The 144179-nt window shown below is 38.2% G+C and overlaps 1 protein-coding gene across 7 annotated transcripts; it reads left to right on the top strand.

The window, feature by feature from the left end:
* The first annotated feature begins 86385 nt into the window (after positions 1-86385).
* LOC109793056 (transcription factor IIIB 60 kDa subunit) lies at positions 86386-120765 on the top strand. 7 transcript variants are annotated; one of them, XM_083061224.1, is made up of 19 exons: positions 86388-86699; positions 86832-86913; positions 88563-88638; positions 89109-89191; positions 89290-89366; positions 95804-95860; positions 95997-96109; positions 97225-97304; positions 97428-97514; positions 99507-99587; positions 101120-101281; positions 101382-101498; positions 101963-102035; positions 102127-102245; positions 104289-104369; positions 104572-104709; positions 118033-118122; positions 118901-118954; positions 119940-120765. In XM_083061224.1, the coding sequence occupies exons 1-19, from the start codon at positions 86638-86640 to the stop codon at positions 120171-120173; spliced, it is 1866 nt and encodes a 621-aa protein (XP_082917350.1). In that variant the 5' UTR covers positions 86388-86637; the 3' UTR covers positions 120174-120765. The 7 variants fall into 7 exon arrangements, with proteins under 7 accessions (XP_082917322.1, XP_082917317.1, XP_082917350.1 ...); XM_083061196.1 differs by lacking the exons at positions 95804-95860; positions 95997-96109; positions 97225-97304; ... (9 more) ...; positions 118901-118954; positions 119940-120765 and adding exons at positions 91105-92102; positions 92190-93002; positions 93093-93211; positions 93298-93892 and having other exon boundaries at positions 86386-86699; XM_083061191.1 differs by lacking the exons at positions 95804-95860; positions 95997-96109; positions 97225-97304; ... (9 more) ...; positions 118901-118954; positions 119940-120765 and adding exons at positions 91081-92102; positions 92190-93002; positions 93093-93211; positions 93298-93892 and having other exon boundaries at positions 86386-86699.
* Positions 120766-144179: the final 23414 nt, after the last annotated feature.

Here is a 144179-nt window from a genome sequence, read left to right as displayed (position 1 = left end):
TTCCGACATCGGTCTCATAGGCTCCTATAAACCCATCAACCGGCCGTACTAACATCCACTCCCTATGGATTACCACTCATGCCCCCGGGTATAGAGGGAACTGTTGTGTGCAAAGGTTTGTGTGCAATTTTATTTCAAACAATTGCGGAAAATTAAACATACAACAATTATTAAAGCCAAATAGATAAACATGTTATCATACAAGTGAGGGGTAATAAAGTAATTTTAACTATTATTTGTTAAAAATAATCTGTCACTAAATGGGACTGACTCTCGAGGCTTCCCCAGTGAAGTCGCCATCTGTCGCCACCGGCCCGAAACGGGCTTTCGGCATTCGCGAGGGATGGTTGGACTCGTTTATTTGTTTTAAAAATGTGGATTGCTAGAATGACTTATTCTCAAACTGAGACCTCGTCAAACTAGCAATTTTATTAAAATGGTTCACCAATCCATATTAATCCCAAGCGGGACCCTCCATGGGTTAGTGGTTTTCGCAAAAGGAGGGTTCGTGGAGTCGCCACCAATGTTTTACTCAAAACATTGGAAAAAGGGATAAGGCAATTGATTTTATAAATCAACTTTGGCCATTACAACCAGAGTCGGGTAAGGGAGTCGGTTACGCGTGGGGAAGGTGTTAGCACCCCACAGCGCCCCTTTCGGGTTCCCTATGACAGATTATATTCTAAAATAACAGTATAAAATTACTAAATTACCCCTATTTATTATAAGCGATTATAAATTAACTATCTACATGATGACAGTTTAAATATGCACACAGAAAGCAGTAAAAGGAAGGATTTAAGAAGAAACCTCTTGAAGCGTGCTTTTATATATTGAGTAAAACTGGGAAGCTTTTTGGCGTTCCCTCGCTCTACAAGCTCGCTCGCTCTCTCCTATAAAATTTTTGACTATGGAAATCCGGAGGATTTCCCTTCGACTAGGTTCGAATCTCCAAGCTAAGTGCTCGGAATTCCAGAACTTCGTCGGATCGACTCCCAGAGAGATTTCTAGGGCAGAACACTGCTCAAAAACCCCAAAATACTCAAGGAGGGAGTCAAAACTGAGTATGAAAGTGTGGAATGACGTCCAATTGACGTCATATTTATAGGGAATAGGCGCAATACGGCCTACAGGAGCAATACGGCCGTATTGAAATTTTTGAACTTCAATACGGCCGTATTGAGTTCAATACGGCCGTATTGAAGTTCAGAAATTTCAATACGGCCGTATTGAGTTCAATACGGCTGTATTGAAGCTTCAATACGGCCGTATTGATTTCAGTACGGCCGTATTGAAGTTTCAGAAACTTCAATACGCCGTATTGAGTTCACTACGGCCATATTGAAGCTTCAATATGCCCGTATTGAGTTTAGTACGGCCGTATTGGGCTTCATTCCCTCCACTTCCTTATTTTAAGCTATTCTAAGACCTCTAGACCTACAGAGAACCTTCCTAGGGCCTTCCAGGAGTCCTTCTGGCTGATCTTCCTTCAGTCTTCGAGAGTCTTCAAGCTTTATTTCCGACCCGGACAATTTTAGGGGTCTACAGGACCTTCCTCGCCAACCCTAACCAAGGCTGATGTCGAAGCCGCTTGCAACAATATCATACATCTCAACATTTTTTCTAAGTTACACAAGGTATGTACAATAAGCAAAGAAGCAAACATAGATCTAATACCTGTCGTTCCAACGTAGTCTCCATCACGGGCTCAGTCAAAGGCACCTCGGCCCCAAGGCTTGTCGTTAGATCCATAGGGGAAACAGGGTCAGCCACCCTCGAAGACACCTCCTCCAAATTAGGGGCACCGGAACCGTCACCAACCACCTTGAAATCCCTCTTTCTCTTCCATTTGGTCTTCAACGGGGCGACTAATAGACCATGGGCCAAGGGCCCAATCACTAGAGCTATGGCTAGGAAAATTCAAGAAGAGTTGGACCTCTTGAAGACTAGTTGATGGAAGAGCATGGGCTAAAGGCCCAACCACTAGAGCTATGGCCAGGAGATTACTTGAAGACTTGTCTGCTTCAGAGCTTAGTGGGCCCAATGGGCTTGGTGGGCCTAGGGTGCTTCTCACATGGACTTTACTTGATTAAACACCATGCTTTATTGTATATTTCTTAGTATAGGAAATTGCTTTGATTTCAGTCTTGTATTTTGACCATAGTTTAGGGTTTAGGCTTTTGGGCTTATATTTGGGCTTCATGGGCTTTGGGCTTTTGATACCCAATATTAGGCTCATTCTTCTTCTTGTATTTTTTCCTATTCATTGTATTCATTAGACCAATGTATTTCGGTCAATAGATTAGGTTTATATGAAGTATACATTAATAGGGGAATTAGGTTTCATTCATGTGTCATTTAGAAGTAATTTGAATTGAATTTGAGTCACATGGATGGCATGGAGTGGTTCCAGCCATGTGAGCTCCAAATTCACTTCAAATAACTCCTAAATGACACCTAAATGATGGTAGCATCCAGATTAAGCATGTGAGTGGCCAAAGTTTGAATTTCAAATTCAAATTTGAAATTCAAACTTGGCGCCAACTAGGCTTATTTGAGTTGCCGCCAAGTTTAACCTAATTTCCCTCCTATAAATGTATCTTTTCCTACCATGTTAAGACACTTTTGAATATATGAGATTTCTGAATTGAATTCAGCCATCTTCAAGAGTCACCGAAATTCCAAGAGAGAGCCATAGAGAGTGCCTTCAAATTTCCTTAGGAAAACCTAGTTTCCTTCTCTTTGAAGTGTGCAATCCCTTGAGTGCTTGAGCTTGGATACTTCCCTCTAAGGCTTTGGCCTTCAATCCGAAAGTTCTCCTTCTCCTAAAGTGTTGATACATTCGGTGTTATCTCCATTGAAGTTGATCCGTGCCTAGAAGGAGTTTAGGAGGAGTTCAATTTCCACTTCTTCTACTTTCTTCTATCAATTTTGGTATCAAGAGCAAGGTTCTTCAAGGAAATAAGTGCTTCATCTTTTGTGTCCGAAATTTGTGTTCAATGTGTTCTTCTTGTCTTGTTTGAGTTTTTCAATTCGGATCTATATGCTTTGAATCACATATTGTTCCATAGATCCATTGTTTGATTGTTTTGAATTTCTTCCACAATTAACATGTTTAGGAACTATTTGCTTGTGCTATTTTGATTTTATTTTGAGTCTCTCCATTCCTTGTATGTGTCCGTGATTGGACCTCATGCATATGCATTAGATTTTGTTTTTGAATCTTTGTTTTTTCTTAGAAGTTCATGTTTAGTCCTTATATGTTGCAAATTCCTTGAATAGCATGTTTAACCTAGTTTTATTTTGAATTGTGTGTCTACATTTTGCTCTCGGTTTGCTCTCATTATTGCCTACCTATATGTGCTTTTTCTTTTACCTTATTGTGTTTATAATTTGCTATTAGTTCTAGCAAATTTCTTTAGAGTTAGGTTTCCATTGTGTACTTAAGTTTTCAAATCACTTTCCATTGAAAAATCTTAAGAAAAATTTTGTTACCTAAGATTTCAAGTGTTTAACCTACTTCTAGTGCACTTTTCTTGTGGATTCAAATTTTTTAAATAAAAAAAGTGTATTAAGGCTGGAAAACAGAGGAAATACAGAGCCTAAAGTGTTTCAAAAGATTTAAAAAAAAAAAGAGTGTACAAAAGAATCCAAAACAAAACCTAAAAACTAGTGCACTAGTTTCCTTGTTTTCACTTGAATTTTGACCTAACTTGTAGTCTCGGTTTCTATAGCTTGGAATCATAGAAAAATTTGAAACAAAAGGCAATTACCTTCTCTGGAATCTTAATTTGAATCTAGAAAAAGAAAGAATAAAAAAAATTATATAAAATAAATTAAAAGGAAAAAGCCGAGAGGTGTACAATCTGAAAAATCTACTTGATTCCTTGTTATTGTTTTGACTACTATTTGTTCTATACTTATCCAATTGCTTTCAATTTTTTTTTTGTTCATCTACCCTAGTACCTATCTAGGAACCTTCCTAATTGTGTGCTAGCTTTATTTGGAGTCTTAATTTTCATCTTTACTTGTTGAACCTCTTTGAGTCTTGTCATATACACCTATTACTCTTCATTTTTGGTATAAGCTTTTCAAATTGTGCTTTGTTGCTTGTCTTGTTTTCTTTCCTTAAATTTTCTGTGCTGGAAGTGGCCTCAAATCCTTGCTCAAGGATCAAGCATTGCTCAACAAAGAGTAGGAAAAGTTTGGACACTAAGACTACAACATTTTGACCTAATTTAGTGACCTAGCTTTTCCTAAACTTCCTTCACTTAAGTGACCATTCCTTTCACATTGTGAGGCAGCCACCATTAATCTCTTTGTTGTGTTTCTTTTGCAGGTCCAGGAGCATCATATTTGAAGGATTAGTGGCAGATTAAACACTTGAATAAGTGTTAGAAAAGTTCAACAACAAATCCGTCACTAATTGGTCTTCAAAACCGCCATTTATTGCTTTCTAGGCTAGTTTAAATTTTGCAATCTCTCTTGTATTTTTAAACCAATTTGTAAAGCTTGGAGGGAGTATTAAGAAGCTGGTCAGGTATATCTAACTCCTTTGGTAGCTACTAACGTGTAGTACTAGTGGAAGTGGCTTGGAAATTTCATATGTTTCAAGCTTCCACTTAGGATATCTGACTAGTTGCTTATCTTGTTTCCTTTAAGTTTCTTGTCCTTAATTGTTTTATTTTGCTGCCTTTAAACGTCTAGAATTGTGTAGTTTTATTTGCTCAGGCTTAGTTTAGTGTCAAAACAAACAAATTGTGAAAAGCATACAAAACTTTTTGTGAACAGTTTTGGGGAATTGAAAGTACCACAAAGGAGTTTAGTGATTTCCACTTGAAAAGGCTTGGTTATTAAGTGGATCTTTGTAGCTCACCTCCCTTGATAGTGCAACTTGTATACTTAGACTTCCAAGTGCTATTTTCATTCCTAGAAAATCCCAAAAATATTTTATAACTTTTTGCATAGCATATAAATACTTATTGCCTAATCATGAGTCATCATTCTCAAAGTAGTAGTTGTAGACCCCTAAAATTGTCCGGGTCGGAAATAAGACTCGAAGACTCTCAAAGATCAAAGGAAAGTCAGCCAGAAGGACTCCCAGAAGACCATAGGATGACTATCTGTAGGTTTAGAGGTCTTAGAGTAGCCAAAAATAAGAAAGTGGGAGGTTTGGAGCTCAATACGGCCTCCTTGGAGTTCAGTACGGCCGTACTGCACATTTTGTACTACAATACGGCCGTACTGAAACCAATACGGCCATATTGAAGTTTCTGTATTTCAATACGGCCGTACTGAATTCAATACGGCCGTATTGAAGTACAAAAACTCAATACGGGCCGTATTGATCCCAGGGGCCGTACTGCGCCTCATCCCTATAAATAGGACGTCATTTGGACGTCATTTGACACTTTTTCACACTTCTTGGACTCTCTTCTTGAGTATTCTGGGGTTTTTGAGCAGTGTTCTGCCCTAGAATTCTCTCCGAGAGCCGATCCGACGAAGTTCTTGAGTTCTATGCATTTAGCTTGAGAATTCGAACTAGTCGAAGGGAAATCTTTTTGATTTCCATAGTAAAGATTAATTTTTAGGGAAGGAGCGAGCGAGCGTGTAGTGGGAGGGAGCGCCAAAAAGCCTCCTAACATCTGTTTAGATATATAAAAGCACGCTTCAAGAGGTTTTCCTTAAAATCCCTTCTTTTATTGCTTTCTGATTGTCGCATATTTAATTTTGTCATCATGTAGATATTTAATTTATAATCGTTTATAATAAATAGGGGTAATTTAGTAATTTTGCACTGTTGTTTATGAAATAATCCGTCATAGGGAACCCGAAAGGGGCGTTGTGGGGTGCTAACACCTTCCCCGCACGTAACCGACTCCCTTACCCGACTCTGGTTGTAATGACCAAGGTTGATTTATGAAATCAATTGCCTTATCCCTTTTTCTAATGTTTTGAGTAAAACATTGGTGGCGACTCCAAGAACCCTACCTTTTGCGAAAACCACTAATCCATGGAGGGTCCCGCTTGGGGTTAACATGGATTGGTGAACCATTTTAATAAAATTGTTAGTTCGACAAGGTCTCAGTTTGAGAATAAGTCGTTCTAACAATCCACCACTTTTCAAAACATTAAAAGGAGTCCGACCATCGTCGCGAATGCCAAGGTCCGTTTCGGCGGGTGGCGACAGATGGCGACTCCACTAGGGAAGCCTTGAGAGTCAGTCCCATTTAGTGATGGATTGTTTCTAAAAATAATAGTTTAAAATTACTTCATTACCCCTTACTTGTATGATAACATGCTTTATCTATTTGGCTTTAATAACTGTTGTATTTTTAAATTCTCGCAATTGTTTGAAATACAAACTGCACACGAACCTTTGCACACAACAGTTCCCTCTATACCCGGGGGCATGAGTGGTAAGCCATAGGGAGTGGATGTTAGTACGGCCGGTTGTCGAATGGGCCTAGGTGCCCGTAGACCGTTGTCGAAAAGCATCACTCAAGGTGATAACCATGAACTCGAGTCCGACAGTGCGTTGGAACTTTCCATCGACTTACGACGAGAGGGATTGGGTCCCTATAATGGGGGCACCTTGGGGGCCTCAGACCAGTGAGAACAGTTAGAACCTCCTTGAATATGCACTTTTCTGCAGGATACCCCTACCTCGTGATTCGCTCGTGACTGTTCGTGGATGAGTGAATTGTTTGTGCATTGTTTATGTGACATTGTTTGAGCATACATTGCATTCTTTAAACATACAACATTCCTTTTTAAAATAAGAATAAATAGGAATAAGAATCTTCCATTGCATGGTGTTAACATCTACCTTCATCACATTCATATAGGTAGTTTCCCTTTTCACAAAAAAAAAAAACAAAATACTCAAAGAAAAAAAGAAAAAATATATTTATCCAAACCAAGCAATATCATGCATCATCTTAGGAGCATCCCGAAAACATGATAATGCTTAGTTGAATAAACACAATGCATGCATATTCAACGTCATCATCTCATGTCATGCATTCTTATCAAAGATCATGGAGGGATTTAGGTTTGCATTTCATACATCCCTCCCAATAAATCATTAATAAACATTAATAAAAAGAAAGAATTAATCGATGCGTATGTTCAAGATGGATCGCACGCCATTTGTTATTAAGTGTAAGCCAACAACCGCGCCAAGTGAGCGCACATCAACTCCGTTGTTGGTAATCAAGACGAATAAAGGGGAAGGTCCGACACAGTTAAGGATCACTGCTCCAAGACCATTTCCCTACAAATCAAATAAGGCTGTGCCATGGATATACGACATCCATTCTTCTGCCGACAGCGATATCTCTAACATCGCTGGACTTGGGGGCATAACTAGGAGTGGCAGGATCTACACTCCCGAAGATCTTCACGATAAAGCTCCCAAGAATAAAGGAAAAGAAAAGGAGAAAACCGAGGAAAATAAAGAATCCGAGGAGGAGACTGACGAGCTGTTAAAGTATATCCGACAGAGCGAGTACTCCATCGTGGATCAACTTCATAGGACGCCCGCAAAGATTACCCTATTGTCGTTGATCCTAAGCTCCGAATCGCATCGACAAGCTCTGTTGAAAGTCTTGAACGAGGCATATGTGTCGCACACTATCTCCCAAGACAAGTTTGAGGGGATTGTTAGTCACATCACGGCTAATGATCACCTCACTTTCACCGATGAAGAAATCCCCGTTGAGGGACCGAACCACAACAAGCCCTTGCACATCTCTGTAAAGTGCAAGGAATATCACATCGCTAAAGTCTTGGTGGATAATGGATCTTCCTTGAACGTAATGCCAAAAAGAACATTCGATCAAATGGCAATCAAGGGAGTCCAAATGCGCCCGAGCAACATGATCGTCCGAGCTTTCGACGGTTCTAAAAGAGAAGTGGTGGGAGAAGTCAATCTCCCAATCCAAATTGGACCCACCATCTTCAAACGTCGAATTTCAAGTGATGGACATTACTCCCGCGTACAGCTGTCTCCTCGGCCGACCTTGGATTCATGATGCGAAAGCTGTTCCTTCTACGCTCCACCAGAAAGTCAAATTCATAGTGGGTGACAAGCTGGTGACTGTACAAGCTGAAGATGATATACTCATCAGTAAGCCATCCACCATACCTTACGTGGATGCAGCAGAGGAAGCTTTAGAAACCGCCTTCCAAGCATTGGAGATTGCCAATGTTGAAACATTTCCCCGAGAAATGAAGAAGGTAGCCTCCATGCTCACCAAGAACGGATACTTGCCAGGACAAGGACTTGGCAAGGATTCCCAAGGAATTCCCGAGCTACCTATTATCAAGGATAATCCGGGGAAACAAGGGTTAGGATACAACCCTAATAAAGATCAAAGGACGAAGAGGAACCAAGATCCTTCTCGACGTTCTTTAAGCCAGATCTTTAGGAAGGCCGGTTCACAAGCGTCAAGGCCGGTCGTCGTCATCAAGTGCTCTTCTCCTTTCGATAGGGACATATAGACCTGATGACTATTAGAGATTACTCCTCGGGGACAGCCCGACCCCCGAGCCTCGATAGGGCACATGTTTCCATTATGATTATAATAAAATCATTCTTTATTATTTCTTACTGCTTCTCTTCTTGCTTATAATAAAATTCTAGACCACATTATTTTAACCCTGTTTGAATAAGCATGAATGAGGTTAAGATTGTCTTAATAACAATAAACCCGCATCATTTTTATGTGGAAGTGTGCGTGACAACTTAGAGCACCTTTCCTTGGCCTCGACAAGTGCCATCATGGATAAAAAGAAAATCCTTTAAAAACAAGAATCATAAAAACAAAAAAGCTCGGCAGGAAACCCAAAAAGGGTGCTGCGCAAAAATAAGAGCAAAAGACCCGCTAGGAATCCCACGAAAGGGTGACCTAGGCAAAAGTTAGGGTTGCAAAAATAAATAAAAAACAAAGGTCCGCTAAAACGCCACAAAAGGGTGTTTTAGGCAAAAATAAGGACAATCAAAAAGCGAAAAGAAATCCATGATGATACCATGAGCCAAATTCAAAAAAGAAAGGCTCAAGGGAAGCTATCCAAGTTGTCAAATCACAACATCAATAAACAAGACTCTTTTAACTTCATAAGTGTTTAATCAAACAAGCCTAAACACATAAGCCTACCTTGGCCAGCCATTCTTACAAAAACCATTTTTCAAAATAAAAATAAAACCCCTCTAAAACACAAACTTTCGAAAAAAATATATCTTTCCTTTCTTTTCTCTCTTGTCCCAAACGATTTTAGGATAATCTAGTGGAAACATGGAGATATAGTGGTCAATAGGAGGGTTGACATGTCTTCTAAAGGAAGGGAAGGATCACTTGGTTGATGACACCAATCTCGATATAACACGCATCATTCCTCGGTTACAGTAAATCGGCAGCGCACAGCCCGTCTAGAGGAATGGCAAAATTCAAACAGAGAAACGCATCGGTTAATTCTTTTGAAAAATGAATCAAATAGAATTAGGTGCATCATACCGCATACATGCATACAGATGATAGGTGTACTGGAAGATCACTTATTCTCTGTTTATTGAAAAAACAAACAAAAAAATAAAAAAACAAAAAAAACAAAAAAATATAAACTTCAGAAAAAACAATGCGCCCGTGCCATGTTCAGTACACCCGTACTAAAATCAGGGTTATGAACAAATTTTCAACTCAATACGGGCGTACCGAAATGAATACGGCAGCATTGGCCATAACGTCCACACCAATACGGGCGTATTGAATTCAATACGGCCCGTATTGGCCCATTCTCATTCATCACAACATCTTCATTCCTCTGCATACTTCATCTGTGAGTGTGTTTGAGATCCCTCCAACAGAAAAAACCGAAAAATCGACAAAAAAGGCAAAAATACAGAAAAAGCCAAAAATCAACAAAAAAAGGCAAAATACAGAAAACCCAACAAATTGTACAAAATAACTGAGCCTGGAGAGGCTTGCCGAAATAATACTCGTACAGAATAACTGAGCCTGGAGAGGCTTGCCGAAATAATACTCGTACAGAATAACTGAGCCTGGAGAGGCTTGCCGAAATAATACTCGTATAGAATAACTGAGCCTGGAGAGGCTTGCCGAAATAATACTCCCTCATCATACAGAATAACTGAGCCTGGAGAGGCTTGCCGAAATAATACTCCCCAATAACTGAGCCTGGAGAGGCTTGCCGAAATAATACTCCCTCATCAGAATAACTGAGCCTGGAGAGGCTTGCCGAAACAATACTCCCTCACCAGAATAATTGAGCCTGGAGAGGCTTGCCGAAATAATACTCCCCAGAGATATCTCAGCTTCCACTTGTAGACCCCTAAAATTGTCTGGGTCGGAAATAAAGCTTGAAGACTCTTGAGGACTGAAGGAAAGTCAGCCAGAAGGACTCATGGAAGGCCCTAGGAGGATTCTCTGTAGGTCTAGAGGTCTTGTAATAGCTCAAAATAAGGAAGTGGAGGGAATGAAGCCCAATACGGCCTCCCAAAAGTTCAGTACGGCCGTATTGAACATTTTGAACTACAATACGGCCGCACTGAACTCAATACGGCCGTATTGAAGTTTCTGAACTTCACTACGGCCGCACTGAACTCAATACGGCCGGATTGAAGTTCACTACGGCCGCACTGAACTCAATACGGCCGTATTGAGGTTTTTTGAACTTCAATACGGCCGTACTGAATTCAATACGGCCGTATTGTAGTTCAAAACTTCAATACGGGCCGTATTGACTCCAGGGCCCGTATTGCGCCTGTTCCCTATAAACAAGACGTCATTTGGACGTCATTCTACACTTGGACACTGAGTTTTAACCCTCTTCTTGAGTATTCTGGGTTTTTTTGAGCAGTGCTCTGCCTAGAAATCACTCGGAGAGTTGATCCGACAAAGTTCTCGAGTTCTGAGCTTTTTGCTTGAGTCTCGAACTGAGTCGAAGGGAAATCCTCCGGATTTCCATAGTTAAAATTTTCTAGGAGGGAGCGAGCGGGCTTGTAGAGCAAGGGAACGCCAAAAAGCTTCCCAGTTTTACTTGAATATAAAAGCACGCTTCAAAGGTTTCTTCTTAAGACCTTCCTTTTACTGTTTTCTGTGTGTATATTTAACTGTCATCATGTAGATAGTTAAGTTATAATTGTTTAGAATAAATAGGGGTAATTTAGTAATTTTGCACTATTATTTTTAGAAATAATCTGTCATAGGGAACCCGAAAGGGGCGCTGTGGGGTGCTAACACCTTCCCCACGCGTAACCGACTCCCTTACCCGACTCTGGTTGTCATGGCCGAAGTCGATTTTTGAATCGATTGCCTTAAACTTCTTTTTCCAATGTTTTGAGTAAAACATTGGTGGCGACTCCATGAACCCTTCCTTTTTATGAAAACCGCTAATCCATGGAGGGTCCCGCTTGGGATTAACATGGATTGGTGAGCCTTTTAATAAAATTGCTCGTTTGACAAGGTCTCAGTTTGAGAATAAGTCATTCTAGCAATCCATATTTTTAAACAAATAAAAGAGTCCAACCATCCTTCGCGAATGCCGAAAGCCCGTTTCGGGCCGGTGGCGACAGATGGCGACTCTGCTGGGGAAGCCTCGAGAGTCAGTCCCATTTAGTGATGGATTATTTTTAAAATAATAGTTTAAAATTACTTCATTACCCCTTGCTTGTATGATAACATGTTTATCTATTTGGCTTTAATAATTGTTGTATGTTTAAATTCTCGCAATTGTTTGAAATAAAAACTACACACAAACCTTTGCACACAACAGTTCCCTCTATACCCGGGGGCATGAGTGGTAAGCCATAGGGAGTGGATGTTAGTACGGCCGGTTGTCGAATGGGTCTATAGGTGCCCGTAGACCGTTGTCGGAAAACATCACTCAAGGTGATAACCATGAACTCAAGTCCGACTGTGCGTTGGAACTTTCCATCGACTTACGACGAGAGGAATTGGGTCCCTATAATGGGGGCACCTTGGGGGCCTCAGACCGGTGAGAACAGTTAGAACCACCTTGAATATGCACTTTTCTGCAGGATACCCCTACCTCGTGATTCGCTCGTGACTGTTCGTGGATGAGTGAATTGTTTGTGTATAGGTTTATGTGATATTGTTTGTGCATTAATAAAACCTCGTGATAAGGTCTAAAGAATAATCCCCATGCATGAAAAAACCATGACATGAGAGGAAAGACCATGTGCGAAAATATAATAAAAGTGAGGAGCATGTGCATCATTACCAATAAGACATCATGCATCCTCATAAACCATGCATTTTAGGTTCACCAATACCTCTTGACATGAGTAAAAGAGACCCATAATTATCGAGATTCTCCGTTGAGGAGAGATCATAAGTCAAGGAGGGTAGTAACACTCTGTTTTAAAAAGGCAGCGCCTTAAAAATGGAGGGTTATCAAGCTCATGTCAAGAGCGTATTCATTCCATAAACTAATTAGATTAAAACATTTTAGAAAGTGGCTGGTCATCTCTCTGTCCTCACGCGCGCGCAGAAAATCAAGAAGATGGACGCGTTGGAGGAACAATATAAGAAGCTTACAGCCGAGCTCTCACAGCTCAAGGAGCAAATGGCGCAAATGATGGAACTCATGCGTCACCACAACATACAAGGGGCTGAGCACAGTGACCATGAGTCCCATCATGTTGGAGGAAGAGTGGAACAAGAGCTGAAAAGTGGGAAGCTAGCTAAACCTTCCCAATCATTTAAAGCTAAGAAGACCTTTGGGAAGAAGAAGGAGAGAGGAGTCAGTGCCATAACCATTTCCTCATCTTCCTCTACTTCGAAGTCAGGAAAGTCGCAATACAACTCTGTGAAGAAGTTTGATAAACTTCCGACCACATATAGCGACCTCCTGCCGAAGCTAGTGGAAGCACGTCTTCTAGCTTACGTTCCACCAAGGAAGATGGATCCACCTTATCCCGAGTGGTACAAACCACAAGATAAATGCCTATACCACTCGCGGGCACCAGGGCATTCAACAGAGAACTGCCTAGCTCTCAAACACAAGGTCCAAAGCCTTATTGATGCCGGGTGGATCACTTTTGATTCAACAGCGCCCGACGTGAGCAAGAATCCTCGGCCAAAGCAGGAATAGAGAGAAGAACAAGCCACGATAGGGCCCCTTCATATTTCTCTTTTAGGGACTCATGATCAGTACCCGAGATCATGAGAACCTTTTCATGTAAATAAGGGTTTTTGTACAGTTTTAATACATATCAATAAAGAGGCATTTTTCACACATTACTCTCTCTTTTGTTCTTTTCTCTCTTTCCTCAATAATTCTAAACCTAAACAAAACCAATAAAATAATTATGTCTGTAATTGTTCGCTCTGACCGGGATCCGAAAGTTGAGGATAAATGGGTTGAGTTGGACAGTGATGAGGAGACCATTTCTCCGGATCTGCAAAGATTGCTAGATCAAGAAGCTCGTCAAGAGAAATTGGAGACTGTGAATTTGGGGCATGGCCGAGAGATATAAGAGGTCAACATTGGGACCCATATCAGTGATGAAATAAGGACACATGTTTCCGCTATGATTATAATAAAATCATTCTTCATTGCTTCTTTTCTTGTTTATAATAAAATTCTAAACCACATTATTTTTAACCCTGTTTGAATAAACATGAATGAGGTTAAAATCATCTTAATAATAATAAACCCGCATCATTTTTTATGTGGAAGTGTGTGTGACAACTTGGAGCACCTTCCCTTGGCCTCGACAAGTGCCATCATGGATAAAAATAAATCCTTTAAAATAAAAGAAGCTCGGCAGAAAACCCAAAAAGGGGGATGCGCAAAAATAAGAGCAAAGAACCCGCTAGGAATCCCACGAAAGGGTGACCTAGGCAAAAATTAGGGTTGCAAAATAAACAAAAAACAAAAGTCCGCTAAAACACCACAAAAGGGTGTTTCAGGCAAAAATAAGGACAATAAAAAAAAACAAAAATAAATCCATGATGGTACCATGAACCGAATTCAAAAAGAAAGGTTCAAGGGAAGCTATCCAAGTTGCCGAATCACAACACGACTTTTTAACTTCATAAGTGTTTAATCAAACAAGCCTAAACACATAAGCCTACCTTGGCCATCCATTCTTACAAAAACCATTTTTGAAAAATAAATCCCCTCTAAAACACAAACTTCAGAACAAAAAATATCTTTCCTTTCTTTTCTCTCTTGTCCCAAATAATTTTAGAATAATCTAGTGGAAGCATGGAGAAATAAATCATCACTGATAATGGATCTAATCTGAACAACAAAATGGTGGAAGAGCTGTGCCAAGAATTCGAGATCCAACACCATAATTCTTCCCCATATCGGCCAAAGATGAATGGGGCAGTCGAGGCAACCAATAAGAACATCAAGAAAATAGTGCAAAAGATGGTTGTCTCATTTAAAGACTGGCACGAGATGTTACCCTTCGCTCTCCGTGGTTATAGGACTTCTGTACGCACATCTACAGGAGCTACTCCATTCTCCCTCGTCTATGGGATGGAGACAGTTCTACCCGTCGAAGTCGAAATACCTTCCCTAAAGGTAATCATGGAAGCAAAACTTTCCGAAGCAGAATGGGTTCAAAGCCGGTATGACCAGTTGAACCTCATTGAAGAAAAACGGCTGAACGCCATATGCCATGGTCAAGCCTATCAGAGGAAGACCAAAAAGGCTTTTGACAAGAAAGTCCACCCTCGAGTCTACCATGAGGGAGAGTTGGTAATGAAGAAATTGCTACCAACTCGAAAGGACAAAACCGGAAAGTGGGCCCCAAATCACGGAGGACCATACGTGGTAAAACGAGCCTTCTCAGGAGGAGCATTGATCCTCACAGACATGGATGGAAAAGAACTTCGATACCCAGTCAACGCTGACGTGGTAAAGAAGTACTATGCTTGAAGACGTTGCTTGCATAGGCCCGCTAGGATGAAAACCCAAAAAGGGCGTCCTAGGCAAAAGTTAGGGCAAAATAAAAAGCCCGCCAGTACAAGGGTACTAGGCAAAACAAAGGCGAATTTATCCCCGCTAGAATATGTCCTAGGCAAAAATTAGGGGCAAAAGAATAAGATACAAAAACAAAGCAAGCAACGATCACTTGAATCAAAAACCGAAAGGCGGCTCAAGTGATTATCTTCTAGAAGCAAGCGTCTTGCAGCATCTACACTCCTGGCTCAGGCATCTCACCCGAAGCAACTAGGGGAATGTAAAGAGCAACAATTACAGATATAATTGTTAAGCCCAATGTATATAGCCTACCCTGGCCAGCCATTCTTCAGAAATTCCTTCTGTATATCTTTCTGTAAAAAACACTTGTGAATATCAATAAAATATCTATTCATTTCTCTTCTCTCTTGACCATGTGATTATGCCTCTAAAATTGGTATTTCATAAAAATTGTACGAAATTCCTTTAATAATCGGTCAATAAAGAAAATTGGAGGGGTTCCTATAAAATCCGTAATCTCTTGCATAAAAGGCTCACAAAAATATTCCCTCTCGTCGATGACAGAAATTCCTCCAAGAAAAGGAGGATAGGGAGAGCCATTCATTTTTCTAAAAAAAAAAAAAAATTAAATAATAAAACTTGCATTTGTGCATCACACACACATTAGTTACACATTCAAAGACCTTATCATGAGGCAATCGCATAAAATAAAAAAATAGAAAAATTGCTTGTGTATGACAGCAGTCAACAAAAGCCGAAAAACGACAAAAAAGGCAAAAATACAGAAAAAGTCAAAATTCGACAAAAAAGACAAAGATTCCGCATCATACAGAATAATTGAGCCTGGAGAGGCTCGCCGAAATAATACTCCCACAGAATAATTGAGCCTGGAGAGGCTTGCCGAAATAATACTCTCTCAGAATAATTGAGCCTGGAGAGGCTTGCCGAAACAATACTCCCTCACAGAATAACTGAGCCTGGAGAGGCTCGCCGAAATAATACTCAACAAATTGTACAGAATAACTGAGCCTGGAGAGGCTCGCAGAAATAATACTCCCCAGAGAAACCTCGGCTTAAGCTCATGGAACAAATCCCCAGCGAGAGCTATCAAAGCAAAATCGTCAAAATCCCCAATGGAAGCGCGATCATCCAAGCAAAATATTCAGTCAAAGGACTTGAAACTTCCTCAGTGGAAGATAGCTCTCTGACTCAAGCGCTGAGTGAGGCTAAGCCTGCAGAGGCTTCCTAAATAATACTCTGGGATACATAAGATCCCCAAATCCCCAGTCGCCTACTCAAGAGGCACCCCTACAAAAGGAGAAAAATAAAAAAATCAATAACCATTCCCCAAGCGGAATCCGGCACTCAGCCGAACACCAAACATCAAGATAATTCGCCTACTCAGAGGCACTCCTTCAAAAAGAGGAAAAATCGAAAGATCAATAATCATTCCCCAAGCGGAATTCGGCATTCAGCCAATCATTGAACGTCAAGATGATCCGCCTAACAGAAGAGGCTAATCACAACAAAACGACAAAATCCCCCAGCGGATGATAGCCTACATAGAGGCAACAAAACCAGAAAAACAAGAAGAGTCACCCGAATAAGGATAACCGGGATACTCCACCATCGTCGAAAGGACGTCAGCCAATCATAAGGCATCGCTCACATCAGAAAGAGCATCTTCGTGTCTACACCCCAAGGAAACAGAAATTCCTCAATGGGTACCAACTACGCAATGGAAAGTTGGGACACAAGAACCTATGAGTAACTGCACATCCCCTAGACGGATCCCTGCGTTATCCAGCCCTCAGCGGCACCAAAATCAAAAACAAATCGTCGAAGCAGCATCGTGGACTGTGGAGACAAACTTATCTCAAAACCCTGGAGAGGGAAAACTCACCCTGGAGAGGGCAAACTCACCCTGGAGAGGGCAAACTCAGCCACCCTGGAGAGGGCAAACTCACCCTGGAGAGGGCAAACTCACCCTGGAGAGGGCAAACTCAACACCCTGGAGAGGGCAAACTCAGCCACCCTGGAGAGGGCAAACTCACCCTGGAGAGGGCAAACTCAGCCACCCTGGAGAGGGCAAACTCACCCTGGAGAGGGCAAACTCACCCTGGAGAGGGCAAACTCAGCCACCCTGGAGAGGGCAAACTCACCCTGGAGAGGGCAAACTCACCCTGGAGAGGGCAAACTCAACACCCTGGAGAGGGCAAACTCAGCCACCCTGGAGAGGGCAAACTCACCCTGGAGAGGGCAAACTCACCCTGGAGAGGGCAAACTCAGCCACCCTGGAGAGGGCAAACTCACCCTGGAGAGGGCAAACTCACCCTGGAGAGGGCAAACTCAACACCCTGGAGAGGGCAAACTCAGCCACCCTGGAGAGGGCAAACTCAGCCACCCTAGAGAGGGCAAACTCACCCTGGAGAGGGCAAACTCACCCTGGAGAGGGCAAACTCAGCCACCCTGGAGAGGGCAAACTCACCCTGGAGAGGGCAAACTCACCCTGGAGAGGGCAAACTCAGCCACCCTGGAGAGGGCAAACTCAACCTGGAGAGGGCAAACTCACCCTGGAGAGGGCAAACTCAGCCACCCTGGAGAGGGCAAACTCACCCTGGAGAGGGCAAACTCACCCTGGAGAGGGCAAACTCAGCCACCCTGGAGAGGGCAAACTCATCCTGGAGAGGGCAAACTCACCCTGGAGAGGGCAAACTCACCCTGGAGAGGGCAAAACTCATGCTACGAAAGTGACTAGAAGCGCGGAGGTATGCACCAACCTGGAGAGGCTACTCAACAATTTTCCCACCTGAAGACACTACAAGTCAGAAGGATGGCACATTCCCCGGACAATTGGGTCAACTCCTTTACTTATCAAACGGTACACCAAAAGGCCGTTTGACTAAGTAAAGGGGGGGCAGCTGTAGACCCCTAAAATTGTCCGGGTCGGAAATAAAGCTTGAAGACTCTTGAGGACTGAAGGAAAGTCAGCCAGAAGGACTCATGGAAGGCCCTAGGAGGATTCTCTGTAGGTCTAGAGGTCTTGTAATAGCTCAAAATAAGGAAGTGGAGGGAATGAAGCCCAATATGGCCTCCCAAAAGTTCAGTACGGCCGTATTGAACATTTTGAACTACAATACGGCCGCACTGAACTCAATACGGCCGTATTGAAGTTTCTGAACTTCACTACGGCTGCACTAAACTCAATACGGCCGGATTGAAGTTCACTACGGCCGCACTGAACTCAATACGGCCGTATTGAGGTTTTTTGAACTTCAATACGGCCGTACTGAATTCAATACGACCGTATTGTAGTTCAAAACTTCAATACGGGCCGTATTGACTCCAGGGCCCGTATTGCGCCTGTTCCCTATAAATAAGATGTCATTTGGACGTCATTCTACACTTGGACACTGAGTTTTAACCCTCTTCTTGAGTATTCTGGGTTTTTTTTGAGCAGTGCTCTGCCTAGAAATCACTCGGAGAGTTGATCCGACAAAGTTCTCGAGTTCTGAGCTTTTTGCTTGAGTCTCGAACTGAGTCGAAGGGAAATCCTCCGGATTTCCATAGTTAAAATTTTCTAGGAGGGAGCGAGCGGGCTTGTAGAGCAAGGGAACGCCAAAAAGCTTCCTAGTTTTACTTGAATATAAAAGCACGCTTCAAAGGTTTCTTCTTAAGACCTTCCTTTTACTGTTTTCTGTGTGTATATTTAACTGTCATCATGTAGATAGTTAAGTTATAATTGTTTAGAATAAATAGGGGTAATTTAGTAATTTTGCACTATTATTTTTAGAAATAATCTGTCATAGGGAACCCGAAAGGGGCGCTGTGGGGTGCTAACACCTTCCCCACGCGTAACCGACTCCCTTACCCGACTCTGGTTGTCATGGCCGAAGTCGATTTTTGAATCGATTGCCTTAAACTTCTTTTTCCAATGTTTTGAGTAAAACATTGGTGGCGACTCCATGAACCCTTCCTTTTTATGAAAACCGCTAATCCATGGAGGGTCCCGCTTGGGATTAACATGGATTGGTGAGCCTTTTAATAAAATTGCTCGTTTGACAAGGTCTCAGTTTGAGAATAAGTCATTCTAGCAATCCATATTTTTAAACAAATAAAAGAGTCCAACCATCCTTCGCGAATGCCGAAAGCCCGTTTCGGGCCGGTGGCGACACCACTCACGGGCCAAATTCCCCAGTGAGAGCTATCAAACCAAGATCAGCAAGATTCCCCAAGGAAGGCTTGATCATCCAAACAGAATATCCAAGTCGAAAGGACTCATACTTCCTCAGTGGAGAATAGCTTTCCAACTCAAGCAATGAGTGAAGCTAAGCCTGAAGAGGCTTTCTAAATAATACTCTGGGATACATAAGATCTTCAATCCCCATTCGCCTACTCAGAGGCACCCCTTCAAAAAGCAAAAAATCAAAAACATCAATAACCATTCCCCAAGCGGAATTCGGCATCAAGCCAATCATTGAACGTCAAGATGATCTGTCTAACAGAAGAGGCTAATCACAATTAATGACAAAATCCCCCAGCGGATAATAGCCTACACAGAGGCAACAAAAACTGGAAAATCAAAAGAGTCACCCGAATAAGGATAACCGGGATACTCCACCAACGTCGAAAGGACGTCAGCCAATCATAAGGCATCGCTCACATCAGAAAAGAGCATCTTTGTGTCTACACCCCAAGGAATCAGAAATTCCCCAATGGGTACCAACTACGCAATGGAAAGTTGGGACACAAGAACCTATGAGTAACTGCACATCCCCTAGACGGATCCCTGCGTTATCCAGCCCTCAGCGGCACCAAAATCAAAAACAAATCGTCGAAGCAGCATCGTGGACTGTGGAGACAAAATCATCACAAATCCCTGGAGAGGGCAAACTCACGCTACCCCGAGGTTGTCAAGAACACGGAGGTATGCAACTGCCAGTGTTGTCAAGAACACGCTGGTATAGCCTGGAGAGGCGGTACTCGGCTACCCCGAAGTTGTCAAGAACACGGAGGTATGCAACTACCACGAGGTTGTCAAGAACACGTTGGTATAGCCTGGAGAGGCGGGTACTCGGCTACCCCGAGGTTGTCAAGAACACGGAGGTATGCAACTACCACGAGGTTGTCAAGAACACGTTGGTATAGCCTGGAGAGGCGGTACTCGGCTACCCCGAGGTTGTCAAGAACACGGAGGTATGCAACTACCACGAGGTTGTCAAGAAAACGTTGGTATAGCCTGGAGAGGCGGTACTCAGCTACCCCGAGGTTGTCAAGAACACGGAGGTATGCATGAGCCTGGAGAGGCGACGACTAATACTCACCCTGGAGAGGGCAAACTCAACCTGGAGAGGCTACTCAACAATTTTCCCACCTGAAGACACTACAAGTCGGAAGGATGGCTTATTCCCCGGACAATTGGGTCAACTCCTTTACTTATCAAACAGTACACCAAAAGGCCGTTTGACTAAGTAAAGGGGGGGCAGCTGTAGACCCCTAAAATTGTCCGGGTCGGAAATAAGACTCGAAGACTCTCAAAGATCAAAGGAAAGTCAGCCAGAAGGACTCCCAGAAGACCATAGGATGACTATCTGTAGGTTTAGAGGTCTTAGAGTAGCCAAAAATAAGAAAGTGGGAGGTTTGGAGCTCAATACGGCCTCCTTGGAGTTCAGTACGGCCGTACTGCACATTTTGTACTACAATACGGCCGTACTGAAACCAATACGGCCGTATTGAAGTTTCTGTATTTCAATACGGCCCTACTGAATTCAATACGGCCGTATTGAAGTACAAAAACTCAATACGGGCCGTATTGATCCCAGGGGCCGTACTGCGCCTCATCCCTATAAATAGGATGTCATTTGGACGTCATTTGACACTTTTTCACACTTCTTGGACTCTCTTCTTGAGTATTCTGGGGTTTTTGAGCAGTGTTCTGCCCTAGAATTCTCTCCGAGAGCCGATCCGACGAAGTTCTTGAGTTCTAAGCATTTAGCTTGAGAATTCGAACTAGTCGAAGGGAAATCTTTTTGATTTCCATAGTAAAGATTAATTTTTAGGGAAGGAGCGAGCGAGCGTGTAGTGGGAGGGAGCGCCAAAAAGCCTCCTAACATCTGTTTAGATATATAAAAGCACGCTTCAAGAGGTTTTCCTTAAAATCCCTTCTTTTATTGCTTTCTGATTGTCGCATATTTAATTTTGTCATCATGTAGATATTTAATTTATAATCGTTTATAATAAATAGGGGTAATTTAGTAATTTTTCACTGTTATTTATGAAATAATCCGTCATAGGGAACCCGAAAGGGGCGTTGTGGGGTGCTAACACCTTCCCCGCACGTAACCGACCCCCTTACCCGACTCTGGTTGTAATGACCAAGGTTGATTTATGAAATCAATTGCCTTATCCCTTTTTCCAATGTTTTGAGTAAAACATTAGTGGCGACTCCAAGAACCCTACCTTTTGCGAAAACCACTAATCCATGGAGGGTCCCGCTTGGGGTTAACATGGATTGGTGAACCATTTTAATAAAATTGTTAGTTCGACAAGGTCTCAGTTTGAGAATAAGTCGTTCTAACAATCCACCACTTTTCAAAACATTAAAAGGATTCCGACCATCGTCGCGAATGCCAAGGTCCGTTTCGGCGGGGTGGCGACAGTAGTGACTTTGAATCTCCTAAAAGTTTTAAAAGAATTGTTAAGGAGCTTGAAGCATTAAAACTTTGGAAGCATGAAGAGGTACTTCAAAAACAAAAGGAAAAGATTGAAAGAGAAGTACAACTTCTTGCTTTAGAAGAAGATATACAAAAGATTAAGCAACAAGAAGCAAAACTCTTAAAAAAAATACATAAAAGCAAAAGTCAAAAAAGTTCTTCAAAAAGTTCCACTAAGAGTTCCAATGACTCTCAAAGCCAAGAATATGATGGTAGCTTGAATATGGATGCTTTCTACCAACCTAGACCTAGGAGAGTCATTAAGGAACCAAAAGTGAGGGAATCAAGGGTTGATCTCCCTTACTTTCATGGAAAAGAAAATGTGGACGCCTACTTGGATTGGGAGATGAAAGTGGAGCAAATCTTCACTTGTCATCAAGTAGGCGAGGAAAGAAGAGTTCCTTTAGCCACCCTAGCTTTCCAAGGACAAGCCATGTATTGGTGGACATCCTTGGAAAGAGAGAGAAGACTTCACAATGATCATCCCATCACTTATTGGAATGAATTGAGGAGTGCTATGAGAAGAAGGCACATTCCTTCTTATTATAGTAGGGAGCTTATGGATAAGCTCCAAAGACTCCAACAAAAGAACATGAGTGTAGAGGAATATAGACAAAAAATGGAGTTGTATCTCATGAGGGCTGGGATAAGGGAAGAAGAAAGATTGACCATTGCTAGATTTCTAAGTGGTCTCAATTTTGACATAAGAGATAGGGTTGAGTTACTCCCTTATAGGGAGCTTGATGATTTGGTCCAACTTTGTATAAGGGTGGAACAACAAAACTTGAGAAAAAGCTCTTTTAAAGGCAAAACTCAATCTAGCTCTTATGTTAAGAAAGACTACAAGAGGGAAGGACAATATGATTCCTCTAAGAAATTTGGTAAAGGTCTAGAAAAAGAAAAAGAAATTGAAAAAGAGAAAAATAAAAATGTTGTCACTTCTAGTAGTAAGACTAGTGACATCAAATGCTTTAAATGTCTTGGGAGAGGCCACATAGCTTCTCAATGCCCAACTAAAAAGGTAATGATTTTGAGAGGGCAAGATGTTTATAGTAGTGTTGATGAATCTAGTTCCACTACTTCAAGTGATAGTGAATCAAGTGAGGAAGACCATCCAATTGAAAGTGCATATCCTTGTGATGGTCAACTTTTAATGATTAGAAGGCTTCTAGGAAGCCAACCTCATGAGTCTCACCTTTCACAAAGAGAGAATATTTTCCTCACAAGGTGTAAAATTTTTGATAATGCTTGTTCTCTCATTGTGGATAGTGGGTCTTGTTGCAATTGTTGTAGCACAAGGTTGGTGGAGAAGCTTGGTCTTACTCCTATTCCCCATCCGAAACCATATCAACTTCATTGGATTAATGAAGATGGGGATATCAATGTGGATAAACAAGTGAAAGTCAAGTTCTCTATTGGTAACTATTGTCGCCACCGGCCCGAAACGGGCTTTCGGCATTCGCCACCAATGTTTTACTCAAAACATTGGAAAAAGGGATAAGGCAATTGATTTTATAAATCAACTTTGGTCATTACAACCAGAGTCGGGTAAGGGAGTCGGTTACGCGTGGGGAAGGTGTTAGCACCCCACAGCGCCCCTTTCGGGTTCCCTATGACAGATTATTTGTAAAATAATAGCGTAAAATTACTAAATTACCCCTATTTATTATAAGCGATTATAAATTAACTATCTACATGATGACAGTTTAAATATGCACACAGAAAGCAGTAAAAGGAAGGATTTAAGAAGAAACCTCTTGAAGCGTGCTTTTATATATTGAGTAAAACTGGGAAGCTTTTTGGCGTTCCCTCGCTCTACAAGCTCGCTCGCTCCTTCCTAAAAACTTTTGACTATGGAAATCCGGAGGATTTCCCTTCGACTAGGTTCGAATCTCCAAGCTAAGTGCTCGGAATTCCAGAACTTCGTCGGATCGACTCCCAGAGAGATTTCTATGGCAGAACACTGCTCAAAAACCCCAGAATACTCAAGGAGGGAGTCAAAACTGAGTGAAAAAGTGTGGAATGACGTCCAATTGACGTCATATTTATAGGGAATAGGCGCAGTACGGCCTACAGGGCCAATACGGCCGTATTGAAATTTTTGAACTTCAATACGGTCGTATTGGGGTTCAATACGGTCGTATTGAAAGTCAGAAATTTCAATACGCCCGTATTGAGTTCGCAGCGGTCGTATTGAAGTGTCAATACGGTCGTACTGACTTCAGTATGGCCGTATTGAAGCTTCAATACGGCCGTATTGAGTTCAGTACGGCCGTATTGGGCTTTTTCCCTCCACTTCTTTATTTTGAGCTATTCTAAGACCTCTGGACCTACAGAGAACCCTCCTAGGGCCTTCGAGGAGTCCTTCTGGCTGATTATCCTTCAGTCTTCGAGAGTCTTCAAGCTTTATTTCCGACCCGGACAATTTTAGGGGTCTACAGCTGCCCCCCCCTTTACTTAGTCGGACGGCCTCTTGGTGTATCGGCTGACAAGTAAAGGAGTTGACCCAATTGTCCGGGTATTGTGCCGACCTTCTGACTTGTAGCGTCTTCCGGTGGGAAAATGTTGAGTAGCCTCTCCAGGTGGGTGCATACCTCGGCGCTTCTGACATCCTCGGTAGCTGAGTTTACCTTCTCCAAGGCCAACTTCACTCGACGCCCGAGCCGGAAGTTGGACATCAACGCGCCTCTGATGACGCTGATGGTTGAGTACCGCCTCTCCAGGCTTAGCTTCACTCTTTGTTCGAGCCGGAAACCAAGCACCTTTGCGACGACGGTGAGCAGTGTGAGTTTTGCCTCTCCAGGCCTTGCTTTGCTTGTTGCCCAAGCTGGAAGCTGTGAGTACCGTCTCTCCAGGCTTAACTTCACTCTTTGTTCGAGCCGGAAGCTAAGCACCTTTGTGACGACGGTGAGCAGTATGAGTTTTGCCTCTCCAGGCCTTGCTTTGCTTGTTGCCCAAGCTGGAAGCTGTAAGTACCGTCTCTCCAGGCCTAGCTTCACTCTTTGTTTGAGCCGGAAGCTAAGTACCTTTGTGACAACGGTAAGCGGTGAGTACCCCTTTTCCAGAGATAGCTTCGCTCATTGCCCGAGCCGGAAGCTGCATACCTCCGTGTCTGTGACGACGGGGGTAGCGTGAATATCTCCTTTCCAGGGATTCGTGATGATTTTGTCTCCACAGTCCACGATGCTGCTTCGACGGTTGTTTTTTGATTTTGTGCCACTAAGGGCTGGATAACGCAGGGATCCGTCTAGGGGATGTGCAGTTACTCATAGGTTCTTGTGTCCCAACTTTCCATTGCGTAGTTGGTTCCCACTGGGGAATTTCTGATTCCTTTGGGTGCAGACACAAAGATGCTCTTTCTGATGTGAGCGGTGCCTTATGATTGGCTGACGTCCTTTCGACGTTGGTGGAGTATCCCGGTTATCCTTGTTCGGGTATCTCTTTTGGTTTTCTGATTTTGCTGCCTCCGTGTAGGCTGTTATCCACTGGGGATTCTGGATGTTGATTTTTTGACTGGCCTCTTCTGTTAGGCAGATAGTCTTGATGTTCGATGTTTTGGCGGGATGCCAAATTCCGTTTGGGGAATCTTATTAATCTTTTTTATTTTCTTCCCCTTTTGTGGGGATGCCTCTTGGATAGGCGATCATCCACTGAGGATTGATGTTGATTGGCCTCTTTTGTTAGGCAGATCATCTTGACGTTCATTTGTTAGGCTGAGAGCCAAATTCCACTTGGGGAATAGTTTATTGGTCTTCCTTTTGTAGAAATGCCTCTTTAGTAGGCGATTGGGGATTTGAAGTTTTTATTCATCCCAGAGTATTATTTAGAAAGCCTCTTCAGGCTTAGCTTCACCCATCGCTTTTGAGTTGGAAAGCTATCCTCCATTGGGGAAGTTTAAAGTCCTTAGACATTTTTCTTGGATGATCAGGCCTCCTTTGGGGATTTCGCTGATCGCATTCTGATAGCTTTCACTGGGGAATTTGGCCCGTGAGTGTAAGCTTGAGATATCTCTGGGGAATCGAGCCTTTCTAGGCCCAACTATTCTGAAGGAAGAGTATTGTTTCTGTGAGCCTCTTCAGGCTCAATTATTCTGAGGGAGTATTCTTTCTGCGAGCCTCTCCAGGCTCAATTATTCTGAAGGAGTATTATTTCTGCGAGCCTCTCCAGGCTCAATTATTCTGAAGGGAGTATTCTTTCCGCGAGCCTCTCCAGGCTCGATTATTCTGAAGGAGTATTATTTCTGCGAGCCTCTCCAGGCTTAGCCTCACTCAATGCCTGAGTCGGAGAGCTACTTTCCACTGAGGAAGTCCGAAGTCCTTTGACTTGGATATATTACTTGGATGATCGTACTTCCTTTGGGAGATTTTGACGATCTTGCTTTGAAAGCTCTTGTTGGATATTGGCTTCATGAGCTGAGGTTCCCTTTGGGGAGTATTATTTCTGCGAGCCTCTCCAGGCTCAATTATTCTGTACGAGTATTTTTTCGGCAAGCCTCTCCAGGCTCAGTTATTCTGTATGATTTGTTGGATTTTCTGTATTTTGCCCTTTTTTTCGATTTTGGCTTTTTCTGTGTTTTTGCCTTTTTTGTTGATTTTGGCTTTTTCTGTGTTTTTGCCTTTTTTGTTGAGTTCGGCTTTTTCTGTATTTTTGTTGATTTCTGTATTTTTGCCTTTTTTGTTGGTTTTGGCTTTTTCTGTATAGAAATGTCTCAGTTATTCTGAGAGAGTATTATTTCGGCGAGCCTCTCCAGGCTCAATTATTCTGAGAGTATTATTTTGGCGAGCCTCTCCAGGCTCAGTTATTCTTAAAGAGTATTATTTCAGCAAGCCTCTCCAGGCTCAGTTATTCTGTATGAGTATTGTTTCGGCAAGCCTCTCCAGGCTCAGTTATTCTGTATGACGCTGTTGATTTTCTGAATCTTTGCATTTTGTTTGCTGCTGTCATACACAAGCAATTTTTCTATTTTTTCTATTTTATGCAATTGCCTCATGATGAGGTCTTTGAATGTGCAATTAATTGTGCGCGATGCACAAAATGCAAGTTTAATTTATTTTATTTTTGGAAAAATGAATGGCTTCCCCTATCCTCTTCTTCTTGGAGGAATTTTGTCATTGATGTGAGGGAGGATCTCTGTTATTGCCAATACGGCCGTTATTCATTTTAGTATGCCCGTATTGAATTGAAAATTTGTTCATAACCCTAATTTTGGTACGGGCATACTGAACATGATACGGGCGTATTGTTTTTCTGAAGTTTATATATATATATATTTTTTGTTTTTTTCAATAAACAGAGAATAAGTGATCTTCCAGTACACCTATCATCTGTATGCATGTATGCAGTATGATGCACCTAATTCTATTTGATTCTTTTTTCAAAAGAATTAACCGATGCGTTTTTGTGTTTGGATTTTGCCATTCCTCCAGACGGACTGTTCGCTGCCGACTTCTGTAACCGAGGAATGATGCGTATTATATTTGAGATTTGGTGTCATCAACCAAATGATCCTTCCCTTTCTTTAGAAGATGTGTCAACCCTCCTATTGACCACTATATCTCCATGTTTCCACTAGATTATTCAAAAATCGTTGGGACAAGAGAGAAAAGAAGGAAATGGTATATTTTTCAAAAGTTTGTGTTTTAGAGGGGATTGTTTTATTTTTGAAAAATGGATTTTGTAAGAATGGCTGGCCATGGTAGGCTTATGTGTTTAGGCTTGTTCGATTAAACACTTATGAGGTTAAGCACATCTTTGTTATTAATGATTGTGTTTTGACAACTTGGATAGCTTTTCTTGAGCCCCTTGTTGAATTCAATTGATGGTACCATCATGGATTTATTTTGTTTTTCTTTTTTGACGGCCCTAACTTTTGCCTAAAACACCCATTTGTGATGTCTTAGCGGGCTTTTGTTTTTGTTCATTATTTTGTAACCCTAATTTTTGCCTAGGTCACCCTTTTCGTGGGATTCCTAGCGGGTTTTTGTCTTAACCCTAACTTTTGCCTAGGTCACCCTTTTGTGGGATTCCTAGCGGGTCTTTTGCTCTTATTTTTGCGCAGTCCCCTTTTTGGGTTTCCTGCCGAGCTTATTATCTTTAGGATTTCTTTTATCCATGATGGCACTTATTGATGCCAAGAAAAGGTGCTCCAAGCTGTCATGCACACTTCCACATAAAAATGATGCGGGTTTATTGATTATTAAGACGATTTTAACCTCACTTATGTTCATTCAAACAGGGTTAAATAATGTGGTTTAGAATTTTATTGCAAGCAAGAAAAGAAGCAATAAGAAATTAATGAAGAATGATTTTATTATAATCGCAGCGGAAACATGTGCCCTATCGAGGCTCGGGGGTCGGGCTGTCCCCGAGGAGTGATCTCTAATAGTCACTGAGTCTATACATCCCTATTAGAAGGAAAAGGACACTTGATGACGACAGCTGGCCTTGACGTTTGTGAACCAGCCTTCCTAAAGATCTGGCTTAAAGAACGTCGAGAAGGATCTTGATTCCTCTTCGTTCTTTGATCTTTGTTAGGGTTGTATCCTAACCCTTGTTTCCCCGGATTATCCTTGATAATGGGTAGCTCCGGGATTCCTTGGGAGTCCTTGCCTAATCCTTGTCTTGGCAAGTATCCGTTCTTTGTGAGCATATGAGCTACCTTCTTCATTTCTCGGGGAAACGTTTCGACATTGGCGATTTCCAATGCTTGGAAGGCGGTTTCTAAAGCTTCCTCTGCTGCATCCACATAAAGTATGTTGGATGGCTTGCTGATGAGTATGTCATCTTTAGCTTGTTCGGTCACCAGTTTGTCACCCACTATGAACTTGACTTTCTGGTGGAGCGTAGAAGGAATAGCTTTCGCATCATGAATCCAAGGTCGGCCGAGGAGACAGCTGTATGCGGGAGTGATATCCATCACTTGAAATTCGACGTTGAAGATAGTGGGTCCAATTTGGATTGGAAGATTGATTTCTCCCACTACTTCTCTTTTAGAACCGTCGAAAGCTCGAACGATCATGTTGCTCGGGCGCGTTTGGACTCCCTTGATTGCCAATTGCTTGAGTGTTCTTTTTGGCATCACTTTCAAGGAAGATCCATTATCTACCAAGACTTTTAGCGATGTGATACTCCTTGCACTTTATAGAGATGTGCAAGGGCTTGTTGTGGTTTGATCCCTCGGTGGGGATTTCTTCATCGATGAAGGTGAGGTGATCATTAGCCGTGATGTGACTAACAATCCCCTCAAACTCGTCTTGGGAGATAGTGTGCGACACGTATGCCTCGTTCAAGACTTTCGACAGAGCTTGCCGATGCGGTTCGGAGCATAGGATCAACGACAACAGAGTAATCTTTGCTGGCGTCTTATGAAGTTGATCCATGATGGAGTACTCGCTCTGTCGGATATATTTTAACAGTTTGTCTGTCTCCTCCTCGGATTCCTTATTTTCCTCAGTTTTTTCTTCTTTTTCTTTCCCTTTATTCTTGGGAGCTTTGTCATGAAGATCTTCGGGAGTGTAGATCCTGCCACTCCTAGTCATGCCCCCAAGTCCAGCGATGTTGGAGATATCGCTGTCGGCAGAAGAGTGGATGTCGTATATCCACGGCACAGCCTTATTTGATTCGTAGGGGAAAGGTCTTGGAGCAGTGATCCTTAATGGTGTTGGACCTTCCCCTTTATTTATCTTGATTACCAACAACGGAGTTGATGTGCGCTCGCTTGGCGCGGTTGTTGGCTTACACTTGATGACGAACGGCGTGCGATCCATTTTTGAACATACGCATCGATTTAATCCTTTCTTTTTATTTATGTTTATTAATGAATTACTAGGAGGGATGTATGAAATGAATGATTCCTAGATCCCTCCATGATCTATATGCATGAGATGATGATGTTGAATATGCATGCATTGTGTTTATTGAACTAAGCATTATCATGTTTTTAGGATTTTCCTAAGATGATGCATGATATTGCTTGGTTTGGGTAAATACATATTTTTCTTTTGAATATTTTGTATCTTTTTTTGTATTTTTTGGGTGAAAAGGGAAACTACCTATATGAATGCAATGAAGGTAGATGTTAACACCATGTACTAGAAGATCTTTATTTCTATTTATTCTTTTCATTTAAAAAAGAATGTTGTATGTTTAAAAGGTGCAAATGTATGCTCATACAATGTCACATAAAAATGCACAAACAATTCACTCATCCACGAACAGTCACGAGCGAATTACGAGGTAGGGGTCTCCTGCAGAAAAGTGCATATTCAAGGAGGATCTAACTGTTCTCACTTGGTCAAAGGCCCCCAAGGTGCCCCCATTATAGGGACCCAATTCCTCTCGTCGTAGGTCGATGGAAAGCTCCAACGCACCGTCGGACTCAAGTTCATGGTTATCACCTTGAGTGATGCTTTTCGACAACGGTCTCATAGGCTCCTATAAACCCATCAACCGGCCGTACTAACATCCACTCCCTATGGATTACCACTCATGCCCCCGGGTATAGAGGGAACTGTTGTGTGCAAAGGTTTGTGTGCAATTTATTCCAAACAATTTGCGGAATTTTAAACAAACAACAGTTATTTAAAGCCAAATAGATAAACATGTTATCATACAAGCAAGGGGTAATGAAGTAATTTTAACTATTATTTGTTAAAAATAATCTGTCACTAAATGGGACTGACTCTCAAGGCTTCCCCAGTGAAGTCGCCATCTGTCGCCACCGGCCCGAAACGGGCTTTCGGCATTCGCCACCAATGTTTTACTCAAAACATTGGAAAAAGGGATAAGGCAATTGATTTTATAAATCAACTTTGGTCATTACAACCAGAGTCGGGTAAGGGAGTCGGTTACGCGTGGGGAAGGTGTTAGCACCCCACAGCGCCCCTTTCGGGTTCCCTATGACAGATTATTTGTAAAATAATAGCGTAAAATTACTAAATTACCCCTATTTATTATAAGCGATTATAAATTAACTATCTACATGATGACAGTTTAAATATGCACACAGAAAGCAGTAAAAGGAAGGATTTAAGAAGAAACCTCTTGAAGCGTGCTTTTATATATTGAGTAAAACTGGGAAGCTTTTTGGCGTTCCCTCGCTCTACAAGCTCGCTCGCTCCTTCCTAAAAACTTTTGACTATGGAAATCCGGAGGATTTCCCTTCGACTAGGTTCGAATCTCCAAGCTAAGTGCTCGGAATTCCAGAACTTCGTCGGATCGACTCCCAGAGAGATTTCTAGGGCAGAACACTGCTCAAAAACCCCAGAATACTCAAGGAGGGAGTCAAAACTGAGTGAAAAAGTGTGGAATGACGTCCAATTGACGTCATATTTATAGGGAATAGGCGCAGTACGGCCTACAGGGCCAATACGGCCGTATTGAAATTTTTGAACTTCAATACGGTCGTATTGGGGTTCAATACGGTCGTATTGAAAGTCAGAAATTTCAATACGCCCGTATTGAGTTCGCAGCGGTCGTATTGAAGTGTCAATACGGTCGTACTGACTTCAGTATGGCCGTATTGAAGCTTCAATACGGCCGTATTGAGTTCAGTACGGCCGTATTGGGCTTTTTCCCTCCACTTCTTTATTTTGAGCTATTCTAAGACCTCTGGACCTACAGAGAACCCTCCTAGGGCCTTCGAGGAGTCCTTCTGGCTGATTATCCTTCAGTCTTCGAGAGTCTTCAAGCTTTATTTCCGACCCGGACAATTTTAGGGGTCTACAACTATGAAGATCAAGTGGTGTGTGACATAGTTCCAATGGAAGCTTGCCATATTTTGTTGGGAAGGCCATGGCAATTTGACAAGAAAACCATGCATAATGGCCTTACTAATGAAATTACTTTCACTCATAAAGAAAAGAAATTTGTACTTCATCCTTTGTCTCCTTCACAAGTGATAGAGGATCAAGTACAAATGAAAAAGAAAAGAGAAGAAGAAAAAAAAACTTGATTAAAAAAAAAAGAAGAGAAAAAACATAAAGCTTCAAAGAAGAAGGAAGAGAAATCTCTTTCAATAGAAGGAATTCAACAAGAAACTTTAAAACAAACCTTAATTGTTGAAAAGCCTTCTTACCTTCTTCTTTGTAGAGGTGTGCTTAAGTGTTATAATTTAAGTCTTGAACTTAGTGCTTTACCTCCTAAAATTTCTCAATTATTAAAAGAATTTGATGATATATTCCCTAGTGAAGGTCCAAAGGGCCTTCCTCCTTTTAGGGGTATAGAACATCAAATTGATTTTGTGCTTGGGGCTAGTCTACCCAATAGACCAGCCTATAGGAAAAATCCTCAAGAAACTAAGGAGATCGAGAACCAAGTCCAAGAGCTTTTGGATATGGGGTGGGTGCAAAAGAGTTTGAGTCCCTGTGTTGTGCCTGTATTGTTAGTGCCCAAGAAAGATGGAAAATGGAGAATGTGTAGTGATTGTAGGGCCATTAACAATATCACAATCAAGTACAGGCACCCAATCCCTAGACTTGATGATATGCTTGATGAATTACATGGTGCTTCTATATTTTCTAAAATTGATCTTAAGAGTGGTTATCACCAAATAAGAATCAAAAAGGGTGATGAGTGGAAAACTACTTTTAAGACCAAATTTGGATTGTATGAGTGGCTAGTTATGCCTTTTGGTTTAACTAATGAACCAAGTACATTCATGAGGCTTATGAATCATGTCTTGAGAGAGTGTATAGGAAAATTTGTTTTTGTTTATTTTGATGACATCTTAATTTATAGTAGGTCTCAAGATGATCACCTAGGACATCTTAGAGAAGTTATCATGATCCTTAGGGAAAACCAATTATTTGCAAATCTTGAAAAATGTACTTTTTGTGTCGATCATGTGGTTTTCCTAGGGTTCATTGTAAGCAAAAATGGGGTTCATGTGGACTCCGAGAAAATCAAAGCCATTCAAGAGTGGCCCAAGCCTAAAAATGTTAGTGAAGTTAGGAGTTTTCATGGACTAGCAAGTTTTTATAGAAGATTTGTGCCTAACTTCTCTAGCATTGCTTCACCCTTGAATGAGCTTGTCAAAAAAGATATTTTATTTGAATGGACTTCAAAGCATGACCAAGCATTTCAAATTCTTAAAGATCAACTTACTAATGCACCCATACTAGCTCTACCAAATTTTGAACAGACTTTTGAGCTAGAATGTGATGCATCAGGAGTTGGCATAGGGGCTGTGTTATTGCAAGGAGGACACCCCATTGCATATTTTAGTGAAAAACTAAAAGGTGTCTCCCTCAATTACCCTACCTATGATAAGGAGTTGTATGCATTGGTTAGAGCCTTACAAACTTGGGAACACTACCTTGTGTCCAAAGAGTTTGTCATCCATAGTGACCATGAGTCACTTAAATATTTAAGAGGTCAAGGTAAGTTAAATAAGAGGCATGCCAAATGGTTAGAGTTTCTTGAACAATTTCCATATATTATTAAATTCAAGAAAGGAAAATCAAATGTTGTAGCTGATGCTTTATCTAGAAGACATACTTTGCTTGTGTCTCTAGGTACTCAAATTCTTGGATTTGATAATATTAGGGAATTGTATGAGGAAGATCTTGAGTTTGGTGATAATTATAAAAAATGCCAACAAAAAGCTTTTGATGGTTTCTATATGGTTGAGGGGTATTTGTACAAAGAAGGAAGGTTATGTATACCCCAAGGATCCATTAGGAAACTATTAATTAAAGAGAGTCATGAAGGTGGGCTTATGGGGCACTTTGGTATTGATAAAACCCTTAGTTTGCTAAAAGAAAAATTTTATTGGCCCCATATGCGAAAGGATGTCCAAAGGCATTGTTTTAGATGTTTGGCTTGTTTACAAGCTAAGTCTAAAGTAATGCCTCATGGTACATATACACCTTTACCTGTTGCTTCTTCCCCTTGGGTAGATATTAGCATGGATTTTGTACTAGGTTTACCTAGAACCCAAAGGGGAATGGATTCTATCTTTGTGGTAGTGGACCGTTTCAGTAAAATGGCTCATTTCATTCCATGCCACAAAGTAGATGATGCAAGCAACATTGCAAAACTCTTCTTTAGAGATGTGGTTAAACTCCATGGACTTCCTAGGACTATAGTTTCAGATAGAGATACTAAGTTCCTCAGACACTTTTGGCGTGTCTTATGGTCAAGACTAGGAACCAAACTCCTCTTTTCAACTACTTGTCATCCTCAAACAGATGACCAAACTGAAGTAGTGAATAGATCTCTGTCTACTATGCTTAGGGCAGTCCTAAAGGGCAATCACAAATCTTGGGATGAGTTTTTGCCTCACATTGAATTTGCCTACAATAGGGTAGTCCACAAAACTACCAATATTTCTCCTTTTGAAGCTATGTATGGGTTCAATCCTTTGACTCCTTTAGACTTGATACCTCTTCCTAATGTTGAACATTTCATTCATAAGGAAGGGGCTTCAAGAGCTGAGTTTGTTAAAAAACTTCATGAAAGGATTAAAACTCATATTCAAATTCAAAATGAGAAATATGCCAAACAAGGAAGTAAAGGCAAGAAACCTATGATCTTCGAGGAAGGTGATTGGGTTTGGCTTCATTTAAGAAAAGAACGTTTTCCAAATCAAAGGAAGTCCAAACTTAGTCCTAGAGGAGATGGTCCCTTTCAGGTCTTACAGCGTATCAATGATAACACTTATAGACTTGATTTACCCTCTGCTTATGGAGTCAACACTACTTTTAATGTTAGTGATCTCAAACCTTTTGTAGGTGCTAGTGATGATGAGGAAGAGTCTTCAGATTCGAGGACGGATCCTTCTCAAGAGGGAGGGAATGATGGAAGAGCATGGGCTAAAGGCCCAATCACTAGAGCTATGGCCAGGAGATTACTTGAAGACTTGTCTGCTTCAGAGCTTAGTGGGCCCAATGGGCTTGGTGGGCCTAGGGTGCTTCTCACATGGACTTTACTTGATTAAACACCATGCTTTATTGTATATTTCTTAGTATAGGAAATTGCTTTGATTTCGGTCTTGTATTTTGACCATAGTTTAGGGTTTACGCTTTTGGGTTTATATTTGGGCTTCATGGGCTTTGGGCTTTTGATACCCAATATTAGGCTCATTCTTCTTCTTGTATTTTTTCCTATTCATTGTATTTATTAGACCAATGTATTTCGGTCAATAGATTAGGTTTATATGAAGTATACATTAATAGGAGAATTAGGTTTCATTCATGTGTCATTTAGAAGTAATTTGAATTGAATTTGAGTCACATGGATGGCATGGAGTGGTTTCGGTCATGTGAGCTCCAAATTCACTTCAAATAACTCCTAAATGACACCTAAATGATGGTAGCATCCAGATTAAGCATGTGAGTGGCCAAAGTTTGAATTTCAAATTCAAATTTGAAATTCAAACTTGGCGCCAACTAGGCTTATTTGAGTTGCCGCCAAGTTTAACCTAATTTCCCTCCTATAAATGTATCTTTTCCTACCATGTTAAGACACTTTTGAATATATGAGATTTTTGAATTGAATTCAGCCATCTTCAAGAGTCACCGAAATTCCAAGAGAGAGCCATAGAGAGTGCCTTCAAATTTCCTTAGGAAAACCTAGTTTCCTTCTCTTTGAAGTGTGCAATCCCTTGAGTGCTTGAGCTTGGATACTTCCCTCTAAGGCTTTGGCCTTCAATCCGAAAGTTCTCCTTCTCCTAAAGTGTTCATACATTCGGTGTTATCTCCATTGAAGTTGATCCGTGCCTAGAAGGAGCTTAGGAGGAGTTCAATTTCCACTTCTTCTACTTTCTTCTATCACTAGTGGACTTCTCAAGCCCAAGGCATTCTTCACTTGGGCTACTCTATCATGAAGAGAAGGCCTAGTTCTACTTGTGTATATTTCGTACATAGTTATCTTGTATAGGTCTATTTTTGCCTTTGTATTTGTGAGGCACTTTACTTGCTTTTATTAGTAATTGTATATTGATTCTCGGGTGGGTTACTTGGAGAGTTTGACTCCATTTAACCTCCTTTGTTGATACACTCATTTTCTTTTTTTTTTTTAGTAGGGAAAAGGGGTGGCATTTAGCAATGCCTGAGAGTGTGATTAGAAATTGGGCCAGAGTTGAGTTGGATTCACAAATAAAGGCAACGCATGGAGAAGAAACAAAGGCAACATTTCAAAAATATTTGCATCAATATTCATTACAAAGTCAGAAAGGAGCCAAACAACAAAAACAAACTACAACTATTACCAAACATAAAGCAAAAAATGGGAAAGCCTATGCAGCGGTGTTCTCACTAAAGCTCTCAGATAGGTCATCCTCATTCACCAACTGCCCATCTCGCATATATTTATCAATGTGCATCAGCGAGAAGTCCACCCGGGAGCAATTACTCAGGCCTGGCGAGCCGCCTTGGCAAAACCCCTTTTATGCTCAACTATCACGGCGCGCTCAATCTCATGAAGCGTCTTCTCCACTTCTTTCTTTGAGAAAGCCAGCGCCTCAAGGTCCAACATCAAGGCACTAACCTCCTCGCCCTTGCCAACAAGAAGGACCTCAGCGTAGAGATGTTTTTCCTCGGCTACCCATAATTTGGCCTTCAAGGCGGCATTCTCCTCCACTCGACCTAGGGCAACCTCAGCCTCGCCCATAGCCGACTTGGCGGCACCCACCAACTCGCCAACCTGGGCGGCATAGGCCTTATTGGCCTTCACAACTACCTCCAACGACTTCTGAGTCTTGGAGAGATCCCTCCTCAAAGCCGAAAGCTCAGCCACGCCTTTCTACACTTTCTCCAACTCGGCCTCATGCTTTTACTAACGCCGCCTCTAGTGATCCACTATGGCGATTGAGCTCTGCATGAAGACCTCAGCCGAGTCTAGGCCCTTGACCGACCCCACCTTCTCTATCATGGCCTTGTCAGCCACAAACGTTGGATCCTTCTTATAGAACCCCTTAGTTGAGAGATTAACATTCCACAGCGATGTCACATCGGGTGACATGCTAACATGGTCCAACCTCACCAAGGGTCAGCTAACGTCAAAACACTAGACCATGCACCTCGACCTTGAAGACGAGGACGCGTCAGGATTAGTCGTGGCCGCGGTCAAGGGGGCCAATGTTGGAATGGCAGAAGAGCTTGGACCTTCCTGCCAACCACAACCAAGGCTGATGTTGGAGCCGCCTACAACAATATCATACATCTCAACATTTTTTCTAAGTTACACAAGGTATGTACAATAAGCAAAGAAGCAAACATAAATCTAATACCTGTCGGTCCAACGTAGTCTCCATCACGGGCTCAGTCAAAGGTACCTCAACCTTAAGACTTGTTGTTAGATCAATATGGGAAACAGGGTCAGCCACCCTCGAAGACACCTCCTCCAAATTAGGGGCACCGGAACCCTCTCTAACCACCTTGAAATCCCTCTTTCTCTTCTGTTTGGTCTTCAAGGGGGCAACCTGATAGACCATGGGCCAAGGGCCCAATCACTAGAGCTATGGCTAGGAAAATACAAAAAGAGTTGGACCTCTTGAAGACTAGTGGACTTCTCAAGCCCAAGGTATTCTTCACTTGGGCTACTCTATCATGAAGAGAAGGCCTAGTTCTACTTGTGTATATTTCGTACATAGTTATCTTGTATAGATATATTTTTGCCTTTGTATTTGTGAGGCACTTTACTTGCTTTTATTAGTAATTGTATATTGATTCTAGGGTGGGTTACTTGGAGAGTTTGACTCCATTTAACCTCCTTAGTTGATACACTCATTTTCTTCTTTTTTTTTAGTAGGGAAAAAGGGGTGACTTTTAGCAATGCCTGGGAGTGTGATTAGAAATTGGGCCAGAGTTAGGCCTAGTCAAAATTTTACATATTAGACTCATTTTGCTCCTAATTTTTCATAGATTTGATTTAGCTAGGTCTCATCATCATAGGATGAACCTAACTAAACCAAATCAACATTTTTGAAATAAATCAAGTGAGCAAAATGGAGTCATGGCCGCCTAGCTCATTCCTTCACTCTTGGCCAAAATTTTGAGTTATTCTCTTCAAGCTTAGAAGCTTTCTCTCCAAGTTTCTAAACCTTGGGTGGTTAGGCCGACCTTACCATGGTTCCTAGTGAACCATGGTTAAGGTTAGCTTGCTCTCCAAGTTTTAGAAACCATGGACGGTTAGGCTAAACCTTACCATGATTCCTAGTGAACCATGGTTAAGGTTAACTTGCTCTCTAAGCTACCTCTCCCTATATATTTGTAAACCTCACCTATGCTCTCACTTTTGATGGATGAATTCAGAAAATTATCTTAGAATTCTCTCTTCTCTTAAGTCACAAAACTGTGAGACATTTTCTCTCTAGGTTTCTTTCAAAGGCACTTCAACCTTTGAGCAAGGTTCTTCAAGCTTCTACAACTTCAAGAGTGGCCGAACCATCTATGTTGCTTCTCCACCATTGAAGGTTCCTTCAAGGTGTTTCAAGCTTCCATTAGATTCAACCTTAAGGTGAAAAGGTGGAATGAAGGTTGAGCTATGAAGATTCATCAACCGGTCTTCATCTAGTTCTATCATTTTTGGTATCTAGAGCTTTGGTTCTCTTGAGGTTTTGTGTCTCTAACTTGTTCCTGTGAATCCGTGTTGTTCTTCTCTCCTTTTTCTATATCTACATTTTGTTTTTTGTATGGATCTAATTTTTGTTCATATCTTGATGGATCCTATATGTCACATAAGAATTAATTGATTCATATTTTTGCTTGTTCTTAATTCTTGTGAATCAATTCAGTTTGGTGCTTTTAGGACTCTCCTTGCTTGTGTGTTTTGTGTTTACTTAAGTCTTTTCATTCCTTAACATGTGTCCATGATTGGAAAACATTCATATTGCATTAGATTTGTTTTTGAATCACTTGTTATGTCTTAAAAAGTCATGTGTAGTTCTTTGTATGTTGAAAATTCATAAACTAGCTTGTTTGACCTAATTTTTTGTGTTATTTGTGAAACATTGCTTGGTGCGTCTTTTTCTTTATAAATCTGAGCCTACTTATATGTGCTTTTGTTTTACATGTTTGAGTTCATAATTTTCTATTAGTCCTAGCAAATTTCTTAGAGTTAGGTTTCCTTTATGTTACATTAAAAAGTTTGTCAATAAAATTTTGTAAACACTATTCCTATTAGGTTTCCTTGAATTTTGTTGTGTGGCTGAAACTTTTAAGACTTCTTAAGGCATTAAAACAGAGAACAATAGAGGTGTATGTGTTTCAAAAGCATTAGAAAAACAAAAGAAAGAGTGCTTAAAAATTTGACCTAAAAATACTACAAAATTGTGAAGCACCAGTTGAACATTACACTTGAACACCTCTTGTTTTGTGTGAAAATTTTTGCAGAAGATTTTTATGCTTAAATCCAGGATTCATACTTGATTAAAAGGCATTAAACTCCTGTGTTAACAAAGAAAATAAAGAACAAAATAAATCACAAAAGAAAACAAAAGAAAAGAACACAAGAAAAAGCCAAGGAGTGAAAATTTTAGTGAAATATTGCTCTTGGTTTGGTAAATTTTTGTGTGCCTTGTCTTCAATTTTCTATCCAGCCACATATACATTACTTTGAGTTTTATTTTACTTTGTAATCTTAGCTCTTATTTTGTAATCTACTCTAGTGTCATTGATAGGTTATCCTTTGTGTGCTAGCCTTTCAAATTGTGCCTTAATTGTTGCTTGTCTTTCTTTGGATTTCTTTCTAGTCTTGTCTCATCTTTTTCCACCAATTGGTGTAGCTGTTCCTAATTTTTCCTTTTCAGTTTTTGTATTAATATTCCAGCAACTTAGGGTGTGTTGAGTGCTCTTTGAAGGTATGGAAGGCCAAGTTCAAGGGAAGTCAACTTTGAAGGCTTTTGGTGGTAACCTAGGGAACTTGTCTCTCCATTGGAGGAAGGACTTTGGGAAATTATACACCTAGGAGTAACCAACATCAAGGTTACTTCTAAAAGAGGAGTGACACACTTGTGAGGGCTGACTTGGAGGTAAAAGGAGCGATAAAAGTTTTGTAAAACATTTTGTGAAAACCAAGAAACTAGTAACAAATTTAGTGACGAAATTTTTGTCTTCAAAAATTTCCATTTCTAAATCCGTCACTAAAATTGTCATTAGTTTTGGTGGCTGAATTTTTTTAAAAAAATCTTAGGTGCAACCACTCATTTCATTTGGTGTGAATTTGCATTTCATTAGAATGTGAATTTGCATTTCATTTTATGCAAATTTGCATTTCATTTCTTGTAATTTTTCAATTTTTTTCATTTTTGTACAAGGCCTTTATTAGGAGTGTCTTGCAGTGCCTTTGGTGTATCTCCATCTCTCCTTAGTGTTTTCAATTAGGTAAATTCGTTTAGTGCTTGTGAGAGTGGTCCTTGGAAGTCTTTGGTACTTTCCAAGCTCCCACCTAGGATTACTTGCTTTAAACGCCTAGTTTATGTTTTCTTATCTTTAAGTTTTCTTGCAATTTAGGTTTCATGCAATTTATGTTTTAAGCAATTTATGTTTTCAACAATTTAAGTTTTCAAGCAATTTATGTTTTCAAGCACTTTATGTTTTCAAGCATTGAATAATTGTACACTTTAGGCACTTGTGTATTAATTTCTCTTTGAAAATATCTATGTGAAAATTGCTTTGTGCAAGGAAAACGTACAAAGGGGTCTAGAGATTTTTACTTGAAGAGGCTTGGTTATTAAGTGGCTCTTTAGTAGCTCACCTCCCTCCAAAGTTCAATTTGTATTCTTAGACCTCCAAGTGCCAACTCTAGCACTTCCAAAAATATTATTTTCTATAAAAACTATTTTTGTGTGAAAAATCCTTTTTGTCTAAAAATGTCTCAAGATTCCTCTCCTAGTGAAAGTGCATGCTCTCCAAAAAGTCTTTCTTATATAACCAAAGAGCTTAAATCACTCAAACTATGGAGAAAGCAAGAGGTCATTCAAAAAGAAAAAGACAAAAATTGAAAGAGAAGGCCAACTTTCTTATTTAAAGGAAGAATTGAGAATTGTTAGGCAAGAAGAGGAAAAACTTAGAGAAGAAATGAGAAAACATAAAAGAAGGAGTAGGAGCTTACATTCCTAATATACATCCCCTAATGAAAGCATGAATCAAAGGGATCACTACCAACCTCCACCTAGAAGGACAATAAGACCTAGGGAAGTCAAAGTTTACCTCCCACAATTCTTTGAAAAGGATGATGTGGAGTTATATCTAGATTGGGAAATGAAGGTTGAGCAACTCTTTGCTTGCCACAAGGTAAGTGAAGAGAGAAAAGTCCCTCTGGCTACCCTTAGCTTCCAATGGCATGCCATGTATTGGTGGACAGCCTTAGAAAGAGAAAGGCGCCTCCATAATGATCCTCCAATTCAATATTGGAATGATCTTAAGAGTGCTATGAGAAGGAGGCACATTCCCACCTACTATGGAAGGGAGCTTATTGGCTCCAACAAAGAGATATGTCTGTAGAACAGTATAGGCAACAAATGGAGCTTTACATGATGAGGGCTTGCATTAGGGAAGAGGAAGCTACAACTGTAGCTAGATTCTTAAGTGGTCTTAATTTAGAGATAAGAGACCAAGTGGAGTTACTACCCTACAGGGACCTAAATGACTTGGTCCAACTTTGTGTAAGGGTGGAACAACAAAAAATGAGAAAATCTTCTTATAAAAGAGATAGCTCCCACTCTTCATCTCTAAAGAAAGATCACAAGAGGGAGGGAAAACCTTTTGATAAAAAGAAAAATTTTGAACCCTCCAAGAGTCTAGCTATAGAAAAAGATAAAGGAAAGGGGAAGGTCACTCCACACACTAGTTCTAGGACTAGTGATATTAAATGCTTTAAGTGTCTAAGGAGAGGCCGCATTACCTCCCAATGTCCCACAAAAAAAGTAATGATCATGAGGGGACATGACATTTATAGTAGCCAAGATGAGGCTACTACTTCCTCTAGTAATAGTGAGGAAGAAGCAAGTGAACAAGAGGAAGGTGTGGAGTCTACTTTTCCCTATGAAGGGGAGCTCTTAATGATTAGGAGACTCCTCAACAAAAGGTATGCTAAGTGGGTGGAGTTCTTGGAACACTTCCCATATGTGATCAAATACAAGAAAGGGAAACATAATATTGTAGCTGATGCCCTTTCTAGGAGACACACTCTGTTAGTCTCCCTTAGATCTCAAATTTTGGGATTTGATCACATTAAGGAATTGTATTCCAATGATCTTGAGTTTAATGAATATTATACCCAATGCTTGGCAAAGCCTCAAGGAGGTTTCTATATTTCTGAGAGGTACTTGTATAAAGAAGGTAGAATATGTATACCCCAAGGATTTATTAGAAAACTTCTTGTTAAGGAAAGTCATAAGGGTGGACTCATGGGGCACTTTGGAGTTGAAAAGACTCTAAGCTTTTTAAAGGAAAAATTCTTTTGGCCCCATATGAGAAAGGATGTTGAGAGGTTTTGCTCTAGATGTATATCTTATTTGCAAGCAAAGTTTAAAGTAATGCCTCATGGCTCTTATTCACCGTTACTTGTTGCTAACTCTCCATGGGTTGATATAAGTATGGACTTTATTTTGGGCTTGCCCAAGACCCAGAAAGGCATGGATTCTATTTTTGTGATAGTAGACAGATTTAGTAAAATGACCCATTTTATACCCTGACACAAAATAGATGATGCAAGCAACATAGCAAGACTCTTCTTCAAGGAAGTGGTTAGACTTCATGGTCTACCCAAAATAATTGTGTCAGATAGGGACATTAAGTTCCTTAGCCATTTCTAGAAAACTCTTTGGAGTAGGCTAGGAACTAACCTACTTTTCTCAACTACTTATCATCCCCAAACTGATGGGCAAACAGAAGTAGTTAATAGATCCTTATCTATTATGTTAAGGGCAGTCCTTAAGGGTAACCACAAGTCTTGGGATGAGTACTTGCCCCATATTGAATTTTCTTATAATAGGGTAGTCCATAAGACTACCAAAATCTCACCTTTTGATGTTGTATATGATTTTAACCCTCTTACTCCTTTGGACCTAATACCCCTACCAGATTCTTCTCATTATTTTCATAAAGGGGTATCTAGGGCTGAATTTGTGAAGAAATTACATGAAAAGGTTAAAACACATATACAACAACAAAATGAGAGAACTGTTTTAGAAAGAAGCAAAGGAAAGAAATACCTCATTTTTGAGGAAGGAGATTGAGTTTGGCTTCATTTGAGAAAGGAAAGGTTTCCTTCTCAAAGGAAGTCTAAACTTAATCCAAGAGGAGATGGTCCCTTTCAGGTCCTCCAAAGAATCAATAATAATGCTTACAGGTTAGATCTTCCTAGTGATTATGGAGTAAGTAACACTTTTAATGTTAGTGATTGTAGACCCCTAAAATTGTCCGGGTCGGAAATAAAGCTTGAAGACTCTCGAAGACCAAAGGAAAGTCAGCCGGAAGGACTCCTGGAAGACCCTGGAAGACCCTAGGATGACAATCTGTAGGTTTAGAGGTCTTAGAGTAGCAAAAAATAAGAAAGTGGAGGGAATGAAGCCCAATACGGCCTCCCAAAAGTTCAGTACGGCCGTATTGAACATTTTAAACTACAATACGGCCGCACTGAACTCAATACGGCCGTATTGAAGTTTCTGAACTTCAATACGGCTGCACTGAACTTCAATACGGCTGCACTAAACTCAATACGGCCGTATTGAGGTTTTTTGAACTTCAATACGGCCGTACTGAATTCAATACGGCCGTATTGTAGTTCAAAACTTCAATACGGACCGTATTGACCCCCAGAGGCCGTATTGCGCCTCATCCCTATAAATATGACGTCAATTGGACGTCATTCTACACTTTTTTATTGAGTTTTAACCCTCTTCTTGAGTATTCTGGGTTTTTTTGAGCAGTGCTCTGCCTAGAAATCACTCGGAGAGTTGATCCGACGAAGTTCTTGAGTCACGAGCCATTTGCTTGAGTCTCGAACCTAGTCGAAGGGAAATCCTCCGGATTTCCATAGTTAAAATTTTATAGGAGGGAGCGAGCGGTCTTATAGAGGGAGGGAACGCCAAAACGCTTCCCAATTTCTGTCAAGATATATAAGAAAGCACGCTTCAAAGGTTTATCTCTTTAAAGTCCCTTCTTTTACCGCTTTCTGTGTGTACATATTTAAACTGTCATCATGTAGATAGTTAATTTATAATTGCTTAGAATAAATAGGGGTAATTTAGTAATTTCGCACTATTATTTTTAAATAATCTGTCATAGGGAACCCGAAAGGGGCGCTGTGGGGTGCTAACACCTTCCCCACGTGTAACCGACTCCCTTACCCGACTCTGGTTGTAATGGCCGAAGTCGATTTTTGAATCGATTGCCTTAAACTTCTTTTTCCAATGTTTTGAGTAAAACATTGGTGGCGACTCCATGAACCCTTCCTTTTTATGAAAACCGCTAATCCATGGAGGGTCCCGCTTGGGATTAACATGGATTGGTGAGCCTTTTAATAAAATTGCTCGTTTGACAAAGTCTCAGTTTGAGAATAAGTCATTCTAGCAATCCATATTTTTAAACAAATAAAAGAGTCCAACCATCCTTCGCGAATGCCGAAAGTCCGTTTCGGGCCGGTGGCGACAGATGGCGACTCCACTGGGGAAGCCTCGAGAGTCAGTCCCATTTAGTGACAGATTATTTTTAACAAATAATAGTTAAAATTACTTTTTTACCCCTTGTTTGTATGATAACATGCTTTATTTATATGGCTTTAATAACTGTTGTATGTTTAAATTTTCGCAAATGTTTGAAATAAAAACTGCACACAAACCTTTGCACACAACAGTTCCCTCTATACCCGGGGGCATGAGTGGTAAGCCATAGGGAGTGGATGTTAGTACGGCCGGTTGTCGAATGAGTCTATAGGTGCCCGTAGACCGTTGTCGGAAAGCATCACTCAAGGTGATAACCATGAACTCGAGTCCGACAGTGCGTTGGAGCTTTCCATCGACTTACGACGAGAGGAATTGGGTCCCTATAATGGGGGCACCTTGGGGGCCTCAGACCGGTGAGAACAGTTAGAACCACCTTGAATATGCACCTTTCTGCAGGAAACCCCTACCTCGTGATTCGCTCGTGACTGTTCGTGGATGAGTGAATTGTTTGTGTAAATGCTTATGTGCAATTGTTTGTGCATTAATAAATAACCTCGTGATAAGGTCTAAGAATAAATCCCCATGCATGAAAAAAACCATGACATGAGAGGAAAGACCATGTGCGAAAATATAATAAAAGTGAGGAGCATGTGCATCATTACCAATAAGACATCATGCATCCTCATAAACCATGCATTTTAGGTTCACCAATACCTCTTGACATGAGTAAAAGAGACCCATAATTATCGAGATTCTCCGTTGAGGAGAGATCATAAGTCAAGGAGGGTAGTAATACTCTGTTTTAAAAAGGCAGCGCCTTAAAAATGGAGGGTTATCAAGCTCATGTCAAGAGCGTATTCATTCCATAAATTAATTAGATTAAATATTCATTTTTAGAAAGTGGCTGGTCATCTCTCTGTCCTCACACGCGCGCAGAAAATCAAGAAGATGGAAGCGCTGGAGGACCAAAATAAGAAGCTTACAGCCGAGCTCTCACAGCTCAAAGAACAAATGGCGCAAATGATGGAACTCATGCGTCATCAAAACATGAATGGGGCTCACCACAGTGACCATGAGTCCCATCATGAGGAGGATCATGAGGAAGAACAAGACCCTCCGCGAGTTGTACCCCTTGGGGCGGGGATTACGATTAGAGAGCCTGAAATTTCAAAAGACCAATTCCGCGCTCTAGAAGACCGGCTGAGGGCTATGGAGGGGCATGATTTTGATATTAAAGATGCCGCCGACATGTGCTTAGTGAGGGACATCCAATTCCCTCCCAAATTCAAAGTGCCCGATTTCCCAAAATATGTGGGATCGACTTGCCCCAAAAGTCATCTCACCATGTATTGCCGAAAAATGGCTGCATATGCTACCAATGAAAAGCTATTGATCCATTGCTTCCAAGAGAGCTTGGCTGACACTGCACTCAATTGGTATATGCAGCTGGATGGAAGTCAAGTGTGCACATGGAGGCAGTTGGCCGACGCCTTTCTCAAGCGCTATAAATATAACATCGACCTAACACCCGATAGGTCCGATCTTCAAGCCTTGAGTAAGACAAATGATGAATCCTTCAAGGCGTACGCCCAACGATGGAGGGAGTTGGCGGCACAAATAGAGCCCCCGCTGTCGGATAAGGAGACGGTGTCCCTATTCATAAACTCGTTGACCGGTCCCTATTATGACAAGATGATAGGGAACACGACAACACTCTTCTCGGACATCATCACCATTGGCGAAAGAGTGGAACAAGGGCTGAAAAGTGGGAAGCTAGCTGGGCTTTCCCAATCATTTGAAGCCAAGAAGACCTACGGGAAGAAGAAGGAGGAAGGAGTCAATGCCGTAAATATTTCTTCATCTTCTTCCACTTCGAAGTCAGGAAAGTCGCAATACAACCCTGTGAAGAAGTTTGATAAACTTCCGACCACATATAGTGACCTCCTGCCAAAGCTAGTGGAAGCACGTCTTCTAGCTTACGTTCCACTAAAGAAGATTGATCCACCTCATCCCGATTGGTACAAACCGCAAGACAAATGTCTATACCATTCGGGGGCATCGGGGCATTCAACTGAGAAATGTAGAGCTCTCAAAAATAAGGTCCAAGACCTTATCGATGCTGGGTGGATCACTTTTGATTCAACAGCGCCCGACGTGAGCAAGAATCCTCTGCCGCAGCAGGAGTAGAGAGAAGAACAAGCCACGATAGGGCCCCTTCATATTTCTCTTTTAGGGACTCATGATCAGTACCCGAGATCATGAGAACCTTTCCATGTAAATAAGGGTTTTTGTACAGTTTTAATACATATCAATAAAGAGGCATTTTTCACATATCATTCTCTCTTTTGTTCTTTTCTCTCTTTCCTCATTAACATTAATAATTCTAAACCTAAATAGAACCAATAAAATAATTATGTCTGTAATTGTTCGCTCTGACCGGGATCCGAAAGTTGAGGATAAATGGGTTGAGTTGGACAGTGATGAGGAGACCATTTCTCCGGATCTGCAAAGATTGCTAGATCAAGAAGCTCATCAAGAGAAAATTGGAGACTGTGAATTTGGGGCATGGCCGAGAGATATAAGAGGTCAACATTGGGACCCATATCAGTGATGAAATAAGGACACATGTTTCCGCTATGATTATAATAAAATCATTCTTCATTGCTTCTTTTCTTGCTTATAATAAAATTCTAAACCACATTATTTTTAACCCTGTTTGAATAAACATGAATGAGGTTAAAATCATCTTAATAATAATAAACCCGCATCATTTTTATGTGGAAGTGTGTGTGACAACTTGGAGCACCTTCCCTTGGCCTCGACAAGTGCCATCATGGATAAAAAGAAATCCTTTAAAATAAAAGAAGCTCGGCAGGAAACCCAAAAAAGGGGCTGCGCAAAAATAAGAGCAAAGAACCCGCTAGGAATCCCACGAAAGGGTGACCTAGGCAAAAGTTAGGGTTGCAAAAATAAACAAAAACAAAAGTCCGCTAAAACACCACAAAAGGGTGTTTCAGGCAAAAATAAGGACAATCAAAAAACAAAAGAAATCCATGATGGTACCATGAACCGAATTCAAAAAGAAAGGTTCAAGAGAAGCTATCCAAGTTGTCAAAATCACAACGTCAATAAACAAAGATTTTCTTAACTTCATAAGTGTTTAATCAAACAAGCCTAAACACATAAGCCTACCTTGGCCAAACATTCTTACAAAAACCATTTTTGAAAAATAAATCCCCTCTAAAACACAAACTTCAGAACAAAAAATATCTTTCCTTTCTTTTCTCTCTTGTCCCAAATGATTTTAGAATAGTCTAGTGGAAGCATGGAGAAATAAATCATCACTGTCGCCACCGGCCCGAAACGGGCTTTCGGCGGTCGCGAAGACGGTCGAGCTCGCTTTTATTTTAGTTTTGAAAATGTATTGGATTATTAGAACGACTTGTTCTCAAACTGAGACCTTGTCGATCTTATCCAATTTATTTATTAAATGTCTCACCAATCCATGTTAATCCCAAGCGGGACCCTCCATGGATTAGTGGTTTTCGTAGTAAAAGGGTTCATGGAGTCGCCACCAATGTTTTACTCAAAACATTGGAAAAAGAGGTTTAAGGCAATCGATTCAAAAATCGACTTCGGCCATTACAACCAGAGTCGGGTAAGGGAGTCGGTTACGCGTGGGGAAGGTGTTAGTACCCCACAGCACCCCTTTCGGGTTCCCTATGACAGATTATTTCTAAAAATAATAGTGCGAAATTACTAAATTACCCCTATTTATTCTAAACAATTATAACTTAACTATCTACATGATGACAGTTAAATATACACACAGAAAGCAGTAAAAGGAAGGTCTTAAGAAGAAACCTTTGAAGCGTGCTTTTATATTCAAGTAAAACTGGGAAGCTTTTTGGCGTTCCCTCGCTCTACAAGCCCGCTCGCTCCCTCCTAGAAAATTTTAACTATGGAAATCCGGAGGATTTCCCTTCGACTCAGTTCGAGACTCAAGCAAAAAGCTCAGAACTCGAGAACTTTGTCGGATCAACTCTCCGAGTGATTTCTAGGCAGAGCACTGCTCAAAAAAACCCAGAATACTCAAGAAGAGGGTTAAAACTCAGTGTCCAGTGTCAAATGACGTCAAATTGACGTCATATTTATAGGAATGAGGCGCAGTACGGCCCCTGGGGTCAATACGGGCGTATTGAAGTTTTTGAACTTCAATACGGCCGTATTGAATTTAGTACGGCCGTATTGAAGTTCAAAGACTTCAATACGGGCGTACTGAGTTCGCCGCGGCCGTATTGCAGTTCAAAATACTCAATACGGCCGTAGTGAACCTCTGGGAGGCCGTATTGAGCTTCATTCCTCCCACTTTTCTTATTTTTGCTATCCTAAGACCTCTAGACCTACAGAGAACCCTCCTAGGGCCTTCCAGGAGTCCTTCTGGCTGATCTTCCTTCAGTCTTTGAGAGCCTTCTAGCTTTATTTCCGACCCGGACAATTTTAGGGGTCTACAGCTGCCCCCCCTTTACTTAGTCGAACGGCCTTTTGGTGTACCGGCTGACAAGTAAAGGAGTTGACCCAATTGTCCGGGTGATGTGCCGACCTTCTGACTTGTAATGTCTTCCGGTGGAAAATTGTTGAGTAGCCTCTCCAGGTGAGTGCATACCTCGGCGCTTCTGTCATCCTCGGTAGCTGAGTTTACCCTCTCCAGGGTCAACTTCACTCGACGCCCGAGCCGGAAGTTGAACACCGACGTGCCTCTGGCGACGCTGGTGATTGAGTACCGTCTCTCCAGACCTAGCCTCACTCGACGCCCGAGCCGGAAGCTAGACACCAATGTGTTAACATCACACTGATGATTAAGTATTGCCTGATAGAAGTGAGTGGGAGAAGTGATGATTGAACTCCTCCAAGCTCCTTCTAGGCACGGATCCACTTCAAAGGAGATACTACCGAATGAATGAACACCTTAGGAAGGTGAGAAGCTTGCGGAATGAAGGCCTAAGCCTTGAAGGAAGCATCCAAGCTCAAGAACATCAAAGGATTGCACACTTCAAAGAAAAGGAAACTAGGTTTTCCTAAGGTTTTTGAAGGCATTCTCTTGGTTTTCTCTCTTGGATGAATTCGGTGACTCTTGAGGGAATTTGGCTGAAGAAATATTCAGAAAATTCTCATATATCAAAAGTGTGTTACAAGGTGAGAAAGGTTACATTTATAGGAGGGAAAATTAGGTTAACTTGGACGGCACCTTGGTGAAACAAGTTGGCGCCAAGTTTGAATTTCAAATTTGAATTTGAAATTCAAACTTTGGCCAACTCACACACTCACACGGATGCTACCCTCATCTAAGTGTCATTTAGGAGTGATTTGGAGTGAATTTGAGGCTCACATGGCCGGATCCTTCCCATGCTATCCATGTGACTCAAATTCAATTCAAATTACTTCTAAATGATGCTTAAATGAAACCTATTTCTCCTATTAATGTAATCCTCCTAAAAACCTAATCTAATGACCAAAATACAATGGTCTAGTGAATACAATCAATAGGAAAAATTACAAGAATGAAAATGAGCCCAATATTGGGTATCAAAAGCCCAAAGGCCCATGAAACCCAAAACTAGGCCCAACTAGCCTAAACCCTAATCTATGGTCAAATACAAGACCAACATGAAAATAGATTCCTAAACTAAGAAAGTACAATTAAACATGGTGTATATTCAATTAAGCCCAAGTAAGAAGCACCCTAGGCCCACCAAGCCCATCGGGCCCACTAAGCTCTGAAGCAGTCAAATCTTCAAGTAACCTCCTGGCCATAGCTCTAGTGGTTGGGCCTTTAGCCCATGCTCTTCCATCATTCCCTCCCTCTTGAGAAGGATTCGTCCTCGAATCTGAAGACTCTTCCTCATCATCGCTAGCACCTACAAAAGGTTTAAGATCACTGACATTAAAAGTGGTGCTGACTCCATATTCAGAGGGTAAATCAAGTCTATAGGCGTTATCATTGATACGCTGTAAGACCTGAAAGGGACCATCTCCTCTAGGACTGAGTTTAGACTTCCTTTGATTTGGAAAACGTTCTTTTCTTAAATGAAGCCAAACCCAATCACCTTCCTCGAAGATCATAGACTTCTTGCCTTTACTTCCTTGTTTTGCATATTTCTCATTTTGATTTTGAATATGAATTTTAATCCTTTCATGAAGTTTCTTAACAAAATCAGCCCTTGAAGCCCCTTCCTTATGAATGAAATGTTCAACATTAGGAAGAGGTATCAAGTCCAAAGGAGTTAAAGGATTAAACCCATAAACAGCCTCAAAAGGAGAAATATTGGTAGTTTTATGAACTACCCTATTGTAGGCAAATTCAATATGAGGTAAAAACTCATCCCAAGATTTGTGATTACCCTTTAGGACTGCCCTAAGCATAGTAGACAGAGATCTATTCACTACCTCAGTTTGGCCATCTGTTTGAGGATGACAAGTAGTTGAAAAGAGGAGTTTAGTTCCTAGTCTTGACCATAAGACACGCCAAAAATGGCTTAGAAACTTTGTATCTCTATCTGAAACTATAGTTTTAGGAAGCCCATGAAGTTTAACCACATCTCTAAAGAAGAGTTTTGCAATGTTGCTTGCATCATCTACTTTGTGGCATGGAATAAAATGAGCCATTTTACTAAAACGGTCCACTACCACAAAAATAGAATCCATTCCCCTTTGGGTTCTAGGTAAACCTAGCACAAAATCCATGCTAATATCTACCCAAGGAGAAGAAGCAACAGGCAAAGGTGTGTATGTTCCATGAGGCATTACTTTAGACTTAGCTTGTAAACAAGCTAAACATCTAAAACAATGCCTTTGGACATCTTTTCGCATATGGGGCCAATAAAATTTTTCTTTTAGCAAACTAAGGGTTTTATCAACACCAAAGTGCCCCATAAGCCCACCTTCATGACTCTCTTTAATTAATAGTTTCCTAATGGATCCTTGGGGTATACACAATCTTCCTTCTTTGTATAAATACCCCTCAGCCATATAGAAACCATCAAAAGCTTTTTGTTGACATTTTTTATAATTAACACCAAATTCAAGATCTTCTTCATACAATTCCCTAATATTATCAAATCCAAGAATTTGAGTTCCTAGAGACACAGGCAAGGTATGTCTCCTAGATAAAGCATCAGCTACAACATTGGATTTTCCTTTCTTGAATTTAATAATATATGGAAATTGTTCAAGAAACTCTAACCATTTGGCATGTCTCTTATTTAATTTACCTTGACCTCTTAAATATTTAAGTGACTCATGGTCACTATGGATGACAAACTCTTTGGACACAAGATAGTGCTCCCAAGTTTGTAAAGCTCTAACCAAGGCATACAACTCTTTATCATAGGTAGGGTAATTGAGAGAGGCACCTTTTAGTTTTTCACTAAAATATGCAATGGGGTGTCCTCCTTGCAATAACACAGCTCCTATGCCAACTCCTGATGCATCACATTCTAGCTCAAAAGTCTTTTCAAAATTAGGTAGAGCTAAAATGGGTGCATTAGTAAGTTGATCTTTAAGTAATTGAAATGCTTGGTCATGCTTTGCAGTCCATTCAAATAAAATATCTTTTTTGACAAGCTCATTCAAGGGTGAAGCAATGCTAGAGAAGTTAGGTACAAATCTTCTATAAAAACTTGCTAAACCATGAAAACTCCTAACTTCACTAACATTCTTAGGCTTTGGCCACTCTTGAATGGCTTTAATTTTCTCGGGATCCACTTGAACCCCATTTTTGCTTACAATGAACCCTAGGAAAACCACATGATCCACACAAAAAGTACATTTTTCAAGATTTGCAAATAATTGGTTTTCCCTAAGGATCATCATAACTTCTCTAAGATGTCCTAAATGATCATCTTGAGACCTACTATAGATTAATATATCATCAAAATAAACAACCACAAATTTTCCTATACATTCTCTCAAGACATGATTCATAAGCCTCATAAATGTACTTGGTGCATTAGTTAGACCAAAAGGCATAACTAACCACTCATATAGTCCAAATTTGGTTTTAAAAGCAGTTTTCCACTCATCACCCTTTTTAATTCTTATTTGGTGATAACCACTTTTAAGATCAATTTTAGAAAATATGGAAGCACCATGTAATTCATCAAGCATATCATCAAGTCTAGGGATTGGGTGCCTGTACTTGATTGTGATATTGTTAATGGCCCTACAATCACAACACATTCTCCATTTTCCATCTTTCTTGGGCACTAACAATACAGGCACAGCACAGGGACTCAAACTCTTTTGTATCCAACCCTTATTCAATAATTCATGGACTTGATTCTCGATCTCCTTAGTTTCTTGAGGATTTGTCCTATAGGCTGGTCTATTGGGTAGACTAACCCCAGGCACAAAATCAATTTGATGTTCTATACCCCTAAAAGGGGGAAGGCCTTGTGGACCTTCACTAGGGAATATATCATCAAATTCTTTTAATAAATGAGAAACTTGAGGAGATAAAGAACTAAGTTCAATACTTAAATTATGACACTGAAGCATTCCTTTACAAAGAAGAATGTAAGAAAGTTTTTCAACAATCAAAGTTTTTTTTTTAAAAGGTTCTTGTTGAATTCCTTCTTTTAGAAAAGATTTTTCTTCATCCTTCTTTGAAAACTTATGCTTCTTTTCCTTCTTTTCTTTTTTTTTATTCAAGTTTTTTTTTTCTTCTTCTCTTTTCTTTTTCATTTGTACTTGATCCTCTATCACTTGTGAAGGGGACAAAGGATGAAGTACAAATTTCTTTTCTTTATGAGTGAAAGTAATTTCATTGGTAAGGCCATTGTGCATGGTTTTCTTGTCAAATTGCCATGGCCTTCCCAACAAAATATGACAAGCTTCCATTGGAACTATGTCACAAACCACTTGGTCTTCATAGTTACCAATAGAGAACTTGACTTTCACTTGTTGATTAACATTAATATCCCCATCTTCATTAATCCAATGAAGTTGATATGGTTTCGGATGAGGAATAATAGTAAGACCAAGCTTCTCCACCAACCTTGTGCTACAACAGTTGCAACAAGACCCACTATCTACAATGAGAGAACAAGCATTGTCTAAAACTTTACACCTTGTGTGAAAAATGTTCTCCCTTTGTGAAAGATGGAACTCATTAGGTTGGCTTCCTAGAAGCCTTCTAATCATGAGAAGTTGACCATCACAAGGATATGCACTTTCCATGGAATGGTCTTCCTCACTTGATTCACTATCACTTGAAGTAGTGGAACTAGACTCATCAACACTACTATAAATGTCTTGCCCCTTCAAAATCATCACCTTTTTAGTTGGGCATTGAGAGGCTATGTGTCCTCTCCCAAGACACTTAAAGCATTTGATATCACTAGTTTTGCTACTAGAAGTGACAATATTTTTATTTTTATCATTTTCTTTTTCTTTTTCTTTTTCTTTGCCAAATTTCTTAGAGGAATCAAAGTGACCCTCCCTCTTGTAGTCTTTCTTAACATAAGAGCTAGATTGAGTTTTTCCTTTAAAAGAGGATTTTCTCAAATTTTGTTGTTCCACCCTTATACAAAGTTGGACCAAATCATCAAGGTCCCTATAAGGGAGTAACTCAACTCTATCTCTTATGTCAAAATTAAGACCACTTAGAAATCTAGCTATGGTCAATCTTTCTTCTTCCCTTATCCCAGCCCTCATGAGATATAACTCCATCTTTTGCCTATACTCCTCAACACTCATACCCTTTTGTTGGAGTCTTTGGAGCTTATCCATAAGCTCCCTACTATAATAAGAAGGAATGTGCCTTCTTCTCATAGCACTCCTCAATTCATTCCAATAAGTGATGGGAGGATCATTGTGAAGTCTTCTCTCTCTTTCCAAGGATGTCCACCAATACATGGCTTGTCCTTGAAAAGCTAGGGTGGCCAAAGGAACTTTTCTTTCCTCACCTACTTGATGACAAGTGAAGATTTGCTCCACTTTCATTTCCCAATCCAAGTAGGTGTCCACATTATCTTTTCCATGAAAGTAAGGGAGATCAACCCTTGATTCCCTCACTTTGTGTTCTTTAATGACACTCCTAGGTGTTGGTTGATAGTAAGCATCCATATGCATACTACCATCATTATTTTGACTTTGAGAGTCATTGGAGCTCTTGGTTGAGCTCCTAGAAGAACCTTTTGGACTTTTATTTTTATTTAAACTTTTTAAAAGTTTTTCTTCTCTTTGCTTAATCTTTTGGATTTCTTGTTCCAAAGCCATGATTTGTACTTCTTTTTCAAGTTTCTCTTTTTGTTTTTGAAGCATCTCATCATTTTTCCAAAGTTTTAGTGCTTCAACCTCCTTGACAATTCTTTCAAAACTTTTAGGAGTATCAAAGTCACTACTACCTTGAGAATGATGACTCATGGTTAAGCAAAAAGATTTTGTATGCTATGCAAAAAGTTATAAAATGTTTTTGGTCTTTTCTAGGAATGAGAATAGCACTTGGAAGTCTAAGTGTACAAGTTGCACTACCAAGGGAGGTGAGCTACAAAGAGCCACTTAATAACCAAGCCTTTTCAAGTGGAAATCACTAAACTCCTTTGTGGTATTTCCAATTCCTTAAAACTTTTCACAAAAAATTTTTTGTATGCTTTTTTTCACAATTTGTTTGTTTTTGACACTTAACTAAACGTGAGCAAATAAAACTACACAAGTCTAGACGTTTATAGGCAACAAAGTAAAACAATTAAGTACAAGAAAACTTAAAAGAAGCAAGTTAAGCAACTAGTCGGATATCCTAAGTGGAAGCTTGAAACATATGAAATTTCCAAGCCACTTCCACTAGTACTACACGTGAGAGTCTATCAAGGATGTAGATATACCGGACCAGCTTCTTAATACTCCCTCCAAGCTTTACAAATTGGTTTAAAAATACAAGAGAATTGACAAAAATTAAACTAGCCTAAAAAGCAATAAAGTGGCGGCTTTGAAGACCAATTGGTGGCGGTTTTGTGTTCAACTTTTCTAACACTTAACCAAGTGTTTAATCCACCACTAATCCTTCAATATGCTGCTCCTGGACCTGCAAAAGAAACACAACAAAGAGGTTAAGGTGGCTGCCTCACAAGGTGAAGGAAATTGGTCACTCAAGTGAAGGAGATTTAGGATGATTTTGGTCACTAAATTAGGTCAAATTTGGTGATTATAGTGTCCAAAATTTTTCCTACTCTTTGTTGAGCAATGCTTGATCCTTGAGCAAGGATTTAAGGCCACTTCCAGCACAGGAAATTATTGAAAGAAAACTAGACAAGCAACAAAGCATAATTTGAAAAGCTTATACCAAAATTAAGAGTAATAGATGTATATGACAAGACTCAAAGAGGTTCAACAAGTAAAACTGAAAATTAAGACTCCAAATAAAAGCTAGCACTCAGAGAGAAGATTTCCTAGATAGGTACTAGAATAGATGAACAAAACAAAAAAAATTTGAAGACAATTGGACAAGTATAGCAAAAATAGTAGCCAAAACAATAACAAGGAATCAAGTAGGTTTTTCAATTTGTATACCTCTCGGCTTTTTCCTTTTAATTTTCTTTCTCTATTTTTTTTTTAATTCTTTCTTTTTCCAGTATCAAATTAAGAGTCCAGAGATTATAATTGCCTTTTGTTTCAAATTTTTCTATGATTCCAAGCTATAGAAACCGAACCAACAAAACAGCCAAAAAATTAGGTCAAATTTCAAGTGAAAATGTGAAACTAGTGCACTAGTTTTAGGTTTTGGTTTGGATTCTTTTTGAACTATTTTCTTTTCAAATTTTTAGGTCTTTTAGGCTCTGTTTTAAACTCTGTTTTCCAGCCTCTTAATCATCATTTTTTTTTTTAAAATTGAATCCACAAGAAGAGTGCACTAGAAGTAGGATTACACTTGAAATTTTGAGTCACAAAATGTTTAGAAGATTTTCAAGGGAATGTGATTTGAAAACTTAAAGAACACAATGGAAACCTAACTCTAAGGAAACTTGCTAGGACTAATAGCAAATCATGAACACAATAAGGTAAAAGAAAAAGCACATATAGGAGGCAAAAGAGAAGCAAACCGAGAGCCAAAATAATGAACAATGCACTTAACACAAAAATTAGGTCAACATGCTATTCAAGGAGTTTTTGAACATATAAGAACTAAACACAAACTCTAAGACAAAACATGGATTAAAAACCAAAATCTAATGCAAATGCATGAAGTCCAATCACGGACACATACAAGAATGGAGAGACTCAAAATAAAATCAAAATAGCACAAGCAAATAGTTCCTAAACAAGTTGATTGAGAAAGAAATTCAAAAACAATCAACCAATGGATCTATGGAACAAAAATGTGAGACAAAGCATATAGATCCGAATTGAAACTCTAACAAGACAATTAGAACTCAAAGAACACACAAAAACACAAGACTATTCGGACCAAAACTCAAGAACACTTATCTCCTTGAAGACCTTGCTCTTGATACCAAAAATGATAGAAGTGAGTGGGAGAAGTGATGATTGAACTCCTCCAAGCTCCTTCTAGGCACGGATCCACTTCAAAGGAGATACTACCGAATGAATGAACACCTTAGGAAGGTGAGAAGCTTGCGGAATGAAGGCCTAAGCCTTGAAGGAAGCATCCAAGCTCAAGAACATCAAAGGATTGCACACTTCAAAGAAAAGGAAACTAGGTTTTCCTAAGGTTTTTGAAGGCATTCTCTTGGTTTTCTCTCTTGGATGAATTCGGTGACTCTTGAGGGAATTTGGCTGAAGAAATATTCAGAAAATTCTCATATATCAAAAGTGTGTTACAAGGTGAGAAAGGTTACATTTATAGGAGGGAAAATTAGGTTAACTTGGACGGCACCTTGGTGAAACAAGTTGGCGCCAAGTTTGAATTTCAAATTTGAATTTGAAATTCAAACTTTGGCCAACTCACACACTCACACGGATGCTACCCTCATCTAAGTGTCATTTAGGAGTGATTTGGAGTGAATTTGAGGCTCACATGGCCGGATCCTTCCCATGCTATCCATGTGACTCAAATTCAATTCAAATTACTTCTAAATGATGCTTAAATGAAACCTATTTCTCCTATTAATGTAATCCTCCTAAAAACCTAATCTAATGACCAAAATACAATGGTCTAGTGAATACAATCAATAGGAAAAATTACAAGAATGAAAATGAGCCCAATATTGGGTATCAAAAGCCCAAAGGCCCATGAAACCCAAAACTAGGCCCAACTAGCCTAAACCCTAATCTATGGTCAAATACAAGACCAACATGAAAATAGATTCCTAAACTAAGAAAGTACAATTAAACATGGTGTATATTCAATTAAGCCCAAGTAAGAAGCACCCTAGGCCCACCAAGCCCATCGGGCCCACTAAGCTCTGAAGCAGTCAAATCTTCAAGTAACCTCCTGGCCATAGCTCTAGTGGTTGGGCCTTTAGCCCATGCTCTTCCATCATTGCCTCTCCAGGCCCAACCTCACTCGCCGCCCGAGCCGGAAGTTGGACACCAACGCACCTCTGATGACGCTGATGGTTGAGTACCGTCTCTCCAGACCTAGCCTCACTCGACGCCCGAGCCGGAAGCTAGACACCAGTGTGTTAACATCACCCTGATGATTGAGTACCGCCTCTCCAGGCTCTGCCGCTTAACATTTGGCAGTTGAGTTTGCCCTCTCCAGGGTCTGCGTCTTAACATTGGCAGGTGAGTTTACCCTCTCCAGGGACTGCGTCTTAACATCGGCAGCTGAGTTTGCCCTCTCCAGGGACTGCGTCCATGTCTTCTGATCACTTCGGCAATGCGAGTTTACCCTCTCCAGGGATTTGAGATGATTTTTGTCTCCACAGTCCACTATGCTGCTTCGACAGTTTTTTCTGATTTTGTGTCGCTGAGGGCTGGATAACGCAGGGATCCGTCTAGGGGATGTGCAGTCATTCATAGGTTCCTGTGCCCCAACTTGCATTGCATTGTTGGTACCCATGGGGAATTTCTGAATCCTTGGCGTGTGGACACAGATGCTCTCTCTTTGAGTTGAGCGATGCCTTATGTTTGGCTGACGTCCTTTGACGTTGGTGGAGTATCCCGGTTGTCCTTATTCGGGTGACTCTTTTCAATTTTCTGATTTTGTAGCCTCTGTGTAGGCTGTTATCCACTAGGGAATTCTGTCATTCATTTCTTGACTGGCCTCTTCTGTTAGGCAGATAATCTTGATGTTCGGTGCTTGGCTGGATGCCGCATTCCGCTTGGGGAATATTTATTGAGATTTTTTTTTTATTTTTTCCTTTTGTAGGGATGCCTCTTGAGTAGGCGATTGGGGATTTGGGGACCTTGTGTATCCCAGAGTATTATTTAGGAAGCCTCTGCAGGCTTAGTCTCACTCAACGCTTGAGTCGGAGAGTTATCTTCCACTGAAGAAGTTTTAAAGTCCTTTGACTTGAATATACTGCTTGGATGATCATACTTCCATTGGAGATTTTGACGATCTTGCTTGATAGCTCTTGCTGGGGATTTTGAATCCAAGAGCATGAGTTGAGGTTCCCTCTGGGGAGTATTATTTCTGCGAGCCTCTCCAGGCTCAATTATTCTGTTTACTGAGGAGTATTGTTTCGGCAAGCCTCTCCAGGCTCAGTTATTCTGTACAAACTGATGAGTATTGTTTCGGCAAGCCTCTCCAGGCTCGGTTATTCTGCGGGAGTATTATTTCGGCAAGCCTCTCCAGGCTCAGTTATTCTGTGCAATCTGTTTGTTGGATTTTCTATATCCTTGCCTTTTTTCATTTTCGGCTTTTTCTGTATTTTGCCTTTTCTTCTGATTTGGCTTTTTCTGTATTTTGCCTTTTTTATGTTTTTGGCTTTTGCTGTACAGAATTTAAATTGCTAGAGAATTTAAAATCAAACAGTGGAAATTTTCATTAAATAGAAAATAAGTTTGTACGAGAGAAATCAAAAGAAATCAAAAGATGGGACACAGCCCAAACAAACTAAATACATAAAAATTAAAGGAAGCAATCCGGTCTTCACTCATCGGCCGGCGGATCCTGAGGAGGAGTGGGGTAGTGGCTATGGAGCCAGACTGAGAGGTTGTCGAACCCCTGCACCAAGCTGTCTAGTCGAGTATCGGTACTCTGCTGCCATGTACCGACACTATGCTGAAAAGCATCGAATCGCGTGTCGATGCTCTGCTGAAAAGCATCGAATCGCGTGTCAATGCTTTGCTGCAGTGTGTCGAAGCGGGCGTCAAAGTATCCCCTGTCCGACCGTGATGTGCTAGCCTCTGGCTGCGGGGCGTCGCCTCCCTCAAAGTCGAGGTTGTTGAGGAGGTCGTCGAAGGTCTCGTGGCCATCTACTCGCACAAACCCCCCTCCTGGCGATCTAGCGATGATCTTCATGTTAATCAGGGTGGAGGCACCAATCAGCTTCGGCGCCAATGCCCCTGGCTCTGCACCATCGGGACATCCCCATGTCTCCGCCAGCTGTGAGAGGAGTGGGGCAACCAAGATGTACCCCTGTCTGGACTCTCCTCCCTCTCGTACCCCAAGCTTCTTCACGTGCTCGAGGAAGAAATATCCAGGATTGGCCTTCCGGCCGGTGGCCATGCAATATAAGGCCAGCAGATCCGGCCGTGTAATCGACTCCGGACTCTTGGACCTGCCAAAATAGTACTGGTGAGGATCTTGTGACAGATCCTAAGAGCAGTCGGGAGCCGGGAGCCCTTCACCCCTGAATGATAATCCCGTCGGCCAGTGAGCAAACTCCACATCTCAACCGGAGTCCACTGATCAGGCCACTCGCATATGGCATCTCGGAATGCCAGCTGATCAGTGCGGCTGAAAAACCCTGCCTGGACGTTGAACTCGTCCAACGTCAGCGAGCGGTATCCTTCATTCATCCAGAAATCCACCGCGCAAACATCCTCCCCATAGCTGTTAGTCGACTCCGTGACGCCGACTGTAGCCAAGAACTCCTTCGTGGCCGTCAAATATAGCTGGGATGGTGGATTAAGGAGAAATCCCCATCCTATGGCGTCGAAGTAGCTCCTGACATCATTCTCCAAGCCCACTGCTCGGAGAAGCTCAAAGTCGAGCACCCTTGACGGCTCGATGGTGAACGTCTCTATAAGCTGTAGCCGGTCCCGGTGTCGATCTGTCATTACACGTCTGGCCGGGGCTCTCTGCCTTTTGCGAGAAGATTCTGCCATTTCTGATAATCTTTGTAGGAATGCACTCACAAGCAAGGAATGTGGAGAATGAAGAAAGGTATGCAAAATGAGGGAGGGGAGGTCTTATTTATAGGCAAAATTCTGCCAATACGGCCCGTATTGGATTCAATACGGCCGTATTGGCCTTTCCATTGATGTACAAAGTTTACAATCAATATGGACCGTATTGGATTCAATACGACCGTATTGGGGTTTAGTACGGGCGTACTGGATTTTAATATGCCCGTATTGGAGTTGAAACGTTGTACTTAACGTTAACTCCAATACGACCGTATTAATACCAATACGGGCGTATTGGATTTTTCTGATTTTTGATTTTTGATTTTTGATTTTTTTTTTATTTTTTATTTTAAATATAAACAGAGAATAAGTGATCTTCTAGTACACCTATCATCTGTATGCATGTATGCAAATGAGATGCACCTAATTCTATTTGATTCAGTTTTTCAAAAGAATTAATCGATGCGTTCTTTGTTTGGATCTTGCCATTCCTCCAGACAGACTGTGCTTTGCCGATTTCTGTAACCGAGGAACGATGCGTATTTGATTTTTGGTGTTATCAACCAAATGATTCTCCCTTCCTTTAGAAGATGTATCAACCCTCCTATTGACCACTATATCTCCATGTTTCCACTTAGATTATTCAAAAATCTTTGGGACAAGGGAGAAGAGAAGGAAAGGATATATGTTTTCAAAAGTTTGTGTTTTAGAGGGGATTATTTTATTTTCGAAAAATGGATTTTGAAAGAATGGCTGGCCAATGGTAGGCTCAAGTGTTTAGGTTAGTTTGATTAAACACTTATGAAGTTAAGCACATCTTTGTTATTAATGATTGTGCTTTGACAACTTGGATAGCTTTTCTTGAGCCCCCCTTGTTGAATTCGATTGATGGTACCATCATGGATTTATTATTATTCTTTTTCTTTTTGATGGCCCTTACTTTTGCCTAAAACACCCATTTGTGGTGTCTTAGCGGGCTTTTTCTTTTTGTTTATTATTTTGTAACCCTAATTTTTGCCTAGGTCACCCTTTTGTGGGATTCCTAGCGGGTCTTTTGCTCTTATTTTGCGCAGCCCCCTTTTTGGGTTTCCTGCCGAGTTTTTTTTTTTTTTTTTTTATATTTTTTTAGGATTTCTTTTTATCCATGATGGCACTTATTGAAGCCAAGAAAAGGTGCTCCAAGTTGTCGTGCACACTTCCACGCAAAATGATGTGGGTTTATTTTTTTAAGACGATTTTAACCTCATTCATGTTTATTCAAACAGGGTTAAATAACGCGGTCTAGAATTTTATTGCAAGCGAGAAAAGAAGCAATAAGAAATAATAATGAATGATTTTATTATAATCATAGTGGAAACATGTGCCCTATCGAGGCTCGGGGGTCGGGCTGTCCCCGAGGAGTGATCTCTAATAGTCATCAGGTTTATACATCCCTATTAGAAGGAAAAGAACACTTGATGACGACAGCTGGCCTTGACGTTTGTGAACCAGCCTTCTTAAAGATCTGGCTTAAAGAACGTCGAGAAGGATCTTGATTCCTCTTCGTCCTTTGATCTTTGCTAGGGTTGTATCCTAACCCTTGTTTCCCCGGATTGTCCTTGATAATAGGTAGCTCCGGGATCCCTTGGGAGTCCTTGCCTAATCCTTGTCCTGGCAAGTATCCGTTCTTTGTGAGCATATGAGCTACCTTCTTCATTTCTCGGGGAAATATCTCAACATTGGCGATTTCCAATGCTTGGAAGGCGGTTTCCAAAGCTTCCTCTGCTGCATCCACATAAGGTATGTTGGATGGCTTACTGATGAGTATGTCATCTTCAGCTTGCACGGTCACCAGTTTGTCACCCACGATGAACTTGACTTTCTGGTGGAGCGTAGAGGGTACAGCTTTCGCATCATGAATCCAAGGTCGGCCGAGGAGACAGCTGTATGCAGGAGTAATGTCCATTATTTGAAATTCGACGTTAAAGATAGTGGGTCCGATTTGGATTGGAAGACTGACTTCTCCCACCACTTCTCTTTTAGAGCCGTCGAAAGCTCGAACGATCATGTTGCTTGGGCGCATTTGGACTCCCTTGATTGCCATCTGATCGAACGTTCTTTTTGGCATCACGTTCAAGGAAGATCCATTATCCACCAAGACCTTCGCGATGTGATACTCCTTGCACTTTACAGAGATATGCAAGGGCTTGTTATGGTGCGGTCCCTCGGTGGGGATCTCTTCATCTGTGAAGGTGAGGTGATCATTAGCCGTGATGTGACTAACAATCCCCTCAAATTTGTCTTGGGATATGGTGTGTGATACATACGCCTCATTCAAGACTTTCAACAGAGCTTGCCGATGCGGTTCGGAGCTTAGGATCAACGACAACAAAGTGATCTTCGCTGGTGTCTTGTGAAGTTGATCCACAATGGAGTACTCGCTCTGTCTGATGAATTTTAACAGCTCATCAGTCTCCTCCTCGGATTCTTTTTCCTCGGTTTTATCTTTTCCTTTTTCTTTATTCTTGGGAGCTTTATCATGAAGATCTTCGGGAGTGTAGATCCTGCCACTCCTAGTCATGCCCCCAAGTCCAGCGATATTGGAGATATCACTGTCGGCAGAAGTATGGATGTCGTATATCCATGGCACAGCCTTATTCGATTCGTAAGGGAAAGGTCTTGGAGCGACAATCCTTAACGGCGTGGGACCTTCCCCTTTTTCTGTCTTGATTACCAACAACGGCGTCGTCGTGCGTTCGCTTTGCGCAGTTGTTGGTTTGCATTTTATCACAAATGGCGTGCGATCCATTCTGAACATACGCATCGATTAATTCTTTCTTTTTATTAATCTTTATTATTAATTACCAGGAGAGATAAATGCAAAATGAATGACTAATGAGATGCAAAGGCAATAAATCTCAAAAATACGATTTTATTCATTAAAGAAAGTGTACAACTTTTATACAATGCTTTGAAGCAATTTTTTACAATAAGAGAAAAGCCGGTAAAAACCCACAGGCGGGTTCATATTTCTTTGCCATTCATCTTCGGCTTCCTCGACATGACGACCCATTGCTTCAATCTGCGTATGGACCGCTTGGCTCATATCGTCACTGATTTTCTGAGCCTCCTTCGCTTTCTGAGTATAGTAGTTGATCATGGCCTGTAGCTCATTAAGCTCGTCTTCGGCTCGATCCTTCTCCTCTTGGAGTTTGGCCATTTGTGCCAATCCTTCCCTTTCCTTTCTGCGGAAATCGGAAAGGTTTGCGGCTTGTCGTTGAGCGACTTCCCGCCATTGCTGTGCATCGGATCGAGTCAGAAACAAATCATCTTGCATGTCCTTGATCAACTGTGCCTGCTTTGCATGCTCGGCTTCAAGGCGTGCTATCTTCACATTGACTTCTTGGAGTTGACTACTCGGTTCAACCTTTGGCATTTTGGATGCCCGAGTAGTCTCCTCGTTGAGGTTAGCACACTCATCCTTGAGCCGCTCTATCTCATGGTCCTTCTTCTTGCATTGCCTTTGAAGACCATCAATGGTGAAACTGGATTCTTCGTTTTTCTCTTCAAGAACTCTCATATGAGCTCCCATGATTTCCAGTTTCTTGGTCAAGGCGTCGACCTGTTCTTGCAACACCCTCCTTGTAGTCGTGGTTGCACAAGAGGTGGATGGTTGTGACACCCCCCTCTCATTCCTCCATTTCTCGTAATCAATGGAAACGGACACCCGAGGCTTTTCAAGCTCGAGATCTCCCTCATAGGTTGGTCTCTCCCACGCTCTTATAACAGCGTGCATATCTCTCTGATGCTCGGGATCGAAAGAGAAACACAACCCTCCTAGCTCCTCTATGGTAGGAATGATTTGGGTCCTCATTAGTTGCCTCATAACCAATTTAGGTGAGTAGGTTATGCAACCTCTGAGGCCCATCAACGGTATGCTCGAATAACTGCCGCATCTTGTCAATACATGGCTCGGACGGAACCAAGGGCAAACCCACGTGAAGTGCTCGATACTCCACTGTTCCATCTCATCCTTCCACTCGGAAGCATATCGGCGGCAGACGGGGATCTTTGAGAAGCTTCTCAACGGATCGGGCAAAGTCCCCATGTGACTAGAGGCGTAGAAATGTGTGATGCCCCACACATATAACAAGGAGGTGCAGCATCGGATGATCTTCCCTTGCTTCTGTTGAGATAGATGAACAGATAGCAAGGTGTCAGCAAGAATAGCGGGCACGGGACTCTTCATATGCACGTCCCAAGCAAAGAAAGCGTCCATCGCAGCATGGTCCACTGTGTTAGCGTGAAAGGGGAATAGGATCGTCCCAAACACGGCTAACGCAAGAGTCTTGTTGAAAGCTAACCAATCTCCTTCACCAGCCAAGGAAGAAAGGTGGTCTTCGATCATAGCAAGCTTCCAACCCTTGATACTGCCGTTCCCTACTAAGGCAGCTGATCGTAGTGGTAGTTTGACCTGAGTGGCTACTCTCTCTACGGCCACATGGTTCCCCTGAAAAAGGTAGACCCCAGCTGATTTAGGCCACCGTAACATGAGCTCGTACTCCTCTAGAGTAGGAACCAGGTCAAACTGGGGGAACTCAAAACAGTGCAGATCGGGACTCCAGAAGTGAACCAATGCCCTCAGAAAAGCTGGATCCACACAAATCCTCATCAAATCGAGAACTCGCCCATAAGATTTCTCAAACTCGACGCGAGCCTCTCTTGACATCAAGGTACAGAGGTGATCCAACCTCTCAGCACGGTATAATAGGAAGTCCACTTTCTTTAATGGCCTTTGCACCTCCCTAGACCTCTCCATAATCTACAATACAATGCATGATATGAGATGATGGCGATGAATATGCATGCATAGTGTTTATTCAACTAAGCATTATCATGTTTTCGGGATATTCCTAAGATGATGCATGATATTGCTTGGTTTGGATAAATACGTATTTTTTCTTTTTGAGTATTTTGTATTTTTGTATATTTTGGGTGAAAAGGGAAACTACCTATATGAATGCAATGGAGGCAGATGTTAACACCATGTACTAGAAAATCTTTATTTCTATTTATTCTTATTTTTTATTGTAAACAAGAATGTTGTATGTTTAAAAGGTGCAAATATATGCTCATACAATGTCACATAAAAAATGCACACACAATTCACTCATCCACGAACAGTCACGAGCGAATCACGAGGTAGGGGTATCCTGCAGAAATGGTGCATATTCAAGGAGGTTCTAACTGTTCTCACCAGTCCAAGGCCCCCAAGGTGCCCCCATTATAGGGACCCAATTCCTCTCATCGTAGGTCGATGGAAAGCTCCAACGCACCGTCGGACTCAAGTTCATGGTTATCACCCTGAGTGATGTTTTCCGACAACGGTCTACGGGCACCTATAGACCCATTCGACAACCGGCCGTACTAACATCCACTCCCTATGGTTAATCACTCATGCCCCCGGGTATAGAGGGAACTGTTGTGTGCAAAGGTTTGTGTGCAGTTTGTATTTCAAACAATTGCGGAATTTAAACATACAACAGTTATTTAAAGCCATATAATAAATCATGTTATCATACAAGCAAGGGGTAACGAAGTAATTTTTAACTATTATTTGTTAAAAACAATCTGTCACTAAATGGGACTGACTCTCGAAGCTTCCCCAGTGGAGTCGCCATCTGTCGCCACCGGCCCGAAACGGGCTTTCGGCGGTCGCGAAGACGGTCGAGCTCGCTTTTATTTTAGTTTTGAAAATGTATTGGATTATTAGAACGACTTGTTCTCAAACTGAGACCTTGTCGATCTTATCCAATTTATTTATTAAATGTCTCACCAATCCATGTTAATCCCAAGCGGGACCCTCCATGGATTAGTGGTTTTCGTAGTAAAAGGGTTCATGGAGTCGCCACCAATGTTTTACTCAAAACATTGGAAAAAGAGGTTTAAGGCAATCGATTCAAAAATCGACTTCGGCCATTACAACCAGAGTCGGGTAAGGGAGTCGGTTACGCGTGGGGAAGGTGTTAGTACCCCACAGCACCCCTTTCGGGTTCCCTATGACAGATTATTTCTAAAAATAATAGTGCGAAATTACTAAATTACCCCTATTTATTCTAAACAATTATAACTTAACTATCTACATGATGACAGTTAAATATACACACAGAAAGCAGTAAAAGGAAGGTCTTAAGAAGAAACCTTTGAAGCGTGCTTTTATATTCAAGTAAAACTGGGAAGCTTTTTGGCGTTCCCTCGCTCTACAAGCCCGCTCGCTCCCTCCTAGAAAATTTTAACTATGGAAATCCGGAGGATTTCCCTTCGACTCAGTTCGAGACTCAAGCAAAAAGCTCAGAACTCGAGAACTTTGTCGGATCAACTCTCCGAGTGATTTCTAGGCAGAGCACTGCTCAAAAAAACCCAGAATACTCAAGAAGAGGGTTAAAACTCAGTGTCCAGTGTCAAATGACGTCAAATTGACGTCATATTTATAGGAATGAGGCGCAGTACGGCCCCTGGGGTCAATACGGGCGTATTGAAGTTTTTGAACTTCAATACGGCCGTATTGAATTTAGTACGGCCGTATTGAAGTTCAAAGACTTCAATACGGGCGTACTGAGTTCGCCGCGGCCGTATTGCAGTTCAAAATACTCAATACGGCCGTAGTGAACCTCTGGGAGGCCGTATTGAGCTTCATTCCTCCCACTTTTCTTATTTTTGCTATCCTAAGACCTCTAGACCTACAGAGAACCCTCCTAGGGCCTTCCAGGAGTCCTTCTGGCTGATCTTCCTTCAGTCTTTGAGAGCCTTCTAGCTTTATTTCCGACCCGGACAATTTTAGGGGTCTACAATCACTGATAATGGATCTAATCTGAACAACAAAATGGTGGAAGAACTGTGCCAAGAATTCAAGATCCAACACCATAACTCTTCCCCATATCGGCCAAAGATGAATGGGGCAGTCGAGGCAACCAATAAGAACATCAAGAAAATAGTGCAAAAGATGGTTGTCTCATTTAAAGACTGGCACGAGATGTTACCCTTCGCTCCTCATGGCTATAGGACTTCAGTACGTACATCTACAGGAGCTACTCCATTCTCCCTCGTTTATGGGATGGAGGCAGTTCTACCCGTCGAAGTCGAGATACCTTCTCTAAGGGTAATCATGGAAACAAAACTTTCCGAGGTAGAATGGGTTCAAAGCCGATACGACCAGTTGAACCTTATCAAAAAGAAACGGCTGAACGCCATATGCCATGGTCAAGCCTATCAGAGGAAGATCAAAAAGGCTTTTGACAAGAAAGTCCACCCTCGGGTCTACCATGAGGGAGAGTGGGTAATGAAGAAATTGCTACCAACTCGAAAGGACAAAATCGGAAAGTGGGCCCCAAATCACGGAGGACCATACGTGGTAAAACGAGCCTTCTCAGGAGGAGCATTGATCCTCACAAACATGGATGGAAAAGAACTTCGATACCCAGTCAACACTGACGTGGTAAAGAAGTACTATGCTTGAAGACGTTGCTTGCATAGGCCCGCTAGGATGAAAACCCAAAAAGGGCGTCTTAGGCAAAAGTTAGGGCAAAATAAAAAGCCCGCCAGTACAAGGGTACTAGGCAAAACAAAGGCGAATTTATCCCCGCTAGGATACGTCCTAGACAAAAATTAGGGGCAAAAGAATAAGATGCAAAAACAAAGCAAGCAACGATCACTTGAATCGAAAACCGAAAGGCGGATCAAGTGATTATCTTCTAGAAGCAAGCGTCTTGCAGCATCTACACTCCTGGCACAGGCATCTCACCCGAAGCAATTAGGGGAGCGTAAAGAGCAACAATTACAGATATAATTGTTAAGCCCAATGTATATAGCCTACCCTGGCCAGCCATTCTTCAGAAATTCCTTCTGTATATCTTTCTGTAAAAAACACTTGTGAAAATCAATAAAATATCTATTCATTTTCTCTTCTCTCTTGACCATGTGATTATGCCTCTAAAATTGGTATTTCATAAAATTGTACGAAATTCCTTTAATAATCGGTCAATAAAGAAAATTGGAGGGGTTCCTATAAAATCCGTAATCTCCTGCATAAAAGGCTCACAAAAATCCTCCCTCGCGTCTATGACAGAAACTCCTCCAAAGAAGAAGAGGATAGGGAGAGCCATTCATTTTTCTAAAAACATTAAATAATAAAACTTGCATTTGTGCATCACACACATTAGTTGCACATTCAAAGACCTTATCATAAGGCAATTGCATAAAATAGAAAATAGGAAAAATTGCTTGTGTATGGCAGCGGTCAACAGAAAGGGCCGCAAATCAACAGAAAAGGCAAAAATACAGAAAAAGCCAAAAAATGACAAAAAAAGGCAAAAAATACAGAAAAAGCCAAAAACGACAAAAAAAAAAAAGGCAAAAGATTTAGAAAATCAATCACCTCGTGCGGAATAACTAAGCCTGGAGAGGCTTGCCGAAACAATACTCCCACAGAATAATTGAGCCTGGAGAGGCTTGCCGAAATAATACTCATACAAAATAACTGAGCCTGGAGAGGCTTGCCGAAATAATACTTCCCAAGGGACATCTCAGCTTGCGCTCTTGGGCTGAACAGAAAATAATACTCATACAGAATAACTGAGCCTGGAGAGGCTTGCCGAAATAATACTCTCTCAGAATAACTGAGCCTGGAGAGGCTTGCCGAAATAATACTCTCTCTCAGAATAACTGAGCCTGGAGAGGCTCGCAGAAATAATACTCCCCAGAGAAACCTCAGCTTAAGCTCATGGAACAAATCCCCAGCGAGAGCTACCAAAGCAAGATCGTCGAAATCCCCAATGGAAGCGCGATCATCCAAAGCAAAATATTCAGTCAAAGGACTTGAAACTTCCTCAGTGGAAGATAGCTCTCCAACTCAAGCGATGAGTGAAGCTAAGCCTGAAGAGGCTTTCTAAATAATACTCTGGGATATATAAACTTTAAATCCCCACTCGCCTACTCAGAGGCACCCCTACAAAAGGAGAAAAATAAAAAAAATATATATCAATAATCATTCCCCAAGTGGAATCCGGCTCTTAGCCAAACATCAAACGTCAAGATGATCTGCCTAAACAGAAGAGGCTAATCACAATCGATGACAAGAATCCCCCAGCGGATAACAGCCTACACAGAGGCTACAAAAATCAAAAAAAAAAAAAATCAAAAGAGACACCCGAATAAGGACAACCGGGATACTCCACCATCGTCGAAAGGACGTCAGCCAATCATAAGGCACCGCTCATCTCAGAAAGAGCATCTTCGTGTCTACACCCCAGGGAAACAGAAATTCCTCAATGGGCACCAACTATGCAAAGGAAAGTTGGGACACAAGAACCTATGAGTAACTGCACATCCCCTAGACGGATCCCTGCGTTATCCAGCCCTCAGCGGCACAAAAATCAAAAACAATTGTCAAAGCAGCATCGTGGACTGTGGAGACAAAATCAAAATCAACATCCAGAACCCCCAGTGGATAATAGCCTACATAGAGGCTACAAAATCAGAAAATCAAAGAGAGACACCCGAATAAGGATAATCGGGATACTCCACCAACGTCAAAGGACGTCAGCCAAACATAAGGCATCGCTCAATTCAAGAAGAGCATCTGTGTCTACACCCCAAGGAGTCAGAAATTCCCCATGGGTACCAACTATGCAAATACAAGTTGGGGCACAAGAACCTATGAATGACTGCACATCCCCTAGACGGATTCCTGCGTTATCCAGCCCTCAGTGGCACAAAATCAGAAAAAACGTCGAAGCAGCATAGTGGACTGTGGAGACAAAAACCATCTCAGATCCCTGGAGAGGGCAAACTCACATTGCCAATGTCGTCAAGAACACGGAGGCAGACCCTGGGGAGGGCAAACCGCAGACCCTGGAGAGGGCAAACTCACGCTACCAAAGTGATCAGAAGCACGGAGGTACGCAGACCCTGGAGAGGGCAAGACTCACGCTACCAAAGTGACTAGAAGCACGGAGGTACGCAGACCCTGGGGAGGGCAAACCGCAGACCCTGGAGAGGGCAAGACTCACGCTACCAAAGTGACTAGAAGCACGGAGGTACGCAGACCCTGGAGAGGGCAAGACTCACGCTACCAAAGTGACTAGAAGCACGGAGGTACGCAGACCCTGGAGAGGGCAAGACTCACGCTACCAAAGTGACTAGAAGCACGGAGGTACGCAGACCCTGGAGAAAGCAAGACTCACGCTACCAAAGTGACTAGAAGCACGGAGGTACGCAGACCCTGGAGAGGGTAAGACTCACGCTACCAAAGTGACTAGAAGCACGGAGGTACGCAGACCCTGGAGAGGGCAAACTCACGCTACCCCGTTGTCAGAAGCACCGAGGTATGCACGAGCCTGGAGAGGCGACGACTAATACTCAACCTGGAGAGGCTACTCAACAATTTTCCACCGGAAGACACTACAAGTCGGAAGGATGGCTTATTCCCCGGACAATTGGGTCAACTCCTTTACTTGTCAAACGGTACACTAAAAGCCATTTGACTAAGTAAAGGGGGGGCAGCTGTAGACCCCTAAAATTGTCCGGGTCGGAAATAAAGCTTGAAGACTCTCGAAGACCAAAGGAAAGTCAGCCGGAAGGACTCCTGGAAGACCCTGGAAGACCCTAGGATGACAATCTGTAGGTTTAGAGGTCTTAGAGTAGCAAAAAATAAGAAAGTGGAGGGAATGAAGCCCAATACGGCCTCCCAAAAGTTCAGTACGGCCGTATTGAACATTTTAAACTACAATACGGCCGCACTGAACTCAATACGGCCGTATTGAAGTTTCTGAACTTCAATACGGCTGCACTGAACTCAATACGGCTGCACTGAACTTCAATACGGCTGCACTGAACTCAATACGGCCGTATTGAGGTTTTTTGAACTTCAATACGGCCGTACTGAATTCAATACGGCCGTATTGTAGTTCAAAACTTCAATACGGACCGTATTGACCCCCAGAGGCCGTATTGCGCCTCATCCCTATAAATATGACGTCAATTGGACGTCATTCTACACTTTTTTATTGAGTTTTAACCCTCTTCTTGAGTATTCTGGGTTTTTTTGAGCAGTGCTCTGCCTAGAAATCACTCAGAGAGTTGATCCGACGAAGTTCTTGAGTCACGAGCCATTTGCTTGAGTCTCGAACCTAGTCGAAGGGAAATCCTCCGGATTTCCATAGTTAAAATTTTATAGGAGGGAGCGAGCGGTCTTGTAGAGGGAGGGAACGCCAAAACGCTTCCCAATTTCTGTCAAGATATATAAGAAAGCACGCTTCAAAGGTTTATCTCTTTAAAGTCCCTTCTTTTACCGCTTTCTGTGTGTACATATTTAAACTGTCATCATGTAGATAGTTAATTTATAATTGCTTAGAATAAATAGGGGTAATTTAGTAATTTCGCACTATTATTTTTAAATAATCTGTCATAGGGAACCCGAAAGGGGCGCTGTGGGGTGCTAACACCTTCCCCACGCGTAACCGACTCCCTTACCCGACTCTGGTTGTAATGGCCGAAGTCGATTTTTGAATCGATTGCCTTAAACTTCTTTTTCCAATGTTTTGAGTAAAACATTGGTGGCGACTCCATGAACCCTTCCTTTTTATGAAAACCGCTAATCCATGGAGGGTCCCGCTTGGGATTAACATGGATTGGTGAGCCTTTTAATAAAATTGCTCGTTTGACAAGGTCTCAGTTTGAGAATAAGTCATTCTAGCAATCCATATTTTTAAACAAATAAAAGAGTCCAACCATCCTTCGCGAATGCCGAAAGTCCGTTTCGGGCCGGTGGCGACAGAGATCTTATTCCCTTTGCAGGTTATGATGAGGAAGATGACCCTACAGATTTGAGGACAAATCCTTCTCAAGAGGGAGGGGATGATAGACCATGGGCCAATGGCCCAATCATTAGAGTTATGGCTAGGAAAATACAAGAAGAGTTGGACCTCTTAAAGACTAGTGGGCTTCTCAAGCCCAAGGTATTCTTCACTTAGACTACTCTATCATGAAGAGAAGGCCTACTTCTACTTGTGTATATTTTGTACATAGTTATCTTGTATAGGTCTATTTTTGCCTTTGTATTTGTGAGGCACTTTACTTGCTTTTATTAGTAATTGTATATTGATTCTAGGGTGGGTTACTTGGAGAGTTTGACTCCATTTAACCTCCTTTGTTGATACACTCATTTTCTTTTTCTTTTTTTTTCAGTAGGGAAAAAGGGGTGGCATTTAGCAATGCCTAGGAGTGTGATTAGAAATTGGGCTAGAGTTGGGCCTAGGAAAAATTTTACATATTAAACTCATTTTGCTCCTAATTTTTCATAGATATTTAGCTAGGTCTCATCATCATAGGATGAACCTAACTAAACCAAATCAACATTTTTGAAATAAATCAAGTGAGCAAAATGGAGTCATGGCTGCCTAGCTCATTCCTTCACTCTTGGCCGAAATTTTGAGTCATTCTCTTCAAGCTTAGAAGCTTGCTCTCCAAGTTTCTAAACCTTGGGCGGTTAGGCCGACCTTACCATGGTTCCTAGTAAACCATGGTTAAGGTTAGCTTGCTCTCCAAGTTTTAGAAATCATAGACGGTTGGGCTAATCTTTACCATGGTTCCCAGTGAACTATTGTTAAAGTTAGCTTGCTCTCTAAGCTACCTCTCCCTATATATTTGTAAACCTCACCTATGCTCTCACTTTTGATGAATGAATTCAGAAAATTCTCTTAGAATTCTCTCTTCTCTTAAGTCACAAAACCGTGAGACATTTTCTCTCTAGGTTTCTTTCAAAGGCACTTCAACCTTTGAGCAGGGTTCTTCAAGCTTCTCCAACTTCAAGGAGTGGCCGAACCATCTATGTTGCTTCTCGACCATTGAAGGTTCCTTCAAGGTGTTTCAAGCTTCCATTAGAGTCAACCTCAAGGTGCAAAGGTCAAATTAAGGTGGAGCTATGAAGATTCATCAACCGGTCTTCATCTAGTTCTATCACGACCTCCTCCTCGCCAGGCTCAGGCACATCCGGCTCCTCGGTATTAAGCCTCGCCTTCAATTTGCACCACTTACTTTTGCCCATCACCTCTGCAAACAAGCACAACAAGAAAGGGATTAGGACAACAACACAAATCAAAAAAATAACCAGCAATTAAAACGTCTAAATACTCACGATCCAACCCCCTTTCTTTATTCTTCAAACGGGCCAAGGACAACACGAGCTTGCTATCCAAGGGGCGCGGCAACTCCACTAGATTAGCAATGTCGTCCTTATCCGAGTCCAACAAGTGAACACAACTCGACCCGTTAAACTTAACCGAGCTCTGTTGCTAGAAGAAGGGGAACCTCGGCTCCCCCCACATGGAAAACCTCCTCAGTCATTGGATTATTGTCTATAGGTCAGATCCGAAAGAACTCCTCCTTAAAGTTCTTATAAGATTGGGAGTGATGGCATCCTCACTTGCATGGACATGAGATGATGGACAAGGAAGAGGACGCCTCACTCCAAGGATCAAGTTCTTCAAAGGTGGTACAAGGTTTTAGGGTGGATGATGATGGAATGGACGAAAATGGAGGTTGGGTAGAAGGTGTTTGAGGAAATGCTTGAGAAGGGTACTCCTCAAAGGGAATAAGAAAACTTGGGATAATTGTCTCCCCCATCTAGAATTTGCATACAATAGAGTAGTCCATAAAACTACTAATCTTTCACCCTTTGAAGTTGTCTATGGCTTTAACCCAATAACTCCTCTTGATTTATTACCCCTTCCTAATACCCCTTCCTTTTTTCACAAAGAAGGAGTATCTAGGGCGGATTTTATTAAGAAATATCATGAAAAGATCAAGAGCCAAATTGAAAAGCAAACACAAAAATATGCCAAATACAACAACAAAGGAAGAAAGAAAATCACTTTTGAAGTTGGGGATTGGGTTTGGCTTCATTTGAGGAAGGATAGGTTTCCCACTCAAAGGATGTCAAAACTAAACCCTAGGGGAGATGGACCATTCCAAGTTCTTCATAAAATAAATGACAACGCATATAAATTAGACCTTCCTTTTGAGTATGGCATTAGATCATCTTTTAATGTATGTGATCTCACACCATTTTTAGGAGCTGAGGATTTGGATGAAGATTCTAATCTAAGAACAGATGCTTCTCAAGAAGGAGGGGATGATGGAGGACCATCCTTGAGGACACATGTGGGCCCCATCACTAGGTCCATGGCTAGGAGAGTTGAAGAGGAGGAGGGAGCTCACACACCAAGGAACACTCTCCTCATGATCATAGAGTATTAGTTCTTTCCTAAGCCTCATTAGTATAAGGTTTATTTTATTTGCCAATTTTACCCTTGTATTTTGGGGTGTTTAGGACTTAGAATTTATTTTCTTTTGTATTTCCCATTTTATCCTTGTATTATGGGGTGCTTTAGATGATTAGGGTTTTAATGTTGGGCTAGGGTTTTAAATTAGGAGGTGACTCATTTTTTGGTGTTTTTGAACCTATTTTTGGTGTTAGAAAGGCTTAAGCCCAAGTGGAGGGCAAAGGTTGCATGGTCTTATCATGCACCTAGATATAGCCAATCTAAACCCAAAGATTCCATCCTTGGCCACCAAGTTACATCTAGGGTTAATTTGCATTTCATTTGGAGTGCATTTTCCTTGTGAATTTCGGCCATGCATTCTCCAAATGCAACCCTAAATGCCTCCCACTCCTATAAATACCCAATGCACCACACCTTGTAAATACTTTGGAAATTGAATATAAAGAGAGCATTTTGCCTTTGTATCATCCTTAGTCACCTTGGCTATTTTCGGCCACCTCCCATCCTATCTCCACCTTGAGAGCAAAACCCTAGAAGTGGCCTTCATCTACCTTGAAGTGAGCCAAATCCTAGAGTGCCCTCTCAAACCTTTCATCAAACACTTCACTCACACTCTCCATTTTTATCCATTCCACCATATTCCTTCTCTAAACAAGATGCCACCTTTGAAGAACTTGATCCAAGGAGTCAAGGTGTCCTCACATTGATCAATCAATCCATCAATGCTAACAAGGATGCCATCAGGGAGTAAAGTTGGAACAACACCCAACTTTACTCCCACTCAAAGACACCTAGCCAAGAGGAGGCTCGCCCAACTTAAGTTGGTAGAAGTGAAGGAAGACAGGTAAAGAGGCATTTATTCCCAAGGCCGAGCATAAAACTTGAAAGGCCTACAAAAATCCCCAACTGTTGGGATGCAACTGATAGGGGGCCACATTTACGAACATGAGAAACCCACACTCAAACTCGGTGAAAGGAAAGCAAACACCGAGGTCCCTAAATAAACAGCGGTATATGTAAAAGAATGGGGTATTTACAGTGCCCACCATATACACACGCTCTCCAGGTTGGCAAGGCTCAACACGGATGAGGTCGGAAATGGGCGACCTAATAATCATGAGTGAAATGTACACAGAGTTCACATCATGGTAAGACCTAAACCTACTCTCGAAGCCACCCATATTTCCCCTAACCCACTCATACCCAGCGACAGAGATGGCGGGATGTGAGTCCTTGGGGTTGTTACCCCCCTCTTTTTCTGAGGGTCGTTGTTAGCGGTAACCATTTTTGCCTTACCCTTCCCCTTGGCCTGTCCAGGAGCGGCCCTAAGGGGAATGACCACCCTCACTGGCCATCACTCACAGCAACACTAACAGAAAGGGAAGATGGAAACAAAGGAGAAGAAGTACCTGGTAGTCCTTGAACAAATGACAAGACAACCGACGGCGAAGGCTTTGCTGGAAACGACGACGGAGAAGAGGAACGGAGAAGAAAATACATGAAAAAAAAAAGCAAGCGCGAATGGGAAACTAAGTGTGCAAATGAGAAAGAGGCTAAGTCTTTTTTCTGAAAATATGTGGAAAACGACAAAAGGGGCAACGCATTTAATAGGCTCATAATGACAAGGTGCATCCCATCATTACAAGCCTCAATTCTTCATTACAAGCCGCCCATGCGTTTCGGGAAACGAAACGACACTTTATGACACGTGGCATTTCGTCCAAGAGGTAGAGACGAACAGTCGCGACCTTCCACCATACTCGATATCAGCTCCTCAACCCGAGGTCTTCAAAGCTCGGGGGGCTAGTGTACTATCTGCGTTGAGGCACCGAGCTTGAGCTCGACACTAAAGCACTAAACGACATCGGATAGACGCTATGTGACATCGGCCAGAGCAAAGGCCCATTGTCTATCGGGCTGCAGCCAATCTCAGGCTAGATCAACCTTACCCTCACCTAAGAGGAAAACCCTAATTCACATTAAGGTACGTGCACTGATGGAGGAGAGTAGAAGAAGTGATGAATGTTCTTCTCCTTAGCTCCTCCTAGGCTCGGATCCTCTTCAATGGAGATGGAACTAAGTTGTTGAACTCCTTGAACGAAGTTCTCTAGCTGAAGACAAGGTCAAGACCTTGAAGGAAACATCCAAGCTCAAGAACTCAAGGGATTGCACACTTTAAAGGGAAGGAAACTAGGTTTTCCTAAGAGAATTTTGAAGGCACTCTCTAAGGTTCTCTCTTGGGTGATTCGGTGACTCTTGAAAATGGCTGAAGCAATTCAGATTCTCATATATTCAAAAGTGTGTTACAAGGTGAGAAAAGTTACATTTATAGGATAGAATTAGGTTAACTTGGACGGCAACTTAGTAAACCTAGTTGGCGCCAAGTTTGAATTTCAAATTCAAATTTGAAATTCAAACTTAGGCCAACTCATATGCTTACACGGATGCTACCCTCATCTAAGTGTCATTTAGGAGTGATTTGGATTGAATTTGAAGCTCACATGGCCGGATCCACCCCATGCCATCCATGTGACTCAAATTCAATTCAAATTACTTCTAAATGATGCATAAATGAAACCTATTTCTCCTATTAATGTATTCTACATATAAACCTAATCTATTGACCGAAATACATTGGTCTAATGAATACAATGAATAGGAAAAATTACAAGAAGAAGAATGAGCCTAATATTGGGTATCAAAAGCCCAAAGCCCAAGAAACCCAAAATTAAGCCCAAGACGCCTAAACCCTATTTTATGGTCAAAATACAAGACCAACATCAAAGTAAATTCCTATACTAAGAAGATACAATAAAACATGGTGTTTAATCAATGAAGGTCCAAGTGAGAAGCACCCTAGGCCCACCAAGCCCATTAGGCCCACTAAGCTCTGAAGCAGTCAAATCTTCAAGTAATCTCCTGACCATAGCTCTAGTGGTTGGGCCTTTAGCCCATGCTCTTCCATCATTCCCTCCCTCTTGAGAAGGATTCGTCCTCGAATCTGAAGACTCTTCCTCATCATCACTAGCACCTACAAAAGATTTAAGATCACTAACATTAAAAGTAGTGTTGACTCCATAATCAGAGGGTAAATCAAGTCTATAAGCGTTATTATTGATACGCTGTAAGACCTGAAAAGGACCATCTCCTCTAGGACTGAGTTTGGACTTCCTTTGATTTGGAAAACGTTCTTTTCTTAAATGAAGCCAAACCCAATCTCCTTCCTCGAAGATCATAGGTTTCTTGCCTTTATTTCCTTGCTTGGCATACTTCTCGTTTTGATTTTGAATATGAGTTTTAATCTTTTCATGAAGTTTTTTAACAAAATCAGCCCTTGAAGCCCCTTCCTTATGAATGAATTGTTCAACATTAGGAAGAGGTATCAAGTCCAAAGGAGTTAAAGGATTAAACCCATATACAGCCTCAAAAGGAGAAATATTGGTAGTTTTGTGAACTACCCTATTGTAGGCAAATTCAATATGAGGTAAAAACTCATCCCAAGATTTGTGATTACCCTTTAGGACTGCCCTAAGCATAGTTGACAGAGATCTATTCACTACCTCAGTTTGGCCATCTGTTTGAGGATGACAAGTAGTTGAAAAGAGGAGTTTGGTTCCTAGTCTTGACCACAAGACACGCCAAAAGTGGCTTAGGAACTTTGTATCTTTATCTGAAACTATAGTCCTAGGAAGCCCATGGAGTTTAACCACATCTCTAAAGAAGAGTTTTGCAATGTTGCTTGCATCATCTACTTTGTGGCATGGAATAAAATGAGCCATTTTACTAAAACGGTCCACTACCACAAAGATAGAATCCATTCCCCTTGGAGTTCTAGGCAAACCTAGCACAAAATCCATGCTAATATCTACCCAAGGAGAAGAAGCAACAGACAAAGGTGTGTATGTACCATGAGGCATTACTTTAGACTTAGCTTGTAAACAAGCCAAACATCTAAAACAATGCCTTTGGACATCTTTTCGCATATGGGGCCAATAAAATTTTTCTTTTAGCAAACTGAGGGTTTTCTCAACACCAAAGTGCCCCATAAGCCCACCTTCATGACTCTCTTTAATTAATAATTTCCTAATGGATCCTTGGGGTATGCATAACCTTCCTTCTTTATACAAGTACCCCTCAACCATATAGAAACCATCAAAAGCTTTTTGTTGACATTTTTTTATAATTATCACCAAACTCAAGATCTTCCTCATACAACTCCCTAATATTATCAAATCCAAGAATTTGAGTACCTAGAGACACAAGTAAAGTATGTCTTCTAGATAAAGCATCAGCTACAACATTTGATTTTCCTTTCTTGAATTTAATGATATATGGAAATTGTTCAAGGAACTCTAACCATTTGGCATGCCTCTTATTTAACTTACCTTGACCTCTTAAATACTTAAGTGACTCATGGTCACTATGAATGACAAACTCATTGGACACAAGGTAGTGTTCCCAAGTTTGTAAGGCTCTAACCAATGCATACAACTCCTTGTCATAGGTAGGGTAATTGAGGGAGGCACCTTTTAGTTTTTCACTAAAATATGCAATGGGGTGTCCTCCTTGCAATAACACAGCTCCTATGCCAACTCCTGATGCATCACATTCTAGCTCAAAAGTCTTTTCAAAATTTGGTAGAGCTAAAATGGGTGCATTAGTAAGTTGATCCTTAAGAAGTTGAAATGCTTGGTCATGCTTTAAAGTCCAATCAAATAAAATATCTTTTTTGACTAGCTCATTCAAGGGTGAAGCAATGCTAGAGAAGTTAGGCACAAATCGTCTATAAAAACTTGCTAGTCCATGAAAACTCCTAACATCACTAACATTTTTAGGCTTGGGCCACTCTTGAATGGCTTTGATTTTCTCGGGGTCCACTTGAACCCCATTTTTGCTTACAATGAACCCTAGGAAAACCACATGATCCATACAAAAAGTACATTTTTCAAGATTTGCAAATAATTGGTTTTCCCTAAGGATCATCATAACTTCTCTAAGATGTCCTAAGTGATCATCTTGAGACCTACTATAGATTAAGATGTCATCAAAATAAACAACAACAAATTTTCCTATACACTCTCTTAAGACATGATTCATAAGCCTCATGAATGTACTTGGTGCATTAGTTAAACCAAAAGGCATAACTAGCCACTCATACAATCCAAATTTGGTCTTAAAAGCAGTTTTCCACTCATCACCCTTTTTAATTCTTATTTGGTGATAACCACTTTTAAGATCAATTTTAGAAAATATAGAAGCACCATGTAATTCATCAAGCATATCATCAAGTCTAGGGATTGGGTGCCTGTACTTGATTGTGATATTGTTAATGGCCCTACAATCACAACACATTCTCCATTTTCCATCTTTCTTGGGCACTAACAATACAGGCACAGCACAGGGACTCAAACTCTTTTGCACCCACCCCTTATCCAAAAGTTCTTGGACTTGGTTCTCTATCTCCTTAGTTTCTTGAGGATTTGTCCTATAGGCTGGTCTATTGGGTAGACTAGCCCCAGGCACAAAATCAATTTGATGTTCTATACCCCTAAAAGGAAGAAGGCCCTTTGGACCATCAATAGGGAATACATCATCAAATTCTTTTAATAAATGAGAAATTTGAGAAGGTAAAGAACTAAGCTCAATGTTTAAATTATAACACTTAAGCACACCTCTACAAAGAAGAAGGTAAGAAGGTTTTTCAACAATTAGGGTTTGTTTTAAAGTTTCTTGTTGAATTCCTTCTATAGAAAAAGATTTCTCTTCCTTCTTCTTTGAAGCTTTATGCTTTTTCTCTTTTTTTTTAATCAAGTTTTTTTTTTCTTCTTCTCTTTTCTTTTTCATTTGTACTTGATCCTCTATCACTTGTGAAGGAGACAAAGGATGAAGTACAAATTTCTTTTCTTTATGAGTGAAAGTGATTTCATTGGTAAGGCCATTGTGCATGGTTTTCTTGTCAAATTGCCATGGCCTTCCCAACAAAATATGGCAAGCCTTCATTGGAACTATGTCACATACCACTTGATCTTCATAGTTACCAATAGAGAACTTGACTTTCACTTGTTTATCAACATTGATATCCCCATCTTCATTAATCCAATGAAGTTGATATAGTTTCGGATGGGGAATAATAGTAAGACCAAGCTTCTCCACCAACCTTGTACTACAACAATTGCAACAAGACCCACTATCCACAATGAGATAACAAACATTATTAAGAATTTTACACCTTGTGTGAAAAATATTCTCTCTTTGTGAAAGGTGAGACTCATGAGGTTGGCTTCCTAGAAGCCTTCTAATCGTAAGAAGTTGACCATCACAAGGATATGCACTTTCAATTGGATGGTCTTCCTCACTTGCTTCACTATCACTTGAAGTAGTGGAACTAGATTCATCAACACTACTATAAACATCTTGCCCTCTCAAAATCATTACCTTTTTAGTTGGGCATTGAGAAGCTATGTGGCCTCTCCCAAGACATTTAAAGCATTTGATGTCACTAGTCTTACTACTAGAAGTGACAACATTTTTATTTTTCTCTTTTTCTTTTTCTTTATCTTTTTCAAGACCTTTGCCAAATTTCTTAGAGGAATCATATTGACCCTCTCTCTTGTAGTCTTTCTTAACATAAGAGCTAGATTGAGTTTTGCCTTTAAAAGAGCTTTTTATCAAGTTTTGTTGTTCCACCCTTATACAAAGTTGGACCAAATCATCAAGGTCCCTATAAGGGAGTAACTCAACCTTATCTCTTATGTCAAAATTGAGACCACTTAAAAATCTAGCAATGGTCAATCTTTCTTCCTCCCTTATCCCAGCCCTCATAAGATACAACTCCATCTTTTGCCTATACTCCTCAACACTCATATTCTTTTGTTGGAGTCTTTGGAGCTTATCCATAAGCTCCCTACTATAATAAGAAGGAATGTGCCTTCTTCTCATAACACTCCTCAATTCATTCCAATAAGTGATGGGAGGATCATTGTGAAGTCTTCTCTCTCTTTCCAAGGATGTCCACCAATACATGGCTTGTCCTTGAAAAGCTAGGGTGGCTAGAGGAACTCTTCTTTCCTCACCTACTTGATGACAAGTGAAGATTTGCTCCACTTTCATCTCCCAATCCAAGTAGGCGTCCACATTTTCTTTTCCATGAAAGTAAGGGAGATCAACCCTTGATTCCCTCACTTTTGTTTCTTTAATGACTCTCCTAGGTCTAGGTTGGTAGATAGCATCCATATTTAAGCTACCATCATATTCTTGGCTTTGAGAGTCATTGGAACTCTTAGTGGAACCTTTTGAGGAACTTTTTTGACTTTTGTTTTTATGTAATTTTTTTAAAAGTTTTGCTTCTTGTTGCTTAATCTTTTGAATCTCTTCTTCTAAAGCAAGAAGTTGTACTTCTCTTTCAATCTTTTCTTTTTGTTTTTGAAGTACTTCTTCATGCTTCCAAAGTTTTAGTGCTTCAACCTCCTTGACAATTTTTTTAAAACTTTTAGGAGTATCAAAGTCACTACTACTTGGAGAATGATGACTCATGATTAAACAATAAGAATTTGTATGCTATGCAAAAAGGTATAAAATGTTTTTGGTATTTTCTAGGAATGAAAATAGCACTTGGAAGTCTAAGTGTACAAATTGCACTATCAAGGGAGGTGAGCTACAAAGAGCCACTTAATAACCAAGCTTTTTCAAGTGGAAATCACTAAACTCCTTTGTTGTACTTCCAATTCCCCAAAACTTTTCACAAATTTTGAATGCTTTTCACAATTTGTTTGTTTTTGAAACTAAACTAAACGTGAGCAAATAAATCTACACAATTCTAAACGTAATAAGGCAGCAAAGTAAACAAAATTAAAGTTCAAACACTTGAAGGAAGCAAGGATAATCAACTAGTCGGTTTGCCCTAGGTGGAAGCTTGAAACATATGAAATTTTCAAGCCACTTCCACTAGTACTACACGTGAGAATGCTAACAAGGAGTTAGATATACCTGACCAGCTTCTTAATACTCCCTCCAAGCTTTACAAATTGATTTTAAAATACAAGAGAGATTGCAAAATTTAAACTAGCCTAGAAAGCAATAAATGACGGTTTTGGTGACCAATTAGTGACGGATTTGTTGTTCAAAAACCTAACACTTATTCAAGTGTTTAATCCGCCACTAATCCTTCAATTATGATGCTCCTGGACCTGCAAAAGAAACACAACAAAGAGGTTAATGGTGGCTGCCTCACAAGGTGAAAGGAATGGTCACTCAAGTGAAGGAAGTTTAAGAAAAGCTAGGTCACTAAATTAGGTCAAATTTTGTGGTCTTAGTGTCCAAACTTTTCCTACTCTTTGTTGAGCAATGCTTGATCCTTGAGCAAGGATTTGAGGCCACTTCCAGCACAGGAAAATTAATGAAAGAAAACTAGACAAGCAATAAAGCACAATTTGGAAAGCTTATACCAAAAGTAAAGAGTAATAGGTGTATATGACAAGAACCAAAGAGGTTCAACAAGTAAAACTGAAAATTAAGACTCCAAATAAAGCTAGAACTCAGTTAGGAAGGTTCCTAGATAGGTACTAGAGTAGATGAACAAAACAAAAAAAAATTGAAAGCAATTGGATAAGTATAGCACAAATAGTAGTCAAAACAATAACAAGGAATCAAGTGAATTTTCTCCAAGAACACTTCACGGCTTTTGCATTTTAAATTGTCTTATATTTTTTTTTAATTCTTTCTTTTTCCAGTATCAAATTAAGACTCCAGAGAAGGTGTTTGCCTTTTTTTTTCTAATTTTTCTATGATTCCAAGCTATAGAAACCAAGACTACAAAAATTAGGTCAAAATTCAAGTGAAAACAAGGAAACTAGTGCACTAGTCTTAGGTTTTTGTATTGAATTCTTTTTGCACACTTTTCTTTTGAACTTTAGAACTTTTCTTTTGTTTTAGGCTCTGTTTTATCTCTGTTTTCCAGCCTCTAACTTTTTTTAAAATTGAATCCACAAGAAAGAGTGCACTAGAAGTAGAATTAAGCACTTGAAATTTTAAGTCACAAAATTTTTTATAAGATTTTCCAATGGAAAGTGAATTGAAAACTTAAGTACACAATGGAAACCTAACTCTAAAGAAATTTGCTAGAACTAATAGCAAATTATGAACACAATAAGATAAAAGAAAAAGCACATATAGGTAGGCACAAATGAACACAAACCGAAAGCAAAATATGAACAATGTACTCAAAGAAAATTAGGTCAACATGCTATTCAAGGAATTTTGTGACATAGAAAGACTACACACAAACTCTAAGACAAAACATGGATTAAAAACCAAAATCTAATGCAAATGCATGAAGTCCAATCACGGACACATACAAGAATGGAGAGACTCAAATTAAATCAAAACAAGCACAAGCTAATAGGTCCTAAACATGTTGATTGTGGAAGAAAATTCAAAAACAATCAACCAATGGATCTATGGAACAAAATGTGATTCAAAACATATAGATCCGAAAATAAACTCAAACAAGACAAGAAGAACCACAAGAACACAAGAAGAACACGGACACAAAAAGGATGAAGCAAACTTATCTCCTTGAAGAACCTTGCTCTTGATACCAAAATTGATGGAGGAGAGTAGAAGAAGTGATGAATGTTCTTCTCCTTAGCTCCTCCTAGGCTCGGATCCTCTTCAATGGAGATGGAACTAAGTTGTTGAACTCCTTGAACGAAGTTCTCCAGCTGAAGACAAGGTCAAGACCTTGAAGGAAGCATCCAAGCTCAAGAACTCAAGGGATTGCACACTTCAAAGGGAAGGAAACTAGGTTTTCCTAAGGGAATTTTGAAGGCACTCTCTAAGGTTCTCTCTTGGGTGATTCGGTGACTCTTAAAAATGGCTGAAGTAATTCAGATTCTCATATATTCAAAAGTGTGTTACAAGGTGAGAAAAGTTACATTTATAGGATAGAATTAGGTTAACTTGGGCGGCAACTTAGAAAACCTAGTTGGCGCCAAGTTTGAATTTCAAATTCAAATTTGAAATTCAAACTTAGGCCAACTCATATGCTTACACGGATGCTACCCTCATCTAAGTGTCATTTAGGAGTGATTTGGATTGAATTTGAAGCTCACATGGCCGGATCCACCCCATGCCATCCATGTGACTCAAATTCAATTCAAATTACTTCTAAATGATGCATAAATGAAATCTATTTCTCCTATTAATGTATTCTACATATAAACCTAATCTATTGACCGAAATACATTGGTCTAATGAATACAATGAATAGGAAAAATTACTAGAAGAAGAATGAGCCTAATATTGGGTATCAAAAGCCCAAAGTCCAAGAAACCCAAAATTAAGCCCAAGACGCCTAAACCCTATTCTATGGTCAAAATACAAGACCAACATCAAAGTAAATTCCTATACTAAGAAGATACAATAGAACATGGTGTTTAATCAATGAAGGTCCAAGTGAGAAGCACCCTGGGCCAACCAAGCTCATTAGGCCCACTAAGCTCTGAAGCAGTCAAATCTTCAAGTAATCTCCTGGCCATAGCTCTAGTGGTTGAGCCTTTAGCCCATGCTCTTCCATCATGCACTATATATATGAGACGTCTATACTATCAAATACTAACTTTAGCATCGGAGTCTCTTTTGCAGGTACCACCCCCACCTCGGAGCAGCTGACGTATCTAACAAAGGAGGCTCACCAATCTTGTCCAGCAGATCACCCCTCTCGACCGATCTCAGGTAAGAACATTTACCATTATACCCTTTTTATTTTAAAAAATTAGAAAAAAAATATTTTTTAATCAAATTTAAGAACTTGAAACTAATGAATCTATATTAATATATAAAAGGGATATCACTTTCAATAACTACTTTTGGTTTCAATTTTTACATGGACCATTTTATCTTGTTTATTTTTCAATAATTATCTTTTTTATGAGTAACTTCTCATTTTCTTTTTTATTTTTTTATTTTTTTCTTTTAATACAATGCAGACATGAAGTGCCTTTTTCCTGTTAGTATATATAAAAAATATAATCATTGTCTATGGAACTGTTAGAGATACAAAGTATTTTAACCCTTCTAGTAAGATATATTTTGATAATCATCCTTTTAATTTATACTTTTTAGTAGATAGTTATATTTTTTAAATGTAAAAAAAAATTATATCCTTTCAAAATAATAATCCATAACCCCAAGCGTGTGGTTCAACGGTAGGGGTTGATCCACGCTTAAGCAAGGTCAGGGGTTCGAATCCTGTCTTGTGTATGCAGCCGCGTTAAATCTTGGGATCAGCTATCCCACCCTTTGAGGTATCTCCAACGTAGCGAGGAGAGAGGAGATTAGTCACTGCTGTCGACGGTGGATACTCCAGGGACGAACCAAAAAAAAAAATAATAATCCATAATTTTTAATATTTATTTATATGTAATTATTAGAGATATAGTTAATTAAACTAGGGAAACTTTTAGAAAAACGGATAATTATTTTAGTTTATATATATAGTGTGATCGATGGCGGTACTTCTCCTGCTCCCTACAAAATAAAATTTGAGCAAAATCTTGAAGCAGCTGTTGCCCTAGAATTTTCTTCCTCGCACAGATTCGTCAATTTCCAGCTACAGTTTCATCAACACTGATTCTCTTGTTTATTTGGTTGCGTTTGGCGATTCTAGTTTTCTTCTCACTGATTTCGCAGATTCAACAGGCAACGAATTGAAGCGGAGTGTTACTTAATTGTCAATTGACACATAGAATTAAAATAAAAAATGGTGTATTGTGATCACTGTTGGAAGAACGTTTCCGGAAGTCGAGAGGATGGTGGTCCCCTGTGAGTAACCGCCTTTCTTTTATGCGTTAAAATTTATTTATGTATTTTGTAAATTCTTGATATCTTTTTGGATATGGTGTTGGATTGGGTTATTGCTAATGTTAAGTTTTTTTGCGATTGGAATGTTTTCAGGACTTGTAGCGAATGTGGGAAAGTGTTGGAAGACTACCATTTTTCTCAGGAGGCAACCTTTGTGAAAAGTTCGTCTGGGCAGGTAATTTGAATGATTTTTTTTGGGTTGGTGTAAGGTAGACTTTGGTTTTTGGTGTAAGGTAGACTTTGGTTTGGAATGATGGTAAGTCTGGTTTTAATATGTGGTTGCATTGCGATTAGTGAAATTGTGGAAAACTATAATTGATGCAATCACAATTGTGATTGATGAGACATAGAAAATTTCAATTTTGTGGCCTCCATTGTGGTCACTGACCCAATTTTGGACCATAGTGGTAAGTGAGGGAATGGTAAAGGCCATTGTTCAGATGATTGAAATAAGATGGAATGGAATAGAATTTGATATTAGGGGTAAGGGATTCAGCTTATGAGGTCACATTTTTGACTTAGGCCAGTGTGTTTGAGATAAGGGCTGTATGTGCATAAAATTTATAATTCTTACCATTGTCTTGTACTAGTACTAGAACTTCTAAACAAAGGAATGCGAGCTGATTTTTGTTCCTTATTGATGGTATGGGATTGTTGTTCCCACCTGTTTCACTATACAATATTCTTTTGTTATTGTTTACTTTTTTTTTTTTAGGGTACTATTGCTTATACTGTGTTTTTTTTTTGAGGGAAGTTTAAGGGAGTGAGTCAAACAATTTCATGCATTTGTTTGGGGTGAATTGGTAGGTAAAAAATGTCAAAATTTTGCAGTTACCGCCTGAATATTATTCATCTTACCTGAGGCATGATTTGACACAGAAAAGGGGTTGTTGGACACTAATGCCCTTCACTAGACAACTATGGCACAAATGAGAAGTAGTCTATCAACTTCTGTCCTGCCTAGTTCATTTTCATGATTAGATAATTCCTTGTGTTCCTACCACTAGTCTAACACCTAATTGCAGAAGTCGAATAGCTTTTTCATGTAATGAATTACCAAACAAGTTAATACACAATAATGTATAAGTAAATTATCAAAAGGACAACAGCCACTACATCATAATAAAGAGAACGTGGTTATGGATTTTCCATGATGTAAAATTGATCTTGAATCATTATGCGCTAAGCCGCTAACTAGCTTTCATTGAAATAGCAATGAAAATAAAAGGGGAAGCATTTTAACAAGTGAGGAAACTGATAAATTCTGTTAACTGGTCAATTCCCAAATTATCAGAAATATCCAAGAAACAGAAATATGGTCTTTTACAATTACTTCTTATTTCTTTCCTAAATCCCTTCTTTATATCCATCAATCCAAGCAATATAAATTTTCATTCAAAATGCAATTTAATATTTTATTTCCTAACTCTTATTCAAACAAGTGTTAGAAATTAATGTCTATGCAGAAATATTAGCCACTAATTGCTACAGGGTATGGTACGTGTACCTTGATAAAAATGGAAGAGTACTGAGAAACCTCCCCAGTTTTTAAGGTGATAATGTAGAGTGATTCCCCAAAGTGCTGGCGTATGAAGCGATATGGAAATGGAATTGGTGTAGAACTTTTCTTCTTACGAATTGATAACAAAATTATTTTTTGAATAATCATAGCTAGATCTGAAATCTCCAGCTTTTCTCATGAGATATACGAGTTAAGTGTTTTTAATGATCAATTTATTTTGTTGGCTTGTTTCTATACTGTTGTTTTTATTGATATCTTTCATTGTTGCCTCACATTGTATCCAAAATTTGTTTGTTTCACAGAGCAAATTATCAGGCCAATATGTAAGAACTGTTCAGAGTGAGTTCTCTGCTTCACGTCAAAGGACTTTAGATAGAGGTATTCTTTGTTATGCATCATTAATAATTTTATACCATGGAATGTGGATGTAGTTGGGTTTCTGGTCTAATAATTCTTTTTGTTACATAGTATCATAATGTAAATTGATTTTCTCATTCGGTACATGGTGCCTTGTACATGGGAACTATTGAACATGTTATTATTCTAATATTAAATATTTTCTGTTCTTCTAATTATATGCACCTTCTTTCTTGTTTTTCTTCTTTTGAATGTTTAACATCTGTATTGAGAATTGAGATAAAGTAAAATATGTTATAACAATGATCATGATAACCAATGTCATTGATAGTGTGAGAAGTTGATGAGAACTATAGGGAAAACATATACAAAATAGAAGTTTGTACATTTATCTTTTCTACACTAAAGCACAATGATATATGATAATTTAATATTTGTAGGTTAAATTTAATGATTACATTCTTATGTGCTAATTTTCTTTGGAATTGCAGCTTATGATGATCTCAGATATTTAAGTTCCAACCTTGGAGTGAACGATGATAATATGGCCAACCAAGCATTAGCTTTCTATAGAGTATGTTACTGTGTTAACTTCAGTGATGTCAGACTTTCTTTCTTTTAATAATACATTCATGTGATATTTTATTGAATCATTGTGTATGCCTAGTAAAGATAGCACTTGAAAGGAGTTTCACCAGGGGACGAAGATCAGAGCATGTACAGGCTGCTTGTCTATACATTGCATTCCGGTAATATTTCTTTTTGCTATAGGTTTGCAGCACGTGGCAGTATCTCTAATTTTCTATATATATTTGTCATTTGATAGTTTGTGCGAGTAAATGTATGAAAGGTCTCTGGTTTATAACTGCAAATCTCTGTTTAAATCATATATATTTTATTGTACCGGATACATTAAACACAAGGCTTGCATTCTGTTGGATATGATTGTCTAGCCTGGTGTTGTGTAGGTGTGTATCTGTATGTATGAATGCTTCCATTTGTAGGTGATTTGTCCAGTGATGTAGGAAACTGCCATAAACATATCGAAAATGGTTGTTCCAAAAATGCAAAAGGGAAAGAAAACTGTAGCTCAGTTGGATATGTTTGTATCACAAAACTCAGGAGAAAGGTTCTCATGAGGCCTACTAATCTGCAACAAGACATTCATATTACATCCCACTTTCTCAACAAAAGACTTGTCCTTAGTGGGAGCTTTGGAATGGGCTTATCTAGATGAAGTATTTGATACTTTGCAAAGGAGGGCAGGAAGTTAGAAACCTTTCTTGATTGTGTGGTTTCTCTTTAGTGCTGTGCTCATGTATGCCTATAGATTTTTCATTCTCTATTTTTTTTTTTTTTTGGGGTGGTGCAGATTAGGTTTCCATTTCTGAGATGCTAAATACTGGATAGTGTTGCTGCATTCTTGCATAGAATAACAAATAATCCCAATTAGAAGCCCTAAATTTAAAATTAAAACCCTAAATTAAATTTCTGTAGTAAATACCTTTGATATTATTAGGATTAGATAAATATCTCATTGTATAATTCATAGTAGTCAATAGCGGCCGGAGCGGCCACTATCGCGGCGCTCCGTAGCGGAGCGGCCTCACCCCGCAATGTGGCTGTTGTCGCGTGGCGGTTTTCTGTAGCGGCTGGAGCGGCCGCGTCGGAGGCGGAGCGGAGCGGCCCTAAACGCGGAATCGCGGCGCGATTTCAGACTTACCCTTCATTAAGGGTAAGTCCGTCTTTTCAATGGGCTTGTTTTGCCCTAATCATCCCTTTCTCTCTCGCGATTTCAGACTTACCCCTCCTCTCGTCTCTCCCTCTCATTGTTTCTTCTTCTCTGGCGAACGCGTGCAGCTCCGACGAACTCCGGCTCCGAAGCACCTCCATCGCCGACGCGCCTCCAGCTCCGACGCACCTCCGACTCCGACGCGCCTCCAGGTCCGACGCAGGTCCGACGTGGCCGCAAGCTCCGACGCGCGTTTGTCTTCTATTCTCGTTCCTCCGACCTGCTTTTGTCTTCTATTCTCGTATTCTCCTATTCTCCCTGATTCTGTCTTTTATGCATGCAACATATTTTTTTTAATTATTTATTAAATTATTTCAATTGATTATTTTTTTTATTTCTAGTTAAATTTAATTAAACAAATTGTATTTTTAAATTCTGATTAAATTTAATTCAACAAATTTTATTTTTAAATTCTGATTAAATTTAATTCAGTAAATTTAATTTTTGATTTCTAATTAAATTTAATTCAGAAAAATTTATTTATGATTTCTGATTAAATTTAATTCAACAAATTTTATTTTTAATTTCTGATTAAATTTAATTCAGCAAATTTTATTTTTAATTTCTGATTAAATTTAATTCAGAAAATTTTATTTTTAATTTCAGAAAATTCTATTTCTATTTCAGCAGCATATTTTTTTTAATTTCTGATTCTATTATATTTTTATTAGGCTGTCTTTGTCTTTGATAATCAGTTTAATCATGAGCCAACCAATCTCTGCTGGAACTGAAACTAATCCCAATTCTGGTCCCACTCCTAGAACAGAAATGTTTAAGCCCACTGGTGACAATATTGATGTCTTTTGGAAGTGGAACAGCTTAAAAGACAAAAATAATAGGAAGAGTGTCACGTGTGATTTTTGTCTGAAAACATTTACTGGTGGAATTACTAGAGCAAAAAGACATCAACTTGGAATAAAAGGCGATGTAGGTGCTTGTAGAAAAATTCCTGAGGATCTAAAATTGGAAATGAAGGCTGCCTATGAGAGTAAAAAAATTGCCTCAGAAGTATATATGGAGTGCGTAGATGAAAATGAAGAGGAGGATGACATCCAAGCCATTGCTAGAATTAAGAGACCTTCATCTACATCAAGTGAAGCCACTTCTGTTTCCAAGAAGAGGGGTATAAATGTCAAAGGTCCCCTTGATTTGCACTTTACTAGAAAGGCAGAAGAAAGTATCAAATTGAATAAGGGGTTGTGGCAAACAAGTTTAAATGATGCTTGTAACAAGGAAGCAAGAGCAAGGGTAATTCAATACATTGCTCGCTTTTTTTATCGGAATGGAATTGCATTTAATGTTGCTAGATCAAAGAGCTTCAAATTGATGGTTGAAGCTATTGGCACCTATGGTCCCCATTTAAAGCCACCAAGCTACCATGAATTAAGAGTGCCACTCCTTAAAAAAGAGTTGGAATACACCAAGGGCTTATTGAAGGGCCATGAAGAAGAGAGAGTAAAATATGGGTGCTCAATTATGTCTGATGGTTGGACAGATAGGAAAAGTAGAACTTTGATTAACTTTTTGGTTAATAGTTCAATGGGAACAATGTTTGTGAAGAGTGTGGATGCTTCTGAATATACCAAGACCGGTGAGAAGGTGTTTGAACTTTTAAATAGTTTTGTTGAGGAAATTGGAGAGAAAAATGTTGTTCAAGTAGTAACAGATAATGGAAGCAATTATGTTATGGCGGGTAAGAATCAATTATATTCTAATTTTATACTCATACGATTATAAGATATAAATTCTAATTTTAATTATTTTGTTATTGTGTTTTTAGGCAAAATTTTACAAACTGTGAGACCACATTTATTTTGGACTCCATGTGCTGCTCATTGTCTTGATTTGATGCTAGAAGATATTGGAAAGATCCCTAAAGTCAAAAGGGTAATACAAAGAGGCATCAAGCTCGTGGGTTACATTTATAATCATACCTTGACCCTAAACACCATGAGGAAGTATACAAATAAGGTTGAATTGGTGAGGCATGGAGTTACAAGATTTGCTACCACCTTCCTTACTTTGCAACGATTGCATAAGTTAAAGGCAAATCTTAGAAGGATGTTTACTTCCGACGAATGGTTGCAATCAAAAGGAGCCAAAGAACCTAAGGGGAAGAAAGCAACGGAGATTGTTCTTATGCCTACATTTTGGAGTGATGTTGTTTATGCTTTAAAGGCTATGGGGCCTATTGTACGTGTGTTGAGGTTGGTAGATAATGAAAAAAAACCGGCAATGGGTTACATTTATGAAGCAATGGAGAGGGCTAAGGAGGCAATTCAAAATTCTTTTAATCATAATGAAGAAAAATATAAGGATATATTTGCAATTGTTGATAGAAGATGGGATTGTCAACTCCATCATCCGTTGCATGCAGCAGGATATTATCTAAATCCTGAGTTTTATTACAAAAATTCAACAAGAATGGATGCTGATGATGAAGTGGTGGATGGCCTTTTCAAATGTATTGATAGGCTTTGTGAAAATAATGACATTGTAGACAATGTTCACAATCAATTGGCAATATATAAAAGGGCAGGAGGAAGATTTGGCATTCCTGCAGCAGTTAGAGCAAGGGTTAAAATGGCTCCTGGTAAGTGAGACTTTTCTTAAGCTTCAACTTCACTTACAAATTTTATAGTTATTTGATAATTTATTTATATAATAATATTTGCATTTATAGCTGAGTGGTGGAAGATGTATGGAGGACATACACCACATTTGCAAATTGTTGCCATTAAGGTACTAAGCTTGACGTGTAGCTCATCTGGTTGTGAGCGTAATTGGAGTACCTTTGAGCATGTAAGTTAATGAATTAGTGGATTTAAATTTGAGTTTACTATTGAAAATGGAAAATTAACTAACATCATGTTGTTAAATTATTATAGATTCACTCAAAGAAGAGAAGTAAGCTTGAGCACCAAAAGCTTCAAGACTTGGTTTTTATTAAATATAATCAAGCTCTTCAAGAACGCTTTGAGTGTCAAGATCCAATTGATCCAATTGCTTTGAATGAAGTTGATGATAACAATGAATGGATGTTGGGAGAAGAAAATGATGAGGATGAATTTGAAGATGACTTGGTGTTTGATGATGATGTTTTGACTTGGAGAGATGTTGCCCAAGCAAGTGGTGCCGGTGAACCTTTGAAATACACTAGGAGACAAACACAAGTGAACAAGACATCAACAATTGCATCTACATCCAAGAAAGATAAAGGAAAAAAAGTGATGGAAGTACTAGAAGACGAGGATGATGATGTAGAGGAAGAAGAAGAATATAATTCTAATGTTAGTGGGAGTGATGAATTTGAGGGAGAGGAAGACTTTAATCTTGATGAGGAAGAAGATTAAACTATAATGTTTAATTTTTTACTTACTTAGAGCTTTAACACTTTGTTTTGGAGACATTTTATATTATGTATTGTTTGAGTACTATGAACTTTTAATTATTAAAAATGTTTAATGCATGAATTTAGAGTTATTTTTTTGTTTTTTTTAGCTTTTATATATATATTATTAATTATTTAATATATATAAATTAATATTTAAATAGCGGTTATCCCGCTCCGCGTCATACCGCTATCCCAGTTTTGGGGTCGGCCGCTCCGCGCCGCTATCCGGGATTGACTACTATGGTATAATTATATACTTTCCTATTTCCCCTTTTGTGTTAGTTTCCTTATCTCCCTTAATAGGATTAGCCATATAGCCTCTATAGAGGGAATTAGATATTGTATTAAAAACACACAGATACAATTCAATTTTTTCTATCTTCCCTCTATTTTCATGTTGGTATTAAAGTTCCCGATCCAGGGAGCTCTACTTCCACATTCAAATCATTGCCACCTTAATTGCAGTTCCTTTTATGCCAGCCTTAACTTTGTTGTGCCCAGGACAATTCTGTTTGTTGCTGCTGCATTGCTACTAGCTGTTGGAAATTTTTTCCAGTGAAACCACCATCAGAGGAAGCCCATCCACCAATATACTAAGGGCCAAAATCTAGGTCCATCTGAAATGGCATGTGCTTGCAAGAGTCATGTCTTTGTCAGTTTGTTTTTTCGGTGTGTGAAACCATCATACCACCTTTCCAGGTTGGATGAAACATAGTGGAAAGAAATAGGGTAGATAGAGATAAGGTGCAGCTGGAGCACTACCCTTGTTTGGATGATCACAGAAATGAGGAGAGAGGGAAAAGAATGATTGTTGGATCCACTCAAACAATTCTCTATATCTTAACCATGACTTTTTTGTACATAGGATAAAGCAGACATACTTGAACACCATCTTGTCTACTGATTTTTTTGTTCTGTGTTTTATTTTTCATCCTTTATTTCATTCTTCTTCTGTGCACAACCACTGCCTAACCTCCTCCTCACTGGTTCACTTGACAAGATCATTCCCCTATGTAGGTTCAACAACCTTTGTCATGGAAGGAACACTACACAACAGTTTCCTCTTTTTGTTCCTTCTTTCATTTTGCTTATGCATCTTGCTTTTGTCTCTCATATTCCCCAATCCCCATGATAAAATCCTTCCCAAATCACCTCACCAAGTCTTTGAAAATTTGCATGGTTAGTTGCTACTTGCGTGCACCTAGAAAAATACCCAAATGATGTAATTTTGGAATTAATGTCTCTAGCATGGTTATCTCGAGGACAATAATCTGACTATCATATCCATTGTGGGCATTACTGATGCCACCCTATTTTGTGTGGTTGGCAAAGGTTCCTCAGAATTTGGGTGATGGGAGGTAAAAGTGGCATGAAGTTGGGGAGATAATTTTTTTAATAAAAATATAAAAAAAATCCCAGTGTTGGTGTTGTGGTTGGCTCACATGTTCATCATCAAAATATTCATAAAAATAATTATTTTATAAAAAATATTTTTAAGCATAAGATAGAATAAGATTTTATAAGTGTTGAAAAATATTGTTTTCTCAATTAAATAAGAAATAATTTTTATGAGGTTAAAGATGTTGATCTTGATACACAAATTATGTATTTCATTCTACTTTATTTTCAACTTATCCAAATAAGCGAAAAGAAAATTCTGATTCCTTCTTTATTTCTATTCATTCCAATTACATATCTTGTTTTTTTCCTCCCTATTTTTACCCATTTTCCAAACAAAATTTTAGGGCTTGTGTTTTTCAGTGTTTCCAATGATATAGTGGTTGCAGCTAGGACTTTGCCAATGATAGTTGAATTGAAGTGATAAGCTAGTGAGAGTAAATAATGGTCAGTAGTGCATTGTGCCTATGGTTCAAATGCAACATGAGTCTAATGGAATGTATTTTTTCCCCTTTGTCATAATTTTTATGACTTTGATGTTAATGTATCTGAATTCTTTGCAACATTTCTTTTTTACACTGAAATTATATTTCTTCTTGCAGGGAAAATAATAAGCCATTCCTTCTTATAGATTTTTCAAATAATTTAAGGACAAATGTGTGAGTAAGCATTTCTTTAGTTACTGGATGTTTGATACTGCTTATATATTTTCCCCTTTGGTGTATTTGTATCTTGATTTATTTCAATTTTTCTGTTTCTGAATGTTGTTTGTTCCTAACAATAACTGTTATGCAGTTATGTGTTAGGTGCAGTTTTTTTGCAGCTTTGTAAACTACTAAGTCTTGAAGAGCACCCAATAGTTCAAAAACCTATTGATCCTAGTCTTTTCATTTATAAGTATACAAATAGTAAGTAATTTTTTTAAGCTCAATTTATTTCACTGGGTCAATGACATGTAATGTATGGTTACTAGCGTTGCATTGTGGGATATAGGTTATCTGCAGCAGACTAATACAGTACTTTTCCATTATTTGGAAATAAGATAGATATCTTTTATTGGCAAAGCAAGAAATGTGACTGCTCTTAAGTTCACATTTTCATTTGACATATGAGCTATGGGCTATAAAAGGAGAGAGAATAAATTTCTTTATTGTTGGTAGTGTTCCATAATTATTGAGAACTCTTTTATTCTTTTAGAATTATTTTATAGAAGACTATTTTGTAATCAGTGTTATTGAATCCTTGGGTACAATTTTTTTTATAGATCTATTTTTTTGGTTGAATGACGTGATTCTAAACCTATCTAATGGTGTATAAGATTAAGAAGGGAGTAATGTGTGAACAAAAAATATAGAAACTGACTCTTATGATGTTCCTGTGAATAAATGTATAAGATAGAAAGGACATATTTGTTAAGGCTTAGGTATATTTTTAGTCATTGTAAAATAAACAAGTTTTGATGTTGGTTCTTTTAAAATTTTTCTGTTTTTTCACCTCTCCAAAATTTGAAATTGTTGTTTTTGGTTTTGATCTCTATAAATATTGTTTAATTTTCATCCTCTAATATCTAAAGTTACTATTTTTTAGTTCATAACATTCATTTTTAATTTTAGGTAGAAAAACAGCATTTGTTTCAAGAATCTATAAAGATTTTTAAAAGTGTCATAAGTTGATATGGTATCACAAACAGTAGTGGCTGTCACTTGAGATCGTCACTTAAAGTAGTTAACAAGGATCATACAATAGTAGGGATTGAAAACAATGATTCCAAATTTTAGAGACATGAAATGATTTTTTTTTTGGTACAGGATATGGACCGAAATTAAAACTTGCTTCTTTTATGAGGACTAAAAATGTATTTTAAGCCTATTTGTTAATTATTGTGTTGTGAAAACTTGTGTATATGAACTTGTATATATTTTTAGGATGGTATCTTGGTTTAATGTATATTCTTTTCTTTTATCAAATTGTGTCCCAATTATTATCTGAGTGAGGAAACATAATTTGAGTAATTTGCATGTAGATTTGTTAAAGCAAAGGAATGTGTTTGTCTCTGAAACTGCACTTAGTATTATTGCCAGCATGAAACGTGACTGGATGCAGGTAATGCGATGTTGATCTGGCATTTTTCGTGTCTCTCTCTCTGACTTGCTCTTTATTTCTCTTTTTCTGAATAGAATTATTCTTCTTATTATTGTGATGGGATTGCTAATGTTTGAAAAACAGACAGGGAGGAAACCTAGTGGGTTATGTGGTGCAGCAATATACATGGCTGCGCTTGCACATGGTTTCAAGTGCACTAAGTCAGATATTGTAAGTTAGGATTTCATTTTCTGCCTTATGATTATATGTTTCTAAAGGGGTTTAATGGGAAAGGATTTGCAAGTCACTGCAAGGGTCCTTTCTCCTTTGTTGTGGTTTTTTGCAGAGGCTTGCTTGTTTGTTCTTTATTTTTCCCCTCATTTCCTCTGAAGAAGATTCCTTAGCCTTTTATCAGTCTGTGTATTTCTGTCTTTCACCCACCTAATGATATTTCCCCCTTGATTATTATTATTATTATTATTATTATTATTATTTATTTTATTTTATTTTTTTGGTAAAGATGTAGGTTTTGCAGTTCTCAAGTGTATTTGATGGAATTTCGTTTTTCCACTTAAGTTTACTATGGAATAGGATTGTATTTATGGTTTCATTTTGGGCTTATGCTCATGTCTATATCATGCATTGTTAGAAAAAACCAGACCAGACCACACCAGACCAGGTTGACTGTGAACCATATCAGTTACTGGTCAGGTCAAATGCTATTTAACCATTGTGCTGGAAAACTGGTAACAAACCAGTAAACTAGACAGAAATTGGCCAAAGTAGGTCCTTTGAGTAGGGGAGAGCATTTTTACTGCTACTCCTGCTACTGGTAATCTTAATATCATCCATTGTGTTCATATTTCTTGGGATTTTTTATTTTTAAAATACTAAATATTTAATTAATGTTAATATACATTTTTTAAATTTAAACGTATTAATATGTCAATTGTTAAAATTTAAGATATTGTTATATCACTTGATTGTAAATATATATACCAGTTTGCCCATGGTTGGACATGTAAATCATGAACCCGTGACTTCATCAGTTCAGTGCCTGGTCCAATTATTAAAACATTGATTTAAATGATGTTGCATTTTTTTGAATTGTAGAGGCAGGCAACTTTGCTGCATTTTTGAGCTTTTCAAATTACTTGTGGTATTTATATATGTTGTTCAATCACCTTAGTTGTACCTTCTATTTCTGACTCTTTTTTTATACCTTGACAATGACGGGGACATGCTTTGCAATTGTTTTGTTAGAAACCCTGAAATGGTTCGGAGATTTTAGAGAGATGAGAAACAGTGATAGGAAAGGAGGAAGTGTATTTTGGTAGTGTTTTATTGAATTGAAAACAAAGAACCTAAGGAGAGAATTCTCCTTTGAAGAGTTTTTTTCTTCACAAAAGGTTTCCCAAATGTACAATACGACTAATGCTCAGTTCTCAAATGATAACGCAACAAACAGAATGCGGCTCCTCTACCCTCTCCTCCCATTTAAGCTAATTCCCTGCCTTTACAACTTCAACAACTAATCTTACTACTTTCTGGTCCTCTCAGTTTTCCATAAAAATAATGCTTCATCTATATCCATTTATGCATGTTAAAACCTTTTGCTACAGTGGGTCACGTATCAATTATCTTTGTGTTTGTTGAATTCTTTTAGACCGAGTATTAACAGAAGAAACAGAAAAATTGCAGAGAAAATGAAATTCCGAAATTATAATTTTGCTGCATTCAGAACTGAATGATTACATTGTATTTAATAGCATTCATGTCGCTTGTCCCAGAAGCTCGTCAACTATCTAACAAATTTACTAACTGTAGTTCTGAACTGTCATAACTCAACTGATCCTAACAGAATTTTTCCTTCCATGAAGTGATTAATGAGATTTTTATTTCATGGAGTGGCTTGCGTCTATTTACCATATCTGCTACAGTGCAGTGTCATAATTGCTTATTGAATATAAAATTCCTGTCTTCTGAGTTCCAATATTTCATTTTGTTTTCATTTAAGCATTATGTTTCTGAAGAGTTTGAATATTTTAGCAGAGCAACAAATGTTTTGATCTTCTGCACAAACTATTTATAAATTTGCTTATGGATTTTTTTTTTCACTCTGCTGATTTGAAATTTTAAGGATGTCACTCAATCATCTAGTTATTACCTTATTATATCTCTTTTCTCTTTTATAATTTTTTTGTTTGCTAATCTACAATGCAGCTAAGAATCGTCCATGTTTGTGAAGCAACATTGACTAAGCGGTTGGTAGAGTTTGAGAATACAGAGTCTGCTAGTTTGACAGTATGTCTCATATTCCCTGTTATGCCTTTGTATTGTAAACTACTTGTTTATTGACAATATGGTGCAAATAATTAGAGTTTGAAATCAGCTCCATTAATCATGCTTTGTGCTCTATGTTGCTCAATAGCACCTTATATCCTAATCCTAGTACTTACTTTAGTGGCATAAAAATAATAGGGAATCAATATGATATCCACCTTGCCTTTTCTGCTACTAATAAAAAACTTGTTGCCTCTATATCAAATATTGTTTCACCCTCTACAGGAGAAAAACATTGATAATGAATTGCATTCCAAATTTGAAGTCATGTTTTACAGTGATGTGAAGTCATGTGGTTCTTTGAGTAATGAGTAATCATTACCATAGCTTGTCTTTCTTTGAAATGTTCCAAATTCATATGTGAAATGGTCACTAAGCTCTTGAAAATGGTGCTTAGTTTTTTTCTGCTGCAGTTTTAGGGAATAAAATTTGTGTTTTCGAAAAAGGTGTCGTATATCTATTTGTTTGTAAATTAGTTCCAAAGATTGCTCCTAATTGGTTCTATCATATACATACATTACCATAAATACTCAAGATACAAAAAATGATTTATCTCTTAATGAATATCCGGAATATAGGCAACTGAAGTCTGTACCTTGTAAATGATGAGGCGATTATTTTAATTTTTTCTTCTCATAAACCTTAAGTTTTTTAAATTTTCATGATTTTAGACTTCTGCTAATTTTTCTATGGTACTAGATTCCATCTTTAAAATGATTAGTAGCCTTTTGTACTGAGAACATCATTTTTGGTGTAAAAACTCTTATTCCACTATGAATGATTGATTTCATGCAATAGATATAAATAGGGATTGGGTTAATAGATGTGCACTAATATGCCTAATAACCAGGAGAGATATTTTCCTCTTAATTGGCTGCAAAATAAAATAAGGAAAGAACATACAAGAGGTCCTAAAATAATTTAAAGACTATTCTCCTAGCTGCACAAATTAGAATCAGTTAGACATATCTATTTAATGCTGTAAATCTGTATGATTATTGTAAAATTAAGGTCTGAATGAATCTCTTGAGTAAAGACCAACCACTGACACTAGAAATATTATTTTTATTGTGCACTAGTTACTTACAAGTGCTTAAGGTTTTCTTAATGATTTTTTCTCTTCCTCTATGATGGAGCTTTTTATGTGGTTATTTGTATCCATCCCGTCTTCTGGTTGAGGCTTGTTTTTTGGATTAACAAAGCTACAAGATGAGTTGTGAACTTTTAAGTTTACTGAGTGCGTATTATCTATGTATTAGGTGTATAACACACAACTTGTTCATCTCTATGTCAGACTTCAACTTCACCCTAAAGCTTCTTGATCTACTGTCTTTACTTTATGATCTAATTCCCCACCTTGTTTTAATAGGAAAATAAAATGTATATACAAAAAATAACTACTTTTTTAAAAATAATAACTACCCACTTTTTTTTAAAAAGAAATTATTTTTTTCAGTGTAAATAAAGATTTCACCCATCTATTATGTTTACAGATTGAGGAGTTGAATACAATGGCAAAGGAGCATGAAAACAATCCAGTTCAAATACCAAGTGGGGAACTGAACAAATGTACTTCAAAAGAACTACTATGTGAACACAAGGGTAGTTCTGAGTCCTATTTTGCACTTGGATTATGTGAAACATGTTACAAGGAGGTGAGTCATTTCTTCCTGATGCAGATTTTTGTCAGCAGATTTTTGTCTTTTATTAAGCACTATTGATTGTTGTCATATATTGTTCAACTAATTGTTCTAGTTTGATAAACTATCTGGTGGACTTGGTGGTGGTTTGGATCCTCCTGCATTCCAACGTGCGGAGAAGGAGAGAATGATAAAATCACATTCCAAGGAAAATTCTAATCAATCACACAATGTAAGTACACCTTGACTAGGTCTTATGCTAGTATGCATTTCCTTTCTGTAAATGCCACAAACTTAGGTGCTCACTGATGCCATACTTCAAACCAGAACACATATGGTCATGCCTCACCAAGAAAAATCCATAGATCTTCCAGTTCTAACTGAATGTTGATAAAGTGAGAATCAGCTGCATAAGATATCATGAGCTACGAGGCCAAAAATCTTGTGCAGTTTAGCACCTATTTGTCATTAATATTAAAATATTACTCTTATCAACGCATCCACTACAAAATTCCTGATAATGATATGAATTGTCTTGAACATGACCGTGTCATAAGCCATATAGGAGCATCTAATGTTAATCTAGTCAACTGAATTTTCTCTTTTCAGACATGATGCCCATATGCAATCTTCAAAGTGCTATGAGCTAACTTGGCATAAAATATCACGTATTTTTTTTAATGTTCTTTTGGTTAGTTGGTGGAAGAGTCAAACAATGAATGCAGGAGCCAAATAGAAGAATTACATTCCTCAGTGCCAGAAAGTATTGGTAGGTGCTTTCATTTGTCTTTATCTTTCTTGGCTACTATAATTTCTCTGCTCATAGTTTTGCAATCCTAATTTGCTTAAAATGTTTCCAGTGATTAATGAAAATGTGGCCACTAAAGATGGTGAGCATGATGAGTCACATAAAGAAGATGATCTGAACACAGAAACTCAAAATGAATCAGAAAGTCTTTCTGATATTGATGATCATGAGGTGATTAATACCATGCTATTTCTTATATGTGTTGGTGTTATGCAATTCATAACTTGCTACTCTGCTTTTATAGCTGCAATTTACTATTTTTCATTTTTTTTCGTTTATTTTTTTTTTTGCAAAACTATAATAAGATTTTTTGGACAATTCCTTTGATCCTTGTTTTTAAGGGATTTAATTCTTATCACTTCTATTGAAGCCTGGATTAACAAGCTAAATTCATCTTTATTCTTTGTGTTTTCTAACTTAATTTATTCTAATTCTAAAAAAGAAAAGATATAATATTGGATTATAATCTTCTTCACCCCTTCCTGTGCCAATATTAGAATGCAAAAATAGTGAATATCAGAGAAATATATTAATTTTGTTTGTAAATTTCAGTCTATGTTAGACATAAAATGTTTGAACCTAACTTTCCGTAACATAAGGGGATGACCAAGTGTTGACTTATGGGAAGACAAGATTAAGATTGATGCTACTCATACAAAAATATCATTTTACATTCATACCCCTCTTTCCATTCTTTGCTCTAATAAGTGGGAATACCTCCTTTCTTTTTCTCAAAGGCTCAACCCTATAAGAATTTATATTGTTAGGCGAGGGTTGTCCAAGTCTTATAAGAACTACATTGGTCATATTTCTAGTTGATGTTAGACTAAACATACCTATTTGTGTTTTGCTCTTTTTTCCGTATCCTCCCTTTTTAATTTGTTCTCTTAATTAACAATTATTTTTTTAAATATTAAAAGAAAAGCTTGTGTGGTATACAACTTTTATGACTTATTCCTATTTTAAAGAGTTAAGAGAAAATGAATCAATAATAAAATCTTCTCCCTGCTTTTAATGCTGGCATTTAGCAATAATAATCCCATTTCTTGAATAATAATCGCATTTTTGCTCATCATTCCTAAATCTGAATTTTTATTTTTTGTGTTTTAAATGCTTTTATATGTTGAATTAAGATTGAGATTCTGTTATTCTTGTAGCTTGATATAAATCCCTGGGAAATTTTAATTTTCCTATTTAGTCGTGCCCTTGATAATTTTCAGTCAATGCTGAATTTCAATGTATCTTGTCACTGGATTGCTTATTATGCCTAAAGCAGCTATTGGACTGGATATTGTTTCCTCAAGTTTTTGTAATAGAAAATAAAACCATATCAATCAATCAAAGTTGTTGAATACTTAGATGTGGTCATAATAAATCATAAGATGTACGGTTTAGAATAGTCTACCATTCATCAATCCAAATTGGTATGTATTATGATTATGATTGCAGAAAACAACTATAAACAAGGTTGTCAAACTTGAGAGTTTATGTAAATTTGTGAAGCATCCTTAGACTTGACTTGTAAACTCGTAAGAGTTTACCTAAGGCTGCACTTGCACAGATCCGAAGTTCAGAGAAACCAGTCTAGTTGTTGGATCATTACAGATTTTAAATCACACAACACTGATTGAATATTGTCAGAGCAACCAAGCTTGTCACCAGAGGCTCCCTGATCAGTGGGAGCACACAGCCTTGATGGAATATTGCTAGGTTGTTTCTGTCAAGATTGTCAGCTAGCTGTAGCAATGGGTTATTGAAGGAATAGGTTGTGGTGCAAATGAGATGCAGTAGTATCATGCTCCGTTTTGAGCATGATTATCTGGTGTGCAGTCAGGGAAGTTAAAAGGAGAGGAAACGTAAGATGAACAAAGTTGTTAATGGAATCTTGGGGGGAAATTTGAAGCACTCAATCAGACTTGTTAAATCATCCTCAGGCTTGTGATTCAATCCAAGTTTGCTGGAGTCCAGCTGAGTTTATCTGAGTTTTATAGGGGTCTGAGTCTGTGAGTGAGTCAGCATGTTCTCCCTACCTGGAAACATAAATATAAACTCCGAAGAGTCTACGAGTCAGCTTCCGAGTTTGAAAACAATGAACATAAGAAATCAAAATATCTTGGTCTAATTCTTTTCTTATGAATCAATCTATAAGTTGAATTTTGATTAGCAAAATAAATCATTGATTATTTTCCTTGTAAAATGCTAAATGCTGCCTAGGTTGATGGCTACCTTCACAGTGAGGAGGAAAAGCACTACAAGAAGATTTTATGGGAAAACCTGAACCGTGAGTATCTTGAGGTACTGAAAATTTAATTCCATTTATTTTTTTTACTTTATATTTTTGGATAAAGTCCTCTGGTGGTTTTTCTGTTTCCTATCATGAGGGTATTGTGTTTTGACCCAGGTTGATATCATATAGTTTTTCTAGTTAATATAGTTGGGCTTATTTGGGAGATTAGTGTGTATTGAATCTTGCTCAAACTCCACCTTTTTTTTACAGGAACAAGCAGCCAAGGAAGCAGCTGCCGAAGCTTCTAAGAAAGCTTTTGAGGCAAATTTCCAAAACTGTTCTGAGGATTTGCTCGCAGCTAGAGAACTTGCTGAATATGCTAGTGCAGCCGCAGCAAAGTCCAGAAAGGTAACTTTGGAATCAATTTTTTGGTGAGGTTCTATTTGTTCATGTGTGTTTATTGCAACTAAAGTGATGCCATTGTATAACGTATGAATTTTTTCTTCATGAAGTCCACTATTATTGAAAACTTGATTTTTCAATTTTCATGAAGTGATGATATATTTTTTCTGGTGAGGTTCTATATGTTCATGAAGTCCACTACTTTTGCCAAACATGAATTTTCGTGAAGTGGTGCAATATTTTTGGTGAGGTTCTATATGTTCATGTGGAGTTTCATTAACATTATGGCAATCATATGATTTGTTTTTTGCAAAAACTAAAAAATAGATGTTATGCATGAATATCCAGAAAATAAACTCATCTGGTGAATATGAAACTTAATATCTCATATCTATGTCACATGAGATGTGATCATTAGTCTACTCCAATGCTAGTCTTTGTGAATTATGGGTGTCCTTATTAACAATAATAATCAACTAGAGATATTTAAGAATAATATTCTATTATCTAATTCAATTTCATGATCAAGTCATATACTTGATCTCTTATTAGCATCGATTATAATAAATGGGATGCCTCATATTATAAATAAAGAAAACAAGATGAGCAAAAGAGGAAAAAGGATTTTTTTTTTAATCTTTTTGGCAAGTTTGAATCTAAACAATTAAAAGAGGGGTCAGAAGAACCATTTTTAATTAAATGAGACAAAACAACATAGTTTGGATGAACCAATTTTTATGGAATTCTACAAAGAATTCAATACACTAGTACAAGCAAAAGAGTAAAATCTAGGAGAAAATAAATTGGAGCAAAAATAATTTGCTCGTGTTCCTGGTGACTTGGTCTTTTGCACAAAACTACCGGCTGAGAGAAATTAACATTCCAATTATTTGCTACTGATTTTGCCCAATCGAAATAAATTTTATTAAAGTTTGAGAGAGAGAATTCAAGATGAATAACTGTATATTTCTCACTTTGTATCTAGATTAGAATCCAATATTTATAGAACTAACAGCTTCTTCCAACAGAAGCTGTTAGCTTAGCTTCAATAGAAGCTATAGGTCTAACTAACTAGAGTAAGCAGTTACAACAAATTAACAGAAGGGATATTCCTATGCTACTGCTTTACAACTGAAAATAAAGAATAAAGAAAAGAAATTACAGGAACAGCAAAACAGAGAATTAAAAACTAAACTACTGCTAAGTTCAGAAAAATATGATGTATATTTTTCTGATTTGGGAAAAATACAAAGGTGGTATAAATCGAATACAAGGGAATAAACTTGCACACTAATCTATCCCTGAAAATCAGGGAAATAATTCTCCCTATAAATGCTGTATCTAAATAATTAAAGGAGGGTAAATAAAATTGATCTTATTAACATTAAATCCTATTATGGGTTGTACAAATTAGAATTGAATGATTCTGATTAATATGTGTTGATCTCCAACAAATTCTGCTTGATATGATCTGATCTCCAACACTCCCCCTCAATTTGGGTGGTAGATGTCTATCATACCCAGATTGGATCTAATGTTTTCATGTGTTCCTTGGAAGAGCCTTTGTGAGGATGTCTGCTGTTTGTCTACATGATGGAACATGGTCAACACTTATAATATCGTGGTCAATTTTTTCTTTAATGAAGTGTCGGTCAATCTTCACGTGCTTTGTCCTATCATGGTGGACTGGGTTCTTTGCAATGTTTATGGCAACTTTGTTGTCACATAATATCCTCATAGTGTAATGGATAGGAGTTCTGATTTCATCCAGCATCCTCTTAAGCCAGATTCCTTCATAGATACCTTGAGCCATAGCTTTGAATTCAGCTTTTGCACCACCACTTGCCACCTGATAGAGCCCAATTAGTAAGGCAAGATAGCAGGCCCAAGGTTTGGAGAGTCTACACTAGGAGGAATAAGATTTAACAGTTTATTTTCTGTTTGTTATCTATTTAGGAAATTGATAATTATCTTCTGTTTTATCTTTTTAAATTAAAGTATGTATTAGCTAGGAAGAGATAAGATTATCTAGAAAGTTAGCTAGGAGGGATATAAAAAAGGGATTAGGGGAAGTCTGAGGGGGAGGAAAAGTTATTCTTTGAGAAATTGTGCAGAGCCTATGCTCTGGAAAGAAAGAAAAAGCAGATCACTTCCTGTAATTCTTTTTTTAATTCAATAAAGTATTCTTAAATTTCCAGGAACCTATCATTGGTTCGACCTGTCGGATCTCTCAACATGGTCTCTAAGGTCGATGCATTGGAATCCAAAGTCACAACCTTGGACGCCCAACTTCAGGAATTACAATCCTCGATTGCTGATCTCTAGCAATCTGTCATCAAGGAAGCACATGCGAATGAGACTGAACGTCGTGAAAATGCTGAGTTTCAATCCATGATCACTCAGTGGTTAAAACGGGATGGAGATAATCACTCCCACAAGGCTAATGACCCTCCTAAGATTCCTCCTCCTCCCGTATTCTTCTCTGATGACTATCGGCTCGCAACAAGGAAGGTTGAATTGCCCTCCTTTGATGGTATGGACCCACGCGGTTGGATTGTTTGGGCATAAATGTCTTTCCGTGTGCATGGTACCCCACCAGAAACAAAAATTCCTCTTGCCCAATTGTCAATGGAAGGGCATGTCATCCATTGGTTTTCTTTGCTATGGAAGGGTGACCCAGGGCTTTCCTGGGAAAGGTTAAGGGAGGCATTGCTTGATCGCTTCGGAGACACAAATACCCGAAATCCTTATGAACAATTGGCTGCACTTACACAGGAGCATTCTGTGGCAGAATTTATTGAAGAGTTTGAGTTTTTGTCCTCCCAAGTCCCTTGCCTAGCTGTACCACAAGCCATCGGATATTTTATGCATGGGTTAAAACCCGAAATTAGACGTTTGGGTGCGTACTCACCAACTAGAAACAATTAATAGGGCTATCTCTCTAGCTCGTGATGTGGAATGTGAAATATACGGGGAGTCTGATAGTAAGGGCAATATTTCAAATCGAAAATCTATGGTCAGCCATGGATTAAATTCGCTAAAATCGGGTGTTGCACTTTCAAATCAAAAAAGTTCCCTTTATCAACAAAATAACTCCCAGAATTGGAAGCATGAAGCCAAGTCACATGGACCTGGGTTTGTTACTAGCCGTTCGGGAGATACGAGGAGTAGAGGGATCCGCCATTTATCTGCCCAGGAATTGTTTGATAGAAAGAAAAAGGGGTTGTGTTTTAGGTGTGGTCAGCAATACCATCCTATGCATCAATGGCTAGAAAAACAGGTCACTCACTTTGCTTGCAGAAGACGAGGTTTTCAACGAAGAGGGTGAGATCGTATCTGCTAAAGGTGACAATGATGAGACTCTTGAGGAAGTCAAATGCACTGCTATGTGCTTATTCCATTCCACTAAAGAAGCAGTTTCTAGTCCTAAAGTCATGAAACTAAAGGGACAATTGAATGGATTACCAATTTTAATTTTAGTGGACAGCGGTGCTAGCCATAATTTTGTACCAAGACGTGTTGTGAAGGCTTTGAATCTGCCTGTGCAAGACACTTCAAGTGTATCCATACGACTAGGTGATGGTCACCGTGTACTGACAAAGGGAACTTGCAACTTGAAGGTTGATTTAGGCCCAATGGAAGCCTCTGTGACTGCCTATGTTTTTGGCTTAAGCGGCTTGGATTTAATCTTGGGGATTAAATGGCTGGAAACATTAGGGTTGGTGCAAACAGATTCGGGGCAAATGACAATGACTTTCTACAACAAGAATGAACTTATCACCTTGTGTGGCATTAAACCGAAGGTGGCAACAGCCACTTCTTCCTTGCATAACTTAATTGCCAGCAAAAGGCTGTCCTTTGACAAGTTATTTTGGAATATACAGGTTTAAGATCAAGAAGTAGTCCAATATGGAGATTTATCGCAAGAACAACATGAGAAGATCCAACAATTATTAGCTCAATTTCCAATTGTATTCACCGAAGCTCAAGGCTTACCACCACATAGAGACAATGATCATGCAATTGTTCTTCAAGCGGGAAAGAGACCTATAAGCGTCAGACCCTACAAGTACTCTCATCACCACAAGGATGAAATTGAACGATAGGTTTTAGAGTTACTGCAGAAAGGGTTAATTCGGGCTTGTAATAGTTCTTTCTCTAGCCCAGTCATCTTGGTAAAGAAAAAGGATAATTCATGGAGGATGTGTGTAGATTACAGGGCTCTAAATAATGTTACAATTCCTGACAAATACCCTATTCCAGTGGTAGAGGAACTCCTTGATGAGTTGCATGGAGCTTGGGTATTCTCTAAATTTGACCTCAAATCAGGTTTTAACCAAATTAGAGTAAAGAATGAAGATATCCATAAACCAGCTTTTCGAACTCATAATGGCCACTATGAGTACTTGGTCATGCCGTTTGGTTTAATGAATGCTCCTGCCACATTCCAATCCACAATGAATGATGTGTTTAGATCTTGTTTACGTAAATTTGTTCTTGTGTTTTTCGATGATATTTTGGTCTACAGCCCAAATTGGGAAACACATCTATTGCATTTGGCTAAGGTGTTACAGTTGCTGAAAATTAATAGGCTGGTGGTAAATGAAAAGAAGTGCAGTTTTGGTAGGAAATCAATAGATTATTTGGGCCACCAAATCTCAGGGGAAGGGGTGTCCATGGATCCCAAAAAAATTGTCAATGTGCTACATTGGCCAACTCCAAAGAATGTGAAGGGAGCGAGAGGTTTTTTGGGTCTCACCGGGTATTATCGAAAGTTCATCAAAGATTACGGTAAGATAGCAAAACCGTTGTCCGAGCTGACCAAAAAGGACAACTTCCATTGGAGTCAAGGAGCTCAAGTAGCCTTTGAAACTCTAAAAAAGGTAATGACCTTGGCACCAGTATTGGTTCTCCCAGATTTTACTCAACTTTTTGAAATTGAATGTGATGCATCTGGGAGAGGGATTGGGGCTGTGCTTATGCAACATAAGCGCCCTATTGCCTGTTTTAGCAAGGCATTATCCGAAAAAGCCCTATCTAAAGCTGCATACGACAAAGAAATAATGGCCCTAGCACTTGCCGTTCAACATTGGAGACCCTATCTTTTGGGACGACATTTCTTAGTCTATACTGACCAAAAGAGTCTCAAACACCTTCTTCATCAATGTATAACGACTGCTGACCAGCAAAATTGGATAGCTAAATTATTGGGATACTCTTTTGACATTATTTACAAGCCTGGACCAGAAAATAAGGCAGCTGATGCCTTATCTAGAATTCCTTATGATTGTGAGTTCAACGCCCTAATTTCATTCCTGGTGTGGTTAGATGGTTAGAATCTGACTCAAGAAATACAAGGGGACTCCCACCTCCAAGGTGTAATTACTGGCTTGCAAGCGGATTCAAATTCCAGACCAGGTTTTGAGTATATAGAGGGAATCCTCCTCTACAAAGGTAGATTGGTGATATCAGCAGAATCTCCTAAGATTCCCCAGCTCCTAGCTGAATTCCATGCCACACCACATGGAGGACATTCGGGGTTTCTGCGAACATACCGAAGGTTGGCAGCAAATCTATATTGGGTAGGTATGAAGAAGCATGTTCAAGACTATGTCCAGTCTTGTGATGTTTGTCAACGACAGAAATATGCAGCTCTCTCACCAGGGGGTCTTCTGCAGCCACTAGACATCCCTAATCAAATATGAGAGGACCTCTCCATGGACTTCATCATTGGTTTTCCCAAGTCCAGAGGATTTGAAGCCATTCTTGTCGTGGTTGATCGATTATCAAAGTACGCTCATTTTCTCCCTCTGAAACACCCTTATACAGCTAATGGAATTGCAGAAATTTTTGCAAGAGAAATTGTTAGACTACATGGAATCCCTAATTCTATTGTTAGTGATTGAGACCCCCTATTTATTAGCCATTTTTGGCGAGAACTCTTTCGACTTCAAGGTACAACCCTTAGAATGAGCTCTACATATCACCCTGAGACCAATGGTCAAACAGAAGTTGTTAATCCTTGCCTAGAGACATATTTAAGATGTTTTATTTCAGAGCAACCAAGGGCCTGGTCTCAATGGGTATCTTGGGCAGAGTTGTGGTACAACACCACCTTTCATATTCCCACAAAGTCTACTCCTTTTGAAGTGGTGTACGGTAGAAACCCTCCTAGTCTGACTCGCTACCTTCCAGGAGAAACTAGAGTTGAAGCAGTAGCAAGGGAGTTGCTAGATAGGGATGAGATTCTAAGACAATTAAAATATCACTTGCATCGTGCACAACAACAAATGAAGAAATATGCTGACCAAAAGCGAAGAGATTTGTCCTTCGAAATAGATGAGTGGGTATTTTTGAAATTAAGGCCCCATTGTCAGCAATCAGTAGTCAAGAGAGTAAATCAGAAGCTTGCTGCCCGCTTCTATGGCCCTTTCCAAGTTCTATAATGTTGTGGGCCAGTTGCATATAAGCTAAAGTTGCCTCCTTCCGCTAGGGTACATCCTGTTTTTCACGTATCTCAATTAAAGAAGGCAATTGACAATTATGCTGTAGAGCCAAAACCTTCCACAAGGGCTAGAATTGGAGATACCGGAGTCTATAGAACCAGAGAGCATCATTGCTACAAGAAAGTCATCCAAACAGGGTGAGACAACTCAACAACTACTTGTTAAATGGAAGAACAAGCCTATGGAGGATGCTACATGGGAAGACGAGTTTGTCATACGCAGTCAATTTCCTTCCTTCAGCCCTGAGGACAAGGCAGATTTCATAGGAGAAGGCAATGATAGAGCCCAATTAGTAAGGCAAGAGAGCAGGCCCAAGGTTTGGAGAGTCTACACTAGGAGGAATAAGATTTAACAGTTTATTTTCTGTTTGTTATCTATTTAGGAAATTGATAATTATCTTCTGTTTTATCTATTTAAATTAAAGTAAGTATTACCTAGGAAGAGATAGATTATCTAGAAAGTTAGCTAGGAGGGATATAAACAAGGGATTAGGGGAAGTCTGAGGGGAGGAAAAGTTTTTCTTTGAGAAATTGTGCAGAGCCTATGCTCTGGAAAGAAAGAGAAAGCAGATCACTTCCTGTAATTCTTTTTTTAATTCAATAAAGTATTCTTAAATTTCCAGGAACCTATCATCCATAGGTTGCTTCTTACTTCTCCAAGTCACCATGTTTCCCCACACAAAGGAGTAACAACATGTAGTTGATTTCTTGTCAGAGGGGCATCTTGCCCAATCCGAGTCAGTATAGACTTCAATGCCTCTATTTGAGTTCTTTTGGAAATAGAACCCTCGACCTGGTGTACCTTTGAGATATTGGAGGATTCTGTTAGCCATTTTCATGTGGGCCTCAGTTGGATTAGATGTATAGCGACTAGCTAAGCTCACAATAAAGTCAATGTCGGGCCTAGTGTGAGTTAGGTAGATTAGCATCCCAACTAGGCTTTGATATGTATCTTTATCAATTGGTGGACTTTCTTCTTCACTTCTCTTTTTCGGTTCTATGGGAGTATTGGCTGCCTTGCATCCAAGCATGCCGGTTTCTTGAAGTAAGTCCAATGTATATTTCCTTTGTGATACATAAATACCATTCTTTGTGCGAGCAATTTCCATCCCTAGAAAATATTTGAGCTGACTCAAGTCCTTGACTTCAAAATCCTTGGCCAAAAGTCCCTTCAGATGCTTGATTTGATCAAAATCGTTTCCTGTGATAACGATATCATCAACATAAACAATGAACAAGGCTACCATCCCTTCCACGGAGTGTTTGACAAACATAGTGTGATCTGATTGGCATTGGTTGAACCTGTCTTCCTTGACAACTCGAGTCAATCTATCAAACCACGCTCTCGGAGATTGCTTAAGGCCATATAGAGATTTTCGGAGCTTGCACACCATGCTTGAGGTTGTGGATGACTCAAGTCCCACGGGAATTTGCATATAGACTTCTTCTAATTCACCATTTAGGAAGGCATTCTTGATGTCTATTTGATAGAGTGACCAATCTAAATTTGCAGCTAAAGAGAGTATGACTCGAATCGAGTTGAGTTTGGCCACCGGTGCAAAAGTCTCTTTGTAGTCCACTCCATATGATTAGGTAAACCCTTTTGCCACCAATCGAGCTTTGTATCGGTTTATACTACCATCGACATTGTATTTGATGGAGAATATCCACTTGCATCCAATTGATTTCTTCCCTTTTGGTAGATTGGTGATTTCCCATGTGCCATTTTTAACCAAGGTCTGGACTTCTTTTGTTACAGCTGCTGCCCATTTAGTTTGTTGGAGTGCCTCTTGAACATTCCTTGGGATATTTGTGCTGTCAAGAGTTGCAACAAAAGACCTATACCATTGTTACAATTTTCTATAGGACACATTTCTCAATGGGGTGTTGAGTGCAAGATCTCACCCCTTTTCTTAAGGCAATAGGAATGTCAATGTCATCAATAGGTTTAGGATTAGGAACGATATTACCTAGGTAAAACTCATTTTCTGGAGCCTGGTTGGATTCATGGTTTTTCCTTGGATCTATGCTGGACTCTACTCCCTTCCTTCTCTTCCTGAAGTACATCGTCTAGTTGTCTCCTTGTGTAGTCGGGCCTTGATTTTGCTGAGATGCAATCCTCTCTTTAGCTTCAGTTGGTGCGGTTTCTACTGCATTTTTCTGTTCAGTTTCTACTGCCTTTTCTTCATTTTCTACTATAATTTCCTCTACTATAGGTGCAGTCTCGATTGGCTATGCATTTGAGGCAAATTCGGCTAGCTCAAATCCAAAAAATTCTGCTGCATTTTCTACTGTAGTTTCCTCTTGTGTAGGTGTAGTATTGGTTGGCAATGTATTTGGGGCAGATTCAACCGGCTCAAATCTCAAAAGTTGGGATTCTACCACTTCAATTCGATAAGTTTGCTCCTCCTGAATGCCAACTTGGAGGTAATAAGGCTGATTCTGAAAAAAAGTGACATCCATGGTGGTAAAATTTCCTGGTTTGGGGTGAATAACATTTGTACCACTTTTGGTGGGGGGAGTTGCCGAGGAAGATGCATTTGGTGGATTTTGGGTCAAGTTTGTTGAGACGAGGATTGAGGTTGTGGATGAAGGCTAAACATCTGAATATTTTCAAGGGAATGGATGTAATGATACGACTGGTAGGGTATGAGGTTTGGAGAGTAGAGTAAGGGGTGTTAAAGTTGAGGATTTGGGACAACATTCTGTTTATAAAGTAGGTTGCAGAGAGGACAACTTCTCCTCAAAGTTGGTTGGGTACATTTGTAGTTAACATGAGAGATCTGGTCACTTCTAGGAGATGTCTATTCTTTCTTTTGGCGACCCCGTTCTATTGAGGGGTATCTACACATGAACTCTTATGTATGATTCCATGTTTCTGAAGGTAGGAATTTTGTGCAGAGTGATAGTACTCTCGTCCCTTGTCACTTCTAAGCACATTAATTCTGCTTTGAAATTGTGTTTCCACCATAATATGAAACAACTCAAATATTCTGCAATCTTCTAATTTCTCCTTCATTAGGAAAACCCAAGTGACCCATGTGTGATCGTAATGAAGGTGACAAACCATCTTGATCCAGTGACATTGTTTACCTGTGATGGACCCCATATATCGCTGTGAATTAGGGAGAAAGGTTGAGAGGGTTTATAAGGTTGAGGCAGGTAGGAGCTGCGGGTATGTTTGGACAATTGACATATTTCACATTGAAACAACTCCTGATTTTTATTGAATAATGTGGGAAACATTTTTTTCAAGTACATAAAATTGGGGTGGCCTAACCGATAGTGCCACAACATTCTTCAGCATTGCCAATCATCTTCCCTAACTCCAAAATTTGAAATTTCATAGGTTAGGGAAGAATTTAGTGACACTTCAAATCTCTTGTCAGTTTGCTAATGGATAGCAAATTACAGTCAAGTTAGGCACATAAAGGATTGAATTCAGGGTAATATTTTGTGAGATAATAGCTAAACCTTTACCCATGACCTTAGAAAGAGTCCCATCAGCTAGCCGAATTGTGTAATTATTTAGGCATGGAGAATAGCTTTTAAACACAGTTAAGTCTCCAGTCATGTGATCTAAGGCTCCTGAGTCAATGATCCATGACTTTGGTTTCCCTTTGCTAGTATTTAGAGCATGCAAGAAATTACCTTTTTGTGCCATTGTAGCTGTACCAATTGTTTGCTGGAGAATTTTCTGTAGTGCTTCCATTTGCTCCTTGCTAAATGGAGATGGGTTAGAATTTACCTCAGTTGTGTTGCCTCTACTCTCCAGGTTTTTGGTTTGTTTTGCCTCTGAAGGTCTGCCATGAATGATCCAGCATGTGTCCTTAGTGTGAACTAGTTTCTTGCAATGACCACACCAGTGCCGATTTTTCTTTTGAGATGTACGAGGTTGGTTTCCCCTTGCTGCCATTGTTGAGCCTTCAATGGATGGGGTTGCACTTGACTTTCCAAGCATCACTTTCCTCCTGCTTTCCTCTCTTCTCACTTCGAAAAATACTTCTCAGATTGTTTTAAGAGGGTTTGGTTCCAAGGCCCCGGACTTCATCAAGTTCTGTGTTCAGCCCCTATAGAAACTTGTAGATCCTATCTTTCTCCACCAATTCTTTATACTTCTTATCCTCGGTACAACTCCATTGAACATCTTCTTCATATATGTCCAGTTGCTGCCAATGTCGACTGAGTGTATTAAAATACTCGTTGACTGAGAAATCACCTTGTCGCAAGTCATGGAGTATGCTCTTGATCTCAAATACTGCAAATGTGTTGTCCACATTTGAGTAGGTTTCCTTCACTGCATCCCACATCTCCTTGGCAGTATCATATATTACATGAAATTTTCCCCAATTTCATTAGTCATGGTGTTGAGCAACCATGACATGACTAAACTGTTTTCCAATTGCCATTTGTTTAGATTGGGGTCACCCTTTTCTGGACTCTTGGAGTCTCCTGTGATGTAACCTTCCTTCCCTTTTCCTTGAAAGAAAGATCATAACTGATTGCACCCATTGAGGGTAGTTTTGGCCATTCAATTTGTGACCAATGATAGGAAAAGCAGGCCCTTCGACCACATTGGTGGCCAAACCTTCTGCCTTGTTCTCTCCCATGGTTGGCGGTGCTAGGTTAGGGATGATTCAGATTGAGCTCTGATACCATGTGGAAAAATATGATGTATATTTTTCGGATTTGGGAAAAATACAAAGGTGGTATAAATAGAATATAAGGGAATAAACCTGCACACTAATCTATCTCTGAAAATTTGGGAAATAATTCTTCCTATAAATGTTGTATCTAAATAATTAAAGAAGGGGAAATAAAATTGATCTTATTAACATTAAATCCTATTATGGATTGTACAAATCAGAATTGCATGATTCTAATTGATATGTGTTGAGCTCCAACAGATTCTGATTGATATGCGTTGATCTCCAACACTAAGTATTATAGGTAAGGACTGAGTGAAGTTATACTCCAATACCCCCCACAAGATCAAGTAGGGTGAGGTGCATTGAGTGAATCAACTTTGGAATGCATGGCATAAAATCAAGTTGTAGAGAGGGCTTCAGCGAGAATATCAGCACTACACCATCTGCAGAACTGCGAGAAATGAGATTTCAAGTCATGTTGAGAAATATTAGCTTGTGGCTGTAATGTAGGAGAGTTAGAATTTGAGGATGCCTCAGTGACATTAATGGAGGCAACAACTTTCTTAAATTTATCGAGACTAGATTCATGTGCAAGAAGAAGAGTTTTAATTTCATTAATTGAGAGATCATCAAATTGACTGGTAATTAAGGAAATTATAGACTAATATTCCTCAAGTCATGTTAGTGTATCCACAAGTGTTTGAATTTGAAGAAGATAATCTGGAAATAATTCTAATTCCATATTTGTACGTCTAAAATTAGGAAGTCTAATTATATTGTATACAAATGCATTGAATGGCTTGATTCCTATTCCTAATATAAAAAATATATAATTAGGAAACATTAATAATAACCGATTCCCTTATTTACAGTATGTCTAACTTTTTCTCTAAACAACCTCAAAAGAGATGGTCTCTGACCTCGTGTGCAGTATAATGAATCCACCTTTTGTGTTTCCGTCATGGTTTATCCCAAGACCGGTGAAACTTGTATTGACATGAGTTCACCATGTTTTGCTGGTTTTGGCTTGTATTTGGTCTATATATGCTCCTACTTCTGAGTGGGCTTCTATCCTGTATGGTCTTAAATCCTAAATTGGCTTTGGAGTTCTGGCATTGTTTTGGATGGATTTATCTGTAACAAGCCAGAAGCTTGATTGCTTTAGTTTGTGGGAGCGTGTTAGAATATGAAATATTATCTTTTTTTTTGTTAGAATATATCAGTCTTACCATACTTATATTATTTAGCTACTATTAGGCTACAAATTTGCTACTGATTATTAGGCTGTAATTAAATGGCAATTACCCCCGTGATTACTTCACTCCTTGATTGTAATCAAGATATAAACAAAAAATTAAGTGTGCAGTGCACCTGATTTTCTGTTTCAACATATATATATATATATATATTTATTTATTTATTTATTGATTAAAGAAAGAAAGAGTGAGAGAGACAGAGACAGATTAACAGAGAAAAGGAATTGTATTATTTCAGTCAATTGAATCTGTAATACAATATTCCTATTTATATATGTTTCAATAACTTCTAAAGAAGCTATAGAAACAATAACCTATTGACCAGGTAACCAAAACTAAAACAGAAAATAACAAAGAATAACCCTATACAATATTATATCTAATACAATATTAAGGAGTAAAGTTATATACTCCAATAATATTCATGTTTGTATATGCATTGTTAGTTCTTCTCTGATCGTGTCAGTGTTTCGCTATGATAGAATGAGACGGGAAATTTTCTGAATGTGCCTGAGTGAATTTTCTACTCAACAGATTGATCTATTTATAATAAGAAAGGTTACATAGACAAAAAATGACTACAACTAATTTCAAGAGAACAATTATAATATCAGAACTTCGTAAGATACATTCAGCTTAGCTAAAGATTAACTAAGCTTCTTGAAGGGCAATAAACATTAAATGCTCGTTTCCAACAGTCACAAATGAATTGAATCAACCGTCATAGTGTGATTGGTGTGTATGCATTCGAGCATGTTTGTTTCAAAATAATGCTTTTCCTGTGCAAGTCAATGAGTGCATTTTAATAGATAGTTCTTAGTTTAAATTTTTCCTGTCATCGTACATTAATGCTGCATAAGCTGTGAAATGTTTTTCAACGTAATAATTTTTTCAATTTTGTTAAAATGCTCATCTGTAGGAAATGAAACAAAGACGAGCTCAAGAGGCAAAGAGTTACGGTCCTGCTCAATCTGCTGTAGATGCCACTAACCAAATGTTGAGAACCAAGGTGTTTCTATTAAAAAAAATACCTATGCATGTTTTGATATTCTGTTTGTTAAACTCATTATAATGGCTTGCTTTTTGTTCCAACACATTCATATTTTTTTAATGTAGTTGTCTTTTTTTCCCTTGTGTAGTTATTATTTTTCATTTCGAAAAGGTGAAACAAAAAGGAAGGAATAGGAAAGAAGGAACTTCCAAAAGTACTGGTAGTTATGTAGTTGTTGACATTTGTCTTCTACAAAGAAATAATTCTAGGCATAACATAGTAACCCATCTTTAGGAAGTTGAATGAAAGTAGTAACTAATAAGACCATGAATTAACTTAAAGCTGCGTAGTTCGGTTTGATGGTTGAGACTTGAGACTTGTGCCTTTAAAACTCTTAATAAATTAAAAAGAAATTGGTAAAGAACTGAAGCAAACAGCACCTTTTCTATTATAAGTTGAATTTGTTGTAGACTTGTAGTAGTTTCTAAAACATATCAAAATTTGGATTTGAAGAGTTATTATAGGACTGATGGCCTACAAGGCTTTCAGGCTGGGTTAGGGCAGTGCAGTTTTCAAGAGATTAAGATCATTGTTTATATGCCTAGATTGGGTGCATAGTGATGGCTTCATATACTATAATTATGTTGTTACCGTGAAATGTTATTATATTGGGAATCAAACATTTTTGGGAGAATTTTTCTATAAAATGATTTATGTTAATTTTGTAGCCTGGGTTTTTCTGAAAATGTTTTTATGTAGTACTAACATGATTTTCTTTTCCATGATTCATTTGCAGAGGCTCAGCTCCAAAGTCAATTATGATTGCTTGTTAAAATTATTTGACGAACCTGTATGTATTCTCTCCGCAAACACGTTAAATTAAATATTCATGTTTACTTGTTTGTCTCCATCTTCGATATCATTTGCATGTTTTTTGTTTTTAAAATTGTCTCTAGATAGATAAAGCATAGATCTGAGTCTTCATTTGTATGTTTTTTGTTTTTAAAATTGTCTCTAGATAGATAAAGCATAGATCTATGAGTCTTCATTTGTATGTTTTTTGTTTTTAAAATTGTCTCTAGATAGATAAAGCATAGATCTATGAGTCTTCAGATTGCTATTGCTGTTTCATTACTTGTATTTTGATATTTTCAATATCAATCTCTTAATGAAAAAATCTGGAAGCTTCTATGCGTTGTTGCATGGGCATATTTGCTTGCATTAGCTTTATTTATTTTATTTAATAAATCAAGGAGATTTCTTTTTCTTTTATTTTTTCATGGGCTGAAGCTTGTTTAATTAGAGAACAATCCCTATTGGTTAATGGTTAAGATAGCATTTCTGATTTACCTTTAAGAAGATATGCTTTATTCATATGCTCTGGATATCTCAATCTTTATTTACTCGATAGTAGAGATGTCAAACGGGTCGAGCTGGCCTAGTCCAGTCTAATTGTTAGTTGTAGCTACTTCATTGTTGTGTTTAGAAGACTAATTTACTATATGTGCATTACCTTAATTATAATTGTGTTTTGCTAGGTAGTCTTTTTAACATTAAACTATAGGACAAATCACAGTGATACGTCCTGTGATTTCTTGAAGTTTCTCACAATAATGCCTGCAATAACTCAATTATTTGAAACACATTATATCTTGTATCATTGCTATCCAACAAAACATTGTGTATTCCTGTAAGGAGCTACTCTAGGTGTTAAAAAGGAAATTGCTGTGTGAAATTTCACAAAACCATAGGGGTTGTTAGTGCAATTTGCCTAAACTATATTTTTATATTTTTACATAAAGCCAAATGTGAAATAATCACTTTTTGTTATATAGGAAGCACCAGAGAATCAGAAGAATCCCAAGAAAGTAAGGTTTGAGCTACCCACCGATGATAATGATAATTTTGAGTCAAAGTTAGAGGACAAAATAAAAAATGATGAACCGGGATCAGCTGACGATTTTGAGGATGGTGATATGCACGGAGAATATGAAAATAATTTGTATCAAGAAAATCTATACGAGACTTATGAATATGATGATGATGGTTATGGTTATGATGATTACTGAAATGTTGCTTGAAGCTCTTTCACTTTACTTTTCTGTCACCTTCTGGAATCCATATTGAACATGACTGGCACCAGTGGATCTTACAGCTAGCATTACTAATGAGTTTTAGCTCCTGGGTCAATTCTGAGTGAACTACACCACTGCTTTACTTCCTTTCCTTACATCAATCAACCCTCACCCGCATGTGACCCGAGAGCTTAGGAGTTATTGTTGCTTCTCATCATGTATTATTTATTTATTTATTTATTTTATAGAAGATATTTGATTCATTTTCATTTTTATTTTTTTTTCTTACCCGCATTTGAGCTGTGAGAGCTTAGGAGTTATGGTGGCTTCTCATCATGTATTCTTTTTCTTATAGAAGATATTTAATTCATTTTCATTTTTATTTTCTTCTCTTACAAGTAATTATTGAGAAAATTCTCCAATTTGGGCTTTAAAAATTATTATTGTCTAGTGAAACTTTGGTGTTGAATTTCATCTATAGTTTCCTAATAGATTTTGGTTTCCCTTGTTTTTCCCCCATTTGTAAGATTTGGTCTTGTTTGTAGTGTTAAGGTTTAACTGCATGCAATTGCAGTCTTTGTCATTACTTGTGATTATGGTGGATGCATGAGGTTGAGGGAATATATCGTAATGTGTATATTTTGGCACTTGAGAGCACGTAATGAGGGAATAGATTGTAATGTATATATTTTTACATTTGAGAACATGTTACGAGGTAATTGATTTAATGTATACATAGATTGTCTCTTTTGAGAACATTGTATAATTTTCACTTCATTCATAAGCGGATTAATTTTATTCAGTTATCAGTGATATTAAACTCGTGTTGCTCACCCGATTTGATGTATTACGAGACGGGGTTCAATAAGTGTAACTAAACAATATTATTTGATTTGTTCATCAAGCTACATATTCTATTATGAAACTTTGCATTAATTATAGGTGGTGACAATGTAATGTCCTCTCTTTCAATTATTATATACACTTAGTGTATGAGTACTAAATTTTAATTATATTACAAAACCATTTTATTGATAATACTGGTTGGTATAATTTCAATTAGTGTCTTTTCATGGACAAAATAAAGCCGAATAAATTCTTGATTTTGAAAATGGCATTCTTTTTAAATTTCCTTTTTGTTACTAATATTGGAGATTAAAGTGATACATGTATTAACTTTTAAGGACGGTTAAACTATTTATAAGGTTTTGTTGTCATTTTGTGTCTTTATATGAAAAAAAATATGTAAGTTTCAGTCTATTAACATTGTTGGTGAAATGTGATGAATTGTTCTGAATCATTTATTATAGATGACTCGATATGTTTCATTATCTATGTGAACTGATTTGACTCGAGCAAGTTTAATGAAATTCGCTTACCCGGTGCACTGACTTGGCTGTCATGCCTGTTGTAGGAGTAAAATCCAGGTCCTTATTTTGAAAGCTTATGAGCTACTACATCATGTAATTTTCATATATATATATATATATATTAGACATATAGTAGAGTTAATATGAAATTATATATTTAAAACTATACATGCTTATACTGTTCAATTAGTGATTCAGATTTAACTAGTAATTCATTGATTCATTATTTTGACCAAGTCAATTATCTAGTTCTGATCATACTAGTCAAAAGTGTTATATATTTTCTTTTTTTAGTACATAACTGCTATAAAGTTTTTCTGGTAGTGAAAAATGGTACAATTTTTTTTTTACATGTCTTCATTTTCGGGTAATTTTGCACCTTGATTTTATTTTATTTTTTATTTTTTGTCGCGGTTAGATACTGTCAATATTTTATAGCATTGTAAACTACACTCTGCCTAGAGATTAAAATGTAATTTTTATGTATGCCTAGAGATTAAAACTTGTAGCTTTTTTGTTATGGTGTATAGGAATAAACTTAAAATGAAAATAATTATAAAAGGTGAATAGTTTAACCTTTAAAGATAGAAGTGGAGGTATAGCTGTCCAAAGTAATGTAATTTTTTAGTGGTTACATTTATCATGTCTCTACCAGCAACTATTATTTCTTTTGACCAATAGGGTTGGTTTATTAGAAGAGGTTAGTTCCTCACGTGACAAATAGAGGTTTAAATTTTCGTTCAAAGTGTTCACATTTACCATGCCGGACACGTGTAAGAGATTAAAAAATATATAATATTTCTTTTTTCTTGTATTGGATGATTGGGAGTGGCGGTGTGCCAATAGTGGTTCAGCACTCCATTACCTTAAAGAAAGTGGACATTAATCACTTTTTCAACACTCTTTTATTATAAGTAAAAAAAATAAATAAAAAACTAATTTCAAACATATAAAAGATACCAATTATTTATATAAATTTACTAAGAATATAATATTTTTTATAAATTCTTTTATTATAAATATTAAGAAAATGTAGCATAGTCAAAAGATCATACATTAAAAGAATAATATTTTAAGAAAAATATCATTAAATAAGATAAAAATAGTTAAAATATATAAATAAAAATTATGTATTATTTTTTTGCTAATAATAAAAGATAGAGAAGTACTCTCTCTCTTTTTTTTTTTTTTTTTTTTTTTTTTCCATTATAAGACATGTTTAAATTTACATTCGAGATTCACATCCAAATAAAAATCACATGAATTGATTAAAAAACTTACTCTTTATTACGTGGGTTGGATGTGGAGAGTGTCCACATCATGGATTTGGTTCCAAAGTAAAAGACGATTAGTGTGAAGCAAGGAGCGGCATGCATGGTATTTGGGGTTCCTATCCCAAGTGTGGGTCTGTCAACGCACTAACATCAACCAAAACTTTTGATTTGGATCCAATTGTCTAGTGCCAAAGGATTTGCTTTTCTACTTACTGGAAAACTTTATAATTTAATATCATGTTGTTGCTAATTATTATCCAAATATAACAATCAAATTAGTAGCTAAAATCTAACTCTTTTCTAGTAATCAGTCCGCATGATAATATAGAAAAAGGTTTATATTGGCAGTTAATTAAATTTAAATGGGGACTTGGCCAATAAAATCTAGTGTGTGCTGTATGATTTTTTTAGTTTTATTTTTGTTGTGTAAAAAAAAAATATATGCCTTATTTTGTTTGTTGCTGTGTACTTTCTGGTATGATCTTTAGCGGAATGGCAATATATATATATATATATATATATATATATATATATATATATATATATATATATATATATATATATATAACGAGAGTTATAATAATACCTGTATAACTTTTATTAAGTGTTACACTGTTCAATAAATTTATATTAAATATGAATTTTGTAAATTTAATTATTAGATTGAAAGTTCATATCATTTTATATATTTATATCAAATTTTATTAAAATTGAACAATAATTTGAAGGTAATCAAAATATTCATCTTTTAGTATATTTTGAAATGTATATATTATGTCAATTTTGATTTATAAGAATGAAGTATCTAATCATTTTAGATTAACATAAAATTTTGTATATATGATCTAAGAGTAAATAATTTTCAATCTAATAGTTAGATTTAGAAAATTCACATTTAATAAAAGTTATTGAGCGGGATAATACCTAGTAAAAGTTACACCTATTTATTATAACTTTCCTCTCTCTCTCTCTCTCTCTCTCTCTCTCTCTCTATATATATATATATATATATATATATATATATATATATATATATATATATATATATATATATATATATATATATATATATATATATATATATATATATATATATATATATATATATATTACTCATAGTAGTTTTTTTTATTTAGAGTATGCTAGCAACTTGCATGGAAATTTTATGACAAAAAATAAGGGTGTTTATCATATCAGAATAATCCGATGAATCTAAAAATCCAAATCAAATCAATTAAATTGGTTTGATTATTTTTTTTTAAATCAATTAAACTCGATATTGATAAATTTAGATATTGAATTTACACATTTAAAATTCGAACCAACCGAAAACAAACTAATTGATTTATATATTATTATTATTATTATTTATTATTTGATTAACAATTAATATGTATGTATAATTTTGAATACATTTTTGTACTATAATATGTAGATTTTTTCATAATCCTTTTTCAAATACTTAAGCTAACTTAAGCTTTCTCTTTGATCATCCACTAGAGAATGGCTTACAAGATGTTCAAAACTTAGATATATTTAATTAGGAATTATGCATAGCTGAAAGAGAGTTTATACAATATATTCATAAGATTATTTTTTTTCTCTTCATATCTTCTTGTATTTATAGGCTTTTAGAGATATTTTTGTTGGTGAGAGCCTTGACACTTGGTCGTTTGAAGTGTGATCTTTGATCTTTCCAAAATAGTCGTTCTTCTCACTTGTTCAAATGCCCTAGGGCTTCATAAATGCTTAGACTTGATAAGGGGATAAAGTAGAGAGTTTTGATTTTGAATGAGTAATTGTATACGTTAAAAATTCTTTTTGTGGTTGACTTTTCTTTTTTGGACGTTGCACTTGTTTAGACGTACTATATCAATTTGCACGCATGTTCACAAAAGAGGAAATAAATATAACATTTTTAACATCCATAAATTATCATAATCCTTATTACTATATATTTTTCGAACATTTAATTATGTTCATTAAAGGCACTAAACGTCCAACAAGCAATGGATTTATAAACACCTATAAGGCCCATACACTTATCATAGGTGTTGGATGTAGTAGCTGACTATTCTATTTTACTAAGTGTTCCACTTGTCTTCTTTTACGTGTTTGTAAAAAGAAGTTATTTATGAAAAACATTTTTTCCTTCATTCCTTCTACATCCTTGAACACATGCTTCATAAAATGACTTAGGCAAATATTAGTCTATCAATGTCATTACTTTGTTATCATTCAAAACTATAATATCATAGGTATGTAGTCATCTGTGATTCAACAAATGTGTCTAATCTATCACTGGGGGGAGAGGTAGTGTTTTCTATAGTTGACTAGGAAGCATTAAACCTCTGTGTTAGATGTAAGAGTTGTTGTCAAGAGCTTAAGAGTAGGATGATTACCATACTCATTCTAGTTTTACCCAATCCTAGTGAACCCTTGTGGTTGTTTAGTTTTGTGATACCTTTGGGATGAGTTTAAGAAGTATGTTTATGTAAAAAGTAAAGCAATAACTTATGCATTTAGAAAGTTTTAGCAAGAGGATGACAAAATAAAATTAGTTAAACAAGAAACAAAGGAAATAGTTAGAGATTCTTAAGAACTAGGATTTTGAACCTTGAATATGAAATCTCTTATGGTTAAAAAGTCAAACCTTTTAAAACAAGTTTAGAAACCTTTTAATCTACCTTGTGAGTAACCCTTAAGAATCTTAAGTTGGACATGATGGAAGTAACTAATAGTTTTATAGGTAAGGGAAAATTGGAAAATGAATTCCTTTTTGTCAACCTTAGTGGTGAACTTGGACCAAAACAAGAAGAATGACCTTAAGGTAAGTTGTGTCTAAAATGCGTTTAAAGGCAAGTGTACCTTACCATAGTAGTAATAATGGGCAAAGTTCAGATATGGAACTCAAAGGACTAGGTTCAAACAATTACCAATTTAATCTTGATTTTTAGCAGATTGAAGAAATAGAATTGAATTGGAAATAATGTTAATTTATGAATTGGGAACAAAATATTAGAAAATTTTAATTACAATTCAAATGTAAAAACTCTAGAGTTATGACGTATTGTTCCTAATCTCCAAGATAAAAGTTCATAAATTATAAAATAATGTCGTCAATTTTACTTATGAAATTGTTGATAACCATATGGTTCTAGGAAGCTAACATCTTTATCTTAAGAAAATCCTAAATTAAATATAAGAGATTTATTATAAAAATAAAACATAAACATGTAGAAACGAATTAATAAATTAATTCAATTAAATTGATTATGCATATTTTTAGAGTTCAATTATCTTAAGTTTATGTTAATTAAAAGTTTTATCAGACACTTCTAATTAACTAGAATAAGAATTTAAAACACTAAAATAATTAAAAAAATTAACAAAAATAATTAATGAATTCATCATTGGAGGTTACCAAGGTCCACCTACACAAATTCTTGAACTCTTGTTTGAATAGTAATCACTTTATCAATCTTAAGCGTAGCCCCTAGCCCCTAATGTGGTACCAGCCGCCATAGAAATTGGTCATTAAAAAGCTCAATAGAGCTCAAGACTCTTATCCACACCGCAACCTTTCTTGTGACATGAGGATGAGCTAAGAAGAAAGGTCTTTACAGTTGATAATAATCACGAGGAATATCAATAATCTTTATAGTGCCTTTTCGAGCCCACCAACATAGATTTGCTCGATAACCTCCTCCAACCCGTGTCATCATTTCTTAATAGGCTTTTAATTTTAATTCAAAATTTTAACTTATTATTTTAATTCTTCAGTGCTTTAAACATAAAAAATATATATTTTCATTATTTTTTAGTTTTATTAAAACTACTTTAAAAATAGAATAGCCAAGCGAATAAGAACCTTAAGCTTAAGTAAGTGTTTAATTCACCAAAAAGTAAGTGAATACTCCCAAAGTATATATATATATATATATATATATATATATATATATATATATATATATATATATATATATATATATATATGAGGGTTCAAAGATACCGGTGTAACTTTTACTAAGTGTTACACCGCTCAATACCTTTAAATTAAATGTGAATTTTTAAAATTCAACCGTTAGATTGAAAGTTCATATCTCTTAGATCATATATATCAAATTTTGTTAAAATTGAATAACAACTTGAAGGTAATCAAAGTGTTCATATTTTAGTATATTTTGAAATGTATATATTACGTCAATTTTGTTTTATGAAAATGAAGTATCAAATCATCTTAATATAAAATTTGATATATATGATCTAAGAGATATGAACTTTCAATCTACGGTTGAATTTTCAAAATTCACATTTAATATAAAGTTATTGAGCAGTGTAACACTTAGTAAAAGTTACGCCGGTGTTGTTTGAACCCTCGTTCAAACGACACCGATGTAACTTTTACTAAGTGTTACACGCTTAATAACTTTATATTAAATGTGAATTTTTAAAATCCAACCGTTAGATTGAAAGTTCATATGTCTTAGATCATATATATCAAATTTTGTTAAAATAATCTAATAGATATGAACTTTCAATCTAACGGTTGGATTTACAAAATTCGCATTTAATATAAAGTTATTGAGTAGTGTAACACTTGGTAAAAGTTACACCGTTGTCGTTTGAACCCTCCTCATATATATATATATATATATATATATATATATATATATATATATATATATATATTAAATGCGAATTTTGTAAATCCAACCGTTAGATTGAAAGTTCATATCACTTAGATCATATATACAAAATTTTATATTAATCCAAGATGATTTGATACTTCATTTTTATAAAACAAAATTGACGTAATATATTCATTTCAAAATACACTAAAGTATGAACTCTTTGATTACCTTCAAGTTGTTGTTCAATTTTAACAAAATTTGATATACACATATAAAGTGATATGAATTTTCAATCTAACGGTTGGATTTACAAAATTCACATTTAATATAAAGTTATTGAGCGGTGTAATACTTAGTAAAAGTTACACCGGTGTAAAGAGAGAGAGAGAGAGAGGAGGGTTCAAACGACACCGGTATAACTTTTACTAAGTGTTACACCGCTCAATAACTTTATATTAAATGTGAATTTTGAAAATCCAACCGTTAGATTGAAAGTTCATATCTATTAGATCATATATATCAAATTTTATATTAATCTAAGATGATTTGATACTTCATTCTCATAAAATAAAATTGACATAATATATACATTTCAAAATATACTAAAATATGTACACTTTGATTACCTTCAAGTTGTTGTTCAATTTTAACAAAATTTGATATATATGATCTAAGAGATATGAACTTTCAATCTAACAGTTGGATTTTCAAAATTCACATTTAATTTAAATTTATTGAGCGGTATAACACTTAGTAAAAGTTACACCGATGTCGTTTGAGGATCAAAATCTTCTGTCCCCAATTCTTGTCCCCTAACCCTGTCCCCCCCAATCATAAAGTGCCACATCATTATATTTATATTTATTTTTTTTAAAAAAATGTAACCAATTTGTTATGTAGCCTTCTTCCTCCTCCACCGCCACTGCCGCTGCGCTCCCTCTGCTGCCGCTGCGCTTCCTCTGTCGCCGCCGCCCAGTGGCCAACTCTGTCAACCCCACAACGGACTCAATTTCCAGCCACGACGACAACGATTTCCGGCCACCGTATCACAAACTCAACGACGCCGGAACTCAACCCGCTGCCACCACTCCCGCATCACAAATGTAGCCTTCTTCCTCCTCCACCGCTGCCGCCGTGCTCCCTCCGCCGCCGCCCACGACAAGGCTTCCGGATCGGACAGCCTCCACCTCTTCCCGCCCTCCGACGCCGTTGAAACGAAACCCCCCGCGTCGCGGGGGTTTTGTTTCGGCGGCGTCGGAGGGCGGGAAGAGGTGGAGGCTGTCCGATCCGGAAGCCTTGTCGTGGGCGGCGGCGGAGGGAGCACGGCAGCAGCGGTGGAGGCAGAGTCGCGGACGGTTTCGTTTCGGCGGCGTCGGAGGGCGGGGAAGAGGCGAAGGCTGTCCGATCCGAAAGCCTTGTCGTGGGCGGCGGCAGAAGGAGCACGGCGGCAGTGGTGGAGACAGGTGCGGCAGCAGTGGTGGAGGAGGAAGAAGGCTATAAAAAAAAAAAATAAATATAATGACGTGGCACTTTATGATTGGGGGGGACAGGAATTAGAGACAGGGATTGGAGACAGAAGATTTTGATCCGTCGTTTGAACCCTCTTCTATATATATATATATATAAAGCACGTGAATATTTAAAATTATTTCAATTTTATGAATGGTGTTAAATTTGAGTTTTGATTATTTTAATTTCTGTAATTGTGTTAAATAAATAAAATATATATATTTTTTTTATCTAAATCATCCTACTCAGTTTAAGTAGATTTGTCTCTTGTAGATGTTAGTATTACATGTGATCAAAATAATATGTTTAAAAATTATTCTTATTTATAAAATTTATTTTATATGTTAAAACTGTCTAGGTACGAAATTAGTTTGTCTTTCTATATTTTATGATTTTGAAAACGGTGTTTCATATCTATTCGTTGCCAAAGCAGATATCGGGTTTATCATTATTTTCGATTTTATCATTCAGGTTCGATCTATAACCACCAAAACAAAATTAATTATATTATCATAGAACTAAAGTAGCAAGATTATTGATTCGGTGCTTGCATGAAGGCCCGGTAGGTATTTTTTTTAATTTTTATTATTATTATTATTATTTATAAAAAAGTTATTTTTATATTAATATTTATATATTTTTAGAATTCATAATTCAATTTCTTTTTTCTTAAAAGTTCGTTCTAAAAAGTTTGTTTCTAAAAAATATATAAAGATAATTATCTTTTCAAATTTAATATTTAAAATATTTGTACTTTATAAAAAAATATTATTATTATTAAGGAGTGATAAGGTGGTCCAGGTGGTTTGGGGGAGGGATATAGGGTTGGAGTGATAAGGAGGGTGTGGGTTCGAATCCCCCCACTAACAATTAACAATTATCATTTTATCAAAAAAAAAAATATTATTATTAATTTTAGAAAAGTATTATTTGTGTGTATGTGGAATTTTTAACATAAATAATATTTTTTTTAAAAAAAATTACAAAAGTAACATCTGTACAACATTATTTACTCAACTAGAACCAATCACTGTTCATGCTCAGAATTCAGTTCCCCGGGAACCGAATTCTGAGCTTCAAAAGTTTTTTTTTGTGCTCAGAATTCAGTTCCCGGGGAACCGAATTCTGAGTTGTTTTTAATTTTTTTTGTGTTTCTGGGAAGTGGAACGGGCCGTTCCGAAAGCAGAACGACCCGTTCTACTTAAACAAATAGAGTGTTATTTTTGAAATTGGAACGGCCTGTTCTGCACCCGTTCCAATTTCAAAAATAACACTCTATGTGTTTAAGCAGAACGGGCCGTTCTGCTTCCGGAACGGCCCGTTCGACTTCCCAGATTCGCCCAAACTGGGCCTCAAACGCAAAAAAAAATTAATTTAAAACAACTCAGAATTTGGTTCCCCGGGAACCGAATTCTGAGCACAAAAAAAAAGGAAAAAAAAAATATTGAAGCTCAGAATTCGGTTCCCGGGGAACCGAATTCTGAGCATGTACAGTGATTGGTTCTAGTTGAGTAAATAAAGTTGCACAGATGTTACTTTTGTAATTTAAAAAAAAAAAAATATTATTTACGTAAAAAATTCTGTGTATGTGTGTGTTGGGGGGTTTGGGATTGAATATGATCTCTAACCCTCTCATGTAATTTCTTGAAAAACTCAGCCCTAGATGTGTCTTCTTTATGAATAAAGCAAGCAACACCGGGTAAGGGTAGTAAATCCAAAGGGGTAAGAGGATTGAAACCATAGACAATCTCAAAAGGAGACATGTTAGTGGTCTTGTGAACCACTCTATTATAGGCAAACTCCACATGAGGGAGATAGTCATCCCATGACTTTTTATTGCCTTTGAGGATTGCCGTCAACATAGTCCCTAGAGACCTATTCACTACTTCAGTTTGCCCATTAGTTTGGGGATGACATGTAGTAGAGAATAGACGTTTAGTTCCTAGCCTTGCCCAAAGAGTTTTCCAAAAATGGCTAAGGAACTTAACATCTCTATCGGAGACTATAGTTTTGGGTAACCCATGTAGTCTCACAATTTCTTGAAAGAATAACTTAGCAATGTGACTTGCATCATCCACTTTGTGGCATGGAATAAAATGTGCCATTTTGCTAAAACGGTCCACAACCACAAAAATGGAATCCCTTCCTCTTTGGGTCCTAGGCAAACCAAGGATAAAATCCATGGAAATATCTACCCAAGGAGAAGTGGATATTGGCAAAGGGGTGTATAGTCCATGAGGTTTAGTGGTAGACTTTGCTTGTAAACAAGCAATGCAACTACTACAAAACCTTTGAACATCTCTTTTCATATGAGTGATCGAGGCCGTACCCGGTCAAATAAAAAAACAATTAATGTAGTACTAGGAAGTGACTCCTAGGTCGTCTCCCAAGGACCAATTGTCTCAGTCAAAGGTTCAAACACACAGTGGGGGGGGGTTGGTTCAGATTATCGAGTTAAATAAAACGAGCAGAAGTATGGATTACTTGCAGTAATTAAAATAGGTCAGACCCCTGAACATAATGCACCTCTGATTTCCTTGGTTCACAACAAATAATCTGTCCAAACATAATCCTGTTCAGTCCATGATTAATCAACTAAGCGAAAACTAACATGAGACTTCACTACACGAATTAAGCAAACGTGAACCTTGCAAGACCTCCTTCCCCAGGATTAAGCAACCTGAGATACTGAACGTGAACAACCCAGAGTCATTAAGCATGGCTCAGATGTTGAACGCCTCAGAACAGAGATCCCACAAGGGAGGATCAAGCGGAGCAGAAATGCAACGCACAGAGAACCTCTTTCAGAGGATTGCATTCTGTCCAAGGGCCCAAACCCTGGGATTTAGCCCTCCATTAAAATAGCAACAGAAACGAAAATACAAGAAAACATGAAAGTGGCAACAGCAATGCAAGCAAAACGTAACAGAGAAGAGGAAGAAGAAAACGAAAATGGAAGCAGGAACAAAATACAAAACGTGAATAATAATAGCAAAACGTGAATGTTCAGATACAAGAGGAAGATCAACCAGAAAACAACCAGAAACCGTGAAGAACAAAGAGCCACCAGCATAAAACGAAAAAAAACAAAGTTCCAAGAGAGACAACAACGTGGTCACATCAAGTCTGCATGTGGGTAGCTGCTCCTCTACCTAGAAAAACCCTAATAGAGTGTAAAAATGGGCCCCTACTGGTCTGACCCGAAAATACAATAAAAATAAACGAAAAAGAAAATAAAATGCTGATATGGCATACGTGGTGCAATGGTGACATGGCATGTGATGTGGCAGATCTTCTTGAAGTCCAAAAATTTATTCCAAGCCCAAATAATTATTAAATTGCCCTGAAAATAAAAATTGGGATAATAAGATCCAGAAAATTCAATTTAGTTAAAATATGAATTACCGGTCCAATTAAAGCCCAAATAGAAAACAGTGCAGAATATAAACAATTAAGCACAAATCAGAGATTAAGATAAGCACAGAAAGTTAAGAAAATAAGGGAAAATAATGACTCATCAATGAGGCCAAAAGAATTTCTCTCTCAAAAGTGAAAGAGTTTTCTCAATTCCAAAATGCCCCATGAGCCCACCCTCATGGCTCTCCTTAACCAAGAGTTTCCTAATAGATCCTTGGGGTATACAAAGTTTGTTTTCTTTAAAAAGATACCCCTCAGAAATATAGTACCCTTGATAAGGTTTTTGAATACATAAAGAATAAAAGTTAGCAAAATCAAGGTCTTTCTCATACAACTCATTGATGTCATCAAACCCTAATATTTGAGAACCTAGGGTGTTCAATAAAACATGTCTTCTTGACAAAGCATCAGCTACTACATTTGTAGAGCCCTTTTTATATTTGATGACATAAGGAAATTGCTCAAGGTACTCAACCCATTTTGCATGCCTTTTATTTAATTTATGTTGACCCTTCAAGTATTTAAGTGATTCATGATTACTATGGATAACAAATTCCTTGGTCACAAGGTAATGTTCCCAAGTTTGAAGGGCACGAACTAAAGCATATAACTCCTTGTCATAGGTAGGATAGTTCAAGGCAGCCCCATGAAGTTTTTCACTGAAATAAGCTATGGGGTGACCACCTTGTAACAACACAGCTCCTATGCCAAGACCTGAAGCATCACATTCTAGCTCAAAAGTTTTAGAAAAATCAGGCAAAGCTAGAACGGGTGCTTGAGTAAGTTTATGTTTAAGTTCTTGAAAAGCTAAATTATGTTTTTCCGTCCATTCAAAGGCCACATCCTTCTTCACCAACTCATTGAGAGGTGAAGCTATTGTAGAGAAGTTAGGAACAAATCTTCTATAAAAGCTTGCCAAACCATGGAAGCTCCTAACTTCACTAACATTAGTAGGAATTGGTCATTCTTGAATGGCTTTGATTTTCGCGGGGGTCCACATGAACCCCATTTTTGCTTACCACAAACCCTAAGAAAATAACATTATCCACACAAAAAGTGCACTTGTCTACATTGGCAAACAAGTGATTGTCTCTAAGAACAAGTAAAACTTGTCTTAGGTGATCCACATGATCACTTAGACTCTTGCTATATATTAAAATATCATCAAAATAAACAACTATAAACCTACCAATGCAATCCCTAAGGGTATGATTCATTAGCCTCATGAATGTGCTAGGTGCATTAGTAAGCCCAAAAGGCATAACCAACCATTCATATAGACCAAACTTAGTCTTAAAAGCAGTTTTCCACTCATCACCTTCCTTAATTCTAATTTGGTGATATCCACTTTTAAGATCTATTTTGGAAAATATGGATGACCCATGCAATTCATCAAGCATGTCATCAAGCCTAGGAATTGGGTGCCTATATTTTATGGTGATGTTGTTGATGGCTCTACAGTCACAACACATCCTCCATTTTCCATCTTTTTTTGGCACCAAAATTACTGGTACAGCACAAGGGCTTAGACTCTTTTGAATCCAACCCTTCTCCAACAACTCTTGTACTTGCTTCTCTATCTCTTTGGTTTCTTGTGGGTTAGTCCTATAGGCTGGCCTATTTGGAAGACTAGCCCCAGGCACAAGATCTATTTGATGCTCAATTCCCCTAAAAGGTGGAAGTCCAATGGGTCCTTCACTAGGGAATACATCACCAAATTCTTTTAAAAGATTTTTCACCTCAAGAGGTAGAGAAGTTTCCAAAGAAGATGTGGCAGTGCAAGTTAGTGTTCCTCTACACATGAGGATATGAGAAGATGGTTCAATAAAGAGAGAAGTTTTATGTAAAGGTTTTGAATCAAAAATCTCTTCTTGAACTATCTCTAGAGAGGGAACACTAGTCTCTCTAGAATCCTCTTTTTCATCAATTTTTAGAAGCTTTTTTTTTTTTCAACTTTTTTTTTGTTTTCCTTTTTCTTTATCACGTTTGACCTTCATTTGTACTTGATCCTCCTTCACTTGTGAAGGTGATAAAGGATGAAGCACAAACTTTTTACCCTCATGTGTGAAAGTTATTTTATTAGTTAGACCATCATGATGAGTTTGTTTGTCAAATTGCCATGGTCTCCCTAATAAAATATGACAAGCTTCCATGGGAACTACATCACATTTAACTTTATATCTTGATAATTCCCAATAGAAAACTCTACTTCCACTTGTTGGTTGACCACCATATCCCCATCATCATTAAGCCAATGAAGTTGATAAGGTTTTGGATGGGGTGTGGTAGTCAATCTCAACTTCTCAACCATCCTAGTGCTACAACAATTGCACCAAGATCCACTATCCACTATGAGAGAACAAGCCTTGTTTGAAATGTTACATCTTGTATGAAAGATGTTCTCTCTTTGGGATTGTGTATCACTAGGTTGGTTGTTGAGGACCCTTCTCATCATAAGAAGTTCCCCATTGTAAGGGTAAGTGACCTCACATGACTCTCCCTCACTTGCTTCTTCTTCATCCTCACTTGAAGATGAAGAAGTAGTAGCTTCATCATGGCTACTATAAATGTCTTGGCCCCTTAAAATCATCACTTTCTTGTTAGGGCATTGAGAAGCAATGTGGCCTCTCCCAAGACACTTAAAGGACTTAATATCACTAGACTTAGTGCTAGTGTGTGAGGTGTTTGTTTTTTTGTCTTTTTCTTTTTCTTTACCCTTGTCTAGATTTTTGGAGGTAAAAGTATTTTTCTTTTCAAAATCATTTTGCTTACCCTCCCTTTTGTAGTCAAACTTAGAGAAAGAAGATGAGTATGAGCTTGTTTTAAAACCTTTTCTCAAATTTTGTTGTTCAACCTTTATGCAAAGTTGAACCAAATCATTCAAATCCCTATAAGGGAGAAGCTCAACCTTATCTCTTATCTCAAATGTTAAATCACTCAAAAACCTAGCAATGGTAATATTTTCTTCCTCCCTAATTCCAGCCCTCATCAAATATAACTTCATCGTTTGTCTATACTCTTCCACAGTCATATTTTTTTGATGGAGTCTTTGGAGCTTGTTGATAAGCTCCCTAGTGTAGTAAGAGGGAATATGCCTCCTCCTCAAGGCACTCCTTAATTCATTCCAATATTGAATTGGAGGGTCATTATGGAGACGCCTATCTCTTACAAGAGAAGTCCACCAATACATGGCGTGACCTTGGAAGCTTAGAGTGGCTAAGGAGACTTTTCTTTCTTCACTCACTTGGTGGCAAGTGAAGATTTGTTCCACCTTCATCTCCCAATCTAGGTACCCCTCCACATCATCCTTTCCATGAAAATAGGGAAGATCTACCCTAGATTCCCTTGGCTTGGGGGTCCTATGCACCCTTCTAGGAGGTTGTTGATAATGATCTCCTAAAGCAAGGGTATCATCATTCATTGACTCTCCTAGGGTTGAACTATGTTGGGAGCTATGTCTACTTCGGTGCTTGTGGTGTAATTTTTCTTCTTTCTCCTTTAATAAACGAATTTCTTCCTCCAAAAGAGCAAGTTGAGCCTTTCTTTCAAGTTTTTCTTTAAGTTTTTGTTTGGCTTCTTGCTTTTTCCAAAGCTTAAGTGATCTTAATTCATGTGTTACTTTTGACAAGTCATTGTAATCACTTGAATTACTATCACTTTGAGGAGTAGAAAACTCTTCCATTATAGGAGAAAGATGCTTTTTGATGAATGAATTTTGAAAATCAATTGTTTTTGTGCAAGGTTAAGACTAAGTACTTGGAGGATTATGTATACAAATTGAACTTTGGAGGGAGGTGAGCTACTAAGAGCCACTTAAAAACCAAGCCTTTTCAAGTAAAAATTACTAATCCCTTTTGTAGTTAATCTCTACCAAATTCTTATCAATGAAAATTATTTTTTTTGATGTTTTGTGAACTATGAAATACTAGACGTATGAAAGCAAGTAAAGACAAGTATTAAGAAAAAATTTAAACTACCTAAACGTGTCCTAGGGTGAGAGCTTGAGAGATACCAAAGATCAATCAAGGACCACTCCCACCAAGTACTAACGAAAATTGACTAACTAAGGAGAGATGGTTGTGTACCAAAGACACCCCCAAGACACTCCTTTAAATGTCTTATTACAAGGTATGAATTAAAGCTAAACAACCAAGAACAAGTGGCTTAGAAGAAATATGAAAACAGCCACCAAGAATTAGTGATAGATTAGTGACCAAATTTGCAACAAAAATTTTCAACTAGTAAGGAAAAATTGGTCTCTAAAATCCGTCACTAATACTTATATATATATATTTTTTAAATTCAAGTACAATTTAAATTTAAATCTCCACAAGTCTTCACGGCTGATCCAATCCAGCAACCACAATTTTCAGCCAAGAGTGTTTATGGTGTTTGTTTTGTTTGAAGTAGTCAAAATCGAAAGCCACCTAGGTCCTTTCCTCCTCCTTTCCTTAGGCTTCTTTTGATGACCCTTGTAGAACTAGCTTCTAGGAAGATAGGCTAGGTCAAACTTAGGCCACACTTGATTTAATCAAAGATAAGTACAACAAAGAGAATTAGAGAATTAAGGACCATAAGAATAGAATAGGCAATGACAATTTGAGATGACACCAACAAGTAATGGACTAGGACAAGAAAGAATTGACCTAAGATTAGTTCTAGAATAGATGCACAAAACCAAAACACTCAAAGATAGGTGCACTGAAAATTTTATGAATCAAGAACAATTATAAACCGAGAAGAAACAAATGAAGATTCAACTCCTTAATTGGCTTTTGCTTTTCAAATTTAGGTTTAGCACTCTTTTTTTTTAATCACTTTTGTTTTGAATTTATTTTGATCTTTCTTCATATTTTTTTTAATCTTTAGGAGTTGCCTTTTACTATATAAGGTTTTTTTTATGTCTCATATAAGTCTCGGTCACTTTGAGGAATCACTAAAACCGGATTCAAAAGAAATGCCAAATGACAAGCCAAATTAGGTTCAAATTCAAGACAAATGAGTCATTCTTTTTATGCTTGTAAATTTAGAAGGCACATGCACGGTTTTAGGCTCCACAATTCAAATTCAAATTTGAATTACAAACACAAATTTCAGCACTCCTTTAGGCAACAAAGATCAAACACTAACGGATTGAAGAAATTTTTTTTAAGACATTTTCAAATTTAGGAAACCTAAAAGTTCTAAGAAAACTACTAATGATCTAGTAGTAGTTTAAGAACTCAAAGTAAAAACAAAATTATGAGCATATACCAAAACTATGGATCTCGGTCAAATCCAGAAAAATGTTTTGAAGATGCAAATCAAAATTCAAATGGATCAACAAGCATAGCTAAGAAAGATGAACATACAAGAACTACACAAACCTACTAGACATGGATTCAAAATAAAAAGACTCAAGCATACAATTGACCGAATAAAATTTCAAATATGACTCAAAGAATGGAGCATGATTCATGGAAGCATATTGACATAAAAGCATAAATGAATCATTCAAGCATATGATACTAGATCCATCAAATTTTAAGACAAAATTAGATCTAGGAAATATTAAACTCTCGGTGACAAAAACTCAAAACAAGGATGAACACAAGATGAACAAAAATAAGAAGATAGCCACGGATCAAACTTCAAATGACAAGGACAAAGACTTATCTCTTGAAGAACCGGATGCTCTTGATACCACTTGAAGTGATTCCACTTGGAATGCACAAGAATTCTTCAAGCCTTCACGGAAATCCTTGGAAGATGCTTCAAGGATGGAGACTCCACAAGGCTCAATGTGACCTAAGCTAGCATCTAGCTAAGTCCGAAGAAGAACAAGTTCCTAACTCTACAAGGAGAAGCACTCAAGGAGGGTAGAGTTTAGGAGTTTAGGTGACTTCGGAGAGAATGATTTCCAAGAGAGAAATTCATCAATATAATCCAAAGTGTTACAATACTCGGCCATAGAAAGATTTATAGGAGAAATTAGGTTAAGGGTTTAAGTTGGGTTCACCTAGAGTTAAGTAGAACCATGGTATGGTTTACTTAACTCTAGGCGCCAAAATTTGAATTCTAAAATTCAAATTTTGGTGCCAACCGACCACCCCCTCCATGTGCACTCATTTGGATGTGATTTAGTATCCATTTGAGTTGCATTTAGGTCACACCATGTGCATGTGTGCACATGGCCGAAATGCACCTTCAAATGACATACTAATGACATTCAAATGAAAGTGTACATGTTAACCTAAATTAACCCTAAATCTAAATGGCCATGAAATGAAATTCCTATGCTAATGGCCGGAAATACAAGGCCCAAAGAAATACAAGGCACTAAGGCCCAATCCTACACTAACCCTAGTCTACTTGGGCTTGAGTCAAAGCCCAACAAAACAAAGTAATGGGCTTCCCTTGGGCTTGGGCCCACTCTTCATGTATCCTTCTTGCCATAGCTCTAGTAGTTGGGCCCTTGGACCATGGGCTTCCTCCATCAGTTAGGATTTGTTCAGTGATGTAATTAGTTAATTTAGTGGGCTGGGCCTTTAATTACTTAGATTAGGCCTACTATATTTCTCTATTAATAAGTGTTGTGAGACTTGTTATGTACACTTTACACTCATTTTTTTAGATTTTAGATTTCTTGTTCTAGAAGCTTTTCTCATTTTCTTTCAACTCTCTTCTTTTGTCTCTCATGAATTCCTCTCTATTTTGGTTGAGACTTTTCATCTTCTATCTGAAAAAATTTGTGTGTGGACAATGATGGAGATGGGTGACTAAGTTCTCTTAATCAATTCAAGTTTTTGATTATGTTGTAAAATCCCCTCAAATCCGAATTCCTCTATTCCCTTCTCTTCTGTTCTTTAATTAATTTCAAATTAAATTCATGATTATGGATTTTATTTTTGATTAATTGAAGTACATAATTAATTCGAATTAATTTTAGAACACTGAATTGGATTCAATTCGGATTGGAACAATACAAAACATATATGTCTTTGTAGGGTCTCTCATAGAGCACGATTATGTTCTTCGTTCTTTAATTTGAATTAAATATTAAATGTTGGAATTTAAATTATATTTTTTTATTGCAATAATCAGAACTTGAATCAGTGTTTTATCTAATTGGATTTTAAAATTCTTGATTCTGTAGAGTTTAAATTCCAATTTATAATTACTGCATATAAAGTGTTCAATAAAAATCCCCTTTCTAATTTTTGATAAAATTCAAGTTCTTGTGAATTGTGTCCTCTGTGAAGATGACCTAAGTTGTTCTCTATACTCCAAATAATTTTTTGAGGGGAAACCTAGTTTTATTTGATAGTATTTAGCATCATTATCAGTGATGAGGGTAGATGGAGGTTCAACGACAATGGTGAGGCATGAAGGATTGTTATACAGGGAGAGGATGAGAGAAAGGAGAGTGTGTGCAAAAGGAAAGAAATGATGCACAGAAAGTGGTGGAATGTGATGAGACAATTTTAATTGCCTTTTAAATTGTTTGTCATACAACCTAATGAAACTAGCTTGGAGATGTATACTGATTCTCCTCAACTAACTCCTATGTGCTCCCAAACTTTTTTCATAGATAAGAAACCTTCAAATAGACCGAAAGTGGTGAAAGGGAAGTGAAGAATGCATGCTCCATTTCCTATAGAAGATGAGTAAGAAGAATGTTGAACTTGTCACAAAGAGAAATTCCTCGATAAAAGTTCTTAAGGAGAAGTGTCTCCAAGAGAGAGAACTAAGACTTTTGAAGGAGAAAACTCATTTATTCTCACAAATGTCAAAAGTGGTTCGAATGGTACATGGTAATCCTATACATAGGGGTTTTGTAGCTTTTGTGCAAGTTAAGCTAATCTAGATTATTCTTAACCTAGGTTAAGTTAACTTGAATTCAAGAACACTAATCCTAGTTTAATTTGAAAAACTCGGCCAAATCACCACCATATGTCACTATCCTAGACCTATAATGGCCAATGAGAGTTTTCCATAAGTCAAGGCAAGGAAAATGTGACTTATGTCACCATCCTAGATCTAAAAGAGCCAATGGGAGGTTTCCATGTGGCATGGTGTGTTTGATGTGACTAGACAAGACCATGTGGCATGTTAGCTCCTTAAATGGCCTAATAGACATTGATCGAAGCCGTACCCGGTCAAATAAAAACAATTAAATGCAGTACTAGGAAGTGATTCCTAGGTCGTCTCCCAATGACCATTTTTCCCCTGTCAAAGGCTTAAACACGAAGGGGGGGGGGGGTTGGTTCAGATTTCTTTTTTGTTTATAAGACAATAAAAAGCAGATAACACAACAAGTAAAATATATTGGCTCCTTGTTCGGATTGTAACTCTCTTATCCTTGGTTCACAATGAAATTACTCTATTAACCATTTAATCCTTGTTCCATCCGAGTTAACCAACTAAGCGAAGATTAACTCAAGATTTCCATACACGAATTAAGCAAACGTATACAACATCAACCTCTTCACAAATTAAGCAACTGTGGAATTCAGCACAGCCCATTAAGCATGGACACATTGATACAGAGATTAAATGAAGAAGAACAAAGCATAACAGAGATATACAAACATACCCAACCTCAAACAGAGATTACAATCCATAACAAGAAGCCAACCCAGGGGTTTTAGCCTTCCATTAAAATAGAAGTAGATACAGAAATGAAGATGCAAGGAGAGGAGAGAAAAACGTAAATGGAAAATCTATATTCTTCAATGCAAGGGTTTAGTTCAGATACAAAACGTAAAATGCATATAAGAGAAGAGGAGAGTAAAACGAAAATGGCAGCTAAAGAGAGCAAAACGTAAAACCCAGCTACAAGAGAGAAAAACGTAAAACAAAATAAAGAGAAGGCAGCCCAACGTGGTCACATCAAGTCTGGAGGTTGGTGGCTACCCTTGGACCCTAAAAAACCCTAGAAGAGTCAACATGGGCCCCCAAGTCAGGTTTGACCCGAAAATACAATAAAAATAGAATATAAAATGAAATTAAATGTTGAGGTGGAAAATGGTGCAGCAGTGACATGGCAGATGACGTGGCAGCTCCTTTTGAAGTCCAAAACTTAATTCCAAGCCTAGATAATTATTAAACTTCCCTGAAAATAAAAATTGGAATAATTAGATTCAAAAAATTCAAATTAGTTAAAGTATGAATTACCGGTCCAATTAAAGCCCAAATAGAAAACAGTGCAGAATATCAACAATTAAGCACAAATTAGAGATTAAAATAAGTACATAAAGGTAAGAAAATAAGGGAAAATAATGACTGATCAAATTCCCCCACACTTAGCCTTTTGCACTCCTGGGCAAAATAAAAAAGCAGAGCAAGGAACAATTCCAGAGACAGCAAAGAGAGTGACACAACAGGAAGAAACAGAAACAAGAATACACACAAGAAAACAAACAGATTTACACAATCCTCAATGAATCCTAGGAAAAGAAAAGGAGTAGACAACATCCAACACACAAAGAGTTAGAGAAACCAAATACTTATGGAAATCATCGAAGCATTTCAAAACATGGCAAGATAATCAATCAGCTCAAGAGGTGAATCAAAAGCAACAAAACCTCACAAGATGCACTGTATCACTGTATCTCTCAAGTGTCTAGGCAACTGTATACTCTCAAAGCACTCATGAAAAACAAGCAACAGATAGACTTGGCAAGCCTTAAAATCAACACCCAACACACAAGCATGTAAGGATCAAAAGGTCTTTTTAGGGTTGTAATGAGGCCAAGGACAGGGTAAAGGATAATATATGGGATAAGTAACTACAAACCAGAGGAACCAGAGGAGCAATGGGGAATAAGTCAAGAAGACGCACAAGAAACAAACCCAGAAACCTCTAATGACCTCTAGGATGATCAATCCTCTTTCTCTTGCCTCAAACAACTTATCTTTTTCGTTTTGCTTTTTGATTTTTTTTTTGATTTTTTTTTTGAATGAACAGTATGTAGTGAACAGTACACATGAAAATTTAAAATGAGATAAGATAACATGTAGAGAAGTAAAATGTACAGCATAAGGAATCAACTAGCCAATATACATCATCCAATGAAACATACCGATGGAGGACCATCCTTGGTACTTCATGTGAAACCCATCACATGGTTCATGGCTAGGAGAATGGAGAGATACCATGTATGGATCCATCTCCTAGGCCCAATTTGAGTAGTATAGAATTTTATTACTTTATTCCAATTTTACCCTTGTACTTTGGGGTATTTTAGTCATAGAATTTATTTTACTTGTATTTCCAATTTTACCCTTGTATTTTGGGGTATCTTAGTCATAGGAATTATTTTCTTTTGTATTTCCCATTTTACCCTTGTATTATGGGGTACTCTAGATGATTAGGGTTTTAATTTTGGGCTAGGGTTTTAAAATAGGAGGTGACACATTTTTTTGGTGTTCTTGGACTTATTTTTGGTGTTTGAAGGGCTTAGGCCCAAGTGGAGGGCAAAGGTTACATGGTCTTATCATGCACCTAAATATAGCCAATCTAAACCCAAAGATTCCATCCTTGGCCACCAAGTTGCATCTAGGGTTAATTTGCATCTCATTTGGAATGCATTTTCCTTGTGAATTTCGGCCATGCATCCTCCAAATGCAACCCTAGATGCCTCCCCTCCTATAAATACCCAATGCACCACACCTTGTAAATATTTTGGATTATATGATATTGAGTGAGCATTTTATGCCTCAAAATCCCATCCTTAGTCACTAGGTTGATAGAAAAGAATGGCACAATCCAAGAGGGGGGGGGGGGTGAATTGGATTCTATGACCCTTTAAAAATTCAGAGTATTTAGGATCTTTATTTCACTTAAACTTTTCTAAGACTGAATTTTTCAAATGAAGCTCTCTTAAAGACTTGTTATGAAAGTATGAATGCAATATGCTTTCTTGATTACAAAATTGTGAGGTTCAAATATAATGTTCTAATTCAGATTTAAACCAACAATTTTCTCATACACATGTTAATCAAGAATTATCTTCTTTAATGTTCAATCAAGCAATTACTCAAAGTAAAAGATAAGGTAGAAGAAGATTGCACAAGTCTTTTATACTGGTTCAGCCACTCCACATGTGACCTACATCCAGTCCTTAATCAACACCTGATTAAGATTTGTTCCACTATCTTAAGCAAGAAGGTTTACAAGCACACACACATGCATATACTTCAACACAAAAGATAACCACTTTCTTGACCTCAAGAAAGCACCCCTTGTAGAACCCACTACAAGAAACCTTACCACTTGAGAAACCCTTCTCAAGATTTTTTACAAAGATTCACAAAGAATAAAGGAACAAATTCACCTGGAATTCTTGAAGCAAATCTTAATCTTCCCCTTTCAAGATATGATGATGATGATGATCTCACAAAGTTTTTCACAAACGTTTTTGCTCTTGGATTTCACAAAGAAAACTCTCCAAGATGTCACAAAGACTCTCCAAAACATTTTTCACAAATTGATTATCAGTTCTAACTCAATGTCTGAAGTTTCTCAAAGTTCAAACTATTTATAAAAGTTTCAGACACAGATAATCGATTATTTTAAAGAATAATCGATTATTTTCTTCTTCAGGTTTTCTGGAAACCAACCAAGAACAATATAATCGATTATTTTGCTGGATAATCGATTATTCCAGAGAGTTGTTTCTGGGATAATCGATTATTTTGGCAAATAATCGATTATTGCAGCAAGGCATCCCATTTTGCATGTTGCTGGAGTAATCGATTATATTTAACGATAATCGATTATTTTGAGTTAATTTTTAAAACTTCGTTTTTAAG

Source organism: Cajanus cajan, chromosome 1 (genome assembly GCF_000230855.2).
Source record: "Cajanus cajan strain Asha chromosome 1, NIPB_CcT2T_4, whole genome shotgun sequence".
NCBI classification, from domain to species: domain Eukaryota; kingdom Viridiplantae; phylum Streptophyta; class Magnoliopsida; order Fabales; family Fabaceae; genus Cajanus; species Cajanus cajan.
The sequence above is the reverse complement of the archived record's forward strand: the minus strand, read 5'-3'. Positions and strand labels throughout refer to the sequence as shown.

Bases quoted from the DNA above. Each gene is read 5' to 3' on its own strand.
- LOC109793056 (XM_083061191.1), top strand. From the start codon at position 86,638: ATGGTGTATTGTGATCACTGTTGGAAGAACGTTTCCGGAAGTCGAGAG. The intron at 86,700-86,831 runs GTGAGTAACCGC...GAATGTTTTCAG, and splicing joins CGAGAGGATGGTGGTCCCCT to GACTTGTAGCGAATGTGGGA. The intron at 89,192-89,289 runs GTATGTTACTGT...TGCCTAGTAAAG, and splicing joins AAGCATTAGCTTTCTATAGA to ATAGCACTTGAAAGGAGTTT.